The sequence below is a fragment of the Saccopteryx bilineata genome, chromosome 2 (assembly GCF_036850765.1).
Source record: "Saccopteryx bilineata isolate mSacBil1 chromosome 2, mSacBil1_pri_phased_curated, whole genome shotgun sequence".
In the NCBI taxonomy this organism is placed as follows: domain Eukaryota; kingdom Metazoa; phylum Chordata; class Mammalia; order Chiroptera; family Emballonuridae; genus Saccopteryx; species Saccopteryx bilineata.
The window spans coordinates 158,478,329-158,622,507 of NC_089491.1; positions in this window are offsets into that span (position 1 = coordinate 158,478,329).

The window sequence follows — 144,179 nt, forward strand, 5'->3', positions numbered from 1 at the left end:
CAGGGAAAAAAATATATAATTTAACTTCAATTGTAAAATTTTGAGTTTTGTAAATTAATACAATGAAATTATTTTGAGTTTGCTTATTTATTGTTTATATGAATTGTGTGAATTGGTATCTGTTTGTGTGTGTCAGATGAGGAAAAGCACTATACGTAATTATAAGTTATTTATTCTGTACTTCTCCAAATGCTAACAAGCAGTATGTGGTCATGTTATGTTTCTATCGTTTATTTTTTTGTAGCTGTATTAATATTCTGAACGTTTGTTTAGGGTTTGCTCTTCAATTTGGCTGAATGCCATCTCTAGAAGGTAGGGTATATATATTGGTAGGGCATTTTAGGGAGTGGAACAAAAATATATAATTGCTTCCTTGGTATTTCTTTAACTTTTAAAAAATTCTTGCTCTTTGTATTTTCTCTAAATATTTGGGAAAATGTTACCACAAAATAAATGTTACCACATTGTTGTGCTTGCTATACAATGAATACTCAATGAAATAACATCTTTAAAATATCAGAATAACTACTTTATAATGCTCTAATTAACAGTGTATTATTCCAACAGTATTATGAAATTTACAGTTAGTTTAGTGGAAACAAAAGAAATTATATCCTGTATTTTTATATTATGAAGTTTTAAAATGCCTCAAATATGGTAGTTGGGAAAAAGAGTTTATTCCCAAAGCTACAACTTTGTTTTTAAACTTGCCAAATAAAATATATTCTCTTTAGAGAACTGATTTCAACATTTTATGGCTCTTTTATCAAAACAAAACTGACATTTTGAATTTTTTTATAAACTATAGTATTTTTGCTAAAATTTAAAATGCTTAAATATGTTTCAGAAGGCAATAAATATAATTATTTATTATTACTGAAGTAAATTTCTAATAACTATGCTGTCAATAACATGACTTAAGCCTGACCTGTGGTGGCGCAGTGGATAAAGCGTCAACCTGGAAACGCTGAGGTTGCCGTTTCAAAACCCTGGGCTTGCCTGGTCAAGGCACATATGGGAGTTGATGCTTCCAGCTCCTCCCCCTTCTCTCTCTCTCTCTCTCATTCTCTCTCTCTCTCCTCTCTATAATGAATAAATAAAATCTTTAAAAAAAATAACATGACTTAATGATATTTCAATTTTTATGATTTTATTCAAATTGTTTGAAAAAAGTAGTATAAATGAAATGTTTTAACCCATTTGAAAAATATGGCTATAACATGATTTTTTTTAAGAAAAATAAATTAATAGAGCAAACATGCTACTGAAAGTAAATGTGTATGTTATTTAAGATTAAAAAACCGAGTGCTTCGGTTTTTGTATTTTGATATGAATAGTTCATAAAAGTAATATGATCACTAAAAAGAAATTTGGAAGGCAATCAAAGTGATAATATCTATAATTCCACCATTATGACATTTTGATATGTTTCAATTAAGTTTATTCTATATAGAGAGCATTATTTAAGCAATTCCAACTCTTAAAATTATAATATATGTTTAAAATTTTGGTTCTTTTTTTTTTCTACTGAGCACTATTATGTTTGGCATTTTCTGTGTCACTGCAGAATATTTATAACCATCATTTTTAAAGGCTAGGCTTAAAGTTAAGGTTTGGTTTCTGATTCCTACCACTCATCTTGTCACTTCAGTAACAACTACCAAGTCAGCAAATATAAGTATATCATTTAAAAAAAGTGAAAGTACTGTTTCTATTAAAAGCCAGCCAATACCAACTAGGCAACACTGGATAAAATAAAAGAATTACTATTTTGGTTAAGGAAAGTGAGAGCTCTGCTATCTCTAATTGTTAATCATCCAAATTTCAGGAAAAAAACCCCCAAAAAACAGAGATCATGCCAGATAGTTAAATAAATGAAACTTGATATGGAGAACTTGTTTAAAAATGTTAGCAGACCTCAAAAACCAAACAGTGAATAGCATGCCAATTCTGAGATTAACAATGGTAGGAAGTCACCATAATCTTTTGAAATAGAGGAACAAAGGATAGCACTAGAATTCCAGAGCAAAATCTACATCAAAAACAAATACTAGTTAGTGAGAACTGGACTGCATGAAGGAGACACAATTTCTAGAGAATCATCAGAAGCAGAGTCCTGAAGACATATCTTGGCTTCTTCCTTCTTGCCACCACTCAGTCTTCTCCAGGGACTTCCACTTTTGAATGTCATAAGGAACTCTCATAGAAATGAGTAGAAAGGTGACAACAATGAAGTGGGAAGTAACCATAGGTCTCTGAGACACCTACTCATGCCAATTCCTGAGCCTTGAGACCTGCACAGCACTCATCCCATATATATATGCCAGTTTCATTTTGTTGGATTTTGCCTATAAATGCCCAATTTTAAGAATTAATGGTTAGGAAAGTCCCAGTTCAATGTGGGTAGTTCAGGTTTTATGTCACCTGGTATTCTATGGACAAATGTTTAGTCTTTACAAAGCCCCAGTACGAATCAAAAGCTATACCAAAAGGAATACCCAATTTTGGACTACTATAAATAGGGCTTCTGGGAATATTCTCTTGTGTGTAATTTTCTATTGAGTACACTCCTGGTAGTAGAATTAATAAATCCTAGAATCTACAAACACTCAGATTTAGTTTTCTACTGTTTTTAACACTCCCAAGTTTGACAACGGCCTGTTTCACTTCCAGTTTCTCTTTTACTGTTAATATTGTGTCAGATTGTATTTTCCTAGTGTGGCCACAAAAGTACCTACCATCTCATATGCTCTCTACAATATGATTCGTCAACCTTGCATTGAACAGTGGGAATCTATAACCTTTCTTATTGAATTTGGGCAGGATTGTGATGATTTCAAAATAGAGAATGAAAAAAATGGAGCTACGTGATTTCTGAAATTAGATCATAAGAATTTAGTGGACAGTCTGCCTTTTTGGTAGGCCACCTTATTTTTAGCTCTGACCTCCATGTTAAGATGTCTAACTACCACGAGGCTTCCATGTTATGAGGAAACTCAGTCATTGTGGAGAGGCCATACCAGGGGATGATAAAAAGCACTAGCTGAGTTCTCAGTGAAGACCAGATGTGGTAAGAGAGAGCCATAGGTGATTCCTTCCTACAGGCAATGAACTATGCTCGGCTGTTCATTCTTTACAAAGAGGCCCCAAGTAGGGAATTTTGTGTTTCTAAATTCAAAAATGGTGTGTTAGGTAACAATAGTAACTAAAATAATTTACCTTTAATTTAGTAGTCCATTTGTAATTTAACTATATGTATGAGACAATCATATACTTATTCTGCATAATTATATCATTGATCTCACCTATTAAAAATACTTTCCTTTAACAAATTTTAATTTTAACTTCTCCTTTCAGATATATTGGATCCTATAAAATCCATTTCTGTATTTTTTACTGTTCTATTAGTTTATATGTCTATATGTATTCTATATGTATTTAAGTACCATACTGTAAAATCATTTAATTTTTTAATTAAATTATTATATATTTTAAGCAAAAGAGATTTCACAATCATTATTAATTTATTTTTAGATAATTTTTGGTAGTTGTACTTATTCATTCTTCCAAGTGAACCAGATATCTCATTTTTGATGAATTAATTTTGATTTTCAGAATGTCATAAATACTTTTACATTAATAAAGCATTAGAACCATTTTGTTGAGCTTTACAATAGTTTTTGGATAAGTAATGAACCTAAGAATAATGTGAGATATCCTGTTAGTCCAGTAAGTGCAATATTCGGCTTATTTTATATGGTTGTACAGAGTTGGAGAATTGCCAGTTAGATTAGTTGATTTTTTTTTGATTAGTTGATTTTTAAGGTTATTTTAAAATCTTAAACTGATGTAAAGTAAATTTCCCTACCACAAATAAGTTCATATTCAGATTATACAACTGTAAAAACGGAATATGATCACCTACATTTTCAAATGGTGGAATATCCTTCATCTTGGGGTTTGCTTCCAGTAGTAGACACTCCTCTGTGCTTAATTTCACAGTTGTGATTTTGAAAATTGTTTGAAAGCTAGGCTGAGGAGGATAGTAAGCAATTAACACAGATAGTAGAAAGTCCCTTTCAGTGATATTTATTTGCTTTTAGTTTTAATTTTACACTACTGTAAAAAGGGGCATATGCATATTCTTGTATTTGGTTGATGTGATTATTATAGCCAAGTGTTAAGTTTTCTATTTCTTTTCTTTTTCCAGGATGTATTACTTGAAACTTCATAATCAAAAGTACCAATTCACATAGGATGTAAGGAAGAAGAAACCCTGTAATGAACCATACATTCTTCACTCCTATGTGTGCAGTTAACTTATTTCATGAAAATCATGGATTTTTCAGTTCACTGTCCATTTACACTCAAGGTAAAAGTATAAAGGTCAGCAAGGAATGGTTAATGACTAGAAAAGCTGCAAACTAGGGGAATTCAGGAAGTGTGAAATTGTACATTTTCATCCTGCCTGGGAAAATTTATATCCTGTTAAGTCTAATACTAAAAAACATATCAAAGCTTGGCAAAATGCTGAAATTTTCCAATACTGAAATGTGACGTACTCTCAAGTAGACTTTTTGCCTAATGCATTTTTAAGATATAAAGAAACACACAATTCCCAGGAATCAGCCACAACAGTACAATGTTGGTTGATAGAGAGCTTTTGAATATATAAAGTTTAGCATTTCCCAAATTGGATTTAAACAGGCTTCCCCGAGGAACAGTTTCTGCCATTGAGTATTTATTACCTTGAATAATGTGACAGAGAAAAATGGAATAAAGGAAGTGATTTTTACTAAATAAAAGCAACTATCAACTCTCAAAAGATAAACTATCCATATTTTAAGAAGACTACAGCACACTAGAAAATCCTGATGTCCTCATGACAGTTAGGAGGTGCAGTTTTTATTTGTTCTCTGCAAGGCAAGCTCACACATTCAGTTTATGGTTCAAGTATCCACAGCTACATGTCTAAAAATTGTCAGAATCTACAAAATGATCTTACTTTTTGTTAGTTCTGCCCAAAAAAATCAGGGAGGCCAAACTCCCAAAGCGCAGGTTCTCAGTAAAGACAGAAACAGTAAATAAGAGCATCTCTTTGAGAAACTAAGGCAAATAGGAAAGCTCTGTGAGACCCAGGGGACCTGTAGGAGCTGTCATTATTCACTGTGCTCCTATAAAACTGGAAGCTTGAATCACTGACGTGGAGCTTCCAAGAAAATCAGCTGCTGGCTTTTTTCTTGGGAGGAGGCAGTGATTTTACCCCAGTGCCTTAAATCTTTAAGTGGCTGAAGATGACCGTTTCATAGAAGAATAGCATGTAACAAAAAAGAACTATATTTTTACAATTAAAGTAAAGAGCTTGTTGAAAATTGTTTCCCTGTTTTTAACCCACTTTTTATCTTAAATGAAATTATGGTCTTTTTTTCTGACTCAAAATAGATTTATTAGAATTGTTTCGCAAGAAAAAAATACAAATTTGTAGAGTTAGATAGAGAGCAAATACAGATGCAAAATAAAATTAAGGAAATGAATACCAATATATTTAAGTGCCTCTCTCTGCATATCACCTGCTTGTCTAAAATAGTGAAAGCCCCCTTTTAAATCCTGAAGTCATCTTTAAGATGTTTAAGTCTCTCTTACTTAAGACAACTGCTTTCTTATTGTTAGAAATAAAAACAAAGAACTACAGGAGATATAGATTAGGTAGTCTTTAAAGTTCTTTCCAACATTAAAATCTTAAATTGATACATAGTAAATTTCCCTCATATAATATTGTTTATAAGATATATGTATAGGTCCTGGCTGGTTGGCTCAGTGGTAGAGCATCGGCCTGGCGTGCAGGAGTCCCGGGTTCGATTCCCGGCCAGGGCACACAGGAGAAGCGCCCATCTGCTTCTCCACCCCTCCCCCTCTCCTTCCTCTCTGTCTCTCTCTTCCTCTCCCGCAGAGAGGCTCCATTGGAGCAAAGATGGCCCCAGGCGCTGGGGATGGCTCCTTGGCCTCTGCCCCCGATGCTAGAGTGGCTCTGGTCGCAACAGAGCGATGCCCAGGAGGAGCAGAACATCACCCCCTGGTGGGCAGAGCTTCGCCCCTGGTGGGCGTGCCGAGTGGATCCTGGTCGGGCACATGTGGGAGTCTGTCTGACTGTCTCTCCCCGTTTCCAGCTTCAGAAAAATACAAAAAAAAAAAAAAGATATATGTATATTGTTACATTATACTACATTGACAAAATTTATGGTTTATATTTGAATGTCAAGTTTTGCTCACCATACTAGGCATTAGGAAAACTGTGACTCTGTGATCTAGAATCCTTGTGGTTGATTTTGAAAAAACAATCTTGATTGTAAAATAAATGTTTAAACAGAATGACTCTTCATTGTACAGTCATCACTCCTATTATGGCTCTGAGTGAGTTATATTGCTTACAGAAACAGAATGTTCAGAGCAACAAGAAATAATGTATTAGAAGCCATCTAAATCAACATATAACTATTAAGTTCCAATGATTTCAGCATTTTGCTGTGAAATTGTATGTAGTATTCTCATAGGTATGTGTGGAAGTCAACAGTCATATAATAAATAATTCAGAAATGCTAAAAATTATTACTCAGACAAATAACCAGTAAAGTTTCAGACACCAGAGAAAGCGATAGTAATCAATGTCATTTATGACATCATCTCCTTCATGAAGATATTCACTGCTTCTCGGTTCATTGAATAAACTCTTTGGGGTTTAGCTTCATTAACATAAGTTGTCATAAGAGCACTTATCTCAAACTAAATTGGAAAAATGGAAATGCTCAAATTAAACTCATATTTAACATATGAAACTCTCAGACATTACTCCCTTGACAGTGAATATAATTCAAATATATTATATTTTTTATGTTTAGTAGAGCTTTCAGCTATCTATCCCCCAAACTGAAAAATAAATCATTTCATTTTTGCCCCTACAATTTAAATGATGAAGTAAAAAGTAAATCTTATATTTTTTCTAACTTTCTCAGTAAAATGTAATTTCTTTTATTGGTCTAGAGTCTCCTAAGAATACACTTCCAAAACGTTTTTTTTTTTTATTGAGAAAAAAATAGGTGACATAAGAATGTTCATTTTTGAAATTTAATGTTTACTTTTCACAATATAAATTATCCTTTAAAACACATCTTCACTTTTTAAAAGCACAGTTTTGTTTCAATAATGTGTGATTCGAACTCCTTAAGCTGCAACCCTCAATTAAGTAGGTTAGAGCTCGGGCATGAGTCACCTGTTGCTTAGGGCAGTGCTGCCTCCCCAGAGCATGAGCTCCCAACACTGAAACAACCTTCCTGTATTTACTATCCTTCCCTCAAAATTTCCTCTTACTTTTAGATTCAGTTTGCATCATCTTCTTTGTCAGAGTCACCAGGAAACATCTTTGCTTCCAGGTGCAGTGATAGTCATGAAAAAACCTATTTTCAAAGGGAAACTCCTTATCTCCTTGGGGCTATAATAGATAACCTAAGCAAAATTTTTCTTAGATCAATAAAATTGAGTGCAGTCATCATCTTTAGCTCCCTATACAGTTATAATAGTTGTGATTCTAAAATGATGAAAACCATGAGTAAAACATTTGAAAGCTTTATAATAATTTCTCTAATAGTGTAGGTTGTCTTTCTACCTATAATTTCCATGGTCCATACCTACATGGCTAGGGAATAAATTTCCTAATAGCATGATGCTGTCATTTCAGTGGATGGTCTTTGTGATTCCATTTTTGTAAAAACGGTTTAGTGAGAGTGATTTATTTGTATCTGCTACACTGAAAAGAATCTCTTTATATATTTCCAAGTTTATATTTAAGAGTTTATCAGAATATTTACCAAAAATAATGTTAACATTAAAGATTAGTGAACAACAATATAACCTCTTCATTTTGTTTATTAAAGAATAATAATATTCGTAAGACATAATGTATTAGGATAATAAGACATCAACTAGAACCGTCAAATCATTAGTAAGTGTCTAAATTAAGAAAGAATAATAGGATGTTCATAAATGGCGATTCTATTTATGTATTTGATATTGCTGTAAAACTTTTTCTTTTCATTAAAACACATCAAAGTGATCAAGGTCACTACATTAGTAGCTTTAAAAATAAAAATACACCTTATCTATGCAGATGTTTTAGAATTTCACAGCCTTTTATTTCACAGAAGAAACTTCGGTTAGCCACTACTTTTATACCCTAACCCCTGTAATAAACACATAAATTACACTCCCAGAAAAATTTTTCTTTAAAAATAGACATGTAGATTAAACCCTAATTAATAAATTCACTAGTTGTTTTACTATAGTTAAACTATTAGTCAAGATTAAATATTTAGCAGCTCTATATTTTTAAGACTCTCGTCTAATATTTCCATAGGGCATTAGTGAAGTCATGGATTGCATTTGGTAAGGTAGGAAATCATTGAGTGACTCAAGGTTCTATCATATGACAGTGGGATGTGGAAATGGTTAGGGAGAAAGATGAGCTCTTTCATAGAGCGAAGGGTAGGGAGGAGAATGTTTGCTCTGTTGGGCAAATCAGTGCAGCAAGTTTCAAAGGAGATAGCCATTGAAATATGAGTACATTAAGTAAATACATTTGTGTATTTTTTATTGAAATAAATTGTTTTTATATAATAAAATATAAAAACTCTATTTGCTATATATAAATAGAAATCATGATCAAATAAAACTCTTATATAGATTTATTGTTTCATTTAGTTACTGTGATGGCAATCTTATAGAACAATGCAGATACATGAATTGATATGAAGCCCATTTCTGGAAAATGTCTCACTTCCCCCTTAAAAAGTATATTATGTTTATAAATGCTTTAAAAAAAACGGGAAAATTATAAAGTTCATATGAATGTCATAATACTGTACAGTCACTTAAAATATCTGATGTCTGATTCTTATAAGCTCTTTTCTAATGGTAGAACAAAGATTTACAAGGATTTTCACCTTTTTTTGTTTTGATAAAAAATGTTTAGGTTTTCTTTGCTTTTCAAAAAGAGACAATTTTTTTTTTCCCAAATGACAAAATTGGGAATATGCCACTTTTATTTTCTGAGAAGTGAGACTATCATTATGTGACATGTATTTCCTTTAGAGGTCTATCAACACACTGACATGACAAGATTTAAAAATGTTTCTTAATGCACTACAGTGACATATTTAATTATTATTCATTGCTTACACGGAGTACTATAATGACGTAGGTTAAAAACAATCAGTCTATGTTGGTTATTTCACTAATATGCATTTTCCCAAGGAAAGATACAGGTGAGTTAGCTCATTCATTTGTGTTATTTTATTTGAATCATATTGCCTTCTATTTTGCATCTTTAATGAGTAATTGCTAAAAAAAAAAAAAGCATGCTGAGTCACAACTACCACAGATGAAGGCTTTATGAATGCATAGCATACTTGTGAGTTGGATTCCTGAAAGCCCTTTCATCCCACTTACAGATCTTTGAGAATAAAGGAATTGTTCCTGGAATTTGGAACAATTCCAAATTTGGAACACTTCCAATAGCCTATTGATTGAAAGCTCTGTGACATCTCTCCAGGTGCACCAAAACTGAAAAGGCACTTAGAGAATGAGCTTGGAGTATATTTATTAGCTTTGCAGTGGGACTCAAGTGAAAGCATTGGGAAGAGGAAACATTATTCATCCATTTAGGTTGATAAAAATTTTCAATTTTTACTACTTTCATTTTTAGATTTTAACCAAATGAGAATTTTAGAGATTACTGTTGTATCTCTACAGGGTACAAGAACAAACGTCGGAGACTTTTAGGAGTTTAGATGTTACTTTATTGGCCAGTTTAACCTGCACAGGGGCAAACTCCTAAGATGTCTGGAGACACCGTACTCACAAGGAGCTGTAAACGGAAGTCACGCCTGGTGCTTACAGCTAGGTCCTTATATATCCTAAGTGAGCAAGCATTATATACAGAAGCAGATGTGGCAGTTAGCTATTCGCTAGAGAGGCCGCACACAGCATAGCAACAGGGGCCGGCATAGCAACAGGGGCCGGGTTCAGCTTAGTGGCAAATTTCAAACATAAACTTCTTTGTTCTCAGCCTCACAGGGACCCTATAAGCACTCCCTGTTCCTTCCAGCACTCCCTGTTCCTTCTCTTTCAATAGTTACACTTCTGGCAGCCACAGCACAGCTCCCTGAATTTAACATTCCCCCATCTCTTTTGGGCATAAATCAAACCCTTGATTCTTCATCAGTGGGGAGACTGGTGTAAGGTTGGGACAGAACTATTAACTTTACTATATCTACCCTCTCCTTTACGAATGCAAGGAGTTTATTAAGCATTATTGGTCTAAAGGTAAGAGCCAATAATAATAATAGGAGGGGTCTAGCAATTGCAGATATGAGGGTAGTTAACCAAGGAGAAATCTTGAACATAGAGGTATACTAGCTAGGGCTGTCCTCTTCTAGGTTCCTATTCTTTAATCTGTTTGTAAGTATCTTGATATTCTCTCTAATTACTCTAGAGTGGTTAGCATAAAAACAATATTCTTCTCTTAAAGCAGCACACAGTCCTCCTTGCTCAAGGAGGACTTCTCGAGGTATATTACCTGGTTTAGGTGGACTCTATTGAAATTTACTGACTAGGGTCTCACAACCCTACTTTTTACAAAAATAATCTGAGTGAGACCCGTATATGCAACGCCGTCCAAAAGGGGGTTCAGGGCAAGCATAGTGTGGAGTATACTATAAAGCCCTATTTTTTACATTGGGATTACACCTATTACCTAAGGTGTATGAGCTAGGCAAATCATTAGCAAGAGGGCTCCTGGCTGAATTAGAATGTCTCTAATCTGCTGGTGAATCACAGAACTTGTCTTCAAAGAACTTTGATAAGTCAGCTTGGAGAGTTATGGGGTTGTTATTATCCTAGGTGTTATTCTGTGCCATAACTGTGCTATCTGCTGTCCTGATTAAAACCTATTCCTGTAGCTCTAGTCCCTTACTGGGTAAATAATAAAAAGTCATCAGTCCTAAGTGGAGGAGAAGGTGAGCTTTAAAGGCTCTCCAGGGGTCTACTTGACTTGCCATCTCCGAGATCCTTTGTCAGGTTGTTGGGCCAGCTTCACGTGGAAGAGGTGGATCCAGTAGGGTTTTTCAGCTACCTTAATAGCTGTGGGTATACTCAGGATCACCTGGAATGGTCTCTTCTACCGTGGCTCAAGGTTGCCCTGTCTGTGGTTGAGTATCTACACTTACTGTCTAGGCTCCGGTGGCTCCGGTAGTCGGGAGCTGTGTTTTGCATTTGATTGGGCTGATCTCTGGAGGGCCTGCACCTTGCTTCTGATGTGTTGCAGGGCCTGTAAGGACTTGAGGAAATTATGATTAGAAATCTCTAGTTCCAGCCCTGGCTGGTTGGCTCAGCGGTAGAGCGTCGGCCTGGCGTGCGGGGGACCCGGGTTCGATTCCAGGCCAGGGCACATAGGAGAAGTGCCCATTTGCTTCTCCACCCCCCTCCTTCCTCTCTGTCTCTCTCTTCCCCTCCTGCAGCCAAGGCTCCATTGGAGCAAAGATGGCCCGGGCGCTGGGGATGGCTCCTTGGCCTCTGCTCCAGGCGCTAGAGTGACTCTGGTCGTGGCTGAGCGACGCCCCGGAGGGGCAGAGCATCGCCCCTGGTGGGCATGCCGGGTGGATCCTGGTCGGGTGCATGCGGGAGTCTGTCTGACTGTCTCTCCCCATTTCCAACTTCAGAAAAAAATACAAAAAAAAAAAAAAGAAATCTCTAGTTCCCCTCTGGTCAATCAAGGTATAAGGGGCACAGATTGCCTAAATAAGATTTCATAAAGGGTCTATTTATTGAGATAGGGGGTACATCTGGTTCTAAAAAGGGCGAAAGGGAGGAGCTCAACCTAGTTTTCACCAGTCTCCCCTTTAGCTTAATTATAGTTTCCTTCAGAGTCCTGTTTATTCTTTCTACCTGTCCTGAACTTTGGGGCCTATAAATGCAATGTAATTTCTAATTAATACCTAACTTAGTGGCTAATTCTTGAGATATCCTGGATAGGTCCATTATCTGATCCTAGGGCTACGGGAATGCTCTATCTAGGTATGATTTCCCTTAATAAGACTTTGCAAACTGTGGAAGCAGCCTCTCCTCACGTGGGGAATGCTTCTACCTATCCTGAGAAGGTTCCTACTAATACTAATAGATACTTATAACTTGACTTCCTAGGGGTCATCTCTGTGAAATCTATTTCTTACAGTTCTCCCGGAGCTTTCCCCCGATACCTCACAAAGGGGGGTAGCTTCTTATTCTGCACATTTACTCTGGCACAGATGCTGTACCTCGAGACAATGGAGTGGACAATATCCCTGATGTTGGGCCTTACATAATACTTCCTGATAAGTTGTTCTAGCTTGTTTTGTCCTAGATGGGTACTAGTATGAATATCTCCTACTATTTCTCTTACTATTCCCTGGGGTAAATAGAGGGGGAGTCAGGAAGCTCTATCTATCCCTGCTGATTTTTCTTCCCTTTCAACTGCATCCCTTTCTGCTCTTCTTCTGGGGAATATCTAGGATCTGGAGGTAGCGTTGGCTTAGGCAGCAATGGCAGAAGGCTTTCTTGTGGCCCAGTGGCTGCCTCTTTTGCAGCTGAGTCTGCTAGGTTGTTACCCTTTACAATAGGCAAGTCCCCTCTCTGGTGTCCTTTGTAGTGAATGATGGCAACTTTGGTAGGTAGCCAAATGGCGTTTAGGAGGGCAAGAATTTCATTGTGATTTTTAATGTCTTTCCCCCTGCTTCCAGTAAGCCTCTCTCCTTGTATATGGCTCCGTGGACATGGGCAGTGGCGAATGCATATCGGCTGTCAGTGTAGATGTTGGCAACTTTTCCCTCTGCTATCTGTAAGGCTCGAGTTAGTCCTATTAGCTCTGCCCTTTGTGCAAATGTTCCTGTGGGCAGTGCTTTCTGCCACGGGACCTTATTTTCTGTGGTCACTGCTGCCCCTGTATGTCACTGTCTATCCTTAATAAAACTGCTCCCGTTAGTAAAGAGGGTCAGGTCTGCCTTCCCGTATGCTTGAGCCCTTAAGTCCGGGCAGGAGCCAGTCACTGTGTCAAGGATTTGTTTGTAACTGTGGACCAAAGTGGAGTCCGGTATTGGCAACAGGGTCGCTGGGTTCAGGGCAGCAGTTTTGAGGAACTGAACAGATGGAGGGTTCTATAGCACACCTCCCTGAATCTAACAATTACCAATCTTTCTAAAAGGGAAATGGGATGATTTTTTTCCCCTTTTTTTTCTTTATAAAATTAAACTTAACAGGGTGACATTGATCAATAAGAGTACTTAGATTTCAGGTAAACATCTCCACATCTTTTGCGCAGTCAATTATGTTATATACCCATCGCCCAAAGTCAAATCATTTTCTGTCATCTTATATTTGTCCCTCTTTATACCCTTCCCCAATCCCTTTCCCTGGTAACCACGGCACTCTTATCTATGTCCATGAGTCTCAATTTTGCTTCCCACCTATGTGTGAAATCATAGTTTTTAGCTTTTTATGATTTACTTATTTCACTCAGTATAATTTTTTCAAGCTGCATCCATGTTGTTGTTTTCTTATGAAAATTAAAAAGAAACACTTTAAAGCAAACTGCTAATTCAAGTCCATATAATATAGGGAATTTTCTTTGGTTAAAAAAGTATCTTTCGTAACCTCAAACAGAAAGATTGACTTATTATTTGAGGCAGTTCTTTGATGCTACAGAAATACGGTCTCATAGATCATTTAAATAAAAGTTAGTGAATAGCTTTCTTAAATATGAAAACTCCACATTCTGTTGAATTAAGTTTTTATTGTAAAGGCAGGTTGTGTTTCTTTTTATATAAAATTTAATAAGCTGACTTCCTTTGATGAACTTCAGGTGAAGAAATTTAAATATGTATTTTTTTGACATGGCTGCTAAGTTGGTAATAGAGCAAAGTGGTAAAAACAGCACCAGAGAGAAGTAGTAAAATGGTACTACTAAACACTGCATCTGTTAAAAAATATATATAATTTTCTAAGTACCAATCCAGACATATAGTTAAACTTTTAAATTTGTTCTCACTTAAGAATATTTAAACATTTCTGATGAAAGGAGAAGTGTAGATGAATCAATCTTTGACAGTTTGATGCTGATAAAATATAGACTTTTTAATGTAATACAAATAAATACTTTAAAAAGCTAATAATTAGCCCTGGCCAGATAGCTAGTTTGGTTAGAGCATTGTCCAATATGCAAAATTTGTGGATTTTATCCCCATTCAAGGTACAGACAAGAACAGATTGTTATTTCTTTCTCTCTCTCTATTTCTCTTTCTCTCTCTAAAATCAATAATGTTTTTTAAAAAGCTAATAATTAGTTTTTATGATTTAAGCTCAGAGTATCTGATAAGTCACTGAAGCATTTGCCAATTCAATACTATTTGTGGTGAAATTTAGGACGATTGATGCCTCAAACTCAAAACTGTTGGAGACAGGACATAATATGCTCAAGAGAGTGAATGAAATCTTTGAAAAATGGTTTTAAGTCTTCAACAATGTTTGTTGAATTGTTTTCCAAAGTGTAACTAACCAAGCAACAGTACCAATTCCTTCAGCTACTTTATGAAAAGAGTGACTGATTTACACATGTAAGTTGCACACATGTTTACTTTTAATTCGTGAATTTCCAAAGCCTCAAAAGTGGAAAAATAAATCCCAAGAAGGCATATCCTGTGGATCTTCCTCCCTGATGTATAATTTGCAGGTCTTGTTGTGACTGCATTGTTAAAATGCTGGGTATGTACTAAGTGAAAATGAAGTCTTTCAAACAAGCTTAGATCAGCTGTATTTTCACAAATCAATGATTTGCTTATTAAAAGGTAATACATTTTGGTAATGCTGGAGAAGTTGGATGCTAAAGATGTCACTGTAGGAGTTTAAGGAAAACTGCAGCAGTTGTCAGAACAGCAATTATGGTGAGACAAATTTGGTTTGACTGAAGTAACAGTCTTGCTGGGCTTGAATTGCTTTTCTATTTGATTATGCTTAGTAATTAAAAGAAAGTATTGGAGAACCAAGGGCAGAGAGTTCTCTGGGGCTGGCCTTCTATGCCAGTAAAACATCCAGGTCAAAAATCATCAGGAAGTTTTGTCTACAGGGTGCCAAATAAGGCATTTCAAGGTTATACAAATCCAAAATTTGATTGTTCATGAATGCTTAATGTGAACTTGTGCACATTCACAAATCAATTGGAGAAACAATCATTTCATCAAAATTAGGTACCTTAAAAAAAAAACCCCTCATGAAATACAATCAGTAAATTAGTAACTAAATATTTCTGGGAAATTATTTTTTTTAATATTTGTAGACACAAACAGCCTAGATTTAGCTCAAATCTTTTCAATTGTAGTTACTTAAGAAAAAACACACAAGCCTGACCAGGCAGTGGTGCAGTGCATAAAGTGTTGGACTGGGATGCAGAGGACCCACATTCAAAATCCCGAGGTCACCAGCTTGAGCACAGGTTCATCTGGTATGAGCATAGCTCACCAGCTAGAACCAGCTTGAGAAAGGAGTCACTTGGTCTGCTATAGCCCCTCGGTTAAGGCACATATGAGAAAGCAATCAATGAACAACTAAAGTGCCATAATAAAGAACTAATGCTTCTCATCTCTCTTCCTGTCTGTCCTTATCTGTCCCTCTCTCTGTCAGTGTCATAAAAAAGAAAGAAAGAAAAATCACACCAAAATTTTTCAGTATTATAAATAGAAAGCAGGGTAAAGTTTTGTCTACTCCCTGGGCAATCATTGCCTGTGTCAGAACTACTATGAAGATGTTTCTTTTCTTCTTTTTCTTAATACTAAGTCACATTTCATATATAAAAATATCCTATTTCTTGACCATATGTTTATACATTCTCTTTTCTTCCTTGCTTTAATCTCACTGTATCTATTCTTTAAACTCATTGAGAATCACAGAGAATTGTTTTTCAATCTTTATTATCAGTTATATCCCTTACCCCAATCCTTCCGCTCTGTGTTGCCATCACATCAACTACTATTGCCTGTATTATTCTAAACATTATCACCCATTGTTCTTTCATCAGCCAGCATTGCAGAACCCAAACTGAGATGAGTCTAATTACCTCTTCTCCATATTCAGGATAGTGAGTATTTACTGGCATAGAGAACTTTGTAATCATATGTGTAATTGCTGTTGTAATTTTGTGTCCTCCAATTCTAATCAGCCTCTCAACCACCTCCAAGAATTCACTTTCTTTTTCTTTGTGACTTTTTGTTGACGTTATCTTTTAAAACTCATTTTTCAAATACTTCATAACCCTTCAACTCTCTCATTCTTTTCAAATGTCCTCTTCACCTCTTAAGTCTTTGAGAAAGGGAATTCTTCAACTTCCTGTTCATCTTAGACCAAAGCAAACTCAATCTTCACCCTTTCCTCTCTAATAGGAGAGGGGTCTTGGCTGCTTGTAATCATTTCCATTAGCACTGAAACACCATCAAATAATCAATAAACAAACCACTGCTGACAACAATGGCAGGGTTTTTTTTAACACTTAATAAGCCCACATTGTCCAATAGCTATTGACTTTTTTCTTCCCTTCAAAGAAAAACTTTCGAAAAATATGGGTATACTTTCCCCCCCATTTCTTCACCATTCACTCAGTCCTTAACCTGCTGTGAAATTACTTTCACTGCCTTTATTTTACAGCAAGTGTTCTTTACAAGGTCACAAGAGGACTCCTAATTGATAAATTTACATGAACCCCTTGAGTTTTCTTATCTTGAGCTCTCTGGACCATTTGACTCTGTGAAATCTTCTTCACTCTATATAATAAACTCTTCCCTGGAACCCGGTAGTACTACATTCTACTATCTTTTTCTTACCTCTTTTTTTTACTTTTTAATAATATTTTCTTTTAGACTCGCTCTCAAATATAAGTTCTTACAGGATTCTGCCTTAGGTCCTCTTCTTATCATCCACTATAACACTCTGGGTAATCTCATCTGTTCTCAGGGCTTCAATCCCTATTTCTTCTCAGTTATTCTCTGTATCAGTCAGGAATGCATTCTCTTACAAACACACATCTTGACTGTATATAGTGGCTTAAGTAAATGGAATATGTTGTTATTCATATTATCATGCTTTTCCCCATTGTTTTAAATATTTTAATTAAGTGTAAACTTTACCACTGGAATGCTCTTTTGGACTTATTTTTTCTCAAAGCTATAAGCTTTGATGAACTCTCAGTTCTCTTCTATTAGTTTGAAATGTCCACTGACTATTATCACCTCCCTTTCATAATCTAGCATTCTTCCATGTCACCGGATTGTTTTTGCACCCTTTAGCACTACTTCCTGGAAGTGCGATGATGATGAAAGCAATTTGCAGAATTCAATGGCAGCTCCAGGAAAATAAATAAAATCTATATGTCAAAATTGGACATTGCCTGAGGTAGGATGATTGTTTTTCATTTTATATAATATGTGAGCACCTGTGATAATGGCAAATGTTAAGATGTTTTTTAAAACATTTTATTAAAAATTGGTAGAGGAAATTTAGACTAAGTTGCTACATATCCTACCAATTTTTTCTTTCTAGTCTATTATTGGGTTTTAGATTTATGAATGTCATGATAAACTATTTAGTTGGTTATAATTAAGTTATAGCTAGGTTCGTTAGGTAATTTATGACGTAAAATGAAATTAATTAGGTGTCAATTGAATAGGCAAAGATACTCATAACAAGCTAAATAACTTTGACTTTAATTCACTCACAGTTTAGATGAGTGGCGGCTAAGTCTAGGTCCTCACTTTGGTGAGGCCCAGAATAAACTTGCTTGGAGAAGGCAAAGTGTTTCACAGCAGTTGCCAAGGGGTCTCAGTGGGTGATGTGGAGTCTGTGGCAGACTCAGGAAACTGCCTTGGTCTTCACCCCAGTTACTTTTATCTGATTTGGCCACTCATCACATCATAGGGTTACATTATCATACTTCAAACATATGTCACACATAGGCTTGATAAGGATGATGGATGGGGTTATCAAAAAAGGGAGTAAACCTTTTACACCTTGGCAATCAGGCCTCACATAGTGGCCTTTAATGTAAAATATAATTAATCACATTAGTTATAAACATGCAGTTGAAACATATGTAGTTATCTCAAAAGGGCATAACTGGTTATATCTAACTCACTCTTAGTGAGTTTACATTTTATATTAATTTGATTTTATGTTAACTATAACAATGGATTCTTGAAATTTTATGCAAATATTGTATGTATATGCATTTTTAAAAGATGGTTTAAGGCCCTGGCTGGTTGGCTTAGTGGTAGAGCATCAGCCTGGCATGTGGATGTCCCAGGTTTGATTCTTGGTCAGGGCACACAAGTGTCCCACTTCTGCTCTCCCTTTTCCCTATCTTCCCTGAACCCCACCCTGCCACCATGGCCTGATTGGTTCCAGCGGATCAGCCCCAGGCACTGAGGATGGCTCTGTGGAGCCTCCACTTCAGGCACTAAAAATAGCTCAGTTGGAAGCATGGCCCTAGATGGCACAGCACTGGCCCCAGCCAGGAGTTGCTGGGTAGACCATGGTCAGGGCACATGCGAAAGTCTCCCTTTATTTCCTCTCCTTTCACTTAAAAAAAAATTAGATGGAAGTTATAAAACATCTTTTTCCTTTTTTTCTCTTCTTCTCTAAGTGAGAAGAGGGGCGATAGTGAGACAGACTCCTGCATGTACCCCAACAGAAGTTCACCCAGCAATCACTTCTGGGGTTAATCCTCCAATCAACAGATCTATTTTTAGTACCTGAGGCTGATGCTGGAACCAATACAGCCACTGGCTATAAGAGAGGAAGAGGGAGAGAAAGGGGAGAGGGAGGAGGAGAAGCAGATAGTCACTTCTCTAGTGTGCCCTGACCATGAATTGAAACCTGGATGTTCATATGGTGGCCAACGCTCTATCCATTCAGCCAACCAGCCAGGGACTCATCTACATATTTTTAAAGAAGTTCATAACCCTTAAAACATAAAGAATTATTATTCTACATAAAGAAATGGAGTCTATATGGAATTCTTTAGATTCTTCTTAGTGGATCATAAAGGTTTTTCCAAGGTATAAAAAGTGTTAATATACCCTCTATTGATACTACTCAATTATTTTTCTATTTTTGGAACCATGAATTTCAAAGTGTATGTCAAACAAATTTATTCTCCCTTTCTACCATACTTTTTAATATTATTCCCCAAACTTTTTAGTATTCTTGTGAAACTATATATTAATAAACAAGTTTCTTTCTTTTTTAAATTACTTATTATTTTTTATTTGTTAATTAAAGTTGACCTACAATATTATATTAGTTTCAGATGTACACTTTACATCCTCATGACTATTTTATAATTACCAATTTGTACTTTTTAATCCCTTTACCTATTTCACTCATTCTCCCAAACCCCTTCCCATCTGGCAACCATCAAAATGTTCTCTGTACCTATCTATGAGTCTGTTTCTTCTCTGATTGGTCATTTATTTTGTTTTTTTTTAGATTCAGTCATTGACAGATATGTATTTATTAACATTTTATTGTTCATATTTCTGATGCTTTGTTGTTATTATTGTTCTTCTTAAAGAAAACCCTTTAACATTTCATATAATACTGGTTTGGTGGTGATGAACAACTCCTTTAGCTTTTTCCTGTCTAGAAAGCCCTTTTTGTGTCTGAATTCTAAATGATAGCTTTGATGGGTAAAGTAATCTTCTTTCTCTTTATCACATTGAATATTTTGTGATGATCCCTTCTTAAAATATTCTCTCTTTGTTTTTCATCTTTTGTATTTGAATTATGATGTGTCCTTTTGTGGGCCTCTTTAGGTTCATCTTGTTTGGGACTCTGTGCTTTCTGGACTTGTATGTCTAGTTTCTTCACCAGGTTAGAAAAGTCTTCTGTGAATACTTTTTTAAATAGGTTTTCAATTTTTTTTTATATCTTTTTTCTCCTTTCAGCACCTCCATGATGCAGATGTTGGTATGCTTGAATTTGTCCCAGAGGCTCCCTCTACTATCATCATTTTTTTGGATATTTTTCTTTTTGCTATTGTGATTGGGTGTTTTATTTTATTTTATTTTATTTTTTGTGACAGAGAGAGAGACAGAGAGAGGAACAGATAGACAGAAGGGAGAGAGATGAGAAGCATCAATTCTTCGTTGCAGCACCTTAGTTGTTCATTGATTGCTTTATCATATATGTCTTGACCAGGGGACTACAGCAGACTGAGTGACTCCTTTCTCAAGCCAGTGACCTCGGGCTCAAACCAGTGACCTTGGGCTTTAAACCAGTGACCTTTAGGCTCAAGCCAGCAACAATTGGGTCATGTTTATGATCCCACACTCAAGCCAACAACCCTGCACTCAAGCTGGTGAGTCTGCATTCAAGCTGGCTGAGTTCATGCTCAAGCTAGCAACCTTGGGGTTTTGAACCTGGGTCTTCTGCATCCCAGTCTGACTCTATTCGTTGTGCCACTGCCTGGTCAGGCGTGGTTTTTTGTTTTTTTTTTTTTTATCTTATATTCCAAGTTGCTGATTTGATTCTCAACTTCATCTACTCTACTCTTGATTTCTTATAAATTATTCTTCATTCCTGTTATTGTAGCCTTCATTTCTGATTGGTTCTTTTTTATGGTTTTCATGTCTTTTTTTATGCTGTTGAAGTTCTCACTAAGTTAATTGAATGCCCTTATAACCAGAGTTTTTAATTCTTTATCTGGTAGATTGCGTGTCTCCATTTTGTTTAGTTCTTTTTTTTGAAATTTTGCTTTATTTTTTCATTTGGGATGTATTTCTTTGTCCTTTCATTTTGGCAGTTAACCTATGTTTGTTTCAATGTATTAGGTAGAGCTGCTATGTCTCCTGGGCTTGGTTGAATGGCCTAATGTGGTAAATTTTTTGTAGCATCCCATGGCACAGCCTTTCCAACAGCCAGTGGAGTATTAAGGTATGTTCCTCCCATGTGGGCTGTGTACACCATCTTGTTCTAGTTGAGCCTTGATTGCTCTTGGCATATCAATAGGAGGGATTTATCTCCAGGCCAATTGGCTATAAGGACGGGTTGGGACCACTGACCACTGTGGAGGATCAGCTATGTAGAGGCCCACCCCATTGTTCAAGACTTACTTCAGTGAGGCTTCAGTGCCCAATGAGTCTTTTTATTATGTCACTTGTGGAGGTGATTGGGTGGTGCTTTGAGGTGACTTGAAGCTGTCTACTGGGTATGTCGATCCAAGATTATTAGTCACCTGTGTCTGCCCAGGGCCACCCAGCATGAGCTATAAAGTGATCTGCAGATGCCTGCTACTTGTGTTGGGATTGAAGTTGCCTCAGAGAAGCCAAGCTACAAGCCACAACTGACTTCTGCTAGTGCTGAGTCTGGGGGCTATTTAACAAGAGGAACAAGGCTCATTGAGGCCAGATGCTACTTGTTTGAGAGATTTTAGGAAAATTTGAAGCATAAGCCAAGACAGTTCATTTGTATGGAAAAGCTACTGGAAAGTTTTCATGGGGCTGTAAGTTGGGTGGAGTGGGGTCTCAGAGAATCATCAGGGTGGAGTGAACAATGTGAGCTAGGGTGATGGAGACTCATATAGCATCTGCCAGCCAGCTTTGTTTGGGGAGGGTTTATCAAAGGAATAATGACCTTTGCCCACACTTTTGTCTGGCACAAAGCTGTCCCTCAGCTCTTGTCCTGATATCAGACAATCCAGTTCCTTCCCCTTTGTCCCTAGTGCCTTTTGAGGTCCTGTCCCTGCATTGGAGCTCAGAAGGCATGAGTCTGAGTAAGTCTAGGTGCAAGCCCTTAAAAAGGAACTGCTGGGGATTCCAGAAACCCTCTGTCTCACTCAACCACAATCTCCATTAGTTTTTAAAATCAGAGGTTATGGTGACTTCTCTCTTGACACCGATCCCTGGGGCTGGGAGACCTGGTGGGGCTGGGATTCCATGAACCTCAGAGGGGGACTTATGCAGCTGAGTTATCTTTCCTGATTTTTATTTGCCACATGTGGGTTTGGGGCCAGCTTGTTCTACATGTGTGCCCTTCCTGCCAATCTCTATGTAGCGTCTTCTTTAAATACCTAGTTGTAGGACTTTCATTCAGCCAGACTTCAGATAGTTCTGAAAGATGGTGTTCCGTGTTTTAGTTGTAATTTGGTGTGGTTGTGGGAAGATAGGAGTACTGCATTTACTATGCTACCATCTTGATTGGAAGTAGACCATTGCTATTATATAATATAAAGTCCAGAAGAGAGACAGGACAAGGCTGAGGCATCTTCTCAATCTGCTCTGCCATTCACATCATCTAGTGTTTTGTATTTAAGTACATATATTAGTGTTCCGGCTTTAGGTCTAAGATTTGGACATTATAAAGGAGTAAAGAGAAGAAAGAAGAGTCATATTAGAATTTGCTTTTCCTTTACTTACCATAACTGTGAAACATGATTATTAAAAACCTTATTGGGCCTGACCTGTGGTGGCGCAGTGGATTAAGTGTCGACCTAGAATTCTGAGGTCGCTGGTTCAAAACCCTGGGCTTGCCTGGTCAAGGCACATATGGGAGTTGATGCTTCCTGCTCCTCCCCCTGTTCTCTCTCTGTCTCTACTTTTCTCTCTCTCTCCTCTCTCTCTCTAATAAAAATAAATAAATAAAATCTAAAAAAGTAAATAAATAAAAACCTTATTGGAGAGCAAAAAACTAAGTTTTAATTTGAACTGCTTCTGTAGAAGCAGGTCATGAAGAAATAAGGTTCAGTGTTTGGCTCAACTATTCTACACTGTCTGCCACTCTCCTGGATGTATCTCTTGACCTATTGCAATTATTCATTTACCTCTGGATTTCATGTACATATCTACCAGACTATACACAGACTCACACACATACACACAAAACACCTATGGTCATAATCACACATCAGCTGTTACCTAGACATCTTCATAAATTCCTATTCACCTTAAATGCAATTAGTCCTACAAGAACTAACTGACTTCCATCTTTTAATCCCAAACAACTCCTCCTGTGTAACTTTTCTCAATGAATGACACTGTCATCCATAACCCCAGCATGGCACAATAGTCAACATTTCTTTATCCCCTAAATCGCACCTTGAGTTCTCTCAGTCCTGCCCTTAACAAATCTTTTTAATACTCTGTCCCCACTGTTAATTTCAGTCTGAACACAATTTTCTGCCAAAACGTCTCTATGCTTTCAGTCACTTTTCTCCTTCAAATTATTATTTATACTGTGACTATAGTAATCTTTTTATAGTAAAAAAATCTGATTATGAGTGAATGTGTGTATATATGTCTATCTTCCATTCTGTTGGTCTTACCAGCTATAGGATCCATTTTCCCTTTTACTGGAAGAGTATTTTTTCTGTAGATTTAAGTCTCTGTAACTGAGTTATAAGGTCTATACTGGTAACAGGTAGGGAAAATATCCAGGGAGTAAAAACTTTTTTTTTCCTTGGCTTTATGCCTTAGTTATTTTCCCTAGGAGATTAAACTTTTGGAGTTACTGCGTACTATATGACACTATCTCATAAATTAATCAGAAGTCATACAAGGTGGAGCAAAAGTAGGATTACAGTTGTGAGTATGAGAAACACAGAGTTTATTCTTGTAGTATTAATTATTAAATTTTTCCCATATGAACAACTGTAAACCTACTATTGCCCTACCCTGTATTTTAGTCTTCCATTGTCTTTTTTTAAATCACAATCAATCTTTTAATCACTATTTTTTTTTAGCATTAAGAGTATTATTTGACAGTTGGCTCAGTGGTAGGGTGTTGGCCTGGCATGTGGAAGTCTTGGGTTTGATTCCTGCTCAGAGCACACAGGAGAAGCGACCATCTGCTTCTCTCCCTGCCCCCAATCTGTCTTTCACTCTTTCCTTCCTGCAGCCATGGCTTGAATGGTTCAAGCAGAGTTGGCCCCAGGCCCTGAGGATGGCTCAGTGGCCTTGGCCTCCAGCCCTAAAATAGTTTGGTTACTGAGCAATGGAGATGCAGCCCAGCCAGGCAATGTATCTCCTGATAGGGGCTCGCCACGTAGATCCCAGTTGAGGTGCATGTGGTAGTCTGTCTCTGCCTCTCCACCTCTCACTTAATTAAAAAAAAAGAGTATTTTTTAGGGAACATCTCTCCTCTTTGAACATTTAATTAAATGTTCAATGTATTAAATAATTTAAATAGATAAATAAGTTTTATGTTCTGTACAAATTAAAGGACCTGTAAATACATCATCCTCCTTCTCACCCCCTCTCAAAACTCAAGTTTGCAAATGTCTCAGCAGAAAATCAACAGTTCACAATTTAAACAGAATTCATAACATTACAAAAGTTTACAGAATTCTTCCTTATCATTTCTTCTAATAGAGATATTACAATGACAGAACTGAAGGATCAGAAAGGATAAATATTTGTGCAAATTACATTGATTGTTCTTAACATTTACTTGAGATAAAAGCTATGAACACACAATGACAATAATGAAGAAAAACTATACTTAAAATAATTCTATTTTAGATTTCAATCAACATGGATTATACTATTACTATTACTGTTGTCTACATTTTTGCTTTTCCATTTGCTAAACTTAGGGATGTAAGTAAATAGTATCCCAAACTTCCCACATTTTCTAACCTGAAATCAGTTTATAAGAAATCTCTACATTTTAGGCCCTGGCCAGTTGGCTCAGCGGTAGAGCGTCAGCCTGGCGTGTGGGAGACCCGGGTTCGATTCCCGGCCAGGGCACATAGGAGAAGCGCCCATTTGCTTTTCCACCCCCCCCTCCTTCCTCTCTGTCTCTCTCTTCCCCTCCCGCAGCCAAGGCTCCATTGGAGCAAAGATGGCCTGGGACAGATAGGAAGAGAGAGAGATGAGAAGTATCAGTTCTTCATTGTGGCTCCTTAGATGTTCATCGATTGCTTTTTCATATGTTCCTTGACCAGGGGGCTCCAGCCAGGCCATTGACCCCTTGCTCAAGTGAGCAACCCCATGCTCAAGCTGGTGAGCCCATGCTCAAGGTGGTGACCTCAGGGTTGGAACCTAGGTCCTCTGCATCCCAGGCCAATGCTCTATCTGCTGTAACACTGCCTAGTCAGACACAAGAGTACACTTTAAATAACAATAAAAAGTATAGTATAGTAAATACATAAACCAGTAATATAGTTGTTTATTATCATTATCAAGTATTATGTACTGTACATAATTAAATGTGCTACCACTTTTATACTACCAGCATGACCACAGACACACGAGTAACGCATTGCTCTATGACTTTACTGTAGCTATACCATCACTTACTCCATTATAATTTTATGAGACATTGCTGTATATGTATGTAGTCCATCATTGACCAAAATGTTGATCGTATCTATACCATAATAAAATCTTTTAAATACCTACAGTACTCACTTCCACACTGTCAAAGTCCTCTCTCATTTGGTATGTTGCTATAGGCTCTCCACCCACAGTTAATTCAGTATATTACATCCACTATACTGCAGATAGAATACTCTCCTTAACTGCAAATCTAATCTGAAAATTTTATTCACCCTTCTGGGTGAAGTCTAAAAACCTAACATTAGCATGTAAATTTCTCTGTGGCATGGCCTCTGTCCATTTTTCTAGAATCTTTCTAGAAACCAAAAAAAAAAGAGTTGGAATTAGTACAAGGGGACTGAGGTTTGCACAAAAATATTTCAGATCAAAGAAACAGTACAGGAAATAGAGAGCCTGGTGCATTGAAAGATATAACAAATGGTAAATATGAATGAAAAAGGAAAAGGGGAATGAGTGTGGACAATGAGAGAACACAGTCAGTGATTAGCAGGCTTTTTAACCAAGGGCCCTTCTTATTTCCTGTGGGAAACTTGCCATCAAGTTGGAAGAAAAGGTTCGGTATCTGTATGCCTTCCGTAGGAGCCTTGAACTCTTCCACTGCCGTACACAGCACTCTATCATAACTGCCAGTTAGGATATGCTTCATGAAGAAAGGGCCGTATCTGCCTTATTTATTTATTCTCAGTAACTTGTACCCTGACTTTATCCTCTACAACATTCAGAAAACATTGTTAAGTGGATTAATGAATGCATTTCCAGATCAGGGGAAAAAAAAGAACTAATTATGCTAGTCCTCTGCTTAAAACTTGCTTTAGTTTGGGACCTCAGGAAGCAGAGCCTCAGACAAAAAATGACCTGTTATAATATTATAAGAGAATGCAACTGTAGTCAAACTCAGGTGAGGGAAAAGAAGAATAAAATGGCAGAAGAAAGGAGAGCCAATATAAGGGTGAAAACTGGCTACTATTTGGTATCAAAAGCAACTGTCTGCTTAATGCCATGGATTTCAGGATTGTATGAATTATGGATTTCAGGGCCATTTTCCCAAGGGAATGAATAAAAGGGGAGTTTGCCTTTTCCCTTCTGTATTCCTTTGGCGGGAATATATCCTAGTACTGCCCTGAGTTTCAGCCTAAGAGGCCTTCTCAGGGCCCTGCACTTCAGAGGGCTCCCCAGCATTTGCATCCTTCCTTGGTTGGCTGCACCTTCACCTGTGGGTTGCGAAGCCTGTGGGACCTAGGGCACTTGACACCTCAGAATGTTCTTTCTCCAAGTCAGAATGCAGGACTGCCTTTCTAGATCCCACTTTCTGGTGCTCCCATTCATTCTATAGCATGAAGCATTTACTGTTATCATTATGCTCTAATGTAACTACAGGGCTTCCTGTCTAAGTGACCATACAGTCTTTGAGAACCGGGTATTGTTTTATTAGTTGCTGACTTTCCTGTGACAGAGATAGTACTTGGTCCATACTAGGCTAGAACCATATTTAGAATACAGCATTTTAATGGGTCTAGCAAATGATTCTGTAGAAGGATTTGGAGTGCTAAAACTGCAAACTATTAAAAAATAATTGCATTTTGTTAAAAAATACTTTGTAAAAAGTAACATACAACAAAAATAATAATAGCTCAATGCTTTATTAGTGTACAGTCATATTTTAAAAAGAACATCTTTCAGAGGTACTAAAGATAACTATAAACTTTAATGCAGCAATTGCTATCTTAACTACAATACATAGTGTAAATCAATGGTGGCATTAAATCTTGTCTAAATGACCAGAACAAGAGCTAAAGCTCCCTTTGTAGCATATATTTCTCTAGTAGATTTTACTTCCTTTAGGCTTGTGGTTTGTGAACAGAAGCCTTTAACGACAGGAAAATCAGAGATCATTTCATTTCAGTCTTGCAAAATTATCTTCCTAGGAAAGCTTACAGTCAGAAGTAAACACATAGTGGCTTACAAATATATTTGCAATGAAAAGCAGGAGACTATTGAAGTGGTAATCCAGTAAAATAAAATTAGTATCGTTTGTCTTTGGTGGAGATATTTTTAAATGTCTCAAAGTTATAAAAGAGTGAATCCTAATCTTGGTTTAGTAATTCTTGAGATGCCTAAAAGAAGTTGCAAATATTCAAAACAAATATGTTAATTCCCTTAGAATTTTAAATAGGCTTTACAAATAGTTGCTCCTGGAGCAGTGGATAATCTAACGAACAATAATAAAGCTCAATTCTAAAAAATTTAGAAAGTACTGATATAAAATATTAATTGCTGCCCTTCTGGCCCAAAAAGGCTAAGTTCAATATCAAATCCAAAAGCCTTATATTTAGCTGCATCTCTCTTTGCTTAACCAAATACTTATACATCTCACCTTTATAACAATATTCAACAGAAACTTCATCAACTCTAAATATAATGATACTATGAATTCTGTGATTTGCTGATTCTATTCCCTATTTTTTCTAGTGGCTTTTCCAATGGACACATCACCCAGTTCTTTGCTCTGAAAGAGAAAAGGAGGTGAAACCAATACGCATTTTAGTTGCATTCCTTTGATGACAGGCATTGTACTGGACATTGGAATGTATTCTTTTTGCAGTTTTAAGAGTATCACAAATAAACGTTTTTGTAAATGTCATTTCCTTTTCCTGCTCATGTTCTCTAATCCTAATATCATTTTTGTTTTATTGTTTTGCTTTTCCCTTATTTATCTTTCTAGAAAATAAATGAAAGTGCTAAAGTATTTAAACTTACTTTATTTATTTTCTTTGCTGTACTTATTTTTATTCATATTTATCTTAAACTATTAGTAACCCATTTCAAAGAAAATTCAATGGAAAATAGTTTGTACTTATTTGAATAACAAATGGAGCAATGAAGAACTACAAGTATAATAACATCTATGAATATTTGGTTGCCGTGAAAATATTTAAGTAGTGTATAAGAGTACAAGTCATAACAAAAGTTAAAACTTACATCTCAGTAAACCATAAAAGTAGATGAAGAGTTGAATCCAGTGATGTGACTAATACAGTTTCTGTGGCATTCATTGGCTCATTTATTACATAAATGCTCTAAATTTATCTTGATTACCTAAAGTAAAAAATATTTAAATGAAGCTTAATGAATCTTGCATCCTAAGAAGAGGAGGGAGGAAATCTCAAATGCCAGTACAAAGAGGCATTAATGCTGCTGTTCTTTGTAGTGGAGTGAATCACATTCTTTATACTCTCTGGATTCTACCAGTATATAAGCAATATTAAGTCTCCCTCTCCTTGGGACATAACTAAAAGACTGCTACCAAAGAAACAAGGTTGTTTTATGTACTGATAAAGTACTTGTTCTTTAAGGATTAAATGATTCTTTGTCTTCTTCCTATCACAATCAAAGGAACCTAACAGGATTTTAAGTGCAGTAGCATACCTGCTGTGAGAAATGACACTTTAATGCATGGGAAACTAAAGAGTGTTCTTATGTTGGTTTGAAACAGGTGCAATTAATTTGTTATCATTTCAATTATCTTGTCCCAAATGCATGCATTTAGCTGAGGTATCAGTGTAGTGTGGAGCAGCAAAATTGTAGTTTCTTGAAATCTTCATTGCAGTCAAATGTTTGCTGTAGGTTCATGAGGAAAATTTAAAAACAACAACAGACAGGCAGTTTTTCAGAACACATTCTAAAAGAATATGTTGAGGTGAGTTGCCTGCCCTGCTTTTCCCCGCCACTTCACTGCACGAGTAAGGGGGAGCTTATATGATACAGCAGAGTTTCCTTTTCAGATGACAGCATAGAAAATTGCTAGGGGAGTTGGACTGCCAAAGCCCTCAAGACCTCCACAACATGTCTGATAAAAACACAGATCAGTGAACCAAGAGATAATAGACAGGAGTCTCCAACTTAAGCACCATGTCAAAGTTCATGGTGGCCACTAAAGAGGACAGCATTCTTGTAGTGACTATTCATAAATTTGCCTGATGATGTAATTAAAAAAAACCCTGAAAAATGTTTTTATTTATTTTGTTAATTTTTATGTTTGTGAAATTATTTTGCTGTGTGATTTTTTTAAAGTTTTCATTTCTCAATTTACATTCAATATTATTTTGTTCAGTCAGGCTTTGATTGGAAAGCATAGTACTATTAATAAATTATAACTTTATTAATTTATAAATTTCATAATATTTACTAATTTCCATGCAATATAGCCAAGGGAAAATATTCAGCTCTCAAAGTAGCTGGGATCTCTTTGCCAAATATCAACGTTCAGGACCTTCTTCCCATCTCACTTTCCTATATAGCTTATATATGACAGAGCTATTTCTGTTCAGATTTAAGATATATTGATATTCTTTTGTTAATTTCTGGTCTAATTAAATTTCTTTTTTTCATACACTGTTGTTTTTTAAGTTAGGGGAGGGGACATAGACTCCCAAGCCCCAGGATCTACCCAGAAACCCCAGTCTGGGGCCAATGCTCAAATCAACTGAGCTATTCTCAGCACCCGGAGGGTGCTGGAACCAATCAAGCTCCAGGCTGCAGAGAGGAAGAGGGAGAGAAGGGGAGAGGGAGGGGAAGAGAAGCACATGGTTGCTTCTCCTGTGTGCCCTGACTGGGGATTGAACCCAGGACACCTGCACACCAAGCCGATGCTCTATCCACTGGGCCAACCAGTCAAGGTCACTACACATACTATTAATTTGTTTATTTCATTCTTACCTTGGATTTCTAATTTATTTATATTAGATCGGATATTTTAGGTCATTTATTCCAGCTCCCTAAAGAAACAGATCCTAAGGAAAAGGCTAATTCCAGACCACACATCTCTTAGTGGGAAATTGGAGACGAAGACCAGGTTTTCTTGTTGCCAGCAGTGCAAAAGCACATGTTGAAGGGTCTGAACATCTGGCTGCATGACTATGTCTGTGTCTCCATCTCTATGCCTGAGCTCTGTATTTGTAAAACCAGGGTAAGCAGCAGCTATTTTGTACCATCACACAAAAAATTTGTAGAATGTCATAAGAGATGATCTGTGTGATAGGATGTTTTTGCAATACTCAAGAAGAAAAGGAGATGCAATGAATGCAGCTGAGAGAGTCTTGCAGGCTTTTCTCTGGGCTGTATCCCTGAGCTGAATCACCTCAGGGAATTTTCAGGTGGTCTGCATTAGAAATCCAACTTTGCTAGTAAAATATGAGAGTAGATCTGTTTTTTCTGGTAAACTCACATTAATTAGGCTCACAGAGGCTAGGTTGAAAATTTGTCCATTTATAAAGGGAACTCTACCGGCATCTAATTTGGATCACCTACATTAGTGAAAGTGGCAAATTCTTCCCTGGAGGCAGAATCTCCAGGTGGTCATGAGGTTGGGTAGTCAGTTAAATGATTCAAATGTTCAGTGGCATGAGGCATAATAGCCTTTTAGCTCTATTTCCATGAGGTAATAAACAAGAATTAACATTTATTAAGCACTTACTGTGTGCCAGGAATTTTACAAGAATCATCTCATGAAATATTTACAAACATCCCCTAGGCAGATAGAATCTTATTAGAATTATTTGGCAGAAAAGAAAGCAAAGCTTGAGAAGGCCTGTTACCTCTTCAGTAATATCCCTACACCTCTCCTGGATGCTCCCCTGCCTCCAGGCATTCTGAGCTTTTATTAGTTCTTTAAAAACCTCAGACACACTCCTGCCTCCAAGCTTTTCCACTTGCTGTTCTCTCTACTAAGAATACCCTTCTAGACATCCTGATGGCTGTTTTCTGCTCTTTTCAAGTTTGACTCAAACAGGACTGTCTCAGGGAAGTTTTCTCTAGTTCATTTCTAAACCTATCAATCGGCCGAAACCAAAATTTTATATGCCCAAACTTACTTCAATTTTTTCTCAAAGTACTTCTTAGTAGCAAATATATTATATAATTAACTCATGTATTATTTTATTTTCCATTCAGTTTCCTAGACTATAAGCTCCACAAGGAATTTTGTTTTCCTAAACTACTTTATCTCCAATAGACTCCTACCTAACTCTGTGAATGCTTAGTAAATATTAATTGAATAACTGAATGAAACCACAGCCCACAGTGATGGATGGCTTGAGTGAGAAAGCCATTAAATGCTCTCTACCTCTTTAAACAGTAGAAAGGACCAGCATTAGTGACATTGCTTCTTTGACCCCCCTTAGGCATGAATGCTTTCATTAATGACTAATTTGCCACCTACTTACAGTATATTTTCTTCAACACCTTCAGTCTCCTTTTGTAATCTTGGAATCAGCCTTTAAGGGTACTATCATGGGAAGTACCCTTCCCATGGGAGTTTCACAGGAAGTTCTATCATGGGAAGATGATTTAACAAAAGATAAGAGTAAAATCATTTTTAAAAGAAAGCAAATTTTCATAGAAAATTGTGAAAAAATAGATCCTTACATCCTGATAATAAATGTATCCACTTTACATTCAACAAAGTGTCTGTTCAAATTGCCACTATAAGATATCTTTTTAAAGAATCAATAAAAAAAAGAATCAAGTGGTATATTCTGTAAAAAATATATGATGATATGATATAATAGAATCCTTTGCTTTTTTTTTTGGACTTTTTCAGTCTGACTATAAGTAGATTTATTTTTTAAAAAAGTACTTGTGAGTTTAATTGATTTTTTTCAAGGTCTTGTTTTAATCCTTTAATATCTTAAGAGTTCTCTTTTGGAACACTATTTAGTATTCCATTTTTTCTCTTTCTACTTTTATCTAACTGCTGAACACTCATCTCTGAGATCACATTCAGAGATTATGTGAAGTTCTTCATTTTTATTGTTTTATTGTATGTTAACAGATATCCGTCAGAATTGGCCAGAAACAAGGGTAATAAAGACATAGGGCTCACAAACAAAGATAATAGCAGAATTATGGCCAGAAGGACGTTTTAAGTATATTAGTAAAAATATTTGATCTAGATTTAATTTTTCCAATGAAATTTCAAAGCCATGGGTAAAAGGTTGATAAATACCTTAAAAAATATCACTTTTTCTGTGATTGCTTGTGAAGTTTTAAAAGGGCAACCCACTTGTGGCCTTATTTAGCCCAACAGTGATTATTATGTACTGAACTGCTATTATGTGTTAGGCACTATGTTAAGAGATATATACATATATACATATTATTCCCACAACAGGTTAGTAATAGGAAAACTAAATCTTGATATTTAGCTACTAAATGATAAATATTATATATCCAACTCTCCACAAGCTCCTGGCTCTTTCAACAAAAGGTTAAGACTTGAGTAGATGAATTTACTAATATGGTTTTATTTAAAGAGTTCCACATAGAAGGCTACCCCATCAAATCATTTCTTCCATTAACTTGCCCCACATTTCCTTATTAGAGAGCCATTACCTGGAATTTATGATTTATGACTTTAGAATTTTAGTAACATAGGAGGGACACAAAATTGAGACTCATGGACATAAACAGTAGTGCAGTGGGGGAGGGGGAAGGACATAAAGAGGAACAAATATAAGGTGATGAAGGATGATTTTACTTTGTGTGATGGGTATACAACATAATCAACTATCCAAATGATGTGGAGATATTTGCCCAAAATCTATGTACTCTGGTTAACCAATGTCACCCTGTTAAATTTAATCATCTAAAAAAAAAGAAAAGAAAAGAAAATAATTTTAGTTAGACTGAAATTTTATGCCAACCATCAATTTTTAACCGTTGGTTATATGGGTGCCCTCAGGTTATAACACAGTCTGTACTGTACATCATACTGTAGTAACAGAAAAAAATGACAAAAAATATTCCTTACCTTTATTCCTGTGGTTGGCTTGCACACTGAAAGGGGCATTGCAAGGTGGGAGAGAATGACCTATGGGGAGGAGGGAGCTGGAGAGGCAGGAGAACCTGCAGAAGGTGCTGAAGATACTGGGTCAGGTGAATCAGGATTGCCTAAGGAACATGCAGGAGATGCTGGAGATGATTCCACTTGTACTACAGGTATTTCATCTCAAGAAGTAGCTGAGGTAGAGGGTACAGGATGTGTTGCAGGCCTCTCTACCTTCTTAAAGAATTGTTTCAGACTAGTCTAGAAGGTTGATGACTTCTTCTTTTCCAAAATCTGCCTATAGCATTGCAAAGCATCCATAACAGCTCTATAGACCTTACTGAATCTGTCATCGATGGGGTCCTCAGCCTGAAATTTGGCAAACCAATCTTCTACCATAGAAAAACTATCAAAACTTTGGTTGTAAATCTCTTGGGTTCTGGAGCTTCTATCTCTTCCTCTTCAGTCAGCTGCTTCTCCAGCTGAATGAGGTCCTCAGCAGACAGCTCCTCATCATGTGATTCCAGTAGCTCTGTGACATCCTCAGCTTCCACCTCCAAATTAAGTTGTTTACCAATGGCAACAACCTTCTCTGTCAGCCTCCACTGATTCCTAAATACCATGGAAGTCATGCACAAACTGGGGACACATTTTTTTTACACACCATTTAAGTTTGTTTGCCTCATTTCATCCCAGACAAAAGCAGTGTTTTGTACAGCCCAAACTAGTTTGCCCACATCGTCCATAAGTATGATGCTAATGGCATAAGCTGAAACACTCACCTCTCAATTATTTTTAAGTTTTTATGGGAGTGAGTGTCATAAACTTGAAACGTCATAAGTCAGGACTGTAGTAATCCGAGGACCTTCTGTAATGAAAATAGCAACGGTATTGGCCTTTGTACACCTGCTGTAACGTTCAACTGATTTAACTTCTCAGGGTCTGTTTTCTTCTCTATATAATAGAGGATAAGAACTTATGCTGAGACTAAATGAAGCTCAGGATTGACAATGCTTATATAATTAAAGTGGCTAATATATATGTAGTTATGTAATAATTAACTCCAGAAAAAACAACTTATTTTGCAAATGAAAATCTACTGAAAATAAAATCTCCTAGCATAAGCACCTAGTAAAGATTGTTCATTGTTTGACAACTTGAAGAAGATTAAAGGAAAGTAAAAAGTAACTTGAATTGTTGGGGATGTTTTCACTTGCAAATAATATTATGCATAACTGCAAATTCAAAGTGTCTTAAAAAATAAGAGCATTTGTTACTTTACATAGCAAGAAGGAGATGGGGAGAGTATCCCAGGACACTGCTTCCAACAACACATCGATCTCAGATTCTTCCCTTCTTTCTTAGACAGCACCCTCTGGTCTGAGAAAAACATGGCCACTGCACTTCTAGGAATCACATTCGGTCATAACTATCAAGCAGTCATGTTCCTGCTTCAGAACCTTTGCATTTACTATTATTTATGCTAGAATAACTTTTTCCTTGGCTAATTCTCCCACTGTATTCAAGTCTCTGCTTAAAAGTCATTTCAATGAAAAATATAAGCCACATGGATACATTTTTGCACATTAAAGATTATTCAAAGTTGTTTAAAAAAATGTTCAATTGATTAAAGTTGTTACTTTCTTCATTTTTAATGATTGTGTTTAAAGAAAATTTTATAAATGTTCTCTTTTATTACCGTAAGTTTTTAAAAATATTTAAATTGTATTTATAAATTTTATGTATTAATTTACTCAAGTACTATGCTTACTTATCTCAAATAACAAACAATTCTAAAGTAAAGTAATTCTTATATTGAAGTTTAAATATTAAAAAATTTAGAGTGCCTTGGCTAGATAGCTGGGTTGGTTAGAGCATTGTCCTGAAGCACAAAAGTTGCCAGTTCGATACCCGGTCAGGGCACAAACAGGAACAAATCAATGTCTTGTCTCTCTTTCTCTCTTTCCCATCCTCTCTCTCTAAACTCTATAAATAAAAATTTAAAAAAAATTACAGTTGATTTGTCACTTTAATTGAACAAATTCTGATTAATATTACTTGTACAACCCAATATTTTATCACCAAATATGCATATATTTTATTATAAATATTAATAACATGGATTTTATTTTATTGTTATAAACATTTTAAACTTAATTTTAACTTTATTGAGTTAAAAAATGACTACATAATATGGAAACATACCTTATTACAGAATCTTCAAAAGACCTTAACAAGTAATTTTTGAGGTCACTCTCAAACCTGAAAAGACTGAAATTTATTAAAATCTGTATATAATTTGTAGCAAGGACTTCATGATATAGAAGAAAATGTAACTATATAGAGGCATCTCTTGTTTTTGAATAATATCATTGTTAATTTTTAAGTGAATTTAGAGTCTATAACCACCCACCAAATGGTGATATTGTTTTTATTAGCTTTTTTGTTGTATATTGAGATATCTTTATTATCTAAGCAGAAAGATCATTGGATATGTCAGAATCCTACATTCTTTTAATATATTTTTATATCTTAGAATCCCACAGCAATTATAGTTATTGAAGTAATATCAAATTGTATTTTAGTGTTTTTTTTTCTTCCTGACTTTTCAATCACAACTCCTTTTCACTTAACATTGGAAACTAGTCATATTATTGAAAATAATCTCTTTCTTCTCACATTCCAATGCGTTCCCTGCCTTTATTTTTTTCCATAGAATTTGTACTCCCTGAAATGCTATTTTCTGATTTATGTTTGTTTTATTTCTGTCTTTCATCTAAAATGTAAGTTCTAAGAAGAGCAATGACTTGTATTTCTTTTTGTATCCTTTTACAGCATTAATGCCTTGAAGAATGCCTGGCACATAGAAGACACTCTAAAATAATTGTTGAAGAGATGAATGAGAGAACGACAAGACCAGACATACATCCCATGTGTTGGTACAGAGGATCAGATTGCCATACTTGCCTTAGACTAACATACACCCCAGAGATAGAGATGATTTAACTTCCTTTTTGTTGTGGTGCTAGGATGGGCCACTAAACACAATTCTGTAGGTAAACAACTAAAAATAATCCACTTAAATGATTCTAATAATCACATTTGGGGAGGATGTTAAAAAAGGTGAGATTGTTTTAGGGTGACAAAACACAATAGTATACATGGCTTAGAGAAAGGTTTTTTTCCCCTAAATATTTTAGCACCTCTCAGAAAGTCTCACAGAGAGTCACATGACTATGATCTTACTCTGCCCTCCATAGTAGAGAATGTAGTTGAGGTGTATCTTATCCCAATCTTATAGAGTATGTCATAGAGATTAAAAAAAAAATAAGGAGTGACATCAGAGATATGGCACTGTGATGAGTGCTCCCGATACATTTCCCTGAAACTTCAACAAATTCAACAACTAGAGACAGAAAAACAATCTCAGGAGCATCTTAAATACATATACATCAAACAAAGGTATGATTGGGAGAAAAGGTGGCTGAATATATAAACCACTCTGAAGGAAACAGGACAGAGAATGGAGTATTCCGCTTTGCTTTCTTCACTGACATGAGCAAGGACTGCTTTCACTTGGAACTGAGAGAAAGAGAGGGCTGGGGATGCAGAAAAAGCTGGACTAGGGCAGAGATGTTCAGGCCAAGGAGAGAGTATGCACGTGGCTCAGCCCACGTGGAGCTAACGCAAGTGGCAGACCCCAGCAGAGGTGGGCTAGCACAGGCAGTGTGTAAGTGGATCCACCTGGTGCTTTGGGCATGGGTGCCCACATTTCAGGATGTAGGGGTTGGGTCAGAGACTGTCACTAGTGGCCTGTTGTGTCGGCTGTGACCAGAGTTTCTGAATAATCCTGGCTTTTGGAACAATAGTGTGCAGGAAGTGCATAAAAGCCAGCTTCCCTACAAACAAACCTGTCTGGATGTGGCACCTCCACCAGCCATTCAGGCTAACAAAGCACACTCCTGGGGAAGAGAACTGCAGAATTGGTGGGGGGAAGGACACACAGGCGGCTTGCAGACAGCCTCTGGAGAGCAGACCTGTGGAGTGCTGAGGCATACTAGACATACCCGGAGGCTCATAGAAAGACACCTGAAAGGCAATTGGCTCCCAGCCCTGCCTAATTATGCTGGCGACTGAGGCTGGCAAAGCCTTACCCGGAACCCTGTGTTGAGTGGAGATAGAGGGGGAATTTGGCAGCTCTTATAGCCACTTGCTCTCCAGGAAGTGGCTGGAGCAACTTCATAGCTGGGTCCCAGACTGTTGGTTCAGGAAGGAGAGATTTGGGGAGAGGATCTGGGAAAATGGACTCTCCCACTGTCAGAGATTGCAAATGCTAACAATCCCCACCTATCAACAGGACTGAGGCCTAGTTTATGTCATCACCATAGCAACACAACATCAAATCTCTGCCTAAAAGTGCCACAGGGACAGAACCTGGGGTACAGCACCACTGGCCAAAAAGAGAAAGAAGAAAGAAAAAGGAAGAAGATAACTTCTCAAAACCAGAAAAAATCCAGTCTTTATAATTTTTTCCATTTTTTTCTTATATTTTTTATCTTTTTTTTCCTTCCACATTGGTCATTTTATCCTCTTTTCATTTTATTCTTTTCATTTTAAACATTATTACCCATAGGTGTTACATTTTCCATTCTTTTTTTAAATTGAGAGTTACATTCCAAAAAACTTAACTCAATTTTTTTCCTTGCTCTTTTTGTTTCTTCTTTTCTATTTCACTTTTTCTCCATTCAAATCTCACCCACAAATAAATTATTTTATTCTGGTTTTAAATTTTTTTGTGGAATTTTGTGTGCTTTTTACCTCGCTTCTTATCTCTTTAGTATTTCTCCAACTCCAGCTCTCTATTCTATAGTTTTTGTGCCACTTAATACAATAGAATTTTCACTTTTCACTGTATTTTCTCTTTTATCTCTTTTTCTTTTCTCTTACACTATTTCTCTTGTTAGACCATCATTTACAAAAAAACTTATTTTATTCTTGATCCAAATTTTTTCCTTGTGGCATTTTGTGGATTCTTGCCTCACTTTTTGCCTCTTTGTCACTCTCTCCAACCCAAGCTTTTATTCTATGTATTTTTATTCCACTTAGCACAATAGAATTTTCAGTTTTTCACTGCATTTTCTCAAAAATTTTTTTATCAACTCTTATAAGTGTTATTAACAATACCACTCTCAAATGCCATTAAAGAAAAAAAAATTGAATTTCATGGATACAAAAGACAATGATGTAGCTCAGATAGATGAGGAAAAATCTATAGAAAAAAATTTTAATAGCTTAGAAACCTTGGAGTAAAATGACAGGGAATTTAAAATTGAAGTCCTAAAAATATTAAAGGATATATAAGAAAGCACAGAAAGGCAATCTAGGGAGCTCAAAAAACAATTCAATGAACAGAAAGAATACTTCACCAAGAAAATTGAAACTATGAAAACAAATCAAACAAAGACTAAAAACTCAATTCATGAACTGAAAAACAAGGTAAAAAGCTTAGCCAATAGAACAGGACAAATAGAGGAGAGAATTAGTGACATAGAAGACAGGCAACTAGAGGTACTACAGAGAGAAGAGGAGAGAGTCTCACAAATTAAAAAATATGAGATAGTCCTACAGGAATTATCTGACTCCATCAGAAAGAGCAACATAAGAATAATGGGTATATCAGAAGGAGAAGAGAGAGAAAATGGGATGTAAAACATATTCAAACAAATAAGTGATGAGAACTTTCCAAGCCTGTGGAATGAACTAAAGCCTTCAATTCAAGAAGCAAACAGAGCATAGAGTTATCTTAACCCTAACAAACTTACTCCAAGGCACATCATAATGAAATTGGCACAAATCAATGACAAAGAAAAATTCTCAAGGAAGCCAGGGAAAAGAAGAATACAACATATAAGGAAAGGCCCATTAGATTATCAATAGATTTCTCAGCAGAAACTCTACAAGCTAGAAGAGAGTGGACCCCAATATTTAAAGTTCTGAAAGAGAAGATCTTCCAGCCAAGAATACTATACCCATCAAAGCTATCCTTCAAATACGAAGGAGAAATAAAAACATTCACAGATACAGAAAAGATGAGGAAATTTATCACCAGAAAACCCCCACTCCAGGAAATACTAAAGAGGGTTTTCGACCAGAAACAAAGAACAAAACAAAACAAAACAAAACTTCAAGATTGCAATAAACACAAGATTAATCTGTGACAAAGAAACAAAAAAGGGGAGAGGACAAAGATTAACAGTAGCAAAGAAGGATGGAGTGAGGAAGCACTCATGAGATAATGTATTACAATAAACATGATATGTATGCTTTCCATTAGTTAATGGTAACCATCCCTGAAAAAACCAACACAGAAGCACATGACTTGAAAAAAGAAGTAACAGAGAAAAGAAGTATGGATTACAACCAAACAAAAACAAATGATAAAAAAATAAAAGAGAAGAACCAAACAAAATACAAAACTATCAGAAAGCAATATATAAAATGGCAATAGGAAACCCTTAAATGTCAATAATTACACTGAACATAAATGGATTGAATGCACCGATAAAAAGACACAGAGTAGCAGAATGGATTAAAAAAGAAAATCTAACTGTATGCTGCCTACAAGAAACATATCTAAGCTACAAGAATAAAAATAAATTCAAAGTGAAAGGTTGGAAAACAATACTCCAAACAAATAACATCCCCAAAAAAGCAGGTGTAGCAATACTCATATCTAACAACGCTGACTACAAGACAGCAAAGGTAATCAGAGACAAAAATGGTCATTTCATAATGATAAAGGGGACATTAAATCAAGAAGACATAACACTTCATAAAATATATGCACCAAACCAAGTAGCACCAAAATATATAAGATAGTTACTGACTGATCTAAAAACAAAAACCGACAAAAATACAATAATACTTGGAGATCTCAGTACACTATTTACAGCTCTAGATCATTCATCCAAACAGAAAATCAATAAAGAAATATTGGCCTTAAATGAAACACTAGAAAAATTGGATATGATAGACATCTACAGGACATTTCATCCCAAAGTGCCAGAGTATACATTTTTCTCTAGTGTGCATAGAATATTCTCAAGAACTGACCATATGTTGGACCACAAAAATAACATCAACAAATTCAGAAATATTAAAATTATATCAAGTATATTTTTGGATTATAAGGCATTGAAACTAGAATTCAACAGCAAAAAAAAGCATTAAACAAACCTATAAAAATGTGGAAGCTAGCCTTGGCCAGGTGGCTTAGTGGTAGAGTGTTGGCCTGGTGTGCAGGAGTCCCGGGTTCAATTCCCAGCCAGAGCACACTGGAGAAGCACCTATCTGCTTCTCCACCCCTCCTCCTCTTTTTCCTCTCTGTCTCTCTCTTTCGCTCCCGCAGCCAAGGCTCCATTGGAGCAAAAGTTGCCCTGGGCGCTGGGGATGGCTCTATGGCCTCTGCTTCAGATGCTAGAATGGCTTTGGTTGCAACAGAGCAACACCCCAGAGGGGTAGAGCATTGCCCCCTGGTGGGCATGCCGGGTGGATCACGGTCGGGTGCATGCGGGAGTCTGTCTGACTGCCTCCTCATTTCCAACTTCAGGAAAAAATATGTGGAAACTAAACAACATACTTTTAAAAAATGAATGGGTCAAAGAAGAAATAAGTGCAGAGATAAAAAAAATACAGGCAAGTGAAAATAACAATACAACATATCAAAATCTCTGGGATGCAACAAGAGCAGTAATAAGAGGGAAGTTCATATCACTACAGGCCTATATGAACAAACAAGAGAGAGCCCAAGTAAACCACTTAACTTCACATCTTAAGGAACTAGAAAATGAAGGACAAAGACAACCCAAAACCAGCAGAAGAAAGGAAATAATAAAAATCAGAGCAGAAATAAATGAAATAGAGAACAGAAAAAAACTATAGAAAAAATTAATAAAACAAGGAGCTGGTTTTTTGAAAAGATCAACAAAAATGACAAACCCTTAACAAGACTCACCAAGGAAAAAAGAGAAAGGATTCATATAAACAAAATCCAAAATGAAAGAGGAGAAATTACCACAGATATCATAGATATACAAAAAATTATTGTAGAGTACTATGAAAAACTATATGCCACCATATTTAACAATATAGAAGATGAATAAATTCCTAGAACAATACAATCTTCCTAGACTGAGTCATGAAGAAGCTGAAAGCCTAAACAGACACATAAGCAGGGAGGAAATAGAAACAACTATTAAAAACCTCCCCAAAATAAAAGAGGACCAGACAGCTATGCTAGTGAATTTTATCAAACATTCAAAGAAGACTTGTTTCCTATTCTACTCAAAGTCTTCCAAAAAATTGAAGAAGAAACAATATTGCCAAACACATTTTATGAGGCCAACATAACCCTCATACCAAACCTGGCACGGACAACACAAAAAAAGAAAACTACAGACCAATATCTCTAATGAATACAGATGCTAAAATACTAAACAAAATACTAGCAAATCGAATACAACAACACATTAAAAAAAATTTATCATGATCAAGTTGGATTCATCCCAGAAATCAAAGATGGTTCAACATATGTAAAATGGTTAACGTAATACACCATATCAACAAAACAGAGAACAAAAATCATATAATCTTATCAATAGATGCAGAAAAGGCTTTGATAAAAAACATCATTTTAGGTGTAAAACACTTAACAAAATGGGAATAGAAGAAAAATATCTCAACATAATAAAGGCCATCTATGATAAACCATCAGTTAACATAATTTTAAATGGCATAAAACTGAGGACTTCTCCCTTAAAATCAGGAACAAGACAAGATTGTCCACTCTCTCCACTCTTATTCAATGTAGTGCTGGAAGTTCTAGCCAGAGCAATCAGACAAGAGAAAGAAATAAAAGGCATTCATATTGGGAAAGAAGAAGTAAAGGTTTCAGTTTTTGCAGATGATATGATCCTGTACATCAAAAACCCCAAAGACTCCACAACAAGACTACTAGAAACAATAAACCAATACAGTGAGGTCGCAGAATACAAAATTAATATACAAAAGTTCATTGCCTTCCTATATACCAACAATGAAACAGCAGAAAACAAGCTCAAAAAAACAATACCCTTCATGGTTGCAACAAAAAATAAAATAAAATAAAATACCTAGGAATAAACATAACAATGAATGTAAAGGACCTATATAATGAAAACTACAAAACATTGTTAAGGGAAATCAAAAAAGATATAATGAAATGGAAAAATATTTCTTGTTCTTGGATAGGAAGAATAAATATAGTCAAAATGACTATATTACCCAAAGCAATATATTAATACAAATTTAATGCAATTCCCATCTAAAATTCCAATTTTTTTTAAAGAAATGGAACAAAAAAAAATGATCCACTTTATATGGAACTATAAAAAACCCCGAATAGCCAGAGCAATCCTAAGGAAAAAGAACGAAGCTGGGGGCATTACAATATTAAACTTCAAATTATATTATAGAGCCATGACAATCAAAACAGCATAGTATTGGCAGAAAAATAGACACTCAGACCAGTGAAACAGAATAGAAAGCTCAGAAATAAAACCACAATAATATGGTCAAATAATTTTTGATAAAGGGGCCAACAACACACAATGGAGAAAAGAAAGCCTCTTCAACAAATGGTGCTCGGAAAACTGGAAAACCTCATGCAAAAGAATGAAACTCGACTACAGTTTGTCCCCTTTACTAAAATTAATTCAAAATGAATTAAGGACCTAAATATAAGACCTGAAACAATAAATTACATAAAAGAAAACATAGGTACTAAACTCATGGACCTTGGTTACAAAGAGTACATTATGAATTTGACTCCAAAGGCAAGGGAAGTGAAGGCAAAGATAAATGAAATAAATGAATGGGACTACATCAGACTAAGAAGCTCTTGCACAGCAAGAGAAACGACAACAAAACAGACAGCCAACTAAATGGGAGATAATATTTTCAAACAACAGCATAGATAAGGACCTAATATCCGAAATATACAAAGAATGCATAAAACTCAACAACAAACAAACAAACAATCCAATAAAAAAATGGGAAGAGGACATGAACAAATGGCTAACATATATATGAAAAGATGCTCATCTTCATTAGCTATATCAAAACTACAATGAGATACCACCTCACACCTGTTAGATTAGCTATTATCAACAAGACAGGTAATAACAAGTGTTGGAGAGGCTATGGAGAAAAAAGAACCTTCATCCATTGTTGGTGGGAATGTAAAGTAGTACACCACTATGGAAGAAAGTATGGTGGTTTCTCAAAAAATTAAGAATAGAACTACCATATGACCCAGCAATCCCTCTACTGGGAATATACCCCCATAACCCAAAAACACTGATACGTAAAGACACATGCAGCCCCATGTTCATTGCAGAATTTTTCACAGTGGCCAAGACATGGAAACAACCTAAAAGCCCTTAAATAGATGACTGGATTAATAAGATATGGTACCTATATACTATGGAATACTACTCAGCCATAAGATAATGACATCGGCTCATTTACAACAACATGGATGGACCTTGATAACATTATACTGAGTGAAATAAGTAAATCAGAATAAAACTAAGAACTGTATGATTCCATACATAGGTGGGACATAAAAATGAGACTCATGGACATGGACAAGGGTGTGGTTGTTACCAGGGGTGGGGAGGGGGATGGGGGATATGGGGAGAGGAGGGGCACAAAGAAAACCAGATAGAAGATGACGGAAGACTATATGACTTTGGGTGATGGGCACGCAACATAATCAAATGTCAAAATAACCTGGAGATGTTTTCTCTGAACCTATGTATCCTGATTGATTAATGTCACCCCATTAAAGTTAATTAAAAAATTAAAACCTTAGTTATTTTAAAATTTGAAATGTAGAAAAATCATTCTTATATTATGTACTGGTTCTTTCATTAGATATTTTCTTTGCTAACTGATAAAAAATAGAATTTTCTATTGAAAACTTTTTTAATGGAGCTTTTAATAACTCAATTACTATCATGTATAACATTCTATACCACTTGCAAAGATGTTGGTAATTCTATATGGAATAAAATGTTGGTAGGTAATGTAACCAACTGAACTGTCTAATAGAAAGCCTTTATTTGCATCCAGGTTCCTTTCTGAAATTAGATAGAGACTATATAACCCAACACAATAGCATAGTACATTGGCCTTTATTTTATTATTTTTTTATTTTAAAATTAAATTTAATGAGGTGACACTGACCATTGGTCTTTAAAGTGATTGTTGTGAGTGAGCTCTCCAGTATAGAACAGAATCTGGTTTGGGTAGTTTTAGCTGATTCTTGTTTTATTCAGCAGCAGCCAAACATATAAGGGTGTTAGGTTTTAAGTCAAGTCATCTATTACTCTCAAATGGTTATTAATTTTTAGAATTAATAATTTTAGATCATATTTAGTTATTATCCCTTAGTTATGCAATAATGGTGAAACCATATAACTGACTGTAATCAAGAAAGGGGAATTGAAGAAAGGTTTTGAGTAATTGAGAAACTGTCTCACTGAAAATACTTGAAAAGAGACAAAAATGTATGCTGCTTTACACATTATCTCCAAAGACAAATGCATGCTAAAATGGATTTTATTGATGGGAGTTGAAGAAAACATATCTTAGATTTAAAAGCGAAACTTAGAGAGTCAATAATTGCTTTTATTTGTTTTATAATTCAGGAAACTGCATCGAAAATAACTGAAAGGACTTGCATATAGTCACATAAGAAAGGACCTAATCAAGAAACTAATCTCGACCCTGGCCAGTGACTCAGTGGATAGAGCATTGGCCTGGTATATGGATGTCCTGGGTTCAATTCCTGGTCACAGCACACAAGAGAAAGGACTATCTGCTTCTCTCCCCCTTCCCTCTCCCCCTTCTCTTTCTTTTCCCCTCCTACAGCCAGTGGTTCAGTTGGTCCGAGCGTCTGGTGCTGAGGATAGCTCAGTTGGTACCAGCACTTCAGCCTCAGGTACTAAAAATAGCTTGGTTGATTCAGGTATTGTCTCAGATGGTGTTGTTGGGTGGATCACAGTCAGGGAGCATGTGAGAGTCTGTCTCACTATCTCTCCTCCTCTCACTTAAAAAAAAAGAAACTAATCTAACATTCTTTCTTCCTGATGTGCTTAATAAAAGAATATAGGTAAGAACACATGGTAAAAATAAAATCTAACTAAAAAATAGGTACATGGATGAATGTCTTCCCCAAAGAAGACTTTTATTCACTTTGGCTATGTAAATGATGTTAATTTATTAATTTAACAAATATTTATTGCGTGACTCCCTCACATGTGCTATGTATTATTTTAGGTACTACAAATAGAGTAGTGAATAAAAAAGACAAAATCTCTTTTTTCTCTCTCATTCTCTCTCTCTCTTTATTTTTTTCTCTTTTTCTTTGAAAGATTAAATACAATTTCACTTAAAAAAACCTCAAGTGTGATAACTAGATAACTACTGGAAGAAATGTAGCAAATAATAAGCAGCAATTCAACTTCTTTCAATTAACAATTGAATTTTCATTATTTCAATGACTACAGAATAGATTAAAAAAGTGTTTATTACTGCCTAGTAAGTATGGAACCCCTTGCAGTCATTTTGCATACATACATACAAATAATTAAAGAAAAGATTAATTCTATGACCGTTTCAGAGTGAAAAGACTGTAGTGACTGAGATTTCATTTATTCAATGCATTGGGAAGAAGCAACTACCATATATGTGAATTTCTTAGAGAAAAAAATTCATTCATTTATTCATTTGACAAATATTTGTGGAACACATGCTATTTGTCAAATCTTATTCAAAGAACAGAGATAAAGGAGAACACAAGACAATCTTGTTCCCTGATAGGTCATGCAATTAACAGGTAAATGTACAGATATAAGAAAAAGCACGATGAAGAAGATTAAAGGGGGTTAGAGTTTAGGGAGGGCCTGGGAGAGGAACTATTTTAAGTAGTATAATTATATGATGATTACTTTTGGAATCAAGACAATTTTCATATGAGTAGTTTACAAATATATTATAAACACATAGAAAAGTTTTTGTAAGGACAGACTCAACATAAATGTTTCAAAAACCAGGTCATATTAGTGTTGATCAGCAGTAAGAAGACAGGCAATTTAGCAATCACCATTTTAGTAATTTTATGAATACAATAAAATGTTTATGTTTTGAGCAAGGTAATTGCATTAAATAGAAATATTCAAATCTCTCCCCACTGCAAGAATATACTCCTAAAATTCTAACAATAGTTTCCATTGCTCCAGAATTTTAACATGGCCTAACACACTACTTCTAGTGCAGTCCATGGCTAACTCTCCAGTTTCATTTCACATACTTTTCTTCTGTGTCTATTAAATATTTGGAATAGATCTTATGATCATTAAAATTGGGAGGAACAAAACGCAGTTTGCCTTCTTGTGGGAAGAATAAAAATAAACATGTTATTAAATTAATAAACAAGAATACTATGGAGAATTGTGATGAAGACATTAGGCAGAGACATGGTCAGGTTGGGGAAGATGTTGACAGGGACATGGAGAGGCAGTAAAAGCCCAAGAAGGAAGGTAATATGTAGGTATCTTTGGATAGCATAGTTAAAGAAGGAGAGGACATGAGCTGCCAAGACTCAGAGGGAAGAGTGTTCCAAGTATAGATGACAAAGTGCAGACCCTGGAGCCAATTAGTTTGTTATTTTATACAAACAGAACTGAGGCCAGTGTTTCTTGATGTTTGTAAACTCAGTAGTTGAAGTCAGGAGGGAATTTAAGAGAAGCAGGTAGAACCCAGATCATGAAGCCTTTTTTATTTTTAGTCCATTGGAAGGACTATGGAATATATTCAGAGTGCAATGGGGAGCCATGGAACTGTTTTAAAGCAGGGGAATTTGGTGGTCTTATTTGCATTTTAACTGAATTTCCTCAGGCACCTCTGTAGAAAATGGTGTTCAAGAGAGAAATCTGAGGCGCTGAGCAGCCTGCTGGCAGGCTGTTGTCAGAGTCCAGCTGAGAGATGATGTAGACTTGGCATGAGAGATGGTGTAACTTGTTAACACAGTTGCAAATAGACAACTGATGCCAGTACAAAAGCCTGTGACTTGTTCATGGAAATGCTTTCATCCTAGCCCTAAACAAATATTGATTAAAAGGTACAACTACAAAAAGCAAGGTCTTTTTTTTTTATCTGTGATAGTTGCAGCGACACAAATTCTATTTGCAACTGTGTGGTGTGTAAAAATTCTGTTTTAAAGATCTCTAGCAAGAAATCAATGATGGTAAACAGTCCATTCTATCAATAATAAACACATGAAAACCACAAATATTGAATACTTAAGATGTTATATTCAAATAAGTAGCAATATTCAGAATATTAACCCTGTATACACATTAATGCATGAAAAATATTAGAAAGTAGTGAACAATGGATTTTTATTATTAAGAGTTGAATGACTTAAGATTTATGTGGGGAAAAAATGTATATGTCCTTGTAGACTGTGACAGTCATTTGTTCTGTGGCTGAGAGTATAGCTTTGCAAGGGATTACAGTGAAATTTCATCCAAGCAAGTCTGTTTAAACCTAAGGAATGTGCCTGGCTCAGTTCCTTTCCCTTCCCTGTGGTACCACATCCGAGGACTTGCCCATGCATGAGGTGAACCTTGGTACCTTTTTCCTTCAATTTGAGACTCTGCAGTGCTGTTCCCTCTGAAGCTCTCTGTGGAATTGGCTGAAACCCTGACACAATGACATCCCATTTCTCCACTGACCAGTCTTGTTGTCCTCATCCCTCAAAAGCACTATATGAAGAACACTCCCTAAGAAACCGTCTCTATGCAAGTATCCAGCTCAGAGTGTGTCCCGAAGATCTAAACCCAATATAAAAAGTAAAATTAAACCTATTCCAAATAAATGATGAGAATCAAAAATTTCTTATGAGTCCTCAAGATTTGTGAGAAAAATGTTCTTCTTTTAGTATATATTTACAACTTGAATTAAATTTGCCATTTTGAGTTGTCCCTCTCTCTCTGATTAAAATTGTTACACTGGCCAATATAAATGTGCTGAAATGTGATGTTTGAGGGTTGTTCATGAAATTTGTCAAAATATAAATTTTGACCCACATTGAAAATTTTGTTGTTACACTCTGAAACCTTACAAAGGGCTTACAAAAACTTTTCTGCTTGCAAATAATTCTAGGAATTAAAAGGTTAAGAAATTTGCTCTCAGGGGTTGGTATGTTGTGTGGATCTGCAGCCAGAAATTGCAGTTTCTAGAGTCCTTCTACTCTGGTTGGGTAGTTATTTTTTTTTGTATAGAATTTTAGCATTTTAATCTGTGGTTGGAATCAGCAGTGACTTGTGAAAAGAGTAGTCAGAGGTTTAGGGAGCTCTCCACATTTTCTCTTACCTCATCCCATGTATTAAGTACAATCAAAATAAACATCACTTGTTCTTTATGAAATTCAACTTCCACCTGTATTCACTAGCCTTTTTCCATAACCATTTCCTATACAGAAATTCTTGAATTATCACTGATCACCTTCACCCAGGAAGGCAATGAATCATGCTATTTTCTGTTAAGAGACTTCACTCAATGAGATAAAAAATACCAAAATTATATTCACTGGATTTAGAAGTGTCATGTTAATGTGACCAGTAGTATTGTCTTTGAACAATTTAGCATACATTTCTATTTTACCCATGTTATTTAAAAGAGACCAAATGTTTAGATGTCAGAAGTTGTTCGCAGACACAAGCAAGTCTTTACACAGTCAAGCAGGCTACTTTTTAGGTCATTAGTGAGTTCCTTCATGAAAGATGATTCTGCAGAAAAAAAAAAGTGATAGAAGTGGTCGTTTCCAATTTTGAATGAAAAACAAGGAAACACTAACTTATTCAAACTTCAGTTTTTAAAGTATTTAATGTGAGACAATGTTTGCATCTGCCTGCAAGGGAATGCTTACTTACTTATTTTGTTTGTTTGTTTGTTTATTTGAGAGGAGGGAGACTGAGAGACAGACTCCTGCCTGCACCTAATTGGATCAATCCCCAAAGCCCCCTACAGGGCTGTGATGCTCTGCCCACTGTTGCTGGGCAACTGAGCTATTTTTAGTGCCTAAAGTGGAGACTCCACCAGAGCCATCTTAAGCACCAGAGACCAATGAACCTGAGCCATGGCTGTGGAAGGGGGAGAGAGAGAAAGAGAGAGAGAAAAGAGAGGTGGAGGGATGGAGAAGCAGATGGTTGCTTCTTCTGTGTGCCCTGATCTGAATTGAACCTGGGACTTCCACACAACATCCTGCACTCTGTCAGTGAACCAACCCTCTAGGGCCAGGAAGACTTCCTTTAGACATCATCATATTGCCATGTTCAAATAAAACATGGAATAGGGAGTCTATATGTTACCACCACTGACTTCCCTTCCACTTCACAATTACTGCAGGTATCTGTGTGTGTTGTACTATTCAGTTCTTCCTTAAAATTCCTTGTAGGTCTGGCTCAGAACAGACAAGGAATTGTATTATGGGAACAATGCACCAGACATTAAAGAGCTCTTTCGGGGCACAGTGCAAATGCACTCACCTTTACCTAAGGCATGATTAATGATTGGACTTTGCATTTCATGATGCTTTACATTACTATAATGAAAATTAAAGCATTGACATTACTTTCCAAAGGTCACAGAAAGGAATTTATTTCCTTGCTAAGAAAAACTTTAATGAAGATTTTTTAAAATCTTGCTTAGCCCAGACAATTTATGGTAAATAATTTTAGAATAGTCACAAACTAAAATTTCAATAAAGATTCATATTTAAGCTGTCTTTTTTTTTCTCTTTACTGTGCCTTGTACCTTTATGGCATAAAGGGGAGAAATGGTACACAGAGACTCTGAATGCCACTGTTGCAAATCACATATACAGCTGCACAATGTTAAGCCTAATTCAGAGGGACCCAAAACATGGAAGACACGAACAAGGTTTGTGGATTACACATCAAAGATTTATTGTCTAGCTTGGCCAAGCGGCGGGAACTCCGACAGAAATCTGACGGGAGAGCGCGCACTGGCCCTTTGTTCTACTTAGTTTTTATAGTTTTGTAAGTGGGAAGTACGGAAGCAAAAATTGCAATTAGGAGCCCCTTACCACTATTGGTTATAGTCATATGTCCTTTAATATGATAGGACCACGTTCAATTTGCAAGCCATACATCCTTTTGGGGAAAACAAAGTTTACAAGCCAACACAATGGTAGAATGATGTCTCTTTACATATTAAAAGGCATTCCTATATTATCTAGTGTTCATCTGCTATCTCTCTGTCCAGAGTCACACGTGTTAACCACACATATTTACATAGGAGAGGTAGTTTCCGTGGGGACAAATGCCCGCAAATGGCTCATTGCTATGAGAAAAGGTTTATTTTGGTTTTTCTCTCCCTGTACCTGGCTAGCCATTCACCCTTTTTCCCACAGGAGTGGTGGAATGTCTGGGGATCCATGTTTCCCTCCCCTTTGCATTTACAGTACAATGCCAAGGGCCATCCTGACTATGCCAATCACACAGTACAGAGACTATTCTCACAATTTCTCTGCACACCTTAACCCAAATCAACAAAATGTTTCTCAAGCCTCCCAAAATATTAATATTAATTCTGTAGCTTTTGGTACTTTACAACACCTGCGGGTGAAATGGCTCAGTGGCTCCTCATTCCCCCCTCTGAATGGGAAGATAAGACGCGGTATCTACCAAGGGGAGAGGCTGGTAGGTAGGCTGAAACGTAGGTCGATGGACCAGGAGGTTGACGGCCCCTAGCTGGCGTTTGACCAGGGTGGGATAAGCAATAATCAGGTATTGCTCTTTGTTAACTGGGCAGGTGAGATGGGTGGTTAGGCCCAGCACCTGTCCCCTGGATATAAAAAAACAAACAAACCCTGTTTATACTTTGGTCTCCAACAGATATTAAAATTTCAAATTGGTGTGTTGTGATTCTTACTCATCTGAATTCCCATGTTCGGATTTGGAGGCAGACTGGAAAAATATAAAATAAACAACAATAAAACAGCCAATGCTAACAGATATTATACCAAGTGTCCTAATACAATTAAGTGATTAAAACCTATTAGATTACTAAGCAAAGTCTTAATACAACAGGACTTAAAATAAAATTTTTAGTCTTAAATGTCCTTAACATGTTAATGTAATTTCACCAAGTCCATGTTGACACTATTATCGCTTCATATTATTTGTAAATGTAACCCAAGCCTACTTCATTTTGAGAAGTGTCCCAAGGAGGAGTTACACACATTCAGGAAAAGTTCACAAGGCACTGGAGTTGTGGTCACATTTCCATGCTTTGCAGCTAGAGTCCAAGTCCCAATGACCACTGCTTCTAGCTGGTAACAATTCAGGTAGACTGGAAAAGCCATTTGCAGCACGTATGGAGCCAGAGCTTCTGTTTTCTTTAAACTGGAGAGGTGAACCCAGGGTGCCTTTCTCTGGAGCTCTGCAATCATGGTGTGGTGAAGAGAACCTGTGGATACACTATCCTGGATAGCAGAGGTAAATTCGTCTAAATTAGGAGTAAGTCCCAGCCTAAAATAGGCATGGGGCATTGAAGCAAGAGGAATAAAGAAAATACTCAATATTAAACAAAGCAGCAGAAATAAGACTATCAACACCAACAACAGAGATCTTTGAGGGATGAATAAAAAAACTGAATATTCAGGCAAGGCATAGTAAGTGGCCCTTGTGTCCATAAGAAAGGAGATCAGTTTACCTGCTACTTGGAAGAAATACCCTAGGCTCGTCCACAGCGACATGAGATGGGGCCGATGGCCCTGGGCACCTTTAGTCTTCAGTGGCAAGCCTCAGTAGGCTGGCAAGGTCAGGTCACAGGTAGCCAGAGCAGGGCTAGAAGAGACTGAACCCTCCCTTGGAGGAGTGAGGGAGCAGCTTACCTTCCAGTGTCCCTTTTTTCCATAGTAAAGGCATGTCCCTGGCGGGGGCCGAGAAGCCTGGCAGGCTTTAGCTCAATGACCTTCCTTTCCACTCTTGAAGCAGGGCCCTGATGGGAGTCCTATGAAGTCTCTCGAGGGTGTTGGAGCCTTTATGGGTGTATGCCAAGAGCTGGTATTTTGCCTGATCTCTTTTTGGCTCTGTCTGCCTTTTCTGTTCCTCTCTTGGTCATTATAGACCTTAAATACCATGCTCAGAAGATCTCGTTGAGGGGTTTGAGGATCCCCATCTGCCTATATACACTTTGTCCATATACCTAGGGCTGATTGGAAAAAGACAAAACAGCATTATCAGCTGGATTAAATAAATGAGGGTAGAAGTTTGCAGGAAGAGAAAAGAAGTTTTGGCATCTTTTGTAGGATTCCAGAATCTCTCAGTTGCTGGATAAACTGTACATTAGTATTTAAGAGACAATTTTTAAAAGGTCCAAAACACAAAGTTTTATTGAAAACAATAAAAGACAGAAACAGCAGCTTCTCATTTTAAAGTAAAACTGACATTTCCCAGAACTTTCCTAGTACCGCATTATTCTGATCACTATTAAAAAAACAAAACAAAGTCCCAATTCCAAAATAATTAGCAAACCTATTGGTAAACATTCCTCTCATGGTTCTAGTTATTTTTCTAAATTTTACATTTACACTTTTTCAAGAATGAGAGCTTTGTTTTTTTTTTTTACACTAAAGGAAATAAACAGATTTATTGTAATAAACAAACATAAAAACCTGAATGTCAGAATTACATAGACCTTTCATTCAGAATAAATATTTAAAGAATAAGCTGTTCTGATGCATTTAAAATAGTCATTTAACAAATTAAAACAAATTTTAGCACATACTTGCACAATGCACACTTGCAGCAGTGAGATACTATTAGGAATACAAAAATGAATCTATTTAAGTAACCCATATAACAATAACAAAGTATTCAATGTATTAATACTATTAGAGAGGTATTATAAATTGGTACAGTAGCTCAGTGCCATGAAAGATTAATTTCGACTGGCTATATGTAAATTATTTTATAGAGGAAACAGAATTTAAACTGGTCTTTAAAGAGAAAGTAGTATGTAGTCATGTCAGACAGCTTAACTCCTGAAACAAGTTTAGATTTTAACAGAACCTTAACTCTTTCCTATATTTACTAATGGAATCAGAGCCTTGCTTGGGGTGGCTTTTCTTTCTTCCTTGTCACCACACAGATTTTTAAGCATTTGTTGAGTACACTTTATATCTTTACTTCAAAATTGTAAGAAATACTTGTCTTTATGTTAACTTAACAAAACATAGTAAATGAATTTTCAAGTAACATTTCCAAACTTATTAAAACATTTCTATCCTATTAATTAACAGGCAAATTAAAGTGCACAATAAGGCTGGAAAATTCCAGTGTGGCTGTCATTTTCTATATTATTAATGAAAATCTACACCTTTGCTAGGTAAATTCACCCTGTTTTAAGCTTTGCAGCCTGGAGTTTGAAGCAGTTTAGCCAAAATTAGCAAGTTTTAGGATTCACATTTTATTCTATTTAAATTTAAATGAGCGCACTATATTTACTCCAATTAAAATTAGAAATTTGTAGGGATGATATCATCTTTAATCCTAGCTTGCACCCAGTGGGCAAGCAAAAACACACACACCGGGTTTCAAAACCCACTTACATTCAGTGCTTACAAAGCTACTGACTTATCCGAGTTTCCTAGAATCAAAGGTTTCTAGCTCACCAGACTCATTCATCACTGTTCCCCATCTCCTTCTTTCTCTTTGCACAAACTCTGCACAAGCTGGCCCCTCACTCAGCACTCCACCATCTAGGCTGCTTTCTCCTGGCCTCCTCCACGTGGCCTTTCTCTGCTCTCCTCTAATATAATTTCAGCCTTCCAATCATTCATAAATTCTAATAACTGCAACAACCAGCCGCTGAAATCCGCCTCAACCCCCGCTGACCTGGGAAGCCACCACGCACTGGTCAAGGCCATGTTGTGTGGGCGCGCACGTGGCCACATCTGGGGACATGTGCCCCAGTGGGCATCCCGCACTGCACAGGATTGAGAGGCCCGAGGGCACAAGGCCCACCGTGGGCCTCCGCACACAACTTCCTCCTCCCCATGCGCTGAAAGGCGCTTCTCTCACGATGACGCCGGCCCGGGGAGCACCCTACACAATCAGCCCTGGGACTCCAGAGGTGGCCGCTGAACCACACGGTGAGAGGGCATGCGCCCGCAGGGCTAGCTGGGCGCTCGTGGTAGGGAGGGGCCCACAACAAGCTCACACGGAGGAAACCAAGTGGGTGTGAAAAACCCCTCAGGGCAACAGGCGGGTCCACTGGGAAAACACATGGGAATCCCCAAAACCGCCGCACACGGGCGGCCCGTGATGCCCAGGATGCTCGGCGGCCCCCTCGGTGCACACATGCCCATGCCTTCCCTTCTCCCCCCCCCCCCCCCACTGTACTTAAAAGCTTCATTCTCTAAAAGCTTTGACGAATGCAATGACAAAAATGGATAGACAAACAGCAAAAAAAACCAGAGAAACAGTAAAAAAAACAAACAGCAAAAACAGATAGACAAACAGGCGCCACACCTCCCTTGAGCTTGGAATATCTAAACACAAACGGGGTTCCCTAAAGGCGGGCTGCCCCCCAAATCTCCCAACTTCGCATCTGAGGGGAGACGGCCAGTGACTCCTTTCCGGCCTGTCAGCCAGAGCTCAAGTGGCAATCAAACCGTCACGACCTTCTTTGTTCTACTTACTCGGGGCTGGACAATAAAGCTCCGGTGTGCAGACCGACGGTGGTCCCTTGTTCTCTGCCAATGCACCAAATGTTAAGCCTAATTCGGAGGGACCCAAAACATGGAAGACACGAACAAGGTCCGTGGATTACACATCAAAGATTTATTGTCTAGCTTGGCCAAGCGGCGGGAACTCCGACAGAAATCTGACAGAGAGTGCGCGCTGGCCCTTTGTTCTACTTAGTTTTTATAGTTTTGTAAGTGGGAAGTACGGAAGCAAAAATTGCAATTAGGAGCCCCTTACCACTATTGGTTATAGTCATATGTCCTTTAATATGATAGGACCACGTTCAATTTGCAAGCCATACATCCTTTTGGGGAAAACAAAGTTTACAAGCCAACACAATGGTAGAAAGATGTCTCTTTACATATTAAAAGGCATTCCTATATTATCTAGTGTTCATCTGCTATCTCTCTGTCCAGAGTCACACGTGTTAACCACACATATTTACATAGGAGAGGTAGTTTCCGTGGGGACAAATGCCCGCAAATGGCTCATTGCTATGAGAAAAGGTTTATTTTGGTTTTTCTCTCCCTGTACCTGGCTAGCCATTCACCCTTTTCCCCACAGGAGTGGTGGAATGTCTGGGGATCCATGTTTCCCTCCCCTTTGCATTTACAGTACGATGCCAAGGGCCATCCTGACTATGCCAATCACACAGTACAGAGACTATTCTCACAATTTCTCTGCACACCTTAACCCAAATCAACAAAATGTTTCTCAAGCCTCCCAAAATATTAATATTAATTCTGTAGCTTTTGGTACTTTACAACACTTGCGAGTGAAGTGGCTCAGTGGCTCCTCGCACAACATAGACTCTGGGGACCAATACTGCTGTGGTGGGGGAGAGGGAGCTCATGCCAAATTAATTTAATTTATCTCACCTAAATCAAAATTTCAAGACTCACTCATGAAAAGAATATAATTATTGTTTCTATTTTTAATTCTTATTTTTCAAGCTGGCTTGGGTCTTTTCCTCACACTTAAATCAATGCTAAATACAAAGATCATAGTCTTGAACTTATTTGTTAAATAATGTAATAGACATAATAATGGGCTTTTTTTCAAATGCCACATGCTATTTTCAAAAATATATAATATTATTTAGCATATATATGTATAAAATCTGTTTTTGAAAATAGATAGCCTAATCTAGCAGATAAGAGATTATGTTAGGTGGCAGCTCATGTTATTTAAAATCTACCATTACAAGCTTACATGGTATTTATTTATTCAGGATGAATAATAATCTTCATTTCTCAAGGGCAATGCACTAGAAAATGTACATAAAATCTTGTCCGCTGAATAACCTAACAGGTAATAAAAGAATATGAGCAACATAAAATTTTTAAAAGTGTAAATGAGGAGGTAATATGAGAGGTGGGATTTACAAATCAAAAAAGAGAGAGCTAATATTAATCTACTTTCTATGGTATTGCATTAGAGATAAAAACACAGAATCACTTAAATTAAAACAATGACATGGGCTACATTTAATCTTCTTTACTTTTGTTTTTTAACTCAAGAGGTAAAACTATAAAAATAGCTGAATGCTTGTGGAAATATTAAGAATGTCACCTAAATTATTTTTAATTTAAATGTAAGTTTTACTAATACTGTTGAGCAATGGGGATGATTAGAATGATTTTAGTGAGGCTGGACACTTGAATAATGAAAGGCAGAAGATTAATTTAAGGAGAAGCATCATTATCTAAAATTAAATACTAGAATATTTATAAGGATAGAAGATAGCAAGAAGCACATTTTACAATTATTTAGACTCATTATTGTCATAAACTTGCTTGAAAGAATATAAAATATTTTTATGAAAATAAATTTCAAAGTCTCATAATATATCAAATTTGTTTCTTTTAGAAGGTAATAATTGAATAATTTTGCCTGTACTTCTTATATTACAGTTTAACAATAGTAACTTCAGTTGTTTTCGTAATCATTTTTGAGTAGGCAATGCATACAAATGATAAATTCTAATACACTGAAAAGTAAGATTAGCTCCCACCTTTCCTCCCACTGACTACTTTCCTCAAAGCACCTTTTTCCAGTTTCTGAAATACCTTGTATGTCTTTATTCTTTTATTTAAATATTTGATAGAAGGAAGATTTTCAAGACATTGTTCTGCTCCTTTCTTTAGCCATCCAACCCTACATCTTACTGTTCATTCTGTGTTAGTACACAAAATTTTCAGGTGCACAGTACCCATAATTTATTTAATCAGTCTAAAGAAACAAATATTTGAATATATTTCTCTTTTTTACCATTATAAAGAAGACTAAAGTAAATATAAATGTACATACCTTTTTGAACACATTTAGGAAATAATTCCTAGAAGTTTAATATCTGGTCAGTAACCAGAAATGGATTAACAATTTAACAAATGGCTATTATTACCATCGGGCACATGAGTTTATAAAATTTGTATATTTTGAGTTTGCTCACCTTTATTGTTAAAAAATAGTGCTGGGCAGCCACGTGTGTGCTTGCCCTCAGAGCAGGGCAGTTGATTGCAAATTGCAGATTGCATTCCTGCTTGGGAGGGCCATTGTTTTGCTAATGTTTGCTGAAAGAGGGGTTTTTGTGGGCCCAGGCAATTTTGCAGGGAAAGCTGAGAGAATACAGAGTGCTGAGGAAGAAGCCATTTTTGCAGAGAGAGAGAGAGAGAGAGAGAGAGAGAGAAGGTGTGCAGATGGGGAACCAGAGTTGGGGGGCTTTGAGAGCCCCACTGAAGTTTATGGGGCCTTTGATTCCAGTAGGAACCGAAGAAGATTCTCCTGGTTGTGAAACTGAAGAATGCATCAGGGCTTTGGGAGCTCTGAATAAGAGGAAGTTGTTTTCCCTGCTTGTTTGCTCGTCAACCGGTGCGAGACTTTAATAAAGGAACGGCCCACCATTTTTTGGCTCCACTGTTTCTTTACCATCTGTCTAAATTCAATGAGAACCTACATGGCCATGATGGTGGAGGCTTATGGCCATACAATTACCCTCTGAAGAAGCTTAACCGATTTACATTTCCACAAGCAATATGTGAGTGTATTTTTAAAAGTGTGTCAAAATGCAGTGTTTTATAATTTTTATTATAGCCAACATGGCAAGTGAAAAATGGAGTATCAATGGAGCATCTGTTGGCCTTGATCTGTTTAGTGTGGGTTGACATCATTTTAAGTTCATTCAATTTAAATGCCATAGTATTTTCTTTTCTAGAAGGGCATGTTCACATCCTATAATGATCTATAAAAATCAGAAACTTAAAAATACTTTAGATTTCTGCACCTGTAAAATTGGTGAATTTCTTTTAAGTAACTATTTCCCACTAGGTCTGCATTTCCATTCTTTCATGTCTTGGGTAGTTGATCAAGTACTCTGTTGTTGCCTACTGAAGTAAAAATAAAATTAGTTTTAAGAAAGATGACTTATAGAAAATATATATTCCATAGTGGTATTTTAATCCAGGGGCTAAAACAAAGGTAACTGACTAAATAATTACTGATTAAAATTCTAAAAGTAGGGAAAACATCATTCTAATGACAATGAAGGTATTTCTATAGTTCCAGAATAGAGCTTCATAAATATGAATTGACTTTCCAAAAGTGTTGGCTTCTATAAACACCTGAATTTGATTCTCACCATTTCATTTATTGTAGATTTTTGTTTAGAACTCACAGAGGCTATTAAGTTTAACTACTTTCCCCTGAGGCTTGCATGGTAAAGGTATATGCAATGGTAAGGCTTCTAAATTAGAACAGATTCTCATGAATAAGGATGTCATTTATTTTGTGCAATTAAAAAAACAACAACAGGTCTGAAAGCTGCCTACTTCAAATTCTGGATAAGAATACTGATATGGGAGAAAAAAGTGTTTCTTATTTTGAATGATACATCTGAGGAACTTTTCAACAGGATCTTTTTTACCATTTCTTTGATATACTTTCTGGGCATTTTAATAAATGAACACAAAATGAAACCATCTAGCTAATTTAAATTACCAAACTCAACTAGATGTAGAATCAGGTAGACAAACAGATCAGAAGATATCTTGTGGGAAGATCATGTCCTAAAATGAGAACCTCTACCACACTAAATATCATAATGTTGAACAGAGCTTTATAATAGAAATAAAAGGAATGATTGGTAGAATGAGGTGCAATAAAGAGTATTTAGGGAAAATCAGAATATTGCAATAAGATATTATGGTCTCTGAAGATCAAGGAGCTTAGATTTTAATTCAGCTCTATCATTTAGCAGTTGTGCATGGTTGGAAAAATCTCTTGGACTCTCTTATCTTCTTTATTCTTAAATTTTTAATAAAATGTTACTTACCTCATGAATACGACAAAGATATATTGACCACCTAATATCCACATGTTCCTGCTTCAAACTTTTGCACCTGGGTGAGATCATGTAACTATAGTTGTAGCTCTAGATAATGGGTTATGAGTAAAATGTGTTTCATTTATATGCAGAAAAAGTTTAAGGTCCAGTAAGCAATTCTCTTTCATTCTTTCTTTTACTGGGATGATAAAGGAGAAAGCACATCTAGAGATGTAGGTAAAGATGTTGAGATCCTGGGACCCTGTGTGACTCTGTGGAGAAGACCTTTCTGTCATCTTCCCCTACAGAGAGTTAGGTACTCTGTATAAGAAATACATTGATTTGTAAATTAATTTTGAAATGTGGAGATTAATAAAAAGAAGTTTTTGTAAACATTAAATAAAATTATGATTGTAATGGCATTATTTTGATAAATGGCATATTGTAAGAGCACAATGTTTAATTTAAATCAGTGTTTGGCAAATATTTTTTGTAAAGGGCCTGAGAGTAAATAGTTTGGGCTTTGCATGCCATATTGTTTTGTTACAACTTCTTAACTCTGCCATTACAATGCATGGAATATCAATACATTACATGAAAATAACTATAGAATGTATGTAAAGAATGAAGGTAGCTGTGTTCCAATAAAACTTAATTTACAAAAAGAATAGGTGAGTTGGATTTAGCCCAAGGGTCAAAATTGGCTATCACTTTTACAATATCATTTTGATTATGAAATTTATGTACACTGAACATTCTCCATGTAGCCAGAAATCTGTGAGTTATTTTATGTACATACATTCAATTTTTAGGCTGCATTTTACAGATTAGGCTCTCGAGTCCCAGAAAGGTTAATGAATGAGGAATTTAAGCTAATGTTGTTAGTGATTCTCAAATACTATAGGATTAGAATTTAATCTTATTTGACCCCAATTGATAAGATCTTTCCATGTAGGAACACGCTATGAAGACTTGCAGAGTTAGGGTAAACAATCAGAGACAGCGCAGCTCCCTAGGGCAAAAGCCCTGAGCGGACAAGGGGTCAGGGGCCTCTCTGACCTTGTACTGAAAACAGCAAAACAGCAGGATAAGATTCCGTAACAGAAATGTTTAGGCTCTCAGAACAGAGATTAAAAGTCAGCATGTTCTTTATCCTTTACTTCATCCCCTGAAAACTTCTGCTGTCTGCTTCCTTGAGTTATTTGTACTAGCTCATAAATATCTGAGGAAGGGTGGGGACGGGGCTTTAGTCCTTCAATCTGCTGACCAGAGCTGTTGCCTACCCTTGGCCCCTCAGAGAATATTATCTAGTCTCCAAGTACTTTATTGTTGCAGTGACAAGTGGTGCCCCCTTTGAGGAACGGGAACCAAAGGACAGATTTGCTACTCCAAGTAGTTCATTGTCATTGCAACACTTCAATGTTCTTGTAACTGTTACATTGAATAAGCAAGACACAGACCTGAAATCCTAAAGACAGTTTTTCCTTGTAATTACCTTTACAAACCATATCTGTGGGGCCATTATTTTCCTTTTATGCAATAAAATTTGGGCAGATAGCCCAGAAAGCTTATCTGTTTACTTTAAGATAACCATATTTTTTTTAAAATTAATAATCCTTTGGTTTTTTTTATTCCTCAAACAATCCCAATTCAATAATTATTATATCCTGTCCAATATAACAATAAAAACTGAATTTCAATCAAAGTGAACTCTCTACAGACATGTATATCTGGGAAGGGCAGATGGTAAAAAACATTTTTTTCCCTTTGTTACTTTGCCAGGTCCTCCTCAAGATCCACAATACCTCTTTTATTAATTCCTTATTCATATCTTCTGATCTGGCCAGGTTTTGAACTAAGGGTTTTGGAGAGAGAAGTAGGAGACTGATCAGTCCTACCTCGCTGGCAGTGGTGTAGCTTTGAAAGATGTTTAAAGGTGACTCTTTCTCTTTGATACCAGTAGTCACTGCTGAGGATGTGGGGACTGCGCTGCTCTGCAGTTTCCTTTTCTTTATGAAATGTAACCCCTTCTTCTGCCCGCTTATCTCTCTCAGGCTTCCTTATGCCAAGGTATGCTCCTCTCTCTGGTGATTGTCTTGGTCAGGACCTTAAATGACTCCAACTGTCCTCCTCTTTCTCTCTGTTTGTCTCTTTCACTCTCTGTCTCTTTCTCTCATAAACATTGCACTGGTCCACATCAGGCTTTCTCAAGGTCCAGCAGTCTCTTAAAAGCACTTTTCATTTCACTTGAGCAGATGTGAAAGTTGCCCTTACTCTTCATCCTTATCCCTGTTTGGGAGTACTTAGAGCAAACCTATAATTCTAACAGCCTCCAAATTCTTACTGCTTCATCTTGTAGATGACTTTCTAAAATTTGAAAAAGCAACATCTGACAACCTCCTCAGCTATCTTTACCTATTTCATCAAATACCTCCCAATGAAAGATAGGGGAAATTAATGTCTATTGTCCCAGAGTTTGTGTAGAAACTTTTTTAATGGTCTTATTTAAAAGCCTAAAATACTCTATATTTTCTTAAGGCACTTGCAGCAGTACGGTGGTGAATACAAGATGGATACTAGAGATATAACCACAAGACTTAAGAATCAGAAGATACCTATATGTTAACAAGTTTATTTCTTAGCTGAATCAATAAATGTTTACTCTGTGCTTAATATTTGTAAATGCTTTTTTAATAAACATCTGTTGAGCTAAGGCATAAGTGATATTAAAACCAAGTGCAGATGTCCTTACCATCACAACTTTAGTATCTATGGTTTGGGAGAATTTACTGTCTCTTTAAAAGCCTTTTCTTTTTCTTAATTTTTAATTTTATTTATTTATTTTTAAAGTTTAAGACAGGGAATACTTTACTCAAACCTATCAGAGAAATGGACAAGTAGGTCTGTAACAAAACCTTGTGTTTTAAAGCATAGGTAAGTAAATGTATATGAGAGTATATATGGCTACATATAAATTAACTGATCAGACCACAACTTTTCAATGTTTGAAAAAGAATAAGTTTCCTTGTAAAAGCAGCACCATTGTGACATTTTAACTTCAGCATTCCTCTCCTTCCACAGAATTCACACCACCTCCTCATAATCCTTCTCAAGGGCAGCCATGTCCACAAGGGCCTCAGAAAACTCTCCTGTCTCCATGGACTCACCCACGTACCAATGGACCAAGCAAGGTACTCTTGGCATTCAGCAGGTCAAACTTGTGGTCCAGGCAAGCCCAGGCCTCAGCTATAGCTATGGTGATGCTCAGCACGCACATAGTTCTCTGTAGTTTGGCCAGGTTTTCACCAGATACCACTGTAGAAGACTGGTACTTAATGCCAACTTTGAAGCCAGTGGGACACCAGTCCACAAAATGATTGATATGCTTGATCTTGATGGTGGCAATGGAGAAGCACTGATATCTTTTGGGACCATATTATAACAGTACAACAGGTAGCAAGTGATGTATTTACCATGGCAAGGGTCACATTTCACCATCTGGTTGGCTGGCTCAAAGCACACATTGGTGATCTCTGCTACAAGAAGCTGTTCATGGAAGGCTTTCTCAGCAGAGATGACAGGGGCACATGTGTTCATGTTTTTTTCTTAATCTTGGGGTTTCCCTGTTATTTTAAACAATGAGTCTGTCTTACAGAGAAATATTAATTTTTACAGAGTTGCCATATAACGTCAAAGACAAGTCTCATTTGTTCTTCATCTCTCCTTATGCTTTCAATCATTAACTTATCTAACAATTCCCTTTATGACATGGGTAACAGGGGAGCATGGCACTACTCTTCAATTGCACTTAAGTACAAATGCTCGGCTCTCTGTTGGACACTCTTTTCTGATGTAGGTGAAAAGAACCTATCCTGCATTACTGGGAGTTTACACATAGCTTGGTCTACCTATTGACGCTGACTTTGCATCTTCACGCATAATCGGACCAAGTCTATTTGCTCTTCCCTGGCTTCCCTGAATTTCATAAACATTACATCCATCTCAATAAAACACATGAAAATCGTGGTTTTCAGGAAATAAATATATTTTTTAAATGAAAAACTAAGTTCACAAAAGTAAAAAAAGAAAAGGTTGAGAAACCAATTTGGCAATGGGCTGACCTCTATAGTCTAGGTTACTCTCTCAAGTATATATAAAGATATGCTCAAATATCAACATAAAGAGATCCATAAAATAATATCTTAGATTTGTTCACATCTGAAAAAAAACAAACAAGCAAACAACAACAAAACTTGAACCAGCTTAATGTCCAAAGTGGAATAAATTTTATAATATGGTACATTTATACACTGGGGTACTATACAGCAATGAAAATGAATGAATTATACTTTATAATATAAATGTATAAGAATCTTACAAATGTAATTTTGAATATAAATGTGAATTATAGAAAAACATAATATATTTTGATATGTGTTTTGTGTAGAAAAAGAACACAAGTAGAAAATATATACAGAAATACATGATAATAATGAAACTCTGAAAAGCAACACAAAAAATGAAAAATCAATACATTTTATGAGGCCAACATAACCTCAATACCAAAAACTGGCAAGACAACACACACACACAAAAAATCTACAGACTGATATCTCTAATGAATACAGATACATAAATCCTAAACAAAATACTAGCAAATTGAATATAACAACACATTAAAAAAATAATACATCATGATCAAGTGAGATTCATCCCAGGAGCACAAGGATGGTTCAACATATAGAAGAAATTGATCAATGTTATATACCACATCAACAAAACAAAGAACAAAAATCATATGATCCTATCAATAGATGCAGAAAAAGCTTTCAATAAGATACAACATCGTTTTATGTTTAAAACACTCATTAAAATTGGAATAGAAGGAAAGTACCCCAACTTAATAAAGGCTATATATGTATGACAAACCATCAACTAATATACTAAGTGGTAAAAAACTGAAGGTTTTTTCTCTAAGATTAGGAAATGGCAAGGCTGCTCACTCTTTTCACTCTTATTCACCATAGTGAATAAGAAGTTTTAGCCAGAGCAATCAGGCAAGAGAAAGAAATAAAAGGCATCCATATTGGGAAGAAACAAGTAAAAATATCACTTCTTGAAAATGACATGATCCTGTATATAGAAAACCCCAAAGAATCCACCCAAAACTGTTAGAAACAATAAAGGAATATAGTAAAGTCACAGGATAGAAAATCAATATACAAAAGTCTATTCTTTTCTTATATGCCAACAACAAAACTTTGGAAAATGAACTCTAAAAAAACAACTCCTTTTACAATTGCCACAACAACAACAAAAAAATAAAACACTTAGGAATAAACTTAACAAAGGATGTGAAGGACCTATATACTGAAAACTGCAAAACATTATTGAAAGAAATAAAAAAAGATACAATAAAATGGAAAAAAATTCCATGTTCATGATTGAAAAAATCAGCATAGTTAAAATGGCCATATTACCCAGAGCAAAACACAAATTTAATGCAATCCTAATCATAATCCTAATGTCATTTTTAATGAAATAGAACAAAATATTACCAGGTTTGTGTGGAACCATAAAAAAACTCAAATAGCCAAAGCAATTTTGAGGAAAAAGAATGAAACCGAAGATATCACACTACCTGATTTCAAATTATACTATAGAGCCATGATAATCAAAACAGCATGGCATTGAGAGAAAAATAGACATATAGTTTAATAGAACAGAATCAAGAGCCCAGAAATAAAACCACATATATCAATATATATGGACAAATCGTCTTTCATAAAGGAACCAGAAGCACACAATGGAGATAATTTTTAAGAAAAGTCTCTTCAATAAATGGTACTGGGAAAATTTGGAAGCCACATCAAAAAAATAGAAGTTAACTACAGTTTGTCCCCCTGTACAAAATTATTTAAAATGGATCAAAGGCCTAAATATAAGATTAAAAACAATAAATTACATAGAAGAACATATAGGTACTAAACTCATGGACCTTGGCCATAGAGAATAATTTATAAATTTGACCCCAAAGGCAAGAGAAGTAAAGGCAAAAACAAATGAATGGGACTATATCAAACTACAAAGCTTCTGCACAGCAAAAGAAGCTGACAACAAAACAAATAGGCATCCAACTAAATGGGAAATGATATTTGCAAACAGCAGCTCCAAAAAGAGGTCAATATCCAAAATATATAAAGAACTCACAAAGCTCAGCATCAAACAAGCAAATAATCCAATTCAAAAATTGGGAGATGACCTGAACAGACATTTCTGCCAAGAGGACATACAAATGGCCAACAGATACATAAAAAGATGCTCATCTTCACTAGCTATTCGAGAAATGCAAATCATAACTATGAGATACCACCTCACACCTGTTAGATTGGCTACTATTAAGAAAATAGGTAATAACAAGTGCTGGAGAGGTTGTGGAGATAAGGAACCCCTTTCACTGCTGGTGGGAATGCAAATTAGTACAACCATTATGGAAGAAAGTATGGTGGTTCCTCAAAAAACTAAGAATAGAATTACCATATGACCCAGAAATCCCTTTACTGGGTATCTACCATTGATACGTAAAGATACATGCACCACTGTTCATTGCAGGATTATTCACAGTGGCCAAGACATAGAAACAACCCAAGTGTCCCTCGATAGAGGATTGAATAACAAAGATCTGGTACATATGATATATACAATGAAATACTACTCAGCCATAAGAAATGATGACATAGAGCCATTTATGACAACATGATGGACCTTGAGAACATTATAATGAGTAAAATAAGTAAATCAGAAAAAGCTAAGAACTATATGATTTCACACATAGGTGGGACATAAAACTGAGATTCATGGATAGAGATAAAAATGAAGTGGTTACTGGGGGCAGGGGACCATGGGGAGGGAGATAGGGGGAAGGGTATAAAGAAGGACAGATATAAGGTGATTGAAAATGTTTTGACTTTGGATGATGGGTATACAACATAATCAATAGTTCAAATGCTATACAAATGTTTATCTGAAACCTATGTAATGTTATTGATCAATGTCACTCTGTTAAATTTAATTTTCTAAATAAAATTTAAAAAAAGAAAATAAAAATTATGTTGCTTTCAAGGAGTGAGTGAGTACGAGACATGACAAATCAAGGCAGGGGTAAGGATAAACTTTAACTATATATTATTTATATTTTAATTATGAACTCTGGAATATTACATTTCAAAAAATGCATGGAAGTCATTAATTACTAAATTCAGGATAGAAGAAAGAATATGATTAGTTGGAGAGAGATAGAAAGAGAGCTTCAAATTATATTCATAGTATTTTATTTATTAAGCTGAATGATCAATACATATTGTTTTATTATTTTCTATACCTTTTGCATGTCTGAAATACAGTATTTTACAATAACGCTTTAGGTTTTAAAGCCACTGTTTCTGTTAATGATGAGATTAGTGTTTCAAAGTATTAATTTACCTATTTTATACATTCCTCACTCTCCTTAACACTCTTGACTAATATATTTTTTGAATCTCTTTTCCAGAATTAAATTATTTAAGATATTACCTCCCAGTAATGGTATTTGTAATCTCTGTATTAATATATCACAAAGATGATCTAATATTCTATTTAAATAAATACATCTAGATTATAGAATACATCTAAGTAATACTAATATACCTTACCTAAAAAATATAAATCTGAAGTCATAAAACTAAGTGTTCACTTTGATTTTCCCTCTTAGTGTTTGATTTTGGCAGGTCAATTTTCTTCTTTAAGTGTGGGTTTTCCTATCTTCAGAACAGATGGAAGCTTGTACAAAAAATTCTTGTGGTAGTTACATAAAATTAAAACACTAATATTAAGACCCTGGACAGTTAGCTCAGGCAGTTAGTGTCATTGTGAGAGAACAAGGTTGAGGGTTCAATCCTGGGTCAGGGCACACTCAGGAAGCAACCAATAAATGCAGAACTAAATGGAACAAGAAATGAATGCATCCCTTATACCTCTCTGCTCTAACTTCCTCTCTCTGTCTCTAAAAAGCAAACAAACAAACAAAAAGCCCTGGCCAGATATCTCAGTTGCTTGGAGTGTTGTCTAAGAGCATGAAGTTGGCTATGTTGATTCCTGGTCAGGGGACATACAGAAGCCGCTCAATGTTCCTGTCTCTTTCTCTCCCTGCCCATAAACAAACAAATAAAAATAAAATACTAATATTAAATTAAATGAGACAATGTATATAAAATAACTAACTTTGTGTCTAGAACAAATCGAAAGCTCAAAAATTAACTTTTCCATCTTATCAATAAAAATAACTATAAATATGCCTACAATTTTGACCTGTCTAGAGGTTTTTACAAGGTTTTAGAATCATTATTATTACTCTTTGGTACATGAATATAATGTTGTTAATGCACAAGCTAGAAGAGACTTGGGTAAGTATATCCATATTGTGTATGTGTATATACACATATATACATATATACACACATATATGTACACATATGTATACACTAGAAAGCCCGGCGGTCATACGAAATGACCGCTGTTCTAGATATTATAAATTGTAATTAAAAGGATTTGTGCAAAGGTGTCTGCTAATTCAAACTGAATTACCCAGGGCAGGAGGCAAGGACGCCCCTTTGCTTACTGCCCCACAGGGTTTCCCCCTTCTACTTGCTTAATTGCTTAAAGTAGAGTGCAATGAAGGAAACCACTGGTGGTACATTTCTTAAGAGCCACCGCTAGCTCAATAAATAAAGGTGATTTAAATAATAAAATGTTAATTCACATGTCAAAGATCTCTTTGTACACAACATTTCTTGTGTAGATCTTTCCATCATTTTTTAGCTCGCCTTGCAGAGGACCATCAATTATTTTTAATTTTACGTCCGTTCTTTCACGAACTCTTGAACAGGCAACATAAAGTTGACTGTGTCCAAATGCAGGCTCAGGTAAAAAAATGCCAACATGTTCGATTCCTGGCCAGGGCACGCAGGAGAAGCGCCCATCTGCTTCTCCACCCCTCCCCCTCTCCTTCCTCTCTGTCTCTCTCTTCCCCTCCCACAGTGAGGCTCCGTTGGAGCAAAGATGGCCCGGGTGCTGGGGATGGCTCCTTGGCCTCTGTCTCAGGCACTAGAGTGGGTCTGGTCACGACAGAGCGACGCCCCGAAGGGGCAGAGCATCGCCCCCTGGCGGGCAGAGCATAGCCCCCTGGTGGGCGTGCCAGGTGGATCCCAGTCGGGCACATGCGGGAGTCTGTCTGACTGTCTATCCCCATTTCCAGCTTCAGAAAAATACAAAAAAAAAAAAAAAGAAGAAGAAGAAGAAGAAAAAAATGCCAACACGCTTAAGCGTTTGGCCCTGAGACTTATTGATGGTCATAGCAAAGGCAAGTTTTACTGGAAATTGTCTACGTCTCAGTTGAAACGGCAACCCTGTTTGAGATGGAGCCAAATCAATTCTTGGAATGACATGTATTTCACCTTTAGAGGAGCCAAAGACTTAGCTATTATGACATTATTTTTCAATTGGAGAACCTCTAGTCTTGTACCATTGCAAAGACCCATTCTGGTGTTAAAATTTCTTAACAGCATAATAATTGCTCTAATCTTTAACCTCAATTTGTGAGGTGGCATGCCAGAAGGTGGGACTATTTGAATATGCAGTGGCAACTTCACCCCATTGGCTAGTACAGTTATGCAAGCAACCAATAAGCTATTGGCGACAAACAGACACTTAAGCCGCATATAATAAAGATATATCTGCACATATATACATACATATGTGTACATATACACATAAAATATATACATATTGTTTAAAGATAACAAGAGATAGCTAAATGTTTTAATAAAACAGATGTGAAGTAAGTTTCTAAAACTTTTGTCAATATCTTTTAATTTAGAAAAACAAAGAAATAAAAAATTTTAAAACAAATTAAAAACCTGTGTAATTTCACAAACTTATTATAATGCTTATTATTTAATTATAATGCTTTTATATATTCATGTATGTTCTTTTCATAAATCTTATATAAAATATACATAAAAATATACAATATACTGAATATGATATATTAAATATATGATATATAAAGTAAACACATATACAAATATGTTTGTATATATAATTATATACATACAAACATACATATAATAAAAGTCTGAATATAAAACCATAATACTGTATAAATTAGGTAGAGATTCTTTGTTCTATGAGAAAGTTCAAAATATTATTTCTTTAAACCATATTTTCTTTTTTTATTATTTCATGCATTTAATACTTAAATAAGAACAATAAAAGAGGTACACAAAACTAGATTATGTTATAAAAAAGTTTTAAAATATTAATGAAAAAATATTAAATAATACCTGACCAAAAAATAAAAAAAATTGTTATTTATGATATTTCTGAATTGCTTCTTGCTTGGTGTCCTCACTTGCAATTTTTTCCACCTATGGACAGAATGAACATTACTATGGGCACTTAGAATATGTTGTTGTGCAGATGAATGTTAAAAAAGAGTAAGGAATGTAAATTTGTGATTTCCACATTGGGTAGTTGCCCAGGCACCCACCTTAGAGAGAACCCTGATTACAGGTGCCATTTTAACAACCAGTTCTTTGAACTCAACAAAAAATTAGGTATTGGTTCTGCTGAATTGGTGCTAACCAGCTGAATCCCACCACTGTACAAAGGAATATACAATGAAAAGAAAAGTGTCTTCCCATGGTTCTGCTGAATTGGTGCTAACCAGCTGAATCCCACCACTGTACAAAGGAATATACAATGAAAAGAAAAGTGTCTTCCCATGTCTGTCTCTTCCTCAATACCTCTGCCCCACCCAGCAACCAATATTAGCAGTTTGCATATTTTTCTAGAACTAGTTTATGGCTTTGTATAGTCTATCTACAATCATAATATAAGCACCCAATATAGACTATTCTACATACAGTCATTTTTCATTCAAAACTATTTAAGATCATTCTCTATTATTCCATATATAGGGCTACCAACTTCTTTTTTCCTTATTCCCACTGAATATAACTTCCTCACCCCCCACCCCTGTGTCCCTTTTTATACCCCCTTCCCTTCACCCCCCTCCCTCCTTCCCTCTAGGACTTGCTGGCCTGTTATTTATATTTCGGTGTTATGTATATATAGTTTCACTAATCCCTTTATCTTCTCTGATCTCATCCCCTCATCCCCCTTCCATCTGACTGCTGTCCCTCTGGTCCCTATAACCCCGCGTCTGCCTCTATTTTGTTCCTCAGTTCACTTTGTTCATTAGATTCCACATATATGTGAGATCATATGATACTTTTCTTTGTTTTCCTAGCTTATTTCACTTAGTATAATAATCTTCAGGTCAATCCATGCTGTCACAAAAGATAAGATTTCTTTTTTACCACCGCATAGTATTCCATTGTGGATATGTGCCACTGCTTTTTAATCCACTTGCCCACTGATGGACACTTGGGCTGTTTCCAGATCTTGGCTATTGTAAACAATGCTGCAATAAACATGGGGGTGCATACCTTTTTTTGAATCAGTGATTTGGTATTTTTTGGATATATTCCTAAAAGTGGGATAGCTGGGTCAAAAGGCAGTTTCATTTTTAACTTTTTGAGGAAACCCCATACAGTTCTCTACAGTGGCTGCACCAGTCTGCATTTCCACCAGCAGTACAGGAAGGTTCCCTTTTCTCCACACTATCGCCAGCACTTATTGTGTGTTGTTTTGTTAATGAACGCCATTCTGACTGGTGTGAGTTGGTATGTCATTGTGGTTTTAATATTAATTTCTCTGATGATTAGTGACATTGAACATTTTTTCATATGCCTATTGGCCATTTGTATGTCCTCTTTGGAGAAGTGTTTATTCAGTTCTTTTGCCCATTTTTTAATTGGATTGTTTACTTTTCTGGTGTTGAGTTTTAGAAGTTCTTTACAAATTTTGGTTATTAACCCCTTATCAGACATATTGGCGAATGTGCTCTCTCATTGTGTGGGTTGTCCTTTTATTTTGTTCATGGTGTCTTTTGTTGTGCAAAAGCTTTATAGTTTGATATAGTCCTATTTGTTCATCCTGTTCTTTATTTCACTTGCCCATGGAGATAAATCAGCAAAAATATTGCTGCAAGAGATATCAGAGAGTTTACTGCCTATGTTTTTTTTTCTAAGGTGCTTATGTAAGCCATAATTTTCTTTGTAATTATTTTATATACAACTTCTTAGGGAAGGCCTTATATAAAGTAACTTAAACAGTAATGTTTATTAAATACTATAATTAATGAGGTGAGCTTTATTTATGATTAAAAAAGAGTAATGAGAAAGAAACATACTTATACATTATTCATTTACTTAAAAATATTTGACAGGACTCCATAAGAAAGTAAAAATTACAAAATTTTCTCTTATTTTTTTTTCATTTTGAGTAAACAGATACAGATTTAGTACACTCAATATCCACACATTGAAATTATTTAAATCTAATATTTCAGGGTGAAATAAAATGTTTCAATGGTGTTTCTACCTAATGCATTATCAGATAAGGAAAATATTTAATTTGGTACCTGCTGAGAGTCTATTTGAACCAATAGTTCTGATGCAATTCCCCTGTCCTTACAAACAGGTAGTGGAGCAATTTTTGTTCATAGTATGCAGTCAGCTTATTTTGAAATCTAGTCATATATTGGATTGCTGACCCCCTGCCATAGTGAGTTCCACAGGCAGGAGCTCCACACTATGAAAAGTGATATTCAACTAGAGGGTTCATGAAGAAAGTGAAAGTCTCTAAAATTAATTTCTCAAAATGCCCTAAGTCCGAACCATCTCTTTTCCAATGTTCTTTGCAGCTGCTTAACACTTCTTGACTAGCTGAGCCTGGGTGTGTTGGCTGCCTCCCCCTATGGCAATATTTCTTTTTCAAAGAGCAGTTGCCATGGTTGTACAATTTTGTGCAGGGAGTGGGAGCCTTTGTAATTGACCAAGCTGTGCTGAAAGATAACAAGCACAAACACCACAAGCTTAAGCATAAGCTAAAGAAAACTTTGTCAAACTCCCATTTGAAAGTTGGAAGAAAAAGTACTTTCTACAGCAAAAACGTGTTGCGTTTTAAAGCATCATCTAACTTCAAGGAGCTCACATTTAATAAGTTTTAGGAAATTTGATCAGACTTCTCTGATCAAATGAACATATGAAACACAGAAGAACTCGAGAGATAGATACACTTGGTACAAAGTAGAGAAACAGAGAAATTGTCTAAAACTCCTGGCTCATTTATTGCCATCTTGGATCATATAAATTGTTGGCAACTCCTAGAGCCCCCTGTGGTCCTAGGTTAGTACCCTATTTTTCACCTTAAACATTCTTATTTTTGTCTGCTATTCTTTGTATCAGGCAATTTCTTCCACTTAGAATTTCCTTTCTAGGTTTGAGCAAAGTTTTAGGCCCAAATTTCTCATGGTATTCTTGCAAGTTAAATAATAAAACAACACTGAGTTACTAAAGGAAGTACTGGATCTATTTGAAGATGGTAGAAGAACTGTACTAAAAAAATGTTGACTAACAATAAAAACTATAGTTACTGAGTCACCTACTGTGTGATAAGAACTATGTGAGTGCATTTGCTTATATTATCAAATTAATCTGTATGACATGCATATTGTCTACTCATTTATCTTTTTTTCTTACTAAAATGACTACAATTGTGTTCAAGGTTTCTCTTTCTAGTTATAGCAGGCTGCATTGCCTCTAGTTAGTCATGGTCATACATACAGTTCTTCTGGTCAATGTGATAGAAGTGAAAGTTTCTGGGGAAAGCTCCCTTTCAGAAGTATAACTTCAGAAATAAAAATGGCAGAACCCTAGGAAAATAAAGTTTTGCTTTTTTTCTTAGCTGTTTTCTTATTCCTTTTTCACATCTGCGAAAACAGGAGGAGCAACTATCTTTGATAAAACCACACACTAATGTGGCAGAGTGAAATGATAAACTAAGCTTGAATTTTAGATGACTTCTTGGGCAGTTTCACCAGCCCTGAATTCTCTGCCACTAACATTTTTGTTGTATAAAATATATAATCCTATTTAAGTCTTTTTGTTTGTTTATTTGTTAAGTGTTCTTCTACTCGCAGTGTAGTGCAATTACTTACATATGCATCATAATAACTCTCTGAGCTATGTGATAATATCCAAAAGCTAGGAAATAAGAAGGGAAGCCCTCTTTGTAAATCTACAGCCTATTCTCTTTTCACTCATGTCTTCTGACCATATATATATATATATATATATATATATATATATATATATGGCACTCTCTCTCTATATATATATTTTTAAATTAAATTAAATTTAATTTAATTTGCTAGTGACTTCAATAAAGAGAGAGTCAACAGATTTGCAGTTTTCCAAAACTTGAAGATAGCTAATATACCACAGTCTGAGACTGCAGATGTCTTGACATATTGGATTTCCTGTGTCAAGCTTTTCACCATTTGTTAAATTTATACTGAAATAATTCATGGTTTGATAAGTTTATTAGAATCCAAGAAGAGATATTGAGTAGGCAATAGAATATAGTGGTCTGGAATTCAGAAGAGTGACCTGTGCTGAAAATATAAATTTATTCATCAATAACATATAGAGAGTATTTTAAACCTCATGACTGGGTGAGATCACACAGGAAAGGAGATTAATTAGAAAAGGAAATAAGATTAGTGACTGAAGCCTAGTCTTCCATAGTAATATTATAGGTAAAAGTAAAATAAACAGAGAAGGAACAATCACTACATGTGCTATCCAGGAAAACAAATGATAAAATTATATGGTCTATGGTGCTAAATACTGCTAATTTGCCAGGTAAGATAAAAATTGAATTGACCATAGAATTTGACTGCATGATGCATTCTACTGCACCTGTGGCACTACCAGTTTGTACCTGTTGTCTTGGTTTTGTTCATTATAATGGTCTTTTCATTCTTAAGTATCATAGCTGTGAAAATAAATTATATGATCATCCTAGTCATTAGCATTTTGACAAGGGCAGTTTCAATGAAATTCTGTGGAAAAAAACATATAATTGGAGTATATATAAGAATAATCGAGGAAACAGTATGGGATTCAAAGAAGCAGTTCTGTTGCACAGAGATGCAAAGATATGGGTTAGAAACTGGAGTGTAGAAATGCAATTATGTGGCCTCACCTGTGGAGGCACAGTGGATAAAGGGTAGACCTGGAACCTTTAGGGCACCGGCTCGAAACCCTGGGAACTCAGGGCTTGCCTGGTCAAGGCACATATGGAAGTTGATGCCTTCTGCTCCTCCCCCCTTCTTTTTCTCCTCTCTAAAATGAATAAATAAAGTCATAAAAAATTAGAAATGATTATGTGCCAAAAGGATGTAGTAGAGTGAAGAATTATTGATGTACGAAGTAGAAAAAAAAGTCCTAAAAAAATTGAGATGTAACTGGACCTGCGTTTAGTAAATAAAGAAAAAAAATTGTTTAGAATAAATATTAGTAACAATTCTCCAAGTGTTTCTACCATTTCTGCCCTATGTTATGGACTCTTATTTCATGGATATTTGAATAAGTAACAGCCTTGGAAGAGAGAGATAGAGGCTTTCTTCATAACATAAAGTAGTAGATTTGCCTCCAGTTCTGGAGGATAAAGAAAGATACTGTCTTCTGGGCTCAAAGGGCAGGCATACTTTATTTTATTTATTTATTTATTTATTTATTTATTTATTTATTTATTTATTTATTTATATTTTTCTGAAGCTGGAAACAGGGAGAGAGTCAGACAGACTCCCGCATGCACCCGACTGGGATCCACCCGGCACGCCCACCAGGGGCGAGGCTCTGCCCACCAGGGGGCGATGCTCTGCCCCTCCAGGGCATCGCTCTGCCACGACCAGAGCCACTCTAGTGCCTGGGGCAGAGGCCAAGGAGCCATCCCCAGCGCCCGGGCCATCTTTTGCCCCAATGGAGCCTTGGCTGCGGGACGGGAAGAGAGAGACAGAGAGGAAGGAGAGGGGGGAAGGGTGGAGAAGCTGATGGGCGCCCCTCCTGTGTGCCCTGGCTGGGAATCAAACCTGAGACTTCTGCATGCCAGGCCGACGCTTTACCACTGAGCCAACAGGCCAGGGCCTAGAGCAAAGTTTTTGATGCTCTTACTATTGCTGTGACTAATAAATTGTATATATCTCTAAAATCATATGTCTTCTACCACTATCTGTGAAACGTGAACTGAGATGTTCGCTTTGAAGAATAGCAAAATATCAGACACTTTACAGCTCTTGAAAATAAGATCTTAGATTATTAGGAAAACAAATACTGCAAATATAGTTTAATATTTGTATGTTTTTCACTGTACATAAGATTTGGGTTTTTATGTAATCAAATCTATCAGTATAGACTTTTATAACTTACAGTTTACATGGCTTGCTTAGAAAGATTTATTCACCTTCTTGTAGATAAATTAAAGAGTACATTTATTTTCTTCTAGTACTTATCTTTTATAGTTAATTTTTAAAGATTTGCTATTGAATTCACATAAAATATGTTATTGTCTTTTGTATGAGATTTTTTTTCCTTAAGCGATAGCTAATTGTCCCAATACCATAAAGTCACTTTTAACTTGATTATTTGAAATGTCTTTTATTATATATTAAATCTCTAGTATAAAAATGTTTATGTTATAGATACATATATCTATATGTTTTATATACATATATACATATATATTTATGTATATCTATGTGAAGATATTTCTTTAGTTCTTTCTTTCAACGTATGTTTAGTTACTGCCTACTATGTGCTATACTCAGTGGCATGCATTATTCCACTGTAGTTAACAATATAAATGTGGTTTGTATTCTCCTAAAAATTGGAACCTACTTGAAAAAATAAGTATTACAAATTTAATCAAACAAATATGTACTTTAGAAATATGGTAAGTGTTCTGAAGAAAATATCAAGATTCTTTGACAGATTATTGAGGCAGGAGATGAGGGAGACTTATAAATGTAGCTCTCCTCTGAGGAGGAAGTTTTTTATGCCTACATCCAGACTATAAAAATTGAAGATTACAAAGGGTGGGTAGAAGAGTGTTCTGAGCTGATGAAACAACATGACATACATAAAAATTCAGGAAAAGGTCAAGCAATGTTTTTGCTCATCAACCAAATGAGTCTGCCACATAGGGCTTGATCTTTGGCTCACTGAATTCAAGTCACCCAGTTATACTATACTGCTATGGTGTTGATATATTTTCAAAAGTAAATAGTTAATGTCGAACTATTTTATGTATCATTAACTCTCCAATATCTATTTTATTTAAAATAATGTATCTAATCCAGTGACTTTCAACTGGTGTGTTGCAAAGATTTTTAAAACAGGCAATGCCTTGCTATTTAGTCAGGGGCACTGACTTATTTTCTTTTAGATTGTCAAATGATAACAGCCAACACAACAATACATCATATAACAAACAGAGTTGGAGTTTATTGGTTGTGTCACATTATAAAGTTTTGGTTAGACCTAATATGAACTTTCTTTTTTTTTTTTAGTGCTAATGTTTACCAGAAGAATAGATGTCTTCATATTTTTCATGTGTCTTTTCTTTCTGGCTTGTTTTTCAGTCCTAATAGAATAGGGGTTTAGCAAGAATACCTATTGTTAAAATGCATACCAGAAAGTATTTTTATATATTTTTTATACTTAGAAGACATACTACTGATATAATTTCTGTTGTTTACTGTTCATTGTTCAAAATAATTGCTAGAGTATTTTTGACAAATTTTTTATTTGTACCTTTAGATTTTTATGGACTTTAGTTTTAATTCAACATAAAACCAAAATTCACTGTTACTAAAACTCTTATACACAAGAACAATGAAATAATCCCACAGTTTATTTTGTTGCTAAGATATTTTCAGACATCAAAGGTCATAAATAGTTGAATGGTGAAATCATTTTTTTATATATCATTGTCTTTGTATTGTAAAATTCCAAGTTGAAGGTAAAGAAGTAGTTAAATGAGCATCCAACTTATCAATAACATGAATCATGCTGGGGTGTTTATTACCCTAGGAATTTAATCAGTGTATCTGAATACTAAGAAAAATGAAAATAATTGGTGGCTGGCAGAAGCTACTTCACATGTGGTGATTAGTAATAGCTATTAAGCATATATAAGATGAAAGTAGTAAATGACTGAATATTAATTTTTTCTTTCTTTATTTTTTTAGAGAGAGAGAGGAAGGTAGAGAGAGAGAGAAAAAAAAGAGAGAGAGAAAGATAATGAGAAATATAGTTTTGTTTTTCATCTTATTCATGCCATCATTGGTTGATTCCTGTATGTACCCTGACATAGGACTGAACCTGCCACCTCAGTATGTTGGGACAATGCTCTAACAAACTTAACTGTCTGGTCAGGGCCTAATTTTTCCTTTAAACTATTCTGTTTGGCAGCTTCCACTTTTGAATCTAAAAATTTTAGAAATCTAGTGTAACTATGCTATTTTACAAATGGGCCAGAGAGAAAAATATTTTCTTCTTGAAAGTAATGAGGAATAACAAGTAATATTGATTTTCTCTTAATTGCAAACATGCTGATAGAAACGCACTATAAAATCAAAGTCTATTTGAAAATGAAAAAAGAGAATTTAAAAGTTAAAAATTTACTAATCCTTTATTAGAATTTTTAACTCCCCTTTGAAATAGGATTGGCATAATAATATGAAAATAATGAGACTAATGGTAGACCCCCAAAATGTGGTAACTCTAGATGACAAAATTTGAGTAAGCTATTGTTTAAATTATGTGATATTTGAGTTCTATATCATCTTGAAGAGAATTTTTGTATAAAAACAAATTGAGAAAAACCTTAAAAATAGTCTGCTAACACATCAAAATTTATATGAAAGTCGGCAAAAAAATTGGCCTTAAATTGCACCCACATACATTAATTTAGTTCATAAATCAGTTTAATTCATTTCTATATTTTCCAGAAAAAAAATTAAAAATCTTCCTCTGGCTATTTTGTAACTTTTCCATTACTGTATTTCAAAAGTGTTTATATCCAATAGATTATTTTCTAGAAACAAATTATTGATGATAATTTAAAAATCTTTGGTGTACATGAATTGTGCTTTGACATTTTACTTCTGGAAATATAGGTGCGAAATGAGGTGGTTGTGAAATGGCCTAAAGGAAACAGTTTTGTGCGCTGTGTGAGCAAGATTCTTAGAAGCAAAGTGATACAAAAAACAACAACAGGAAAATAAGAAATATAATGTTTTAAACATGTGGCACTTAAATTATTAATTTACAAGTTGAATATAGTGTTCTTAGGATAAAAATGCTAAAAAGCATCTTAAATATTCACTCAAGAAGACATCATTGAATAGAAGGGCTGGCTTTTATGTGTCTTACTTCAAGTTCAGATGAGGCTCACTCATATAATATTTTACACATCATTTAATTGTCTGTTTTTTTTCATACATTTATTGGTTCTTTGTGGTTTCTTAACTGTGAATATCTCAGTTATATCTTTTACTCATTTTAATGGCTTATTAGTCTCATTCTTTTCATTATTATTAGTTTTTCTATATTTATATATTCATATAAGTATTAAAATAGTCTTATCTAGTATATATGTATTTAAAAAAAAAACCCTGAAAGTTCTAGTTTAGGAAAGTGGTGGGCCACATTATTTGGAAGAATTATTCTGCTAGAAATATAAAAATAGTTAGATATGAGGTATTTCAAAGTGATTTTAACCTTAAAAGATTCGGTAAAACAATAAATTAATTTATGAGAATTAGGAGCTCAGAGAAGTAAGTGAAACCCTGACACCACTTTTGCCCTAAAAGTAATTAACAGTCAACAAATAAGTAAAACTTCTGTTTTGATGGCCATGAGTGACATCGGAAACAGGAGTAGAAACCTTGGTTCTTTGGAAGTGAGGACTCCAAAAGGACACACTTTGTATTAAACTGGGATTTCTATAAGATAAACCCTTGGTGTATAGGATCCAAAATTACCACCATCTGGAATTATCATGGCAAGTTGTTTACAACTTGGAAAAATAAAAAAATATATCTTCTGAGTAACTAAAATAAAAGATGTGTATTTGCAGTTGCAACAAGATCTGTCTATCTATCTATCATCTATCTATCTATCTATCATCTATCTATCTATTTATCATCTATCTATCATCTATCTTTTATCTATCATCTATCTATCTATTTATCTAATTATCATTTATCTATCTATCTATCATCATCTATCTATCATCTATCTATCTATATCTATCATCTATCTATCTATCTATCTATCTATCATCTATCTATTTATCATCTATCATCATCTATCATCTATCTATCTATCTATCTATCATTTATCTATCATCTATCTATCTATTCTATCTATCATTTATCTATCATCTATCTATTCTATCTATCATCTATCTATTCTATCTATCTATCATCTATCTAATCTATCATCTATCTAATCTATTTATCATCTACTTAAATGACAGAAGTGAACTCACATATTTTGTGCAACTGTCTGTTAATCTATCATCTATCTATCTGTCTATCTGTCTATCTATTATCTATCATCTATCTATCTATCTATCTATCTATCTATCATCTATCTATCATCTATTAAATGACAGAGGTGAACTCACATATTAGTGGAGAAATTGTGCACAGTTCTTTGCTGGTATGGAACAAAGGGTGTGAATAGAAAAAGTGGAGAATCAGTCCTATCCTTTTACATGCAGAAGGTTAGAGGTATGTTGTAATATGCACAAGCTGTTTTTTATTAGCTACCTCATCTACCCAGTGTCAGGAACAAGACAGGTGTATGGGTTGAATTGATATGTTGAAGCCCTAGCCCCTGAGATTTGTGAATGTGACCTATGTAGGCATGGTTCTCTGCAGATATAAACAAATTAAGATGAAGTCACACTGAATTAGAGATCTATTTAATAACACTGATATCCTTAGAAGAAGAAGAGGAGACACAGACACACAGGAGAAGAACATGTGAAAATGGTGGTAAAAATTGGAGTGATGTAGCTACAAGCAAAGGACCATCAAGGAAGCTAGAAAAAATGAGATTCCCCCTCTAGAGCCTCTGGAAAGAGTGTGTCCTTGCTGAGAACTTGATTTTAGACTCATTCTCTAGAATTGTGAGGTAATAAATTTCTGTTGGTTTTAAGCCATCTACTTTGTTGTACTTTGTCAGGGAAGCTTTAGGAAACTAATTCTCTGGGTCTGCCACTCCTTACAAATTTTCTTTCAGCTTCTCTGATCCCCAGTCAAGGGGTATGTTTATATTTGATGAAAGGGCACTAGCCTGTCCTGCAGAACATCCCCATCATCAGATTCTTCAAGGCTGGAGACTTTGAAGTGGTCAGAGACAAATGAGCATTTCCATATGATCTTATATATTCCAGTTTTGTTTCACAGATTTGGGTTTGTCCTTCTTTCCCCACTTCGTACCCATTTTATTTTCTTTTTTTAAAAATTTTTTATTTATTCATTTTAGAAAGGAGAGGGGAGGGAGAGAGAGAAGGAGGGAGGAGCAGGAAGCATCAACTCCCATATGTGCCTTGACCAGGCAAGCCCAGGGTTTCGAACCGGCGACCTCAGCATTTCCAGGTTGATGCTTTATCCACTGTGCCACCACAGGTCAGGCCCATTTTATTTTCTTAACTGCATACCTTCCACACTCAGGCTTTAGCATCAGGCACTGAAATAACAGTCATCCATTATTTCTTAGTGTTCCTGATTCTCTGATTGAATCCTGACTGATAACACCCAAACAGAAATAATACGTTACTGTAAACTTATTTAGGTTAGCTGTACAAAAAATTATCCTATATTATTTTCCAACAATAGTCTGGTATTTTGTATTTTATATTATCTTAAATTCTTAGTTTTAAACATATTTGGTGAACACAGATTACAATATCACTTTTTTCTGGCTAAATGTATTATATTGATATGTCTTTAAAACCAAAGAATCGGTTACACTTGTAAAAAATAAATGACTGAAAATATTTTACCAAGGTGACAATTATAGCATTAATGAACACAATGGATGTGAATCAGAACTGACTCCACTACTGAAAAATAGAGAAATTGCTTATTTTTATATAAAGTATTAATCACTTCAGTCAGCACCAGCTTTTACACAGAGAATGATTCTTTGTGATACCAAAACACTCACTAAATCAATTTTAACAAAATAGATTATTTCTATAAAATAAATAAAGTTATTTATATGAATTTGATTTAATTGTTAAAAATAAACTGACCATTAAGTTTTAAAAATTGGTTAACTTTGGGGAAGTCCTATTAACATTTTCAAGTATTTTAATTCTCTGAGCATCCCCCCGCATGTAAGAAATCAAAACTCTAGGTCAATATTTTGCACACACAATGCAAATATACATCTATACAAACAAACATACTCACAAAGTATCGTTATAATTTTATTAAGTGACAAGGGGATTCATACTGTGAAAAATTTCTTGTGTTTTCCTTTTCAGAAATAGAGATTGAATTTAGAAGAGATAGGAAATACTACTATTGACTATATTCCCTATGCTGTACTTTACATCCCCATGACCATTTTGTGACTACCAGTCTGTACTTCTCAATCCTTTCACTTTTTCACCCAGTCTCCCAAACACCCTTCCCTCTGGCAACCATCAGTCTATTCTCTGTATCTATGAGTCTGTTTCTATTTTGTTTGTTGTTTACATTGTTCATTAGCTTCACGTATAAGTGGAATCATACGGTATTTGTTTCCCCTGACTGACTTATTTCACTGGGCATAATACCCCCTCTGGGTCCATTCATGCTGTCGCAGATAGTAAAATTCTGTTCTTTTTTATGACTAATTAATATTCCATTTATATTTTTATCATGTCTTTTTTTATCCACTCAGCTATTGATGGGCACTTGGCTTGCTTTAATAACTATGTATGGTTCTAGGTAGGTTACTTGGAAATACCAAGGGGAAGAATTTGTGAATTATATGACTGTCTAACCACTATGCTGTACACTGAAACTACCAATACAAAATAATATTGAATGTAAAGTGTAATTGAAAAAAAAAATTAATACATCAAAAAAGATATGTAAAATGCTCTGATTAGAAACACTAGGGAAAAAAGGGAAAAACAAAACAAAACAAACAAACACAAATACTAGGAAAAAAAAGAATAATAAATGGGAAAATATAGTGTGACTTTGAAGATCCAACTGTAAGCAGCACTTCTGCTTTAAAAAACACAACTCTGTATTTTACTTCTTACAGAAAATAAAAAATAAATGTATACATTCCATAGACTATATGTCTATACATAATTTAAAAGACTCTATGTGTATATTATTACTTATTAGCAGATATTTGAATCTGAAATTACTTCTGAGTATTAAATGTAAGCAACAGTGATGTTAGCTAATCTTTTTTGATTTTTATTATATGTTAGTCATTACATTAGGAATTTGGAGTGGTGTATTAACTCGCATAATCTTCCCAGTAATATTAACAAGAAGATACTGGGTTTTTTTGCAATTTATACTTAAATTCTGGAAGGATCTCTTTAAGTTTAGGGAAGCTTCCAACTACAGTAGTTCTTCTTATCTGTGGTTTTGTTCTTCATAGTTTTAGTTAGCTGTGGTTAAAGCAAGTCTGAAAATATTAAATGGATAATTTCAGAAATAAACAATGCATAAGTTTTATATTTGTGACATTCTGAGTAGTGTGATGAAGTTTCTAGCAGTACTGCTCTGTCTTGCATGAGATGGGATGTGAATCATCTCATTTTTCATTAACCATTTAGTAGACTACATTGTTGTCATATTGATTTGTTTATCAGGGAGAAAGAGAGAGAGAGAGAGACCACATTCATATAACATTTATTATAGTATATTGTTATAATTGTTCTATTTTATTATTCGTTATTATTGTTAATCTCTTACTGTGCCTAATTTAAAAATCAAACTTTGTTATACATATGTATATGTATGTAGTATCTGTGGTTTCAAGCATAAACTGGGATCTTGGAATGCATCCCCCAGGAATAATGGGGAACTACTCTACTAATAGTTTGTAATTTAGGGAACTATCAGATATATTCAGTTACTCATAGCAATCATAGAGTTTGTATGTTTAACTGCTCTTCATGCTATGCTGACACTTTACTGGTTAAGTAATAGTTTGATCACTAGATTATGACAGAGGGGAAATATCTATTTTCTGTTAAAATGACCATAAATATATATGTAAGGAAATTTATTAAAATAGCATGTGAAACTAATAACAATTAATAGTGATGGAGTCAAGCTTGTTCTAGAGAAGAGCTGAGAAATAGGACTTAAATCTTACTAATGATGAAGATGTCTGACCTATCCAGAATAGGAACCAGAGTGGGTAAACCAGGTAACTATGCAGAGGGCTGGACTACTGGGGAAAACAAAGGTGTTCCTGGACTAAGTACAATGTCTGTCTTAACTCAGGTAACAAGTAAAAGCATCACTTTGGCCAATTAGACAGCACTTAATTATAAATAAACAAATAAACAAAAAAAAGGGAGAGATAATAAAGAGACACTTCTTGTCAGATTGATTGCAAAATTACATGCAATCAAATAAAAATTATATTATAATAACAGCAAATTATTTTGTTTCATTCTTTAAAAATTTATACCATTTGGCATTTGTAGAGAGAGATAATAAACTTTTATCATCAACAGCTGGTAGTAAATGTTTATTATTAATGTTTTATTTTTAAGTTTGATCCATTACTGCTGGCTGTGCAAGTTTTGATTTTTCAAATGCAAGAAGTTTTGTGGCAATATATATGATCAACTTTTATAATTATTCAGTGGAGGCTTGCAAAGACGTATCATTGATTATGTGGAAATCAAAATTTAAAAAATACACATTAAAGCTATATTATAATCTATTATCTCAAATACTTTATATTCTATCTTTTAACCAACTTTATCTCTCAGACTCTAAGCAGTCTCATAAATATTTCTGTCACCTTCCCCTCATATTTATAACATTTTTCTCTCTTTGTGTTTGGGACTTTTTAATTTGAATATAGTTTTAGGACAGTTAAAAGCTTAAAAGCTAAAGTCAGCAATGTCGCCCTGGCCGGTTGGCTCAGCGGTAAAGCGTCGGCCTGGCGTGCAGGAGTCCCAGGTTCGATTCTGGCCCGGGCACACAAGAGAAGCGCCCATCTGCTTCTCCACCCCTCCCCCTCTCCTTCCTCTCTGTCTCTCTCTTCCCTTCCCGCAGCCAGGGCTCCATTGGAGCAAAGATGGGCCGGGCGCTGGGGATGGCTCTGTGGCCTCTGCCTCAGGCGCTAGAATGGCTCTGGATGAGACAGACTGACCCCCCAGAGGGGCAGAGCATCCCCCCTGGTGGGCATGCTGACTGCCTCCCCATTTCCAGTTTCGCAAAAAAGAAAAAAAAAAAAAAAGCTCAAGTCAGCAATGTAAATTTGTACCTCTAATGTTTTAATCACTTTAATTTAAATTCTTTTTGTATTACTATTAGCAACTTTATTTTATTTTATTTTATTTTATTTTTTTTTTTGTATTTTTCTGAAGCTGGAAACGGGGAGAGACAGACAGACAGACTCCCGCATGCGCCCAACCGGGATCCACTCGGCACGCCCACCAGGGGCGATGCTCTGCCCACCAGTGGGCGATGCTCTGCTCCTCCGGGGCATCACTCTGCTGCGACCAGAGCCACTCCAGCGCCTGGGGCAGAGGCCAAGGAGCCATCCCCAGAGCCCGGGCCATCTTTGCTCCAATGGAGCCTTGGCTGCGGGAGGGGAAGAGAGAGACAGAGAGGAAGGAGGGGGGTGGTGGAGAAGCAAATGGGCGCTTCTCCTGTGTGCCCTGGCCGGGAATCGAACCCTGAGTCCCCCGCATGCCAGGCCGACGCTCTACAGCTGAGCCAACCGGCCAGGGCTCTTTTTTTTTGTTTGTTTGTTTTTTGTTTTTTTTTGTTTAGCATACCTAAAAAATCTTTGGCTTTTTAATTTTTCTGTTTAATTTTTTTTAAATGTGTTGCAAATTCTAACTTCTATTTCAAGATAGTGATCTGGACAAAGACTTCACTCTGTCCTCCTCTATCAAATATCTACAAACACAACCTAAATAACAATGTATTAAAGAAAAAGCACAGATCTAAAATAGACCTTATGCTAAAGCCCATAATACAAACATAAATTGAAAATCTAACCTAATTGCTCTTTTAATCTCTCCCATAAACAAATTCTTAACCAGTCTAGAATTTTTTGCAATGCAAAAAATTAGAGAGTTAATTTGTCACATAAGTCCTCTCTAACCACTCATAGGACAAAGAGGCAATCTGCATGCCAAAACTCTCACCATTCCCTTCTTTGAAAAAGATGATTTCCTGGTATAAAAATAATCCTTTATTTTTGTCAGTAGCTCCCTTGTCCTACTCTTCTTCCTATATCGATCTTCTATTTTGTACAAGCCATATGAATGCCCTTTAGGTTGCTACATGAGATGCTGCCAGATTCATGAATCACTTAATGATGCCAATTAGATCTTGGAATTTTCTCAGTTAAATCTTTTAAAACAAAGAAACAAGCTGACCCAACACAAATAAGTGTCTCACTGCACCAGAAGTTATGACCAATTCCTTAATGCTAGAAAAAGAATGAAAGAAATGAGCCTCAGCAAAGGGCACAAACAGGAAGTTATTACTGTGAATGGTGCCTCAAGCTTGTTGAAACCAAACAAAGAAGAGACTCCAGAGTAGTTAGGTCACATGTTTTCTAAAATCTTCCGCATTTCTTAATTAATTAATTAATTAATTTATTTATTTATTTTGCCACAGAGAGAGGGCCAGACAGGGAGAGACGGAAGGGAGAGAGGTGAGAAGCATAACTCATAATTGCAGCATCTTCAGTTGTTCATTGATTGCTTTCTCATATGTGCCTTGCTTGGGTTCAAGCCAGTGACCCTGGACTTCAAGTCAGCAGTTTGGGGTCACGTCTATGTTCTTACACTCAAGCTGGTGATTCCACACTCAAGCTGGCAACACTTGCTCAAACCAGCAACCTCGGGGTTTAGAGCCTGAGTTCTAAGCAACCCTAAGCATCCCAGGCCCATGTTCTATCCACTGTGCCACAGCGTGGTCAGGCTGAACCCTTCTACATTCTACCTTCCTCATTATGTGTGCTAGCTGATAAGCTCTGGATTGTTTGCCTCTGCAAATCCTCAAAACAAAACAAAAAAATGCAAATTTCCTTTAAATACATGTGTTTTATTCACAAAAAAAGACTCAGAAACATTTTCAAAAACTTGATTATACTCAATTCAAATTCAATGATTATAAAGCAACAATTTTAAAATTAAAATATTTTTCTCAATCATGAAAAAATGTTGATCGTATTTAATACTTCTAAGTAGCTCTTGGGTTTATAGGTAAAATAATGATTACTACATATTTAGACTTCATGGTAATGTTGACAATAATAATACCTCCAGTGTGTAGTTACTGTTCCAAATGTGTCAATTACACTTAAATATTTAATCCTCAAAAAACTCTATGAGATTAGTACTATTATTACTCATATTAAAAAAGATACAGGGGTTAAAATAATGTGCCAAATTTTACATAGGCAGTTTGTAATAGAACTAGGATTTAAAATCAAGCAGTTTAGTTCCAAAGTCCTAACACTCCACACTCCAAGGGAGACACTGTATATCAAACTAAAGGATCAAAGTGACAGAAGAAATCATGGCTTTAAATCTATTTATTTTAAAAAAAAGGAAAATAGAAATAAACTAAACTTGTAATTCAATAAAAAAGCAAAAGAAAAGTGAAATAATTTTCTAAACAGCAGAAAAAAAGGATTAATTCTACAACCAGAAATTAATGAAATAGCAAAGAAGTAAATAAAAATGGAAAAATTGAGCAATTTTAAAAAAGCCAGTTCTTTGAAAAGAATAACCTGACCAGACGGTGGCACAGTGGATAGAGAGTCGGACTGGGATGCAGAGGACCCAGGTTCAAGACCCCAAGATCGCCAGCTTGGACCCAAGGTTGCTGGCTTGAGCAAGGTGTTAGTCTGCTGAAGGCCCACGGTCAAGGCACATATGAGAAAACAATCAATGAACAACTAAGGTATCGCAATGAAAAACTGATGATTGATGCTTCTCATCTCTCTCCATTCCTGCCTGTCCCTATCTATCCTTCTCTCTGTCTCTGTAAAAACAAAACAAAACAAACAAACAAAAAACTCCCTCAATAAACCCATTGTGTTAAAAAAAAAAAGGAAAGAATAAGATAGACAAGCATTTGGCAAATGTGATCAAGAGATAACTAAAGAGAAGGCACAAAAGGGAAAAATATGTAGAATGAGAAAAAGAGCTCATAAGTGCAGTCTACAGGAGAGTAAAATAACATTTTCAGAGAATACTATACACCAAAAAATTTCTCAATTTAGGCAATTAAAACAAAACAAAACAACTTTAGCTTGTCCAAATGACCTTTGAAAAAGTTAGAAATATGACTGGAACAATAACCTTAGAAAGAAATGAAGATTAATGGTTAAAGATTTACCATTAGGCAAAGCATAAACCCTAGGAAATTTTATGGGAAATCTAACAAAATTCCAAGTGATAGCTAATTCCAATCTCAGAGAAAGTGTTTGAGAATATAGAAGAAGACAAGAAGTTACACAATCTATTTTATAATGCTCATATTTACCTGAGCAAAAAAACTAGATAAAAACAGAAAAAGGACAAACTAAGAACCAATTTTGCTTCTGAGCATAGATGCAAATTTTTAAGGTATCATCAAATAAAATATTCTGGTTTGGCCGTGTGTGTGTGTAAATGCCACAACAGGATATGTATCCTCTAAACTTTGTCTAGGTGCTCATTTCCTGTGATAAAAGTGACTAAATATTCATCCTTTCTTTTTAAAAAAGAAATGTTTAATGATTTGAGAGAGAGAGAGAGAGGAAAGAAGAGAGAGAAGCTCAACTTGGTTTCACTTAGGTGTTCCATTTAGTTGTGTACTCACTGACTTCTGTCCTACCTGCCCTGACTGTGCCTCTGGCACACTGGGTCAATCCTTTGTCCATTGAGCCACCCAGTCATAGCCCCAAATATTTATTCTTAAAAATACCTACTGATCTGAAATGATGGGTTGTGTAAACTCAGGAAAGTATGTCTCTACCATAGTTCTGATTATTGATTTTGACCATCAAAACTTCAATTATCTTCTGGTTGAATTATTATTTTCTGTCTTGGTTATCAATAATTGTTTTTATGTCTTTTTTTCTTATGTACTTTAGGAAATTATCTGTACTTTTACCCTCCAGATTATTAATTTTATTTTCTATAGCATCAATTATTAAATTTACTGATCTTATTGCACATATTTCTTTTTTTTTTTTTCATTTTTCCGAAGCTGGAAACGAGGAGGCAGTCAGACAGACTCCCGCATGCACCCGACCGGGATCCACCTGGCATGCCCACCAGGAGGCGATGTTCTGCCCCTCTGGGGCGTTGCTCTGTTGCATCCAGAGCCATTCTAGCGCCTGAGGCAGAGGCACAGAGCCATCCCCAGCACCCGGCTCATCTTTGCTCCAATGGAGCCTCAGCTGCGGGAGGGGAAGAGAGATACAGAGAGGAAGGAGAGGGGGAGGGGTGGAGAAGCAGATGGGCGCTTCTCCTGTGTGCCCTGGCCAGGAATCGAACCCCGGACTCCTGCACGCCAGGCCGACGCTCTACCGCTGAGCCAACCGGCCAGGGCAACATATTTCTTTATTAGCTTTTGCATGTACTTATTTTTTTCATTATTTCATGTAGCTTTTCAATAAAACTATAACTTAGCAACCTTTTTTTGTTTTAGTTAATTGCCTTATTCCATCATATTTTATATACCCATGAATTGTATTTTTAACTTTTTAAGTCCAAAGAGGATACAATTAGATGCTTTCTAAGATTTACACCTTTTCAGTTAATGAAGATATATTTTATTTTTAATTAAAAACAAAAGAAATGTTTTCTTAAATCTTGTAGCTAACAACACAAATATAATATTGACCTCAAAACTTCCAACTTCATAAGATATATAGTGAACAACAAAGAACAATAGGATAGTCAATAAAATATTTAAAGGGTAATGTTTATTGTTGTCTTTGCTATAAATTTTACTGACAAACCAAAAACAAACAAAAGAAGATATATTTTTTGGAATGAACAGATAATATAGTACATGCACCTCATAAAGTGTGTGGCTTAAAAACTTGTTTCATATAGATTATGATTGAATGCAAACACAGCTCTCTTATACATCTACACTGAAGCAAATAAATCAGCAAGCAAACACACATTCCAGGTCAACATGCTCTTCTCGATTATATGGGCCTAGATGAAGTTGTAGCAAGTATGTAAAACTGTCAAGTTAGCAGTGTACTGTCTTCTTCACTCATGTAAAAAAAAAAATACATTTTGGCACAAGCCACATTTGATTTTGACCACTAGAGTTTTCGATATTAAATTTCAGTTTGTGAGCCAGTAAACAAGTACATTTTATAAACATTTAAGTCTTACACATATAGCCACATTAAAATGTAGAAATTAAAAATAGACATACCTTCAGGTTAACATAAATTTTAGACTAGAATAGCATTCAAAAAATTGAAAAGTAAACAAAAATGGAACTGTGAAATAAATAATATATCAGGTGTCAAGAAAATAAACATTTAGGAAATATACGTGAATGGTAACACATATAGCCAAAGAATGGTCTGTGGAGCAGAGTATTCCCCAGAGAGCTGTCGAGTCTCCTTTGTTGACTTTGTATAGGGGAAATTTCTAGATACAAATAATAGTTGTTCTAGTATGAAGTCCTTGTAATCATATTCATCATTTTCAAGATTAACTTTCAACATTTTAATCTATATGAAGTATTCTGAAATTTCAGTTTTTGTATCAGGGGTTTCCTATATTAGTCCTCTTGAGTATTCTATTCTAATAATATCTTCTTTTTTTATTCATTTCTTTTTCCCTCCATCCCTCCTTAATTTTGGGTCTATGTGTAAACACTTATTGAACATATTTTTTCTTATTTGGCTATTAGATAATGCATGTGGGATCAATTAGGTAATACGCATTTTCATACAATCATATCTCCTCTTCACTTTCCTTAAATAGTTGATAAATAAGTAAATAAATACTGTTTTTTAGAAAACCTGTAAATGTTTCTTGTCAAAAAATTTTAACTTTATTAAATATAATATCCACATAATCTTTCTTTGTCAATATAGTAAGTAGTTTCTATTTACTGAAAATCATTACACAATATCTGAGAAACAAGTCAAATGCCTTTTCTCATATGACTCCAAATATTGTAAAACCTGATGTATTAAAAATATATTTGGGCTAGATATACTTAAATTAAAGTAAAATTTTATATAAACTTTATTTCACATATTCTGGACTAAATTTAACTTAATTATCAGACATTACAAGTAATATAACTACATTATACATTTCAAACAATTAAGAATTAATGTTTAATGCTTATTAGATAATTTTTATCCTTCTTATCTGAATGAATATACATCAGAATATGAGTGTATTAGTGTTAGTATTCCAGTTTATACAACTATCCATTGTCTTTTATTATTGCAATTTCAAGGTCTTCAACACTAGAGAATATTTGGCTGTGAAACCTGTTTGAAGCTGAAGAAAACAACTCTGTTATTAAAGTTTGTTTATGTTTTGAATAAAATTATCCTTAGATCTTAGAGGAAATTGAGAGGATCAATGCTATCTTGAACAATGTCATCTTGAACCAGTAGGCTTTGTTTTTATGTAGGTTTCAGGTATACAATTCTGCAATACATCCACTATATGACCCTTAACATTTTAAAGTATATTTCTTATTGATGACTTCTGAAGAAATTAGCCTATCCAGGTCAATTCATGTCTAATTGTCTAAAAGCATGCTTGTTTACACCAAACTTAATAGTGAAGTCATAATGTAGAGATGTGTTGTTCCTTTTTTTTTATCCTTTCTTTTTAAATAAAATCTATGACATATCACATGGCATTTTCAAAGCTTTTCCACTTGGTGTAACATTGTTTTTCTCAAAGATATGACCATTATCTCATCTATCTTTTTTTGTTCAGCGTTCTTTTACGTTCTTCAGGTCAATATTGTGGAAATTGCTTATTCCCACACTCAGACACCAGATATCTTCCACAAAATCCAGTACCTTGGTGACGTCACGGAAATGGCGCCGTGAGCAGCGCGTCCGACAGCTCTCCCCTAAATCACAACAAATTTATCAACTAGAAACAGAAAAATTTATCCTCGGAGCATTCCGGAGTTCCACACAAACTGAAAGCGAAAGGACTGTTATCACTTGAATCTGAGAGACGAGGGTGTGGAGGAATCGACCACAGGGACGTTCTTTCAAACCGCAAGGAAGTGCGCCTGTGGTGAGACAGCCCATATACTTGGGAACCGCGAGCCACCGCGAGCAGCCGACGCAAGCCGCTGCGAGCTGCCGCTGGGAGCGGCCGCTGCGAACCGCCACCGCGAGCCGCTGCGAGCAGCCGCGCGCGCTGGGTCCGGTTGAGCACCGCTGACGTTCCCAGCGGCCCGCACACTGCGAGTGGGGGTCGCCGGCCACCGGTGCCCGGAGCACCCCATTCGCGCGCGTGCCTTGGGCATTCCACGCGCCCAGGGCGCCCTGCTGGCCTGCACACCCAGGGGGCTCCATTATCCTGCGCCTGGTGCGGTCCAGCCGCCAGCGGCTGGGCGAGCGGGAGAGGCTTGGGAGATTATCTCCGTGGGCGGGGCACCTCACCCAGCCATTCAAGCTAACAATCAAGCGTTGGGGGAGGGGCGCGCGCAGGCAGCCTAAAATACCTTCGGAAGCACAGCTGCGACCCAATCACTGAAATTAGCTTAACCCATGAAATCTGCGCACCCTCGGTTCTAATTGATAAGATCTCTCTCAGTTCAGCGATCCAAGACAAGAGGCGTGATATTTTTTAGTGCCTCTCGCTAAAGGGGTGGGGGCAACTTCTGATTGATAGAGCCTCCATATTCAGGGATAAACGCTAACAAGAAGGACTTGGCAGATAATAAGGTCTATACTACACTAGTCGTAAGCAGAGACTAGTGCTTCTTCTTCCCTGCAAAAACAGGCTACAAAGTGTGGAAAGCCTGGGTTGAGAGGTCCAACTAAATGATAGGCGCTGAACAGTCACCTTGACAACAATTGACTCCCACCCCCGCCTGATTACACTGGAGGCCCTGACTCTCAGAGCCTTTCCCAAAGCCTTGCACTGAGTGGGGATAGAGTGGGGATTTCCCAGCTCTTTGAGCCTCTTACTCCCCAGGCAGAAGCAGTTGCAGCCTTATAGCTGGATCACCAGGCTGCTAATTCAGAAAGGGGGGACTAGGAGAGAGAATCCAGGAAAGCAAACTCTCTCATCGTTGGACCCTGCAAACGCCAACAAGCCTTTACTTCCAGCAAGACTAAAGCCAATTATATGACATTGCCATAGAATCCCATCAACTGCAAATCCCTACCTAAGAGTGACACAGGGGCAGAGCCTGGGGTACAGTCACCGACCAGGAAGAGGGAGAGAAAAGAAAAAGGAAGAAGTTAACCTCTCAAAATCAAGAAAAACCCACAGACTTTACAACTTGATCCACTAATTTTTTTTTTTGTTGTTGTTGTTTGTTTCTTCTATCTTTTTTGCCTTTATTTCCTCCACCTCGGTCCTTCTATTCTCTGCCCATCTTATGCTTCCCCTTTCTTGAACTACACTACCCATGAGTGTTGCATTTTATTTTTCTTCTTCATCCTCACCCTCCTTTAAGGTTATACTCCAACACACTTAACTCTCACTCTCTCCTCTTTTGTTTTTTTTTTTTTGTCTTGCTTTATTTTGTTTTTTTCTCTTCCTATTTTATTTCTTCCTTCGTTTTTCTCTTTTTCTTATTTTTTCCTTTCTATTCGTTTTTTCTTTTCTCATTTTACTTTCCTCCTATATAATCCTCAATCACGAACAAATTAGTTAATTTGGGACTCAAGGCTTTTTTTTGGCTTTATTTCTCTTTTTTGCTTTTGTTTTTATTTTTTTTTCTTGTTTGTTTATTTTTGAGGCATTTTGGGTCCTCCCAACCCAAGGTCTCCATTGTATTTAGTCTTCGCTCCACTTAATACAACAGATTTTTACTTACTATTTTTATTTTTTCTTCTTTATTATTCTTTTTTGGTCCTTTTTTCTGGTTCCCTCTTATCCCTCTCATTATATCTCTTAGTTGACCATCACTTACAAGCAAATCATCTTATGCTTGTCTAAGATTTTCTTCCTTTTTTTTTTTTTTTTTTTTGCATTTAGTAGGTCCCTACTCCCTTTTTTTGCCCCTTGAACTCTTCACCCCAAATCAGGCCCTCCATTATAGGCACGATATTTCCCTGAGGAGGGGAGAGGAGGGAAAGAGAAGAGAAAAAAAAAGGGGGAAATAATAAATTATTACTGTTTTTTTTTTTGTGGGGTGTTTTACTTTTTTTTTTTTTTTTACTTTTTACTCTTTATTAATTCTAATTAGTGCTATCAATAAGACCACCCTCAGATGCTGATAAGAAAGAGGAAATCGAATATTATGGATACAAAAGAAAGAGAGGTAACACAAATAGATGTGGAAAAATTTATGGAGAAAAGACTTAACATATTGGAAGCCTTGGAGCTAAATGACAGAGAATTTAAAATAGAAATCTTAAAAATACTCAGAGATATACAAGAAAACACAGAAAGGCAATATAGGGAGATCAGAAAACAACTCAATGAACACAAAGAATATATTACCAAGGAAATTGAAACTATAAAAACAAATCAAACAGAAATGAAAAACTCAATTCACGAGCTGAAAAATGAGGTAACAAGCTTAGCTAACAGAACAGCCCAGATTGAAGATAGGATTAGTGAAATAGAAGACAAACAACTTGAGGCACAACAGAGAGAAGAAGAAAGAGACTCAAAAATAATAAAAAACGAGAAAGCCCTACAGGAATTGTCTGACTCCATCAGAAAGAATAACATAAGAATAATAGGTATATCAGAGGGAGAAGAGAAAGAAAATGGAATGGAGAATATACTCAAACAAATAATAGACGAGAACTTCCCAAGCCTGTGGAAGGAACTAAAGACTCAAATTCAAGAAGCAAACAGAACACCAAGTTTTCTTAACCCCAACAAACCCACTCCAAGGCACATCATAATAAAGATGACACAAACCAATGACAAAAAATTCTCAAGGCAGCCAGGGAAAAGAAGAGTACAACATATAAAGGAAGGCCTATTAGATTATCATCAGATTTCTCAGCAGAAACTCGACAAGCTAGAAGAGAGTGGACCCCAATATTTAAAGCCCTGAAAGAGAGGAACTTTCAGCCAAGAATACTATACCCATCAAAGCTATCCTTCAAGTATGAAGGAGATATAAAAACATTCACAAATACAGAAAAGATGAGAGAATTTATCAACAGAAAGCCCCCACTACAGGAAATACTACAGGGGGTTTTACAACCAGATTCAAAGAACAAAAGAAAACAACACCACAAGTAACAGCTCCACCAAGAACACAATAAAACCAAACTTAAATTGTGACAACAAAGGAAAAAAAGGGGGGAAAAGATGGAGATTAACAGTAGCAAAGGATGATGAAGTGCAGAAATACTTATAAGATAGGGTACTACAATGAATATGGTAGGTACCCTTTTCATTACTTAATGGTAACCACCCTTAAAAAAACCACCACAAAAACACTTGACTTAAAAAAGGTAGCAACAGAGGAAAGAAGTATGGAACACAAACAAACAAAAACAAATGATAGAAAAACAAAAGAGAAGAATCAAACTAGATACAAAACTAACAGAAAGCAATTTATAAAATGGCAGTAGGGAACCCACAAGTATCAATAATTACACTAAATGTAAATAGATTAAACTTACCAATAAAAAGACACAGAGTAGCAGAATGGATTAAAAAAGAAAATCCAACTATATGCTGCCTACAAGAAACACATCTAAGCAACAAGGATAAAAACAAATTCAAAGTGAAAGGCTGGAAAACAATACTCCAAGCAAACAACACCCCAAAAAAAGCAGGCGTAGCAATACTCATATCTAATAATGCTGACTACAAGACAGAAAAAGTACTCAGAGACAAAAATGGTCATTTCATAATGATTAAGGGGAAGTTGAATCAAGAAGACATAACAATCCTTAATATATATGCACCAAACCAAGGAGCACCAAAATATATAAGACAGCTACTTATTGACCTTAAAACAAAAACTAACAAAAATACAATCATACTTGGAGACCTCAATACACCGCTGACAGCTCTAGATCGGTCATCCAAACAGAGAATCAATAAAGATATAGTGGCCTTAAACGAAATACTAGAACACCTGGATATGATAGACATCTACAGGACACTTCATCCCAAAGCGACAGAGTATACATTTTTCTCTAGTATACATGGACCATTCTCAAGAATTGACCATATGTTGGGCCACAAAGACAATATCAGCAAATTTAGAAAAATTGAAATTGTACCAAGCATATTTTCTGATCATAAAGCCTTGAAACTAGAATTCAACTGCAAAAAAGAGGGGGAAAACCCACAAAAATGTGGAAACTAAACAACATACTTCTAAAAAATGAATGGGTCAAAGAAGAAATAAGCGCAGAAATCAAAAGATATATACAGACAAATGAAAATGAAAATACGACATATCAGAATCTCTGGGATGCAGCAAAAGCAGTAATAAGAGGAAAGTTCATATCACTTCAGGCCTATATGAACAAACAAGAGAGAGCCGAAGTAAACCACTTAACTTCACACCTTAAGGAACTAGAAAAAGAAGAACAAAGACAACCCAAAACCAGCCGAAGATAAGAGATAATAAAAATCAGAGCAGAAATAAATGAAATAGAGAACAGAAAAACTATAGAAAAAATCAATAAAACAAGGAGCTGGTTCTTTGAAAAGATCAACAAAATTGACAAACCCTTGGCAAGACTCACCAAGGAAAAAAGACACAGGACTCAAATAAATAAAATCCAAAATGAAAGAGGAGAGATCACCACAGACATCATAGAAATACAAAGAATTATTGTAGAATACTATGAAAAATTATATGCCACCAAATACAACAATCTAGAAGAAATGGATAAATTCCTAGAACAATACAACCTTCCTAGACTGAGTCATGAAGAAGCAGAAAGCCTAAACAGACCAATCAGCAGGGAGGAAATAGAAAAAACTATTAAAAATCTCCCCCAAAATAAAAGTCCAGGCCCAGACGGTTATACTAGTGAATTCTATCAAACATTCAAAGAAGACTTGGTTCCTATTCTACTCAAAGTCTTCCAAAAAATTGAAGAAGAAGCAATACTTCCAAACACATTTTATGAGGCCAACATAACCCTCATACCAAAACCTGGCAAGGATGGCACAAAGAAAGAAAACTACAGACCAATATCTCTAATGAATACAGATGCTAAAATACTAAACAAAATACTGGCAAACCGAATACAACAACATATTAAAAAAATAATACATCATGATCAAGTGGGATTCATCCCAGAATCTCAAGGATGGTTCAACATACGCAAAACGCTTAACGTAATACACCATATCAACAAAACAAAGAACAAAAACCACATGATCTTATCAATAGATGCAGAAAAGGCTTTTGATAAAATACAACACAATTTTATGTTTAAGACTCTCAACAAAATGGGTATAGAAGGAAAATATCTCAACATGATAAAGGCCATATATGATAAACCATCAGCCAACATCCTATTAAACGGCATAAAACTGAGGACTTTCTACCTTAAATCAGGAACAAGACAGGGTTGTCCACTCTCTCCACTCTTATTCAACATGGTGCTAGAAGTTCTGGCCAGAGCAATCAGGCAAGACAAAGAAATAAAAGGCATCCATATCGGAAAAGAAGAAGTAAAGCTATCACTTTTTGCTGATGATATGATCCTATACATCGAAAACCCGAAGGACTCCACAAAAAGATTATTAGAAACAATAAACCAATACAGTAAGGTCGCAGGATACAAAATTAACATACAAAAGTCCATAGCCTTTCTATATGCCAACAATGAAATATTAGAAAACGAACTCAAAAAAATAATCCCCTTCACGATTGCAACAAAAAAAATAAAATACCTAGGAATAAACATAACAAAGAACGTAAAGGACCTATATAATGAACATTACAAAGCATTGTTAAGGGAAATCAAAAAAGATACAATGAGATGGAAAAATATTCCTTGTTCTTGGATAGGAAGAATAAATATAATCAAAATGGCCATATTACCCAAAGCAATATACAAATTTAATGCAATTCCCATCAAAATTCCTATGAGATTTTTTAAAGAAATGGAACAAAAAATCATCAGATTTATATGGAACTATAAAAAACCCCGAATAGCCAAAACAATCCTAAGGAAAAAGAATGAAGCTGGGGGCATTACAATACCTGACTTTAAACTATATTATAGTGCCACGATAATCAAAACAGCATGGTATTGGCAAAAAAATAGACACTCAGACCAATGGAACAGAATAGAAAGCCCAGAAATAAAACCACATATATATGGTCAAATAATCTTTGATAAAGGGGCCAACAACACACAATGGAGAAAAGAAAGCCTCTTCAACAAATGGTGTTGGGAAAACTGGAAAGCCACATGCAAAAGAATGAAACTCGACTACAGCCTGTCCCCGTGTACTAAAATTAATTCAAAATGGATCAAAGACCTAAATATAAGACCTGAAACAATAAAGTACATAGAAGAAGACATAGGTACTAAAATCATGGACCTGGGTTTTAAAGAACATTTTATGAACTTGACTCCAATGGCAAGAGAAGTGAAGGCAAAGATAAATGAATGGGACTACATCAGAATTAAAAGTTTTTGCTCAGCAAGAGAAACTGATATCAAAATAAACAGACAGCCAACTATATGGGAACTGATATTTTCAAACGACAACTCAGATAAGGGCCTAATATCCAAAATTTACAAAGAACTCATAAAACTCAACAACAAACAAACAAACAATCCCATAAAAAAATGGGAAGAGGACATGAACAGACACTTCTCCCAGGAAGAGATACAAGTGGCCAACAGATATATGAAAAGATGCTCAGCTTCATTAGTTATTAGAGAAATGCAAATCAAAACTACAATGAGATACCACCTCACTCCTGTTAGATTAGCTATTATCAACAAGACGGGTAATAGCAAATGTTGGAGAGGCTGTGGAGAAAAAGGAACCCTCATTCACTGTTGGTGGGACTGTAAAGTAGTACAACCATTATGGAGGAAAGTATGGTGGTTCCTCAAAAAACTACAAATAGAACTACCTTATGACCCAGCAATCCCTCTACTGGGATTGATACGTGAAGACACATGTAGCCCCATGTTCATTGCAGCACTGTTCACAGTGGCCAAGACATGGAAACAACCAAAAAGCCCTTCAATAGAAGACTGGATAAAGAAGATGTGGCACATATACACTATGGAATACTACTCAGCCATTAGAAATGATGACATCGGATCATTTACAGCAAAATGGTGGGATCTTGATAACATTATAAGGAGTGAAATAAGTAAATCAGAAAAAAACAAGAACTACATGATTCCATACATTGGTGGAACATAAAAATGAGACTATGAGACATGGACAAGAGTGTGGTGGTTACCAACGGTGGGGCGGGGGAGGACATGGGAAGGAGGGAGGGAGGGAGAGAGTTAGGAGGAGGGGGAGGGGCACAGAGAACTAGATAGAGGGTGACGGAGGACAATCTGACTTTGTGCGAGGGGTTTGCAAAATAATTTGATGACAAAATAACCTAGACATGTTTTCTTTGAATATATGTACCCTGATTTATTAATGTCATCCCATTACCATTAATAAAAATTTATTAAAAAAAAAAATCCAGTACCTTTTCTCCATACTTTGGTGAATCCAGGGAGACATAAAGGTGTCTAAATCAAGTGGCATTTGGGATCTATACATCTTTTTGATTCCCTGTAGTACTTTACATCCAAGTTTATTCATTGTTTTCTTATATTGTGTACAAAGCTGTTGACTGTGCATTTCACAATGTTTAGTTGAGATTTGTCAGTCCTTTTATTTTATTTTTTAATTTTATAAAAAGGTATTTCCGTATATGTAGACACATAGAAAGTACAAGTAAAGAAGTAAGATATTGATTTAAAAGTCTGGGACTTTCTTGGTCGGTGTCTCATTGGATAGACTGTGGCCCAGTGTACGGGTGTCCTGGGTTCAATTCTCGATCAGGGCACACAGAAGAGGTGACTATCTGCTTCTCCTCTATCCTTGTCCCCCTTCTCTTCCTCTTCCCTTCCCGCAGCCAGTGCCTTGATTGGTTTAGACATGGCCCCAGGTACTGAGGATAGCTTGGTTCCTCCAAGGACTGGCCTCAGGTGCTAAAAATAGCTTGGCACACAAGCGTCAGCCTAAAATGGGGGTTGCTGGGAGTATCCCATTAGGATGCATGTGGGAGTCTGCCTCACTATCTCCACTCCTCTCACCTAAAAAAAAAATAAGTCCAGGACTTAGAACCCAATCTCACAAAACCTTTCATAATCTTCTAGTTTGAATGGGTTTTTTGGGTATGCCCATGTAGCCCATGAATTTCTAAAATGTCTCTTGTCTTCCTTTACAGAGCAACTGGATAGTATCACCACATTGTTGAAGGAGGGCATTTAAAAACCAAAGATATTATGCTGGGTAAGGTAGTGACATTTCTGTAAATAGATGTAACAATTTAAGGGAGCAAAGTCTTGTTCTCTCTCTTTCCTGACATGACCTCAACCTTATTGCAGAGCTTTGGCCCCAACTTGTTATGCAAAGCACTACTAAAGGATGTTTTCTCTGATTTCTTCAGCGAACATCCAGGGCAACTTCTGTATAATGATGCCAGAGATAGAAGGTGGTGGGAACCTCACCCCCAACACCGCCTGGCGTAATACCTCTCTGCTTTTCTGCTTCCTGTCTGGGTAGAGGCTCAGACTTGACCCACCCATACTAGAGACTTCCTACAAAATTTTGAGATACCATGATCTCAGGAGCACCGGTAGTGACCAAGACATAAAACTATTCCTCTTTTTCCTGCCTTCCACCTGGATGCAAACATCCTTCCTACTCTCTCTGCTTTTTCTCCTTAGTTGCTTATCTAGAGGTCATAGTTGGGTCATATTGCTCAGACTACATTATAGTATTTTGTATTTCTAATATTTTGAGGGGTAAGTCCTTATCATAGGATTCAAGCTCTTTTCTTGTCCTTATTTTTATTTTCCTTTCTGTTGTAGTTCTGTATTCTTATCCACTGAAGAAATATTTACCTAGATCTATAAGCCAAGAAACAGGATAGGTGGGTTTTCACTAACCACCCCCATCCTGCCGCCTCCTCCTCCTCGTCTCCGTGGATATTATTGAAATCCTCTAAGATTTTAAGCAGGAGAAATTGTTGATGTGCATAGACCTTAAGCAAATTTCTTATGTCAAGCTCATTTAACTGATTTTTCTCTGCTGAGGAAAGAAGAAAACTTTTTCTTTCAGAAACTATTTGTGTCACAGTGTGACAGAAAGTTACCCTTATGCAATTTGGAGTAGTTAAACTGCTTGCAGCACTGGAGACAGGACATGGTTGACTATAACTCCTATTGCTCCCTTGGTGTCTGGCATTTTTACCCTTTTTACTGCTGAGATCACAGCTCAGCTTATAAGGAATCATTATTTAGTAATTTCTGCCTTTTTCCATTTGCTTTATTGGGAAGGGTAACCAAAGGAATGTAGGAAAAAGTTTGTAGTGGAGTAATAGTCTTATGTAGTTAACTCTGAACAGAGCTACATAGATACTGTGCCATAGAGTTAGAAGGGCCTTCTAAGTGAAGCATTGGATTTATTTTTATTTTTATTTTTTAGTGAGAGATGGGGAGGCAGACAGACTTCCACATGTGCTCTTACTGGGATCAACCCTGTTAGCCCCCTACCTGACGATGCTCTGCCCATCTGGGGCCACTGATCCATTGCTCAGCAACTAAGCTATTTTAGCACCTGAGGGAAGGCCACCAAGCCATCCTCAGTACCCAGGGTCAACTTGCTCAAATTGTTTGAGCCATGGCTGCAGGAAGGGAAGAGAGAGAGAGAGAGAGAGAGAGGATAGAGAAAGAGAAAGAAGGGAAGGGGTGGAGAAGCAGATGGTCACTTCTCCTGTGTGCCCTGACCCGGAATTAAACTTTCCACATGCCGGCTGAAGCTCTAGTGCTGAGACAACTGGCCAGGGCCAGCGCCTAGATTTTTAACGCAGCAATATTTAGTAGGGTTAGTGCAATAACTTCTCAAGTCTCCTGTCCAGCTGTTTTACCTCAGCCCATAACATGTTTTTGCTATTGGAAATTTCTCCTGGGTTTTGGAGGATTTGACAAATATTGCTAGTTCCAAATTCTGTCACCACTTTACATGCTTGCTGAAATTCTTTCCTGTTCAATACCTGCAGAATGGATTTTTCTATGTGCTTTTCTAACAGTTATAAAAGCACTTGTATAGCATTTATCTAATAGCACTGTTCTTAAAAATTTAAAGAGATAATTGCCTGTGGGTAATAGTTGCTTGATTCAGAAGCATATGGATATCATGAATCTTTTTATTCATTCGTAAAGGCTGTGGTTTTATACCTTATGACCAGCTCATCATATTTGTTTAACACCATTGATTGCTTTAACTTAGCATCAATTGCCCTAGCATGTCATCATGATCATCATTAGTAGCTTTCCCATTCATTAGACAATTGTAAATATAAGCCTGGTCATTACTGTGGATGATCTTAATTTCAATAGAAGGATCATAAAGCAGGAGGTTGCAAGTACTCATCCATGATGTGTCTTTTTTCTTGTAATTGTCTGGGAACTTTTTGATGTCATAAATCTTGTCTTATTAACCCTCGTATTAGCACTCTGTTCTAGAGTCTGTGGCCCAAGGAAGTAACATTTAATCATTTAATAAACAAAAATAGATATGTTAAGTATAAAAATATTTGGCAAATATTGAGTTTACCACTGAGAGTTGTACCTGGATAATTTTATACTTTAACTTACTAGGCAAGAAGATTTTTTCAAAATTCTATTTCTCATTTTGGAGATTAAATAAACTGGATAGAATTATTTGAATGCTACTAAGCAGAATGGTTTGGAAATATGGAGGCCATTAAAGAATTTGAAAGCTAAATTAGTTCATTTATTCAGCATCAATAAAATTTTGTACTTCTTAGATCAGGCGCGTTCAGGGTGGTATGGCCGTAGACGCTTAAATTTTGTACTTCTTGCCAAACAATGTACACAAGTTGGACCTTGTTAGCTGCTTCTGACATTTGGCTACTGAAAAATATTGAAAACAATAATAAACATAATGAAATTTAGGGGCATTCTGAGCTCTATTTAAGATGCCTTTTTTTCTTTGTCAATTTGCTACCTTTTCTGACCCCAGAGTAAGTTTGACCAGGAAGCAGATTGTCTGGGAAGAGGGCATTTATAAATAATTTTAGCCTGTCTGTACTATTCTGGCATGTCCTGTAGGAGAATATGTTCCATTGCAGTGTGGATGGAGGTCTTATATGCCTTTCATCAATCACAAGAGTTTAAGTATGGATTGAGAAGAATTATAACTTTCTTATATTTATAATCTCAATAGACTCAGAAAGATGTTAAGGGGCAGACTGGATTTTAAGTGGAAATATAGCTTTTTATCTAGTTAGAAATAAACAATAAAACTATAGTAATAATTTAATAAATAACATTGGTCATAGACCAAAGGTATAAAAAATGTAATTTCTGCTAAACTCATGTCATAGGTTGCTATTTAGTATCAAGATAGTATGGTGGTAGCCTGACCAGGTGGTGACACAGTGGATAGAGCATCGGACTGGAACCTATAGGACCCAGGTTCGAAACTCTGAGGTTGCCAGCTTAAGCGCGGGCTCATCTGGTTTGAGTAAGGCTCACCAGCTTGAGCCCAAGGTCGCTGGCTTGAGCAAGGGGACACTCAGTTTGCTGTAGTCCCCCAGTCAAGACATATAGGAGAAAATAATCAATGAATAACTAAGTGCTGCAACAAAGAATTGATGCTTCTTATCTCTTTCTTCTTGTTTGTCCCTATCTGTTCTTCTCTCTGTCTCTGTCACACACAAAAAAAGATATTATGTTGGTAAATTTATTAAAATAGTAAGTTTTCTCTTTGATTCAAATAACTACCCACAAGGAAATGACCCAAATAGAAAATATATATGCATTGACTGATTTCTTCAAATTCTATCATTCAGGGCTCCTAAAGATATGTGAACAAGGAGACATTTTATTGGATATAAAGTTCATAAGACTCTCAAATTGGTTCCCCGCATCTGAGAAATCTATATGCATTTTAATAGAAAGTTAATATATTGATATTAAGACATTCTAATTTGTTCTTTCCAGGAAAGTGGGATTAAAAGAAGGAAGGAATACATTATTTTTAATACATCAGGTAGCTCAGAAATTAAACCTTTGATGTTACAGAAAACTTTTATAAAGTTTAATACCAAGAAGAATATCTGAATATAAAAATATATAATAATTCAGACTTTATTTCACCAATGGAATCATTGTACAGCATATCTCCATATTGGTTTATGTATAATGCATTAAGCAAGTTTTGATTTTTGTAAAAAAGTACACTGAAAGAGCCCTGGCCGGTTGGCTCAGTGGTAGAGTGTCGGCCTGGCGTGCAAGGGGTCCCTGGTTCGATTCCCGGCCAGGGCACACAGGAGAAGTGCCCATCTGCTTCTCCACCCCTCCCCCTCTCCTTCCTCTCTGTCTCTCTCTTCCCCTCCCTCAGCGAGGCTCCATTGGAGCAAAGATGGCCCAGGCGCTGGGGATGGCTCCTTGGCCTCTGCCTCAGGTGCTAGAGTGGCTCTGGTCGTGACAGAGGAAGACCCCGGAGGGGCAGAGCATCGCTCCCTGGTGGGCGTGCCAGGTGGATCCCGGTCGGGCGCATGCGGGAGTATGTCTGACTGTCTCTCCCTGTTTCCAGCTTTGGAAAAATACAAAAAAAAAAAAGTACACTGAAAGAGAAACTCCAAAATATTGTCTGCAGCTATATGGTACTGTTAGGTAGTAGATAATATGACCAAGTTTTAAATCTGGTCATTCTTATTTCTTGAAAACAGATATACTAAAAAATACATATAAAGGTGTGACTTTTTGAGTAGCCAACATGTTAGCTAATATATGTTTTTCAGAGCTATTTCCTTGATCAAAACTTTTGTGTACCCTTTTGAAATTGAGATTCTGAGTAATATAAGATTGTCAACGTCCTGATTTATTTGCCTAAGTTACTATCAAATAATGATTGGCTATGTTGTAATACTATTTTCTAAACAAGTAGATTTTAGGCCCTGTCCGGTTGGCTCAGTGGTAGAGCGTCGGCCTGGCGTGCAGAAGTCCCGGGTTCGATTCGCGGCTAGGGCACACAGGAGAAGCCTCCATTTGCTTCTCCACCCCTCCCCCTCTCCTTCTTCTTTGTCGCTCTCTTCCCCTCCCACAGAGAGGCTTCATTGGAGCAAAGATGGCTCGGGCACTGGGGATGGCTCCTTGGCCTCTGCCCCAGGCGCTAGAGTGGCTCTGGTCGCAACAGAGCGACTCCCCGGAGGGGCAGAGCATTGCCCCCTGGTGGGCGGCCGGCTGGATCCGGTCGGGCCCATGCAGGAGTCTGTCTCTCCCCATTTCCAGCTTCAGGAATAAATAAAAAAATAAAAAATAAATAAATAAACAAGTAGATTTTAAATGTTCTCAACACAAACCCACATACTCATACACATACACATACACCCACGCATGCACACACACTGATAACTATGAAAAAATCTACAGGAATATAAATGCCAAAATCAAGTATTTGATGACATCTGGTAGTCTGTGAATTAGAGTGGTTTCAATTCTGTAATGAGTATACAGATGTTTTTTCATCTTATTCTTCTCATATTACAATATGCCTGAAATACTTCATAAAGAAAATAAATTCACTCTATAAAAGAGAAACTATCAGTGTAACGATATGCAAAATAATACAGTGTACACTACAAATTCTGAAAGAATTCTGAGAGCATTTTAAGCAAAAACATTATTGTTGTAAGAATTTCTCTGCATATTTAACAATTTCTAACATTAAATTGTGATAGATTTTCAGTTTTATTTGCTAAAATATCACTGTTTCTTTATCATTGTAATGAGGTGGCTAGGGTCAAGCAGGTCCACATTGGATTCAGGCAGACAGTAGAGAAACTGCAGAGCTGGAAAGAGTTCATTGGAAGCTCGCAAAGACAGGCGAGCAGATAAACAACAAAGGGGAAAGAGCTAATAAAAAAAGGAAAATCTGCTATTCACAGTAAGGGCAAGGGAGCAAGGAGAACTGCACCTCAAGGTGGCGGGAGAGCGATCTGAGAAAATCACTGCCCAGGGGAAGCACCCACAGCCTTATATAGGCTTTGCACACGTGCCTCTGCCATGTGATATCGGACTAATCAAGCACAGTGCTTGCAACTGGTACACCAGCGAGCAAGCCTAAGACAGCTGCCCCACAGAAGTCAAATTACATGGGTTTGTTTTTGGTTGTGTGGGAATTTTTTTTTGAATGACTATCAGTATTACATTAAATTTTTTGTTCTATTTAAGACATACACACAATATACCATGATATCCCTTGGACTCAGTTTCTCTATCTGCACACTCTTGTGCTTCAGCCTACACTCTTCTCTCCCATAATCCTGCCAGCACCAGTTCTCTTTTATTATTGTATCCCATATGATGGATGCTACTATCATGCATGTTGTCTTCCCATGACATTTCATTGTCACTCCACTTTCCGTTCCATTAGAGAATGTAAAGTTTAATACTTTATTCATAGAAGTAAATCTCATGCAAAACATGTCACTACTGATGGACTTATGTGAGTTCATGATTGTGACAGTTTTAATTAGGAACTAGTAGTTCAAGATATCTACCTGTGTCTTAGAAGAATAATTATACATCAGTGGCACCTATGTTATGTCAATGCAGAGAGAGAATGTATTTATAGCCTTAGTTTGTTTACAGGTTCATCCACATATCCCCACAGTGTCACTGAACGGTAGCCTGGCTCTCTTTCATCTACATCCTACAGGTACCTATTAAAATTTTTTTAAACTAATTTTAAGAGCTAATAACTGAGAGAGCTACCCTTTTGATACTGGTCTATAGACTACTTCAAACTCTTCTTTCCTGTAGACTGTCTTACCTTCTCTATCGATATACTAGGGTAGGGAGCAGTTCCTGATTCTTTCTTGTACCTCCTGTTCTTATCAAGTCCACTGATACAGACAGCCTCTTGGAAATATACAGTACCTGTTATGCTTCTGTATCGCAAACAGTTCTTTCATCTGGACCTTCTAAAAATATTTTAAAACAGTATCTTTTAGGCTTGCTGCATCTGCTTTTCATGAAGGACATTCTTATTTTTTAGACCATGACCTCTCTGAGGTCATCCTTGAAACCTCAGTACCAGGCTCGATACCTGGGTTAGAGAAGGCTCTGGAAGTGCTTATGGACTGAATGAATGGTTCAGTCTTGCACTGCTGATGCCACCTATGTAGGACTTGAAGATATTTCCTAGTTTCCCCTATTCCTGTTAGCTACTATTATTAGCATTTGTCTCTTCTGAAGTCTTTTATGCCTTTGTTCACTGCATTTATTATTGCTAACAGGAAAATATGTATTCTGTTCAAATTCTAACAGCAAATGGGTCAAATAAAGGAAGTTCAGCTTCCACACTGCTTTAAACTTATTCTAAGTTTGAAAGTCTTTAATTGCAACATTTGCATTCAGGTTTACTACAATCAAAATCACTCCTCACTGTTTTACATAGTGATCCCTGTCCACATGGTTTTGTTATCTACTGGCTGTGATGGACAATGAAATGAGTCCCATCTATGTTACGTCAGCAGCTAGCTAATTATAACATCGAGGGCTCAAGTGAATGACATTTATTCCTAACAAGAAGGAAAGGTAGATAAGGATAAAGAAGAGGAGCAGGAAATAGAAGAAAAAAGAAGGAAAAAAAGAAGAAGAGTAAAAATTTGATTGTAAAATGTTCAAACATTCTAGAAATAATAGAAAAAAGATATCTATAAACCCGTATTTGCAAGATTTATTTTTGATTTATTTAGATTTATTTTTCAGAAATAAAGTATTATACATATCACTAAAGTCTATTCCTCCATCTGCTTGCTTGCTTTTCCAGAAGAAAGAGCTATCAAAATTAGCATGTACCCTTTCTTGCAGTTTTTTAGTATTTTTATTCCGTATTGACCCCATTATAAAATATAATATTGTTTTCAAAAATCCTATCATATTTACTACCTAAAAAGTTTTTCCTACTTTTCAGCTAATATTCTTTTTGAGAAATCATTATTTTCTTGACAACTTAGTTTACTTATTTTTAAAATCACACAATGAAAGACTAAATATAAAGACAATTGCCATACCATAGATAAAAACTGAAGCTGGATCCCAAACCACCTCACTGATCAGTTCAAGGTAATAAATGAGTCAAATAACTGCCAGCTTCTGTAATTTCTGTCCCTGTCTCAGAGGAGAGAAAGCTAAACAGTCTCCCCTAACCAATTGCATACATGCTTTGCTTCTAGGTAGTGCAAAGCCTACCTAGCCAAGCCTACCTATCTATCCCAAGCCAACAATCTTCAATCACAGTGCACCCGAAACCTTCTCTTTTTCCACTTCATTTAGGTTTCTCACTCCCCTGCCTGCCTTTGAGTCTCTGCCAAATGTCAGTGACAGTGGCTGACTCTCACAATTGGGGGGTGGGGGTGGGGAGAAACTGTCTTCTACCTACAAGGCTCTTTCCACTGGTCTAATCAAATAAACATGAGATAGATTAACCAGAGAAAATAACTAAATTAATTACATAAATATGCACAGGAACCCTGCCTACAAGAGAGACTCAGGGGTAGAAAGGGAGTTGATGTGTACAAGACATTCTGAACTACCACTGAGGACATGTTGGGGGTCTGGCTCTGAGTCGCCAAACTACACTTGCTCTTCTTATTTTAGGGATTTACATTTATTTCCATGGTAGTATTAAAAACCTGTGTCTAGTCTCACAACAAAATTGTTCCAAATTATTACTGTTACCAGCCTGCAAACACATCTACATACATGTGCGAGAGTTTACTTAGATTAGTTACCTCAAACTGCAATTTGATATTAGGCTAGTTATCACTGCTGCCTTACTAGTTATTACCAAATTGCCATCCACATTTGAACAAATTTACTTTTTACAAGTAAGTGTTTTTGTTTACTCCAAATCCTTATTAACAATTAATCTTACCAGATATTAGGGCTGTAATAAGAAATCAAAGTATCAGTAGCTTCATCTAATAAAAATGTATTTCTCATTTGTGTAGAGTGTAATGTTGGTCTGTGTATAGATCACTATGGAACAGGGAATAACAATACTGAATTTTCCAATTTAGAAACATGATATAGCTTTTCATTCATTAGGAATTTTTTAGTTTGTAATGCAGATTTCTATGAAAGTCTTGCATATTTTGTTAGATTTATTGCTTAATAATAGGTGTTTTAAGAGGTTTTGTAAAAGCCATCTCTTTTTTTTACTAATTACTAGTATATAGAAATATTATAATTTTTTGTATAAAGAGCTTGTATCCAGTTCATTAAAGTCACTTATTGATTCTAATTCTTTTTTCTATCTTTATATATTTTATTTATTTTTATTTTTTTATTATTGGCTTTATGCACTAGACTTCCAGTATAATTTTGATCTGAATATAAGTTGTGATGTCAGACATCCTTGTCAATTTCTAATCTCAATGAGAGTGGGGTATTTTTTTCAGTAATTCACTATTAACTTTGATATTTGGGATAGGGTTTTTTTTTTGTGGGTACTTCATCAGATAAAAAAAAATTTCATAAATTTTATATTTATATACTAATCAGGAGTTTAAGCATTTTTCATATTTTAAGTGAACATTTGTGCTTCCACTGTAGTAAATGGCTTTGAATTTCCTTTGCCCATTTTTCCTTGAGAATATTTGCTTCTTATTACATGTTTCAGGTTAAAAATATAATATAGTTAATAAAATACACCAAAAATTTTAGTATTATCATTCAGTGTGAAAAGTAAAATGTTACATTATGATACATAGACAGGTTGTATTTCCTCTATGCCTCATGGAGTTCTGGAGACTTTATATAAATATTAGCCTTTTGCATTTCTTTCAAATGCACACATGATATAGCAGATTTTATAATTGGCTCTTTTTTAATTGAATTTATTGGTATGACATCCAGGTTTCAAGTGTACAACTCAATATAAAATGATCTTTACACTGTGTCATGCACCCTCGACCTAAAGCAAAATCTTTTCCATCTCCATTTTCCCTGCTTTGCCTACCTTCACTAACCCCCATTCTCCTCTCCCTTGATTGCAACCTTGTTGACTGTATCTATGTGTTATGTATACATGTTCTATGGCTAATTTTTTCACCTTCCTTCATCTGGTCCCCTAATCCTGCTCCCCTATCACAGCTGTCTGTCTGTTACATGTGTCCATGCCTCTGTTTCTATTTTTTGATCTATTTATTGTGTATATCAGATTCCACATATAAGTGAGATTATATGGTATTTGTCTTTCTCCACCTGGATTATTTCATTTAGCATATTAATCATCGGGTCTATACATGCTGTTGCAAAAGGTAAGATTTCCTGCTTTTTTATGGCTGTGTAGTATTCCATTGTGTAAATGTACCACTGCTATTTTTGTGTGTGTGACAGAGACAGAAAGAGACAGAGAAAGGGACAGACAGACAAGAAGGGAGAGAGATGAGAAACATCAATTTTTTGTTGTAGCACCTTAGTTGTTCATTGATTGTTTTATCATATGTGCCTTGACCGGGGGGCCAGCAACCTTGGACTCAAGCTGGTGAGCCTTGCTCAAACCAGATGAGCCCACACTCAAGTTGGCAACTCAGGGTTTTATACCTGGATTCTCAGTGACCTGGATTCTCAGTGTCCCAGTACAATGCTCCATCGACTGTATCACTGCCTGTTCAGGCTATCACTGCTTTTTTATCCATTGATCTATTGATGGACACTTGGGCTATTTTCAGATTGTGGCTATTGTAAACAATGCTGCAATGAACTTGGGGGTGCATATATTATTTAAAATTAGTGTTTTGGGATTCTTAGACTATTTTCCCAGAAGTGTAATCACTGGGTCAAAAGGCAGCTCCATTTTTAATTTTTTTGAGGAAACAACAGACTGTTTTCTATAGTGGCTATACAATATTGCACTTCTACCAACAGTGCAGGAGGAATCCCTTTTTTCTACATTCTTGCTTACACTTGTTTGGTAATTTAATAATTATAACCATTCTGGCAGGGGTGAGGTGATATCTCATTGCGTTTTAATTTGCATTGCTCTGATAATTAGTGATGTTGAGCATTTTTTCATATGCTTATTGGCCATCTGTATGTATTTTTTGGAGAAGTATCTATTTAGGCCCTTTTCCCTTTTAAAAAAAATTTATTTATTGATATTAGAAAAAGAAGGAGGAAGAGGAGGCAGAGAGAGAGAAAGAGAGAGAGAGAGAGAGAGAGAGAGAGAAGTATGTGGGGGTAGAAGTATGTGGAGGTGTGGGAAGCATCAACTTGCAGTTGTTTCTCATAGTATCTTGATCGGGCAAGCCCAGGGTCTCAAACAGGCAACCTCAGCATTTCAGATCAATGCCTTATCCACTAAGTCACCACAGGTTCGGCCTTTTCCTATTTTTAATTGGATTGTCTTTCTAGTGTTGAGTTTTATAAGTTTTTTTATAAATGTTGGGTATTAACCCATATCAGATGTATCAGCAAATCTGTTTTGCCAAGCTCAGGAAGCACAGAGAGTCCCAATCAAGATAACCCAAATAGGCCTGCACCTACATACATTATAATTAAAATGCCAAGAATTAAAGACAAAGGGAGAATCTTAAAACCCACAGGAGAAAAGCAACATATTCCCTACAAAGGAGCTCCCATTAGATTGTCAGCTGATTTCTCAACAGAAACGCTTTAGACCAGAAGGGATTGGCAGAAAATATTTAAAATGATGAAAAGAAGAACCTACAACCAAGACTACTTTATCCAGCAAGATTATCATTTAAAATTGAAGGAGAAATAAAGAGCAAAAGAAATTCATTACCACCAAACCAGTAATGCAAGAAAAGTTAAAAGGCATACTTTAAAAAGAGAGAAAAGGAAAAAAAAATCTAAAGAGAGAAGATTACAGGTATAAAGTATAAAATGGTAATAAACAAGTAAATATCAATAATAAACTAAATGTAAATGAATTAAATGTACCAATCAAAAGGCATACTGTAGCTAAAGGAATAAGAGCAAGACCCATATATTTGCTGTCTGTAGAAGACTCACATCAGAACAAGAGATACACACAGATCGAAAGTGAAGGGATGTAAAAATATATTCCTTGAAAATAAAAACAAACAAAAAATCTGGGATAGCAATACTAATATGTAACAAAATAGACTGTAAAACAAAGGCTATAGTAAAAATCAAAGAAGGACACTACATAATAATAAAGGAAGCAATCAAATAAGAGGATATAACCATTGTAAACACTTATGTACCCAGTGTAGGAACACCTAACTGTCTGTAAAGCAAATCTTGATGGACATAAAGAAAGAGGTTGACAATAATAAAGTCATAGTGGGGGATTTTTAACACCCAATTGACATCAATGGCTAGATCTTTCAGACAGAAAATCAACAAGGAAACAGCAGCCTTACATGACACACTAGGTCAGCTGGATTTAATTGATACCTTCAGAGCATTTCAACCTAAAGAAGCAGAATACACATTCATTTCAAGTACACATGGAACATTTTCTAGGACCGACCACATGTTAGGATATAATTGGCTCTAAAAAGGCATAAGTTTGTCAGCAATATAAACTAATATAAATTAAAATAGTACATCTTTTATTTCAGTGGAAATTACATGTGATATAATTATAAAATTATGTTAATTATTGAATTATTTGAAATTATTCCATATCTGTGTCCAGTCACTTTTCTGAAGTTCTTTATTGACATTGTTCTAAAAAGACAGTAAATTTTCTGTGACTATATTTAATTACAATGTTGAGAATAGTTTTAGTTTTATAAATCTAATGTTAATCATCTATTGTCCTTAGATTCTAAAATTGATTGTTTCTTAGCTTTTTATTAATTTGATTACAAGCATAGCTTAAATGCATAGATTATAAAATCTCAATTCTAAATGTGAAGAATTTGTCTGAATTAAAAATATCCTTAGAAATTAATAAACAGATCACATCTGTCATTAATAACTTGATAAGTTTTATTTAAAGTCATACCAGAAATGCATATTTGATAACATGTGTGAGCTTAAGTTACATTCTGTTGGCCACTTGCATGGGAGAAACTCCCAAACCAAGGAAACAAAATGTGGTTTAGTGAAGACTACTGGGAAATGCTAGTACTAGGCAATAAAAAATATTAAATTCAAGCAGTGAAGAGTGAAAGAGTCAAAGTCTAGATAAAACTTAGAACTTAGTTTAGATAAAAACTGGTGGATAGTACAACAGTAGAGCATTAGGATTTTGGACAAGCATTTGGGCAGTAGAGACAAATAAATTTATGTGGAGAAAATTTGGTTATGTTGGGCTCTCTTTTGAAAGTCTCATATTCTGACCATGTAATCAGGTTTCATTGAACCTAAATATTTTATTCTGACTGTACTCTCTCTTCCCTCCCCTAAGCCACCATTTAGTTTTATGTGACAGCAATGATGTGGCCCTTCTATAACAAATTGAATTAAAAGCATGCATATTCCTAAAAACTAGAACTATGGTGGAAATAGTCTCAAAAAATAACTAAAATTCTTCTTTCATTATGCCATTATAAAATAACTCTGTCAAGAACTTTGAAGAATTTGAGAGATTTACCCTGCTTGCAAGCTGAAAGGTTAGTCTGCCATAGTTTCACGGTTTCTGACAGAATATAGGAGACTCCTGGGTCAAACACAAAGCACTCTGTTACTCATGGCTCAGCAGGCAGAGTTAACTGTGTGTTTGCATTATTTCCCTTTGTCCTCTAAATCCAATGAGAATGATGGCAAGTGGACAGGTGGACACTGTGCAGGTGGTACATTTGCATCATGGCTAAGGAATGGTGAATATATATATATATATATATATATATATATAAATATATATATATATATATATATATATATATATATTGCTCAGTATCATTTAAATGGACCACAAGCAAAGCTATTCAATCTTTCTCGGAGACACTATCTTTACTCTGTTGGACTGCAAACAAATCTGCTGTCTGAAACAGGAGACATTCTCTATCTTCTGAAGCTGTTTGCTATATAAATATATTTGTAAAATGAGCCCTAAGCAAATTGTGCAGAAACATGAGAAACCTATGAAGAATATAGCCATGGAAAGGACAATGTTCCATTATTTATGGATAAACAATAAACCTGCACACTTTAGTTTTTGCATTGTATCTGTATTGTTTTATCTATAGCTTTGCTATTCAGGGATTATTCTCGCTCCATGGATTCCTAGGCACCATGCCACAGATCCTAGACCTCAGCTAACATAATAATTTAGGAAGTAACTCTGCTGATCTTTCTGTTTCTAATATACCAATCTACTACCAACTCAGCTGACTAGTAGCCAGAAGGATCAATTCAACTAAGTTTTTTTTATTATTAAATTTAATGCAGTAACATTGATACATCAGGGTACATATGTTGAGAGAAAACATCTCCAGATTATTTTTACCTTTGATTATGCTACATACCCCTCACTCAAAGGCAAATCATCCACCTTCACCTTCTATCTGGTTTTCTTTGTGCCCCTCCCCTCCCCCCACTCCCTCCCTTTCCTTCCTCGCCCCCTCCCCACCCCTCCACCCCACTCCCTGTTACCATCACATTCTTGTCCATGTCTCTGAGTCTCATTTTTATGTCCCATCTATGTATGGATTCATATAGTTCTTAGTTTTTTCTGATTTACTTATTTCACTCCGTATAATGTTATCAAGGTCCATCCATGCTATTGTAAATGATCTGATGTCATCATTTCTTATGGCTGAGTAGTATACCATAGTATATCTGTACCAAAGCTTTTTAATTCACACGTCCTCTGATGGACTCTTGTGCTGTTTCCAGATCTTCGCTGTTGTGAACAATGCTGTCACAAACATGGGGGTGAATTTCTCCTTTTGGAGCAGGTCTATGGTGTTCTTGGGGTATATTCCTAAAACTGGGATAACTGGGTCAAAAGGCAGTTAGATTTTCAATTTTTTGAGTAATCTCCATACTGTTTTCCACAGTGGCTGCACAAGTCTGCATTCCCACCAGCAGTGCAGGAGGATTCCCTTTTCTCCACATCCTTGCCAGCACTTATTCTGTGTTGTCTTGTTGATTAGCGCCATTCACTGCTGTGAGGTGATATTTCATTGTGGTTTTAATTTGCATTTCTCTAATGATTAATGATATTGAGCATTTTTCATATGCCTATTGGCCATCTGTATGGCCTCTTTGGAGAAGTGTCTATTCATTTCTTTTTCCGATTTTTTGATGGGATTGTTTGTCTTCCTGGTGTTGAGATTTACAAGTTCTTTATAAATTTTGGTTATTAACCCCTTATCAGATGTATTGTCAAATATGTTCTCCCATTGTGTAGTTTCTCTTTGTATTCTGTTCTTATTGTCTTTAGCTGTGCAAACCTTTTTAGTTTGATATAGTCCCATTTGTTTATCCTGTTTTTTATTTCACTTGCCCGTGGAGATAAGTCGGCAAATATATTGCTGCGAGAGATGTTGGAGAGCTTACTGCCTATGTTTTCTTCTAAGATGCTTATGGTCTCACGGCTTACATTTAAGTCTTTTATTCATTTTGAGTTTATTTTTGTGAATTGTGTAAGTTGATGGTTTAGTTTTATTTTTTTGCAGGTAGCTGTCCAATTTTTCCAACACCATTTATTAAAGAGGCTATCTTTACTCCATTGTATTTCATTTCGTCCTTTGTCAAATATCAGTTGCCATAGAGCTGTAGGTTTATTTTGGGGTTCTCTGTTCTGTTCCATTGATCTACATGCCTGTTCTTATGCCAGTACCAGGCTGTTTTGAGTACAATGGCCTTGTAATATAACTTGATATCAATAAGTGTGATACCTCCCACTTTATTCTTCTTTTTTAAGATTGCTGAGGCTATTCGTGTTCTTTTTTTTTTTTTTTTGTATTTTTCTGAAGCTGGAAACAGGGAGAGACAGTCAGACAGACTCTCGCATGCGCCCAACCAGGATCCACCTGGCACGCCCACCAGGGGCAATGCTCTGCCCACCAGGGGGCGATGCTCTGCCCCTCCCAGCATCTCTCTGCTGCGACCAGAGCCACTCTAGCGCCTGGGGCAGAGGCCAAGGAGCCATCCCGAGCGCCCGGGCCATCTTTGCTCCAATGGAGCCTTGGCTATGGGAGGGGAAGAGATCGACAGAGAGGAAGGAGGGGGGGTGGAGAAGCAAATGGGCGCTTCTCCTATGTGCCCTGGCCGGGAATCAAACCCGGGTCCCCTGCATGCCAGGCCGATGCTCTACCGCTGAGCCAACCGGCCAGGGCCCGTGTTCTTTTTTGGTTCCATATAAATTTTTGGAAGACGTGATCTATATCTTTGAAGTATGTCATTGGTATTTTATTTAATTGGTATTGCATTGAATTTATAGATTGCTTTGCGTAATATAGACATTTTAATGATGTTTATTCTTCCTAACCATGAGCACAGTATGTGCTTCCACTTGTTTGTATCTTCCTTGATTTCATTTATCAATGTTTTATAATTTTCGAGTACAAGTCTTTAGTCTCCTTGGTTAAATTTACTATTAGGTTTTTTGTGGGGTTTTTTTTGGTTATAATAGTGAAGGGGATTGTTTCCTTAATTTATCTTTCTTTTTTTAAAAAAGTTATTTTTATTTATTCATTTTTAGAGAAGGAGACAGAAAGAGAGAGAAGTGGGGGAGCTGGAAGCATCAACTCCCATATGTGCCTTGACCAGGCAAGCCCAGGGTTTTGAACCGGCAACCTCAGCATTTCCAGGTCGACGCTTTATCCACTGCGCCACCACAGGTCAGGCCTAATTTCTCTTTCTGACTGCTCATTGTTGTCCTATAAAAATGCCTCTGATTTCTGAGTATTGATTTTATATCCTGCCACTTTGCTGAATTCATTTATCAGGTCGAGTAGTTTTTTTACTGAGACTTTAGGGTTTTCTATATACAATATCATATCATCTGAAAATAATGATAGTTTTACTTCTTTTCCAACTTGAATACCTTTTATTTCTTCTTCTTGTCTGATTGCTATGGCTAGGACTTCCAGGACTATGGTGAATAAGAGTGGTAAAAGGGGGCACCCCTGCCTTGTTCCTGATCTTAAGGGTATTGCTTTTAGTTTTTGCCCATTGAGTATGACATTGGCTGTGGGTTTGTCATAGATGGCTTTTATCATGTTGAGGTATGTTCCCTGTATTCCCATTTTGCTGAGAGTTTTGATCATGAACGGGTGCTGGATTTTATCAAATGCTTTTTCTGCATCTTTTGAAATTATCATGTGGTTTTTCTCCTTCCTATTGTTTATGTGATGAATCATATTGATTGTTTCGCGAATATTTGTACCAGCCTTGCCTCCCCAGAATAAATCTCACTTGACCATAGTGTATGATTTTTTCCATATATTGTTGGATCCGGTTTGCTAATATGTTGTTGAGGATTTTAGCGTCTATATTCATCAAGGATATTGGCTTATAATTTTCTTTCTTTGTGTTGTCTTTGCCTGGTTTTGGAATTAGAATTATGCTGTCCTCATAAAAGGAGCTTGGAAGTCTTCCTTCCTCTTGAATTTTTTGAAATAGCTTGAGAAAGATAGGAGTTAGTTCTTCTTTGAATATTTGGTAGAATTCACTTGTGAAGCCATCAGATCCTGGACTTTTCTTTGTTGAAAGTTTTTGATAACTGTTTCGATCTCATTTGTTGTAATTGGTCTGTTTAGGTTTTCTGATTCTTCCAGATTGATTTTTGGAAGATTGTATGTTGCAAGGAATTTGTCCATTTCATCTAGGTTGTCTAGTTTTTTGGCATACAGTTCTTCATAGTATTTTCTTACAATATTTTGCATTTCTGTTGTGTCAGTTGTTATTTCTGCACTCTCATTTCTAATTTTATTTATTTGAGTCCTCTCTCTTTTTTTCTTGGTGAGTCTAGTTAAAGGTTCATCAATCTTGCTTACCCTTTCAAAGAACCAGCTCCTGTTTTCATTGTTCCTCTGTATTGTTTCTTTAGCCTCTATGTCATTTATATCTGCTCTGATCTTTATTATTTCCTTCCTTCTACTACATTTGGGCTTTACTTGCTGTTCTTTTTCTAGTTCTTTCAGATGCAAGGTTAAGTTGTTTATTTGAGCTTTTTCTAGTTTCTTAAAGTGTGCTGTTGTGCTATGAACTTCCCTCTCAAGACTGCTTTTGCTGTGTCTCATAAATTTTGAGTTGTTGTATTCTCATTGTCATTCATTTCTAGAAATTTGTTCATTTCTTCTTTGGTCTCATTCTTAATCCATTTGTTATTTAACAACCTGCTATTTAGTTTCCATGTGTTTGAGAATTTTTGAGCTTTTCTATTGTGGTTCATTTGTAGTTTTATGCCATTGTGATCAGAGAAAGTGCTTGATATGACTTCAATCTTCTTAAATTTGTTGAGACCACTTTTGTGCCCTAACATGTGGTCTATCCTAGAGAATGTACCATGAGCACTTGAAAAGAATGTATATTCTGCTGCTTTAGGGTGAAAGTTCTGAAAATATCTATTAAATCAAGTTGATCTAGTGTGTTCTTTAAGTCTGCTGTTTCTTTGTTAATTTTTTTCTTGAGGATCTATCTAGTAATGTTAGTGGGGTATTGAAATCCCCTACTATTATAGTATAGCTATTGATGTCGCCCTTTATATCCATCAAAGTCTGCTTTATATATTTGGGTGCTCCTATATTAGGTGCATAGATATTTATAATAGTTATATCTTCCTGTTGGATTACTTCTTTTATCATTATGTAGTGGCATTTTTTATCTCTTACTATATATTTTGTGTTAAAGTCCATTTTGTCTGATATAAGTATTGCTACCCCAGCTTTTTTTTCATTTCCATTTGCATGAAATGTTTTTTCCATCCTTTTACCTCCAATCTATGTGCATATTTTGTTTTAAGATGTGTTCTTGTAGACAGCATATGTGCGGGTCCTATTTTCTTATCCATGCAGCTACCCTATTTTTTGATTGGATCATTTAATCCATTTACATTTAAGGTAATTATTGATATGTAGTTGTTTATTGCCATTTTATTCTTTAAAGCTGTATTCCTTTTTTTATATATTCTTTTCCCACTTTGATCTGTTTACAACAAGCCCCTTAATATTTCCTGCAGCATTGGTTTGGTTGTAATAAATTCCTTAATTTTTTTTTTTTTTTTGGTCTGGGATGCTTTTTATTTCTCCTTCAATTTTAAATGATAGCCTTGCTGGATAAAGTAGTCTTGGTTGTAGGTTCTTGTTCTGCATTACTTTGAATATTTCTTGCCATTCCCTTCTGGCCTCAAGTGTTTCTGTTGAGAAGTCTGAGGTCATCCTTATGAGGGCTCTTTTGTAGGTGATAGCCTTTTTTTCTCTAGCAGCTTTTAATATTTTGTCTTTATTGCTTAGCTTTGGTATTTTAATTATGATATGTCTTGGTGTAGGTTTCTTTGGGTTTCTCTTTAATGGAGTTCTCTGTGCTTCTTGAACTTGTGAGAATTTCTCCTGCATTAATTTAGGGAAGTTTTCAGCTATGATATGCTTGAACAAAGTCTCTATCCCTTGTTCTTTCTCTTCTTCTTCAGGAACCCCTATGATGCAGATGTTATTTCTCTTCATGTTGTCATAGAGCTCTCTAAGAGTTTCCTCAAACTCTTTGAGTCTCTTTTCTTTTTTCTTCTCTGCTTTCTTGCCTACATTCAAGTTGTTCTCCAACTCACTGATTTGATCCTCAGCTCTAGCCATCCTGTTTTTAATTCCTTCCATTGTGGTCTTCATTTCTGATATTGTATTTGTCATCTCTGATTGATTCTTTTTTAATATTTTAATATCCTTTTTTTATACTTGCTATTTCTTTATTTAGGTGTTCGTAATGACGATCCATTGTTGTTCTAAGATCCCTAAGCATCCTTACAATCATTATTTTGAATGCATCCTAAGTTTGGTTATTTTCATATCACTCAGTTCATCTCCTGAATGTTTCTCTTGTGGTTTCATTTGGATTGCACTTCTTTGTCTTCTCATTATATCTGTGTTTGGGTGTTTTGTTTGTATAGCTGGTTGAGTCTAGGCTTGGTGTTGTTTGCCTCTAGTTTTCAATTGTGTTATTTCTAGGTCTTCTTATGTTTGTATCAGCTATTTTTTGTAATCCACTTTCAGATTTGGTCCCCTTTGAAGTCTTAATTTGTTTGTTTTCTTAACAGGTGATAGTCTTGTTTACTGATCTCAGCAGGGGGCTTCCTTAAAACTCTATCCAGGAATGTGGTGGGTGGAACCTGAGACTCTGAAGGTCTCTTCTACCAATTAATCTCTCTGGGGGCAGGGTGTTTTCTCTGCTTCAGTAGGGGGAGGTGTATCTCAGATCTTTATGGAGACCTGAGTTACTGCCTCTCCTCCTCACTTCTTGTTTTCAGCTGTATCTTGTTGCACTGATTGGAACTGGAGAGATGTCTGGAGATCTGTAATCCGGAAGTAATTTAGTCTTTTGTTTTATAGAAGGATCAGTCCCTCCCCCAACTATGGCCACCTCCAGCACTGGATGAGTCAGCTTTTTAGTTCATCCCCTGCATTCCTTTGCCCCTCACTGTCTGTCCCTCTCTCTTCCCTTTCCACTTGGAAGATTAACTGGTCCTTTCAAATCACCTTGCCCCCTGGTCACCAGGCAAGTGGCTCTGAGCAGTATTTTTTGCTCTTTACCCTGGAGTGAGAGCCCCTCTGGGCTCTCAGCCTCACCCCCCCACCTCCATTCCTGTAAGCAGGGGAGATTCAGCCACTCCCTATCAGGTTTGTTGTGGCTTCTTCTTCGCTCCTTGGTTTTTGAGAGCTGTTCTTGTTTCTAAATTGATTTGTATTCCAGTTTGGTGGTGAGAGCTTGAAGTCTGTGCATCTGCCTACTCTGCTGCCATCTTCAGGTCTCTCTCAACTAAGTTTTAAGTAATAGTACTATAGCTATTTTGCTAGAGATAACATGTCCTCTACTAATCAAGTTTCTGTGGAATTTCTAGATTATGCGACCTAGTGTATCTGCTTCCATCCTTGGTATTAGTCTTAGTTCCTAACACCATTATTACCCATGCAACATGGCCAATGACCAAAGGAATATGAAGCTGAGAGAGACAATGTTTAGATGTTCATGAAATGGTATGAAGATATAATAAACTGTGGTTGGTAGTATATCTATGTAGGAGATATTATTTACCTCTTTTCTTGATCGATAGATGCCAAGACCAAAAATTGGATAAGTGTAACCTTGACATCTATCCTACAAAAACTCTCTATAATCCTACTTTCTGTACCAGACCTTTCAAATGAGTTTTAGCTCACTCACATCAACACAAGTGACTGAAAACAATTCAATTCTTCATCACTTCTACTTTGAAGTAAAGTAAGTAATATTCTCAATTTTCTATTTTTTTTTAACTTTTAATTTTAATTTATTTTGTTAACATGCTTTCAAGTATCTCACTCAATGTAACATCTTCTACACACTGCTCTGTGCCCCACCATGCCCATGAGAACTCCAATTCCACCCCCATTTCCCCTACTTTTGCTCCTACTCTCTATACCTTTCCCTCTGAGTATTGCTACCCTGTTGTTTGTATCTATGTGTTATAAATATATGATTTTGGCTATTCCCTTCACCTTCTTTGATCCCATCTCATCTTCCTTTCTTCTGACAGCTGTCCATCTGTTCCCTGTGACCCTTCTCAAATTTTTAAATTGATTCTTGTCACTGAATGAAGAGAATTATTTCTAAGTTGTAACCTGGAAATGTGTTATGTCAACCTTTGGTATAAAATTTTTGAATATTCAGTTTTATATACCACTACTTTCCCGCATACTTCATTTGTTCCCAAACAACTTAAATTCTTTTATTTTTCTTTTATGTCAGAGACAGAGAGAGGGACAGATATAGACAGACAGATAGGAAGGGAGAGAGATGAGAAGCATAAATTGTTTTTAGCAGCACCTTAGTTCATTGATTGCTTTCTCATATGTGCCTTGACCTGGTGGCTATAGCAGATTGAGTGATCCCTTGCTCAAGCCAGCAGCCTTAGGTTCAAGCAGGTGAGCTGTGCTCAAACCAGATGAGCCCATGCTCAGGCTGACGACCTCAGGGTTTGAAACCTGGGTTCTCTGTGTCCCAGTCTGATGCTCTATCCACTGCACCACTGCCTGGCCAGGTGCACTTAAATTCTGAAGGGTAAGGCACTCATATTTTATGTGCTCATCCATTTTTCTGGACTAAACTGGATATGTGCCCCACACCCCACCCTCTCATTTCACTAACTCATTCTTCAAGTTTAGTGTAGAACAGACATCATAAAAATGCAAGCCCCCAAAGAATGATATTATTAACTTACTGTTATCCCTCCTGTCTAGAAAATTATGGATGATCAGTATATATTGCTAAATGAATGGTAAGCATGTGCTTATCTGTTTTCATATGTTCCAATGAGAGCTGTCATAGTTCAGAAATATTTCAAAACACTTGTTAAAACCAATACAGATACTTCTTTGTAAATTGCAATGTGAAATTTCAATCAGAATTTGGTTGTTAGGTTATAAGTAATACTTCACTGTGAACTATCTAGAGAGGCTTATAATTCTTTATTCTTGTACAATGTGAAGACTTAATTTAGATTCAAGTCTACAGATCTTGCTGCTGATAGATGCCATGAGCATATCAGAACACTTCAGCTAAACTTTATCAAACTGAGTTGCAGATTAGTTTATCTAAATTGAAGGTTTTTTTCCCCCTTACCTTTTAATTGTGGATCATTCTCAAGGTGTTTCATTATAATTGTTCACAGCTTTTGTTGCTTTATTGATTAAACTGCTGAGAAGTGTTGGTGAAAGTAGAGCATATACTATGTGATATAAGCCTTTTAAAGTTATTGTTATGCTTGTAGTCAGATGGTTGCAGTTGTGATGGCTATGATTGAAAAAAAGAAGAAATGTTTTTAGGAAACTGTAATCACATTAGTCTTGACATTTCACTATTTCCCTATGGGTAACTAATAGAGTCTTTCCATTTCTAAAAGGAAACTTCTAATTAAATATTGTTTTCTTCCCCTATTTTTTTTAAAGAAAAACAATCTGATTTTATAAAGACCTAAGTGCTTATATCTTTTTTCATACTTGCGTTCCTACTATGTTTGACACTTAATTTGTTTATTTCTTTGTTTATTTGTTCTTTCATTCATTCCAAGAAGTTTAAGTATATTTTCTTAGTGTAATACACAAAGCATATGTCCTTATAAGTAATTAGTTTCTTTAAAAAACATAGAGAACTAAAATATGTGACTCGAAATGGAATTGTTATTAGTGACACGAAACTACCAACTATGTGTGCTGAGTGTGAATGAGAAGTGAATAAAAGAGATGGACTGTGAGTTTCTTTGACTTCATAACACTGAGATGTTGCATACCAACTAAGCCAGTACAGCAAAACCTTAAGCAGGCTTGAAAGTCAGATTGCCAGAATTTAAATCTAGGCATTATCACACACCAAATTGTGATATGGGGCAAACTATTTCACCTTCTGTGTCTCTATTTTCTCATCTATGAAAGGATAATAATAGTACCTAGCCAATATGATTGCTGTGAGGATTTAATGAACTATCTTGTATAAAGTATTTAGAACATTTTAATTGCTTAAATAATGTTAGCTTTTAGTTCTATTTTTAAATGTTTTAATTAAATTTATAGGAATGACATTGGTTAATAAGACTATATCGGTTTCAAGTGTGCAATTCTATGATACATCACCTATATATTGTATTGTCTTAGATCTATTTTTTTATTATCCTTATTTGTCTTTTTCATTCAACTAAACTCATCATGAATAGATAGAACACCTATTTTTGAGAGACACTGTGAACCTGAAAGAAAAGACAAAGAATTTCTGTCCATCAAGGTATTCAGATAGCTGTTGGATCCAGAATAAGATTCTGAATGCAAATTTGGTAAAATTAAAATATTGGTATTCTTTCCCTTGGGGAGAAAATAATGCCACTGGAAGCATTACTAAGTCAATAGATGGTCACTGTTGCATATGAATTGTGTTTATGTTTAAAGGAAACATTCATACTGTGTCACTAATGCTGATAAATAAGTTAAAGCTGTGGGCTTTTCAGGATTTTTCTTGAGAATTGATGTTACCATTTGCTTTGTACTCCGAGATTATGTGTGCCATTGAACTACTCTTTGTAGTTCATTACATGTACAAATCAACTGAGAAGAAGTATTTAATTTTTTTCTGGTAGACAAAGTCTCAGGATATACCCATTATAGATGAATTTGACCAGCTTTAATTATTTGGCCATTGTAACATCAATATTCAATTTGCAAATGTTAGGACCCTTCTCAGGAGTAAAATAGCCATGATTTATCTCTCTAAATTAAAAAAGGTTGAATGGTATTAACTCATATACATAATTCATTTTAATTAAATGCATATTCTTGAATAATTTCTTAATGGCTATCCAATGCCTCATTAATCTTAAATGTAATGACCTGGATCCTTTGGGAGGTTATGTGGTAACTCAAAACTCAAAAATATGTGTACTGCCCATGTAGAGTGCCTATCAGTTGATTTTCATTTCTTCTATATTTAGCTCAGGCAAATATTACATTAAAGAGATAAAAGACAAGAATTAAAAAATCTGGTTTTCCTACCATCATCATCTTTTAAAGTCTATTTCAAGGAACACTAGGTTACTCATGATATTTTTTTAAATTTTATATCTATTTTTATTAATTTAAATTTATTGTGTTTACATACACTCAAGTGGCCACCAAATACATCCCCCCACCTCTGTGTTCCCTCAACATCCCCCTTTTCTCTTCCCCCCAATACCCTCCCTTTTCCCTCCAGGATTTGCTTTTCTGCTCGCTATAATGCTATATTATCTATATAATTTTACCAATCTCTTTCCCTTCTCTGATCCCATCCTCTCATCCCCTTTCTCTCTGTCCGCTTTCCCTCTGGTCTCTTTGATCCCACCTCTACTTCTATTTTGTTCCTCAGTTCACATTGTTTATTGGATACCTCAAATGAGTAAAGTCAAAAGATATTTTTCTTTCTCTGCCTGGCTTATTTCACTTAACATAATAGTTTCCAGGTCCATCCATGTTGTCGCAAAAGGTAAGAGTTCCTTCTTTTTCATGGCCTTATAGTATTCCATTGTGTATATGTACCACCGCTTTTTAATCCACTTGTCCACTGGTGGACAATTGGGCTGTTTCCAGATCTTGGGTACTATAAACAATGCTGCATGGGGGTGAGTTTCTTCTTTTGAATCAGTGATATGGTATTCTTAGGATATATTCCCAATAGTGGGATGGTTGGGTCAAAAGGCAGTTCGATTTTTAATTTTTTAAAGAATCTCCATCCATACTGTTTTCCACAGTGTCTGCAGCAGTCTACATTCCCACCAGCAGTGCAGGAGGGTTCCCTTTACTCCACATCCTCACCAGCACTTACTGTGTGTTGTTTTGTTAATGAGTGCCATTTTGACTGGTGTGAGGTGGTATCTCATTGTGGTTTTGATTCACATTTCTCTAATGATTAGTGATGTTGAGCATTTTTTCATATGCCTATTGGCCATCTGTATGTCCTCTTTGGAGAAGTGTCTACTCATTTCTTTTGCCCATTTTTTGATTGTATTGTTTATCTTCCTGGTGTTGAGATTTACAAGTTCTTTATAAATTTTGGTTATTAACCCCTTATCAGACATATTGTCAAGTATGCTCTCCCATTATGTGGTTTGTCTTTTTATTTTGTTCTTATTGTCTTTAGGTGTAAAAAGCTTTTTAGTTTGATATCATATAAATCTTTCACCTTTTTATTTTTATTATCTCATGCATTTAATACTTAAATAAGAACAATAAAGAAGTGTACAAAACTAGATTGCTATGAGTTTTAAAATATTAATGAAAAATATTAGATAATACCTGACAAAAAAGAATAAAACTGTTTTTTAAGATATTTCCATATTACTTCTTTTTTTTATAAATAAATTTTTATTTTAATGGGGTGACATCAATAAATCAGGGTACATATATTCAAAGAAAACATTTCCAGGTTATCTTGTCATTTAGTTCTTTTGCATACCCATTACCCAAAGAGAGATCGTCCTCCATTACCCTCTATCCAGTTTTCTTTGTACCCCTCCCCCTCCCCCCTCACCCTCCTTCCCTCCCCCCACCCCCCGTAATCAGCACACTCCTGTCCATGTCTCTTAGTCTCGCTTTTTTGTCCCGCCAATGTATGGAATCCTGCAGTTCTTGTTTTTTTCTGATGCACTTATTTCACTCTGCATAATTTTATTAAGATTCCACCATTCTGCTGCAAGTGATCCGATATCATCATTTCTTCTAGCTGAATAGTATACCATGGTGTATATGGGTCCCATCTTCTTTATCCAGTCTTCTATTTTTTTACAGTGATTAAAAGCCTTTAAGCAAACTCTTGGCCATAGAGCAAGAACCCATAAAAGAGTAGTGTCCTTAACATGTTCACCAAGTCCAAGTTGTCCCCTTCACCATGCCAAATCGCTGAAAAATGCAACCCAACCACAGTTCAGTCAGTTAGGAGCTGTCACAGGGAGCAAAAGTCCAGGAAAAGTCCACATCCAAAAAAAGTCCGCATGGCACTGGAATTGTTGTTACCATTCTATACTTTGCAGCTCATGTCCAAGTCCCAGTGACCACTGCTTCTAGCTGGTAATGATTCAGGTAGACTGAAAAAGCCATTTGCAGCATGCGTGGATATTGAGCTTCTGTTCTCCTCTGCCTGGAGAGATGAGACCAGGTTGCTTTTCCCTGGAGCTCTGCGACTGTGGCATGTTAAAGAGAACCTTGGGATACACTAAGCTAGGTGACAAAGGTAGATTCATAATAGAAGTTGGCAAAAGGGGGAAAGAGAGCTCTAAATTAGGAGTAGGTCCCAGCCTGAAATATGAGTGAAGCATTGAGGTAGGAGGGATAAAGGAAACACTATATATTAAGCAAAGCAGCAGAAAATAGAACTATCAACACCCACAGCAGAGAACTTTGAGGGAAGAATAAAAAACCTGACTATTCAGGCAAAACATAGTTAAGTGGCCCTTGTGCAAATGAGATCAGTTTACCTGCTTCTTGGAAGAAATACCCTAGGCTCATTCACAGTGTTGTAGATGGGGCTGACAGCCCTGGACACCTTCAGCCTTCAGTGGCAAACCCCAGCTTTCTGGGCAAGGTTAGGTCATAGGTGGCTGGAGCAGGGCTGGAAGAGACTGAACCCTCCCTTAGAGGAACAAGGGGGAAGCCTACCTTCCAGCATCCCTGTTTCCTCACAGCAGAGGCATGTAAGCCTGGCAGGCTTTAGCTCAATGACCTTCCTTTCCACTATTGAAGCAGGACCCAGATGGCATCCTATGAGACCCCTTTGGGGCATTGAAGCCTTTAAGGGTGTATCCTAAAAGCTGGTAGTTCCCCTGATCTCTATTGGGCTTTTTCTGCCTCTAGGTATATTCAAAGCCATGCTCAGAAGATCTCATTGAGGGGTTTGAGGATTCCCATCCACCTATAAAAGTTTTTTCTATATATCTGGAGCTATTTGAAATAAGACAAAAACAGTGTTATTAGCTGGATCTAATAAAGAAGGTAGTAGTTTGAAAGCAAAAAGGATTTGGTGTCTCCTGTTCATCAGCATTCAAAAGAAATGTAAATTATTTTTAGGTAAAAAGCATGATATGGTAGACCCGTAGGGGTTCTAGGATATGACTATCCCCTTTTAAATTTTTTTTAATTGACTTTAAAATGTTTGCTGAGTACACTTTAATAATACCTTAACTTTAAAGATTGTAAGCATGAAAAAATACAGTAAATGCTTTTGCTCCATATGCAGGTGCATTTTCAGTTTAGCCAGTTTAGGAAATCCAATAATAGAACAATGCATACAGACCATGAGCTATAACATGCTTAGCAGCCTCTCCTGTTCTATAGGTTACTATAGATCCAGAATATGTATCCACTGTAATGTGGACATAGGACTGTTTGCCAAATGAAGGTATATGAGTAACATCCATCTGCCAAAGTTGTCCTGGTAGGGGTCCTTGAGGGTTAACTCCAAATGAAGGGGCAGTATAGGTCCCCTTGGACAGGATTTTCCAATTTGCCATGCTGCTTCCCGAGAAAGTTGAAACTGTTTACACCGGGCTGCAGCGTTCTGGTGATGAATAGTATGAGACTGACTTGCTCGGTCTGTCATGGTTGCTCCATATAATTTTCTTTTGGATAGTTTGATCAACAAGGGCATTCCTAGGCCCTGGCCAGTTGGCTCAGCGGTAGAGCATTGGCCCGGCATGCAGGATTCCCAGGTTTGATTCCCGGCCAAAGCACACAGGAGAAGCGCCCATCTACCTCTCCACCCATCCCCCTCTCCCTCCTCTTCATCTCTCTCCTCCCCTCCAGCAGCCAAGGCTCCACCGAAGCAAAGCCACCCTGGGCACGAAGGATGGCCCCATGGCCTCCACCTCAGTCACCAGAACGGCTCCGGTTGCAACACAGCAACACCTCAAATAGGCAGAGCATCCCCCCCTGGTAGGCACACCAGGTGGATCTCGGTTGGGTGCATGCGGGAGTCTGTCCGACTGCCTCCCCATTTCCATCTTCAGAAAAATACAAAAAATAAATAAATAAGAGAAAAATACAACAACAACAACAACAACAAAAAAGGGGCATTCCCTTGTGTTAAATCTCCAGGGAGCATGGAGTGAGCTTGAGTATGTCCTATGAAACATGGAGCTCTATGTTGACATATAAGTCTTTGAAGAAGGAGGAACTGCTGTAATATTTCATCAGCATTGTCCCTAAGACAGCGGTCTTTAGAGTGGAAACACCATAAGTAAATATTTGCTGTCTGTCTATAGATTAAAGAGGGACTATGGCAAATGCTGAAAAGCCATGATCTTTGTGCCCTTCCCCTCCCCCAAACCCCTCCTTCTCCTCCCCTGACCCTGTATCCCCAACACTGTTGTCCATGTCTCTGAGTCTCATCTTTATGTCCCACCTCTGTATGGAATCATATAGTTCTTAGTTTTTTCTGATTTACTTATTTCGCTCAGTATAGTGTTATCAAGGCGCATCCATGTTGTTGTAAAATATCCTATGTCATCATTTCTTATGGCTGAGTAGTATTCCATAGTATATATATACCAAAGCTTTTTAATCCACTTGTCCTCTGATGGACACTTGGGCTGTTTCCAGATCTTTGCTATTGTGAACAATGCTGCCATAAACATGGGGATGCATTTCTTCTTTTCAAACAGTGCTATACTGTTTTTGGGGTATATTCCTAACAGTGGTATAGCTGGGTCAAAAGGCAGTTCGATTTTTAACTTCTTGAGGAATCTCCATACTGTTTTCCACAGTGGCTGCACCAGTCTTAATTCCCACCAGCAGTGCAGGAGGGTTCCCTTTTCTCCACATCCTCACCAGCACTTATTCTGTGTTGTTTTATTGATGAACGCCATTCTGACCGGTGTCAGGTAATATCTCATTGTGGTTTTAATTTGCATTTCTCTACTCATTAGTGATGTTGAACATTTTTTCATATGCCTATTGGCCATCTGTGTGTCCTCTTTGGAGAAGTGTTTATTCATTTCTTTTGCCCATTTTTGGATTGGATTATTTGTCTTCCTAGTATTAAGTTATACAAGTTCTTTATAAATTTTGGTTATTAACCCCTTATCAGACGCAATGTCAAATATATTCTCCCATTGTGTAGTTTGTCTTTTTATTCTGTTCTTATTGTCTTTAGCTGTGCAGAAGCTTTGTAGTTTGATAAAGTCCCATTTGTTTATCCTGTCTTTTATTTCACTTGCCAGTGGAGAAAAATCAGCAAATATATTGCTGTGAGAGATGTCAGAGAGCTTACTGCCTATGTTTTCTTCTAAGATGCTTATGGTTTCACACCTTACATTTAAGTCTTTTATCCATTTTGAGTTTATTTTTGTGAGTGGTGTAAGTTGGTGGTCTACTTTTTGCAGGTAGCTGTCCAATTTTCCCAACACCATTTGTTGAAGAGGCTATCTTTACTCCATTGTATTTCCTTACCTCCTTTGTCAAATATCAGTTGTCCATAGAGCTGTGGGTTTATTTCTGGGTTCTCTGTTCTGTTCCATTGATCTATGTGCCTGTTCTTATGCCAGTACCATGCTATTTTGAGTACAATGCCCTTATAATATAACTTGATATCCGGAAGTCTGATCCCTCCCACTTTATTCTTCCTTTTCAAGATTGCTGAGGCTATTCGTGTTCTCCTTTGGTTCCATATAAATTTTTGGAATACATGTTCTATATCTTTGAAGTAAGTCATTGGTATTTTAATCTGTATTGCATTGAATTTATAAATTGCTCTGGGTAATATAGACATTTTAATGATGTTTATTCTTCCTAACCATGAGCACGATATATGCCTCCACTTATTCGTATCTTCCCTGATTTCTTTAACAATGTTTTATAATTTTCCGAGTACAAGTCTTTAGTCTCCTTGGTTAGATTTATTCCCAGGTACTTTATTTTTCTGGTTGCAATGGTAAAGGGGATTGATTCCTTGATTTCTCTTTCTGACAGTTCATTATTAGTGTATAAAAATGCCTCTGATTTCTGAGTATTGATTTTATATCCTGCCACCTTGCCAAATTCATTTATCAGGTCTAGTAGTTTTTTGACTGAGACTTTAGGGTTTTCTATATATAATATCATATCATCTGAAAATAATGATAGTTTTACTTCTTCTTTTCCAATTTGGATGCCTTTTATTTCTTTTTCTTGTCTGATTGCTGTGGCTAGGACTTCCAGAACTGTGTTGAATAAGAGTGGTGAAAGGGGGCACCCCTGCCTTGTTCCTGATCTTAAGGGTATTGCTTTTAATTTTTGCCCATTGAGTATGATATTGGATGTGGGTTTGTTATAGATGGCCTTTATCATGTTGAGGTATGTTCCCTGTATTCCCACTTTGCTGAGAGTTTTGATCATGAACGGGTGCTTGATTTTATCAAATTCTTTTTATGCATCTTTTGAAATTATCATGTGGTTTTTCTCCTTTCTTTTGTTTATGTGATGAATCACATTGATTGATTTGTGAGTATTGTACCAGCCTTGCCTACCAAGAATAAATCCCACTTGATCATGGTGTATGATTTTTTTCATATATTGCTGGATCCGGTTTGCTAATATTTTGTTGAGGATTTTTGCATCTAAGTTCATCAGGGATATTGGCCTCTAATTTTCTTTCTTTGTGTTGTCTTTGTCTGGTTTTGGAATCAGAATTATGCTCTCCTCATAAAAGGAGTTTGGAAGTCTTCCTTCCTCTTTAATTTTTTGAAATAGCTTGAGAAGGATAGAAGTTAGTTCTTCTTTGAATATTTGGTAGAATTCACTTGTGAAGCCATCAGGCCCAGGTCTTTTCTTTGTTGGGAGTTTTTTGATAGCTGTTTCAATCTCATTTGTTGTAATTGGTCTGTTTATCTTTTCTGATTCTTCCAGATTGATTTTTGGAAGATTATATGATTCAAGGAAGTTGTCAATTTCATCTAAGTTGTCTAGTTTTTTGGCGTACAGTTCTTCATAGTATTTTCTTATAATATTTTGTATTTCTGTTGTGTCAGTTGTTATTTCTCCACTCTCATTTCTAATTTTATTTATTTGAGTCCTCTCTCTTTTTTTCTTGGTGAGTATCATTAAAGGTTCATTGATCTTGTTTACCTTTTCAAAAAGCCAGCTCCTGGTTTCATTGATCCTCTGTATTGTTTTTTTAGCCTCTATTTCATTTATTTCTGCTCCGATCTTTATTATTTCCTTCCTTCTACTAGCTCTGGGCTTTACTTGCTGTTCTTTTTCTAGTTCTTTTAGATGCAGTGTTAAGTTGTTTATTTGAGCTTTTTCTAGCTTCTTGAGGTATGCCTGTAATGCTATAAACTTCCCTCTCAGGACTGCTTTTGCTGTGTCCCATAAATTTTCAGTTGATGTATGCTCATTATCGTTTGTTTCTAGGCAATTATTAAATTTCTTCTTTGAACTCAATGTTAACCCATTCATTATTTAATAACATGCTATTTAGTTTCCAAGTGTTTAAATGTTTTTCAATTTTTTTATTGTGGTTGATTTCTAGTTTAATGCCATTGTGATCAGAGAAAGTGTTCGATATGATTTCAATCTTCTTATATTTGTTGAGACTGCTTTTGTGCCCTAACATGTGGTCTATTCTAGAGAATGTACCATGAGCGCTTGAAAAGAATGTGTATTCTGCTGCTTTAGGGTGAAAGGTTCTGAAGATATCTATTAAATCGAGTTGATCTAATATGTCTTTTAAGTCTGCTGTTTCTTTGTTCATTTTCTTTCTTGAGGATCTATCTAATGATCTTAATGGGGTATTGAAATCCCCTACTATTATAGTATTGCTGGTGATCTCGCCCTTCAAGTCCATCAAAGTCTGCTTTATATATTTAGGTGCTCCTATATTAGGTGCGTAGATATTTATAATGGTTATATCTTCCTTTTCGACTGCTCCCTTTATCATTATGTAGTGATCTTCTTTATCTCTAACTATGGTCTTTGTTTTAAAGTCCATGTTGTCTGATATAAGTATTGCTACCCCAGCTTTTTTTTCATTTCCACTTGCCTGAAATATTTTTTTCATCCTTTTATATTCAGTCTGTGTGCACCTTTTGATTTAAGGTGTGTCTCTTGTAGACAGCATATGTATGGGTCCTGTTTTCTTATCCACGCAGCTACCCTATGTCTCTTGATTGGATCATTTAATCCATTAACATTTAAGGTTATTACTGATATGTAATTTTTTATTCCCATTTTTTTCTTTAAAACTGTATTCCTCTTTTGCTCTATTCTTTTTTTTCCTTTGATCTGTTTACAACAGGTCCCTTAGTATTTCTTCAGTCTTGGTTTGGTTGCAGTGAATTCCTTGAGTTTTTTTTTGTTTGTTTTTTGTTTGTCTGTAAAGCTTTTTATTTCTCCTTCAATTTTAAATGATAGCCTTGCTGGATAAAGTAGTCTTGGTTGTGGGTTCTTGTTTTGCATTACTCTGAATATTTCTTGCCATTCCCTTCTGGCCTCAAGCGTTTCTGTTGAGAAGTCAGAAGTCATCCTTATGGGGGCTCCTTTGTAGGTGATAGTCTTTTTTCTCTAGCAGCTTTTAATATTTTCTCTTTATCATTTAGCTTTGGTATTTTAATTATGATGTGTCTTGGTGATGGTTTCTTTGGGTTTCTCCTTACTGGAGTTCTCTGTGCTTCCTAAACCTGTGAAATGTTTTCCTACCTAAATTGGGGGAAGTTTTCTGCTATGATATGTTTGAACAAAGTCTCTATCCCTTGTTCTTTCTCTTCTTCTTCAGGAACCCTTACGATGCGGATGTTATTTCTCTTCATGTTGTCACAGAGCTCTCTTAGGGTTTCCTCAGACTTTTTTGAGTCTCTTTTCTTTTTTCTGCTCTGCTTCTGTGCTTTTATTTATCATGTCCTCTAACTCGCTGATTCGATTCTCTGCTTCATCCATCCTGCTTTTAATTCCTTCCATTTTATTCTTTATTTCAGATATTGTATTTGTCATTTCTGACTGATTCTTTTTTATTATTTCAATGTCCTTTTTTATATTTGTTATCTCTTTATATAGGTTTTCATAATGGCCATCTTTGGTTGTTCTAATATCTTTGAGCATCCTAACAATCGTTATTTTAAACTCTGCATTTGGTCATTTGGTTAATCTGATTCATTTAGGTACTTTTCTGGGGATTTTTCTTGGTTTACTTGTGTTGTATTTGTCCTCCGCATTTTCTCTTCACGGGAGTGGCTTTGATCACGCGCTCAGGTGCACAAGCGTTGGTGGCCTTGGCCTTTGCCCCACCTTCGTGTGTAACATTATGCTCGGTCCTGAGGGCACTGGCTAGCACCTTTGCTCAGCTGCGGGTCTCCGCCTGTTTCCAGGCTTTTGCCCTGCCCTTGCAGGAGGAGCCCGCTTGAGGAATGGCTGCTAGCCTTGGCTCTACCTCCGGGCAGGACTGCGTGCCCAAGCTCTGCTCAGTAGCGGAGCTCTGCCTCTTCTGGGCTTTTGGCTCACCCCCTCGGGAGGGGCCGGCTACCATGTCAGACCGCATTCCTGGGTTGCATGGGTGGGGCAAGGCTGTGCTCCTCTGCCCTTGCTCAGGGGCTGGTCTCCACCCTTTCCGTGGTTCCCACCCTTCTCCTGCAGGCTGGATTACAGGCTGCTGGCAGCTGAGCTTTTGCACGCCCCCTTCTCCCCAGCCAGGCAAGATTGAGCTTACACTTGAGCCCAGTGGTGGCCAGCTGGCTTCCGCCCCTGCCAGCAGAACCACGCTTTTGTCTCCCACTGCCACCCACCCTCCAGCGCACCCTCAGCCACGTGGTTGGGGGCATTGCAGCTCGGACCCTAAGACTCACTACTGTAGACCCAAAAGCTCCCTCTTTCTATGCGACTCTGCTCTGAGTGCCACGGGGAAGCTTGTTTGGATGCTCTCCTGCTTCACTTTGCTGGTATTGCTATTTCCGGGGGAAATATTCACTTCAGCTTTGGGGAGTGATTCGTCCCAGGGGTTAGGGTGGCTATCTCCCAATATGTTTCTTCCTATGCTTCCTAGATTACACTCTGTTCTTGTTACTCTGGTCCTCTCCTCTCTCCCCATCCCCAGGAGCCCCGGGTGAGTGGTTGTGGGAGAGATGTTCTGTGAAGTCTTTTTAAGAAGGATCCTGGGTCCGAGAAATCAGACTCTTTCTCACAAACAGTATCCTGACTTGTTTCCAGCTAAATACTGTCCTTACACCTCTTCTGGGCTCTGGGGCTGCAGGCTGGGGCTTTGTTCCAGGGCTCAGGACCCTTCCTCCTCTGCTAAACTCACTTCCCGCCGTGTGTCTCTCCCTGCTGCCTTTCGCTCCGGGGAGCTGGGCAGCCCTCTCTGCGTTTCTGCTTTTCCTACCAGTCTCAGTGTGGCTTCTTCAGTGTTCCTTGGTTGAAGAGTCCTCTTAGTTTAGTCCAAAGTTGGTTTTTCCAGATGATAGTTCTTAAAATTAGTTTGTAATCCACTTTGGTTCTGGGAGGTGGATGTTGGTATGTCTGCCTACTCCAGCACCATCTTGTCTCCTCCTCACCTTTTAATCATTATTTTATAAGGAGAATCCATGGGAGTTTGGAATTTACTGGGTTAAACAAAATCACATTAGGTTTCTTTTGTGGAATATGGGTTTATTCCACAGTGTAGGAATATATATCCTACACTATGAGCTTGCAAAAGCAGAAATTTTGGTCTTTTTTACTTATCTGTGTGCTACAGGAATTTAAAGAATTCACTGTCAAATAGCATTTAGTAAAAATTCCATGAGTGGATTAATGATTTTTGAATACAATAGAGTACATTGTGACTGTCTAAGAAGTGGATATGTCAGCATTGACCTACTTTATTTTGATATACTTTGTGAATGTTTTGTTATAGGAGTATTTCAAAAGAAATCTTTGGGTACCACTCCTCTGGTCTATAGTTATGTCTTCCACAATCTTTGGTGTAAGGCCTGCCAACTGTGGGGCATCAGACAAAAGAAGATGATAGATGACTGAACAAATCCACCACCATTACTAAGGAAGAATAGACATGACCCACCAAAACAAAACTAAATAGAATTATTATAAGTAGATAAATTAATCATTAATATCTAAAAAATATATGTTGCATATGACTTTGAAAATTTTATGGTGCTTATAAGTTATAAAACCACAATACACTGTCTTATTATTTTTATATAACTTATTTTTTATATTCTAGCTTCTTTACAAAGAAGATAATTCTGAAAAAATAAAAGTAAGTCTCTGGAGTTTTCTGGTACATCAGTTAATTTGAAGGGGAGGGTTAGAGTGAAATAGAACACATATATAGACACATTTTCAGGAAAGGCTACAGAAGAAGCTCTGGAGAACATCAGTCACATTGTTTTTTCACTGACTATAAAAATGCCTTTTTGTGAAGTTTGAGAAATGCATGAGGCACTCTGCTTTTTAAAGCACTTCTATTTAATTAATTAGGCAATGCTCACAGCAACTTACTGAACTGAATGAGAAGCATGGTCCCCATTTAACAGATAATAAAATTGTGACACCATGAAGTAGGAACAATTTGCTCAAGGTCATGTGAATAGTAAATTGCAAAAACAAAATAAAAAATTGTGGTCTATAAATATGTACACTGATATGGCTATGAATAAAACAGAAAAGAAAGTTGTGGTCAAGAAGGAACAGAATTGAAAAGGGACGCAAAGACTGATACAGAAACCTGATGACATGTCACAATCTCTGTAAATCTGGAGTATAGTTCTACAGAGAAAGTTATGTTATAAATAGAATCTTATAACTAATCACACAAAGAACACAACAATGAGATGAAAAGATATTTTCCTAATTGGAACTACTCAAATGATTGTTTAAGACAAATTGTCCTTCAACTTATTTAAGTGTAATACAATAATAATAAGTATTTCATAATAGTTCTTACACTGTGCCAGACACAGTGCTTAATGCTTTGCATGTATGGACTCATTTAAATCTTTCATACTAATCCTATGCCCTCTCTTCTTTTCATAGAGAGAGGTAGAGAGATAGACAGAAGCAGAGATAGAGAGAAAGAAACATTGAACTGTTCCTGTATGTGCCCTGACAGCATACTGAACCAGCAACCTCTGTGCTTTGGAATGATGCTGTAACCAACAGAGCTATCTGGTCAGGGATTATTATTATTATTTTTTATTGATTTATTGATTTTAGAGAGACAGAGGAAGCGAGAGAGAGAGAGAGAGGGGAAGAGAAGCATTTATTTGTTGTTCCATTTGTTGTGCATTCATTGATTGCTTCCCATTTTTGCTCTGACTGGGGATCAAACATTGTTATTTGGGGATGATGCTCTAACCCACTGAGGTAACTGCCAGGGCCCTCTACCTTTATTTTTTATAGAAGAGTGATGCAGAAATAAATTAAGTAACTTGTTCAAGGTTACAAAATTGAAACTTTAACCCAGGTAGTTTGTCTCCAGAGACTGTACTATACTTTCCTGCCTCTAAATAGATGAGCTACTCTCTCTTATTATTTTGGATTACCAATTTAATTGAATTGGAGAATTTTAGGAACTAAATCCAAGAAGCTGACTTTTCTGAGATCCAGTGCTAGACCTGAATTATGTGTGATTTGGAGCCAATTACTTAATTCCTCTAAGACTGTTGTTTTCTCTGTAGGATGGAAGTAACAATATGTATGGACATACTAGAAGAATTAAAACAAAGAACAAATACAAAAATATTTAGTGAAGTGGCTAACATTTAGTATGGAGTTAAAATATTTCTACTGACTGCATTAACCAATTGTTTCAATAACACAAAGTTATAGCCACATGGAGAAGAACAGGTGCAGTAGAAAAAAACTCATATTATACCTTTTGTATTAGCTATAGCCACCTGGTTGGTTATCTTTAGCTATATTTGCATATTGCTCAGAGATTCTGAAATGATATTTTAGTGTGTGTGTATAGAAAATAGTTTACCTAAAATTCATCAGATCACTAAGATCCAAGGGCAGAGAAAACCTTGATGCACATGTAAAATGCAGTGAAGATATTTGAAAAGTACATTTATTGAAGTTAGAAACTTTGAGTTGAATAAAAATATTCATCGTTCAAAAGGCATCCTCAATGAATCATGCTGAGTTTAAAAGATGATAACTTAGAGTACTGAGACTGTGTAAGGCTAAGTGAAACTTTGATGAACTGTTTTGGGACCTCTTGAGAAAAAATAAAATTATTCATTTTTTAAAAAAAATATGAAGGTATAGTTTATATACAATAAAATAAGCATATCTTAACTATTTAATTTGGTGAATTTTGACAACTATGCCTATGTAATCACCATATAGATAGAGAAGGTTTCTGTCTCTACCAACAGTTACCAATGCCCCTTTCAGTTCAACCCCACCCTTTAGTCTACCCTGGTTCCACAGAGGCAATCGCATTTTGATTTCTTCTTGGACCACATACAGAATATATGCCAAGCTTCTTGCTCTCCTCATAATAGTTTGATATTTATTTATTTTATTACATTACAGTAAGTCAATTTTTTAAAATTTCTGGGTATTATTACATTGTATAAATATATCTAATTTATATATTTATTCTCTTACTGATAAAAAATATTTTCCCTGGCCAGGGCACACAGGAGAAGCACCCATATGCTTCTCCACTCCTCCCCCTCTCCTTCCTCTCTGTCTCTCTCTTCCCCTCCCGCAGCCGAGGCTCCATTGGAGCAAAGATGGCCCGGGCACTGAGGATGGCTCTGTGGCCTCTGCCTCAGGTGCTAAGATGGCTCTGGATGCAACAGAGCGATGCCCCAGAGGGGCAGAGCATTGCCCCCTGGTGGGCATGCGGGAGTCTGTCTGACTGCCTCCCGTTTCCAGCTTTGAAAAAATGCAAAAAAAAATTTTCCACAGCATTTGGCTGTTTCAATTAAGCTACTACCAACATTCTTTTCTTTTTTTTTCTTTCTTTCTTTCTTTCTTTCTTTCTTTCTTTCTTTTTTTTTTTTTTTTTTTTAGTGAGAAGCAAGGAGGGAGAAAGACAGACTTTCACATGTGCCTGGTTCAGAATCCACTCATCAAGCCACTTACATGGGGATGCTCTGCCCATCTGGGGCTGTTGTTCGGCAACTGAGCTATTTTAGTACCTGAGGTGAGGCCATGGAGCCATCCTCAGCACCTGAGGTCAACTTTCTTCAACTGAGCCATGGCTGCAGGAGAGGAAGAGAGTGATATATAGAGAAAAGCAAGAGGGGAAGGGGTGGATAAGCAGATGGTCACTTCTGTGTGCCCTGACCAGGAATTGAACCTGGGACATCCATAAACTGGTACATGCTGAGCCAACTAGCCAGGGCCCGAACAGTTTTTTTTTTTGTTTTTTTGGGGTTTTTTTTTGTATTTTTTTGAAGCTGGAAACGGAGATAGACAGTCAGACAGACTCCCGCATGCACCCGACCGGGATCCACCCAGCACACCCACCAGGGGGCGATGCTCTGCCCCTCCGGGGCGTCGCTCTGTTGCGACCAGAGCCACTCCACCGCCTGAGGCAGAGGCCAAGGAGCCATCCCCAGCGCCTGGGCCATCTTTGCTTCAATGGAGCCTTGGCTGCAGGAGGGGAAGAGAGAGACAGAGAGGAAGGAGAGGGGGAGAGGTGGAGAAGCAGATGGGCGCCTCTCTTGTGTGCCCTGGCCGGGAATCAAACCCGGAACTTCTGCACGCCAGGCCGATGCTCTACCACTGAGCCAACCGGCCAGGGCCGAACATTCTTTTTTTTTTTTTTTTTTTTATATAAATAAATTTTTATTTTAATGGGGTGACATCAATAAATCAGGGTACATACATTCAAAGAAAACATTTCCAGGTTATCTTGTCATTTAGTTATGTTGCATACCCATCACCCAAAGAGAGATCGTCCTCTGCCACCCTCCATCCAGTTCTCTCTGTACCCCTCCCCCTCCCCTCCCCCTCTCCCTCCTTCCCTCCCCCCACCCCCCATAGCCACCACACTCCTGTTCATGCCTCTCAGTCTCGCTTTTATGTCCCACTAATGTATGGAATCCTGCAGTTCCTGTTTTTTTCTGATTCGCTTATTTCACTCCACACAATGCTACCAAGACTCCACCATTCCGCTATAAGTGATCCAATGTCACCATTTCTCCTAGCTGAATAATATACCATGGTGTATATGTGCCCCATCTTCTTCATCTAGTCCTCTATTTTTTTTACAGTGATTAAAAGCCTTTAAGCAAACTCTTGGCCAATACAGCAAGAATCCATAAATGAGTAGTGTCCTTAACATGTTCCCCAAGTCCAAGTTGGCCCCCTCACCATGCCAAATCCCTGAAAAATGCAACCCAACCACAGTTCAGTCTGTTAGGAGCTGTCACAGGGAGCAGGAGTCCAGGAACGTTCCCCACAGGAAAAGTCCGTATGGCACTGGAATTGTTGTCACCATTCTATACTTTGCAGCTCATGTCCAAGTCCCAATGACCGCTGCTTCTAGCTGGTAATGATTCAGGTAGACTGGAAAAAGCCATTTGCAGCATGCGTGGATATGGAGCTTCTGTTCTCCTCTGCCTGGAGAGTTGAGACCAGGTTGCTTTTCCCTGGAGCTCTGTGACTGTGGCCTGGTAAAGAGAACCTTGGGATACACTAAGCTGGGTGGCAAAGGTAAATTCATAATACAAGTTGGCAAAAGGAGGAAAGAGAGCTCTAAATTAAGAGTAGGTCCCAGCCTGAAATATGAGTGGGGCATTGAGGGAGGAGGAATAAAGGAAACACTATATATTAAGCAAAGCAGCAGAAAATAGGACTATCAACACCCACAACAGAGATCTTTGAGGGAAGAATAAAGAACCTGACAATTCAGGCAAAACATAGTTAAGTGGCCCTTGTGCAAATGAGATCAGTTTACCTGCTTCTTGGAAGAAATACCCTAGGCTCGTCCACAGTGTCGTAGATGGGGTCGACGGCCCTGGGCCCCTTCAGCCTTCAGTGGCAAACCCCAGCATTCTGGGCAAGGTTAGGTCATAGGTGGCTGGAGCAGGCCTGGAAGAGACTGAACCCTCCCTTAGAGGAGCGAGGGGGAAGCCCACCTTCCAGTGTCCCTGTTTCCTCACAGTAGAGGTGTGTAAGCCTGGCAGGCTTTAGCTCAATGACCTTCCTTTCCACTATTGAAGCAGGACCCAGATGGCATCCTATGAGACCCCTTTGTGGTGCTGGAGCCTTTAAGGGTGTATCCTAAAAGCTGGTAGTTCCCCCTGATCTCTATTGGGTTTTTTCTGCCTCTAGGTATCTTAAAAGCCATTCTCAGAAGATCTCGCTGAGGGGTTTGAGGATCCCCATCCGCCTATATAAATCTTTTCCATATATCTGGAGCTATTTGGAAAAAAGACAGAACAGTGTTATTAGCTAGATCTAATAAAGAAGGTAGATTTGGTGTCTCCTGTTCATCAGCTTTCAAAAGAAATGTAAATTTTTTTTTTTAAGTAAAAAGCATGATATGGTAGACCCATCAGAGTCATTGGCCTGGTGTGCAGGATTCCCGGGTTCAATTCCCAGCCAGAGCACACAGGAGAAGCGCCCATCTACCTCTCCACCCCTCCCCCTCTCCCCCCTCCCGGTCCCTCTCCTCCCGCCCACAGCCAAGGCTCCACCAGAGCAAATCCACCCTGGGCACTAAGGATGGCCCCATGGCCTCCGCCCCAGTTGCTAGAATGACTCCGGTTGTAACAGAGCAACATCCCAGATGGGCAGAGCATTCCCCCCGGTAGGCATGCCAGGTGGATCCCAGTCAGGCGCATGCAGGAGTCTGTCTGCTTGCCTCCCCATCCCCATCCTCAGAAATATACAAAAAAATAAATAAATAAAAGAAAAAATACAAAAAAAAAAAAGGGGGGGGGCATTCCCTTGTGCTAAAGCTCCAGGAAGCATGGAGTGAGCTTGAGTATGTCCTATGAAACATGGAGCTCTATGTTTACATATAAGTCTTTGAAGAAGGAGGAACTGCTGAAATAGTTTGTCAGCATTTGTCCCTAAGACAGCAGTCTTTATAGTGGGAACACCATACGTAAATATTTGCTGTCTGTCTATAGATTAAGGGGGGAATATGGCCAATGCTGAAAAGCCATGATCTTTGTGCCCCTCCCCTCCCCCAACCCCCTCCCTCTCCTCCCCCCACCCTGTAACCCCAACACTGTTGTTCATGTCTCTGAGTCTCATCTTTATGTCCCACCTATGTGTGGAAACATATAGTTCTTAGTTTTTTCTGATTTACTTCCTTCACTCAGTATAATGTTATCAAGGCCCATCCATGTTGTTGTAAAAGATCCTATGTCATCATTTCTTATGGCTGAGTAGTATTCCATAGTATATATATACCAAAGCTTTTTAATCCACTCATCCTCTGATGGACACTTGGGCTGTTTCCAAATCTTTGCTATTGTGAACAATGCTGCCATAAACATGGGGGTGCATTTCTTCTTTTCAAACAGTGCTATGGTGTTCTTGGGGTATATTCCTAACAGTGGTATAGCTGGGTCAAGAGGGAGTTCGATTTTTAATTTCTTGAGGTATCTCCATACTGTTTTCCACAGTGGCTGCACCAGTCTGCATTCCCACCAGCAGTGCAGGAGGGTTCCCTTTTCTCCACATCCTCGCCAGCACTTATTCTGTGTTGTTTTATTGATGAGCGCCATTCTGACTGGTGTGAGGTGATATCTCATTGTGGTTTTAATTTGCATTTCTCTAATCATTAATGATGTTGAACATTTTTTCATATGCCTATTGGCCATCTGTGTGTCCTCTTTGGAGAAATGTCTATTCATTTCTTTTGCCCATTTTTGGATTGGATTGTTTGTCTTCCTGGTATTAAGTTTTACAAGTTCTTTATAAATTTTGGTTATTAACCCCTTATCAGACGCTATGTCAAATATATTCTCCCATTGTGTAGTTTGTCTTTTTATTCTGTTCTTATTGTCTTTAGCTGTGCAGAAGCTTTTTAGTTTGATAAAGTCCCATTTGTTTATCCTGTCTTTTATTTCACTTGCCTGTGGAGACAAATCAGCAAATATATTGCTGCGAGAGATGTCAGAGAGCTTACTGCCTATGTTTTCTTCTAAAATGCTTATGGTTTCATGGCTTACATTCAAGTCTTTTATCCATTTTGAGTTTATTTTTGTGAGTGGTGTAAGTTGGTGGTCTAGTTTCATTTTTTTGCAGGTAGCTGTCCAGTTTTCCCAACACCATTTGTGGAAGAGGCTGTCTTTACTCCATTGTATTGTCTTACCTCCTTTGTCAAATATCAGTTGTCCATAGAGCTGTGGGTTTATTTCTGAGTTCTCTGTTCTGTTCCATTGATCTATGTGCCTGTTCTTATGCCAGTACCATGCTGTTTTGAGTACAATGGCCTTATAATATAACTTGATATCTGGAAGTGTGATACCTCCCGCTTTTTTCTTCCTTTTCAGGATTGCTGAGGCTGTTCGTGTTCTTTTTTGGTTCCATATAAATTTTTGGAATATGTGTTCTATGTCTTTGAAGTAAGTCATTGGTATTTTCATTGGTATTGCATTGAATTTATAAATTGCTTTGGGTAATATAGACATTTTAATGATGTTTATTCTTCCTAACCATGAGCACGGTATATGCCTCCACTTATTCGTATCTTCCCTGATTTCTTTTATCAATGTTTTATAATTTTCTGAGTACAAGTCTTTAATCTCCTTGGTTAGATTTATTCCTAGGTACTTTATTTTTTTGGTTGCAATGGTAAAGGGGATTGATTCCCTGATTTCTCTTTCTGACAGTTCATTATTAGTGTATAAAAATGCCTCTGATTTCTGAGTATTGATTTTATATCCTGCCACCTTGCCAAATTCTTTTATCAGGTCTAGTAGTTTTTTGACTGAAACTTTAGGGTTTTCTATATACAATATCATGTCATCTGCAAATAATGATAGTTTTACTTCTTCTTTTCCAATTTGGATGCCTTTTATTTCTTTTTCTTGTCTGATTGCTGTGGCGAGGACTTCCAGAACTATGTTGAATAAGAGTGGTGAAAGGGGGCAACCCTGCCTTGTTCCTGATCTTAAGGGGATAGCTTTTAATTTTTGCCCATTGAGTATTATGTTGGCTATGGGTTTGTCATAGATGGCCTTTATCATGTTGAGGTATGTTCCCTGTATTCCCACTTTGCTGAGAGTTTTGATCATGAATGGGTGCTGGACTTTATCAAATGCTTTTTCTGCATCTATTGAAATTATCATGTGGTTTTTCTCCTTTCTTTTGTTTATGTGATGAATCACATTGATTGATTTGCGAATATTGTACCAGCCTTGCCTCCCAAGAATAAATCCTACTTGATCATGGTGTATGATTTTTTCCATATATTGCTGGATCCGGTTCGCTA